General features: G+C 37.4%; 1 protein-coding gene across 1 annotated transcript; it reads left to right on the top strand.

The window, feature by feature from the left end:
- The first annotated feature begins 28,647 nt into the window (after nucleotides 1-28,647).
- Nucleotides 28,648-83,912, top strand: BMP5 (bone morphogenetic protein 5). Its single transcript, XM_035542960.1, has 7 exons — nucleotides 28,648-29,852; nucleotides 52,220-52,412; nucleotides 57,675-57,823; nucleotides 68,363-68,560; nucleotides 76,002-76,078; nucleotides 77,929-78,039; nucleotides 81,708-83,912. Exons 1-7 carry the CDS (start codon nucleotides 29,369-29,371, stop codon nucleotides 81,855-81,857), a joined length of 1,362 nt encoding a protein of 453 aa, XP_035398853.1. The 5' UTR covers nucleotides 28,648-29,368; the 3' UTR covers nucleotides 81,858-83,912.
- The last annotated feature ends 18,142 nt before the right edge of the window (nucleotides 83,913-102,054 follow it).

The following is a 102,054-nucleotide window of genomic DNA, read 5'->3' as shown; positions in this document are numbered from 1 at the left end:
GGCAGAATCTCAAGGGTACCTACCTCTTTTCCAGCATCTCCGTTTGGGAGCTGGGGCTGGATTTAGGGTTGGGTTAATAATATTCCCAGCTTTTGTTTCTGTGACCTGGTCTCCTCATATGTTCTTCACAATCAGTGGAATGGCATTGAATTTGCACACAATGCTTGCTACATGTACCTTGCTTTTTCAAGCTCTGTTAACAGATGCTTATTTTCCTGTTTGGAAAATAACCTAGGTGAAAAATATATATTACAATGCACATTATCCCTTTAAAACCAAATCTATGAACAATTTAGCTCCTTCTTTTATGAAAACAGAAGCCAGGCTTCCCTTGAGGCTTGGTAGATTTCTGATTGCACATCTGAAGGCGAAAGTGTATCCAAAACCCCTTGAAAATATTGTAGCATAGAAAGAACAGCATGTATAACTGAAACTTTAAAAATATTTATCTTTTTTAAATAATCAAGAAGACCTTACATTAGAAAGTAAAGAAGGAGAAAAACAGAATTTATTGGAAAATATTTGTAAGTGTTCAGGACAGACTTCTAACCATATGGGCAACATATGTATACACTAGCTGAAAACAAGATGTATTTTCCACTGTTCAGGCACATAGAATGCACTCATTAAATGCATTTTATATTGACAGTTGTATGACAAATTTCCTCATGTTGATGAAACACAGTTATTTATTTATTGACTAAACTAGGCAGGTAAAATCTGCACTTCCAGTAGCAAAACTTGAGATGGTACCCCTTATGACTCACTTTCTGAGCCCAATTTTTTAATAATTGAATGATGCGAGGGAGAAACATGGTAAGCAAAAAACATGTTTGTTAATATTTGATGAAAACAACAATGAACATGCTTTTGAAAATTCCAGTTTTATTATTATTATTATTATTAATTGTTTTTATATAGTGGAGATCTTTTTATGTAGATTTTTCATTTTAAAGGTATGTGTTAATTTTTTGTAATGTCAGGTTGCATCACAACCTTAACAATGGTTCTTGGTATATTACTGCTGGAATGGACTACCTCTGAAGGGAAGAGTTTTTTCACATGACCTAGAACTATTTCAAGCAGAGATATTCTTTCTATCTCTGCTGAGGTCTCACCCATGGGGTCTGTTGCAGCATCTGTAGACTGACTGGTACTCTGTCAAATGACTCCCAAGGAGCAAGGGCACTTGGTTGGTCAGCACTGAAGGCATGTCAGGAGCAAGACAGTTTGTAAACCACCTGGGTAACCTGGAGAATAAAAATCCACAACAAAACTGGGAGTGACCCAAAACAAATGGTGTACACAGCTCTGTATGTACTGCTGTGGGGAGGAGGTCAGCCACTGTATCAAAAACATCCATTACTCATATAGCTTCTCTTTTATATATTTAAACATTTTCAAACTTGCTGCTAGTAGCTGAGCACTTCAGCTGATGGCGAGATTTTAATCTTCTGAACTGTTTATTTCTAGGGGTGCACTGTATTCTCTTCCAACCACAAGAACATTTCACAGCTGAAGTAGATTTAACTACCTGAAATATTTTTTTTCTTCCTATAGCCATGACCATCTACTTTCAGGTTATACCTATTTCTCAGAGATTTTGGAAAACAGGTATATATACAGTTTTGGAATAAGAAGGCCACCACTTACCATTAAAGCAGTTTCAGAAGGAGGCATGTCTCACTTCTTTAGAGATCCTCAGATGGCCGTTCCTATCTTGTTCCATAAGTATTAGAGAGATGTCCACTCCTAAGTTTAAGTACACATTCATGATTTTAGTTTCAAAAGCTAAGACCAATAAATGTGGGCTACAATTTTCCATTGTATTCTTAAGTGGATGAAGAAGTTTTTGACTTTTGTTTTGGTAGAAAAGGTATATTTTAGGTGGGCCTGAAATAACCAGAAAATAACACAACCTCAGAAAGAGCAATACAACCTGTGCTTGTGGAATATGCTATAACTCAGGATAACATACCGTCACACTGAGCAGTGATCCCCCAAAGAAAGAGCAAGAATTCTGTTTTCACCTTGAATAGGACACTGATATGGGACAAGGTAAAAATCTGTGCCAAGCAGGGCTGTAGTCTAGGTGGGTGAAGCTGATAAAAGTTGGTGAGAGAATCTGAATGAATCTGAAATCATGAAATCATGAAATGAAATCATGAATCTGAAATTGCACCAAAACAGAGATGTTGTGATAAGCAGGATTAATTCTGGATTAAATAAAATTTATTTAAAGCAGGATCAAGCTGGTGACTAAGATGGGACCTTTGGATGAGACAATCAGGAAGTTTTCCAGCCATCACTGTAGAAAGCACACTGGAAGAGATTTTGGATCCACACTGAATATCTGATGACAAATAAGTCCCTGCTACTTATAGATAAAGATCGCAGGAACTATAAGGGGGTGTTTATGTGTGATGATGATGAAACTCCAGTTCCTGGAACAACCATTTGTTTGGATTTTTCTTCATGGGGAAGGGTGTCATTCTCATTCCTAAGTCCAAAGACTCATTTCAGTTTTCTTTCACACTGAAAGACCAAGGCTAAAACCAGTCCACTGCACGGAGATGAAGAAAGGAATTTCTGTGAGAAATAGTTTTAAATATTATGGAGGTGTGGTAAAGACTCAGAAGATTTTTAGGCTTAAACCTCTATTTCTAGGACTGTGAAACATACTACCACCATGCAAAGCTTGTGCCAGTGTAGCTTAGCTGTTAGCTATATTAGATCTATGTAGCTGTTAGCTGTATTAGATCTATATATCTTAGAGTATAACCTAAGAAATGTGTTCAGGAATATATATATATAAGGAGATTGTTAGGGTTTCACATATGCCTTGTTGTTTTCTGTTGAACACTGCTAGACACCTTTCTTTGACAGTTTTTAGAGATGACAAGGGTTAGTACAAGTTTGAATATATTCAGATGAACCCCTATTGACTTCCTGACTTGCAGCTGAACATTAATGCTCTTTTAGTACAGGCCTTTGCTTTAAGAATCCTTTTCCATTTGACTGTTCTAGAAATTCTCATATAATGTGCCCGCAAGACAATTGCTCATATAAATCTGAAATCTCAATTTAAGCGAGTGGATTAAGTACTACCGAAAACTGCTCTTTAAAAAGTGAAGTTGAAATTAAAATTCTACCCTGTTGAAAAGAAGGTCTCTGCTGAGAATGTCAGATGAAGAGTTAGGCCTGCACACGAGAGCAATTGGATCAATGTCTTCTGGTTCGTCTCATTTCCAGTAATAGGTTAATCACTACAGTCTTACAGGTAAACTACTCATAAGCAGCAATGATCTAACAATCTCTATGAAACAGTTATTTCAGCCATTTTTATGAATACATTGCCATCTGGTGTACAAATTATTGAATTCCTTTGCCTTTACTATTTGAAATATAATGTCCTTGAGCAGAAAAATCTCCCATCATTTGAAACTTACTTCCTGGAATCAACATACTGATCTAAATGAATTAAAACCTCTTGTTACCTTTCAATGCCAACTGTGTCATAAAGGATTTCTGAACGTTTGCGAATTTATGCAATGGAAATAATAAATTTAAATTGTTATAGAGAGTAGTTATATGTAGGGACTATTAGTTCCCATATGATTTAAATTTCTCTCTTATTTTATCTAGGATTTAGGAGAGGAAAGTAAACATAATCCTACAAAAATAAACTGCGCTCATATCAATAGGATATGTACTGCACTGAGTTGCAGTGTTGTTACTGGTGGTATCTTGTGGAAAGGGAAGTTTGAAAACAGAGGGACAGATCTTCAGCCCAGGTTTTACAGATTTTAGAGAATTTTTCATTGATTTTTCATTGATTAAGGGTTTGATTCCTGATTTATAGGTTAAGTATCCATGTCCAAAAAAGGTGTGGTTAACAGCAGTCTTTGAGTAGTTACTTTCATTTGGTCTCATATCTCACAAAATCATCTCTGAGTTTGTAGTAGCTCTTTAGAATACATATTTGGCTGTTGCATAAAAGGTTGATCAAGGTTGATCCATCTTATTATGAAAGCTGGTAAAACTGGCTCCTCAAATATTATATTTATGACAAGGTAGGCATCATACAGCGATTTTTCTACTAGAAATACAGACAATCAGAAAAACAACAAAAAATATATATTTTGCATAGTGCCTGTCTTTACTCTAAAGTACAAAAAAATAAATAAATTGTGAGTGCTTAAAAATAAAGAGAAACAACAACCCCAAGCCCAGTCCATGACCTACCCCCAAATGATTACACTGAGTCCGATGAGAGATGAAACAGTCCCTGTTTCATATTTAATTGTGAGATCAATTTGGAACTTTTATGTAAAAAACAAACAAACAAACAAAAACAACTAGTGAAGTTTGAATAAGTTGTGTGTTTTTTTTTCCAATTAATTCTAGTTTGAGTAAATTTTAAGGAAATTGATAGAGTGATTTTCTCATTATCACAGTAGACTTGCTACCCTGTGCCTTTACAGAGTCTAGCACAATGGGATCCAGCTATCCTTGGTCATGAAAGACTGCCATGCTAATAAACATGTTTAATACTAATCTTTCTTATCTTAGGTTTTTGAAGACCTCCTTTTCTCTTCTCATGGAATCTGAGGAACAAACACATGAGGTTACTGGGTCAGGCTCTAGTCCTTCTAACAATGAACTTTGATTTGTTTAATTTATCTGTCAGGATTTGTTTGGCTTTACATAATTACTTCCAGGCTTATCTGTGATAACTTAATGGCTTACTTTTGTTGTGACCTTTTTGGTAAGGTTATATATAAAAAAAAAAATTCACTGATTGCTTAAGAGGATGTGGGCTGTATTATAAAAGGCATTTGTTTGATTAAATGGTAATTAAAGAGAGAATGTAATTAAAAATACAGTTATGCCCAGCTCTTGTTCACTATAACTCCTGTGGAACTTAAAGGTCAGTCTATGCTATTGCTTATAGTGGTTACTAGTATTTATTACATGTAAGCTAGACTAAGCACTGCACAAATAAAAAACTACAAAATAGCTCTTGCTGTCCCTTTCAAAAAATGTATTGTCTCAAATACAGTTATAGTGAATTGCATTTTAAGCCTCTTCCCATTTTTCATTCTGAAGTTGCTCACTGCAGTCAGGTTAAAACTTGCAGTAGAAAGCTGACCATTAAGAAGATGGTAACTTTCAACAAAAAGAAATATTTTAGCACGTATTTCAGAAAACTAGAGCTGCTTTGATTTTTCAAAATTGTGCATGGGGATAATTAGTGTTTCAAGGGAAGCTTGTCACTGCTGTGTATGAAGATATAAAGATACAATCGCACAAGTGTGGGAAGACAGTGAGTGTTTGCACCTCCTAATGAAAGAAAGCAATGAAAGAGGGAAGACTCCCTAGGTCCCCATCTCTCCATGACAACTTTATCTTTTCTCTATTAAACTAAATTTTGCACCCTATTGTTGGTGAGTCAGGAAAACTCAGAAAAGAAAACATAAGTTAGAGTTGTTTAAGTAAGAAAAAAATAAAACTGCCTGGTTAATCAGGAGAATCAAGAAACAATGTCAGTTTTATGATTATGTATAGAACTTTATTTCTGCTTCCTCATCAGGATGATTTGCTACATTATCTCTAATTTTGTGATTCACATTATAATTTTTAAATAAGATGGCAATCTGTGTTTTTCCAATGAAACTGTGTAATCACAGTGACCTAATCAGGGGATAAATTGATGCATTTTGTTATTTTGTTTTCTCACTGAACTGCTTTTTCATCTGGAACAGAACCTAAGACAGGAAGTCATGAAATCTTGATTTCTGTTGCCACCCTTTTCTCGTTGGTCAATTTTAATCCATTTTTAAAGTCTTATGAAGTTTCACAGCATGAGAAGTGGTTTCAACACCTACATTTCACAATGATCTTGGAGGCACAGAAAATTCAAAAGACATGTCCATAAAGAATCTTGTTGCATAAATGGGAATAACTTCCAGATCATGGAATATGTATTGTTTTATTCTTTACAGCACCTTTTTTTTTTTCAATATTATCTTGCATAGCTTTCAGGGGGAAAGAAGCTTCTTATCTAGTCACCTCATTACGTTATCTGTGTATAGTGGCTATTTGTGCTTGTCTGGCAAAGATTTGTAATCAGTTTTGAATGGCAAGGTAGTTCAGTTCATTTGTGTTTGGATTTTCAAGTAAATAAAATTCTTCATGATAATGCAAAAAGGTAAAGAATACTGTTTTTTTTTCCTGTTGGCTTAATGCTAAACTTTAATTCCCTTTTGTGCTGTTCTAGTAGCTATAAATTCATCTAAGTAGCTATAAATTTCTAAGTAGCTATAAATTCATCTTGGTCTGTATTTTAAAGAACTTTAATATTGCAGTGCTGGTCCCAATCTGCTTTGCTTGTGCCAGATCTAGATCTCTCCTCATCTATATTTCTTTTTCTGGAGTTAAAATCCTAATTCAGGCCAGCTGCTTAGGTAGCTAACATCTAGCTTTTTTTCAGCCAGTGAAAAATAGCAAATAGTAATAAACACTCACTGTGGATGTGGAAGATTGGTGGTTCAGTTTCTGCTCTAAATCAAGCATGAGTTGTACCAGCTGTAGCAGGTATTCACATGCCAGATGAATCTCCCAGATATTTCTGTGCTGACCTTTGGCTGTAAGTATGCTCTGAACAAGCCTGTAGGTTTAAGCTTCACTAACAAATCGGGTGTTTTCTATAACGTTACATCTGTAAATGACAGTAACTCTAAATTGCTTGAGAAGCTCCATAGTGGAAAGTGTACCTTCCTGGGTGACTCAACAGGACAGCAGCTTTGAGACCAGAGCTAATGCAACTTTGGCTATCCCTTCCTTCCTCTCCCCCTCATCTTCTGTTAGGAGAACTATATAATGTGAGGTTCAGATGTAAACACAGAACAGTTTGTTTAATCTCTTCTTTCCATTTGGAGATTTGACATGCAGGGCAGATAATACTCATCTGAACGTTAACTGCTAGCTTTTGATGACAACAAAAGCCATCTTCTGGTGTGCTTCCAGTGAATCTGCCTGTCCTCAGCTGTACCTGGTCACCTGAAACAGGATTGTTCCTGGAAGGACCACCTGTGGTGCATATAGGGAAGTAAAGACAAAAGACCAGAAATAACAGTTTCAGGTGTTTTCCTTCTCTTTCAGGATTAGAGAGTTCACCAGATGGTCAGAAGAGGGGGTTGGATCACTCCTTTCATACCCAAGACAGAAATATTTTATCACCCAGTAGAACAGAGTTCAATGAGGGTATTTGTTTTTCTTATTTGCTGTTTTTATTATTATTATTTTGGTGGGTTTCCCTTCCTTTCCCTTTCCCTTTCCTTTGCCTAGATTTAGTATAAATGCTTAGACCATTATGGCCCTTGAAGAACAGTGGGCTTGAGACAGGAACAATAAATCTTCCCCTGATGCTTATATTTGCTAGAGATCCTAGTGGAGGGAAAGCAATATAACAATTCATAGTTAACCTTACACTAAGTAATGACTAATTAGAACCCAGATGCATGTTAATCAACTCCTCTATGCCCCAAGGTGTATTATATATGGGTGTCCAGAATTTGTCAGCAGGGGACTGTGAGGCGGCCTCTGTGAGGAGAGGCTGGGACTGCCCTGTCCTGGCCCCAGCCGGTCACAGCCAGCTCCAAGGGCCCCACCACAGGGCATGGCTGGGTCCAGCAGCCAAGACAGCGGTGCTGTGGGGAAATGTATCTAAGGAAGGGTAAAAACAGAGTGAGGCACAAGGGGAGAGAGAGGATGAGAGAACTGAGTGGGAACAAGAGGGAGCAGGAAGGTCAGAAGAGTAGGGCATGCTCCATGGTGGACCCGGCACATCCCCAAGAGGGACTGTAGGACCCTTGCTGAAGAACAGGAAAAATTAGAGAAGGAGGGAGCCCCAGAGATAAACTGCTGTGCATTGACCCTGACCCACCAACCACCCATTGCCTCAAAGAAGGCACAGACACTTCTCTGTGCTACGTCTGTTTGGATTTAAGACATAAATTCATTTACTGCGACTGTGGAAACATGGGCGAACACCACTGGAGCTCATTGTAGTCCTGCCACTTTCCTGCAATGAAAGTACTCAGTACAGCTTTTCAGGCTTCTGAGGTATACTTCAAGGTCAGGATTGTGACTGTATCTGTAAATACACTAATATATTGCTTCTTAGGACAGACAGTTCCAATGTATTTACGTGAGGTATTTAATTACTTTGAAGCCCAAGAGGAAAAGTAATGATCTTTGATGCCTTCTGGTTTTCTTTGGGCTAAATACTGTAAGATCCTCCCCTCATTATACACTGGAGTAAATGCATTTTAAGTTGGGTGTTCTGACTGTAATAATCTACAAGCAGATATTTGAAAGCACTCATCATTATGTGGAAGAAGTTTGTGAGACATTTTGCCCACTAGATGGCAGAAGATACTTTGGGCCAGAATATCCAGCAACTCATAAAAAAAATACTGGATTTAAATCCTCTTTTTGACCAAACACTGCAGAGTTTCTTACAAATATATATAATCATATACTAGCCAGGTACCTTTGAATATGTAGGCCCACTCTCTCTGAATTATTGCAACTAAATGTTAAAATTTAATCATATATGACTACATGATTGATGGTTTGACTACAAAATTGTCTTTGATGCGGCATCAAAACCATACGTGGGTCATAGAAATTTCAATATGAAATAAATGCATAGAAGACTGAACCAAAACAAGATGCAAAGGTGCAAATAATCCAAAGCAAGTACTATCACTTGAGTGTTTCCAATATAAACTGTATCTTGTTTTGAGACTGTATATATAGTATACTACATGTATTTTAAGTCCTTTATATTAGGTAGCATATTAAGTTGTTGTATGGCAAACTTTTTACCCAATGATTGTTTTCACTAACATTTTCATGGATGTTCAGTTCAATGTGGCGTTAGTACAACACCGTGACAGAGCAGTAGTCCTTGTTTTGCCAGCTCTTCCTAGAGCATTTGCAGTTCCAGCAGCTGGAATCTTCACTGAATAATGCAGCAAATATGCACTGCACATATACATAGAAATCCCCCTCCCTCTAGTGTACACGCATGTATGTAAATATGTATCTATGCTTTGATTTATTTTTCCCTAAGGGCTTCTCTGACTGTCAGACAAACACTGCAGTTGCTAATGCCATTGTTTACTGTGGATGTTTTCCATACAAATTTGGCGTCAATAACATCTGCTGGCTGGAAACACTGGAGAAACACAGCTACCTCTCAGGTGGAGGGTGATATAATACATTCTGAAGCATTCAGTGGAAAGCAAAAAGGTGTCAAAGACCTTAACTCCCTTAATTTACCCTGTTGTTTTATATCTACAGAACAGCTACTGAGCATCAGTAGAAAGTTTCCAAACAAAACACTTGGAGCTCAGTCAGTTTGCCTTAATTAGCTTATACTCACTGAACGTGTCCTGGTGACTTGAAATATTTCATAGATTTTATGTAAACTGTGCATTACGGAGACTAATAGAATCACCCGTGTTTTTCATATTGCCAGTCCTAAACCCTATTTTTCAGCTCCTTATGCTTTTCTGAACTGTAACACTTCTTCAGGGCAGTGTTTTATATCCTGGCTCTGCCTCAGGCTGAACTTTGTGGAAATTTTTGGCTGAGAAGGTTCAGTCACTTCCAAGAAAGCCTAGGGAAAATGCGTTAGTTATTCCACGTTTAAAAAAAAAAATCTGGGATCTTTTCTGTGAATGACTCTTGCTGTCTGATACGCTGAAGTTAGGGTTTGAAATTATGCTGTTAGGAATGGGTATGAAAAGGCAATTTAGAGTCAGAGTATGACCTTTGCTAGTAATGGGAAAATCTGTTACAGGCTTTTGCAAAATCACTCCTTGCACATAGGCAACATAATCTCCCTTGGTTTTAGCAGCTAACATCACCAGAGAGCTTAGTTAGGCACCGCTTGTGCTGGCCAGAGAGGGCACGTACGGGACTATGGCCAGAGGCAGAGAGAAGCAGTCTGAACTCATCACTCTCTATTTCAGATGCCTGCATCTATGTTAGCTGCTGTGTGCTGCTGCCAGTATAGGCTTTCCTAGGCACAATACATATTATAAACCCTGAAGATAAAATGAGCTGCTGCCAGTGGGTGCGGTGGGGTAACTTATCTCAGATATACATATATATTTCTAAGCTAGATGTATCTGATCTGTTGACTCAAGTAAGAGAATAGGATATGCAGTTCTGGAGAAGGCAACTGGGGCTGGCTGGATGTCAACAGGGTAAATATTCTCAGCATAAATTAATTTGAGATACCCTTTCTTGCTTGACAAAGGAGACCTCCTAACAGTTCCTGAAGTCACCTCCACACCTTTGGCATCACAAATCATTCCCAGAGTGAAAATACTCTAATGCTACCCCCAAAATTCTAAATTATTAACTTGTATAAGCAAGAACAGATCACAAATGTTTTTTCAAGGGATACCTTTGTGTCTATAGTGTAGTTTGAGGAAGGCCATTGTATTACTTTACTGATACGAGTGCTGATACAAGCAAGTTATTTTCTAACTTACTAGAGATCTCCCTTTATTTTGGATGTTGGCTTCTTTGCACTCCTTTCTGAGATCTCCCTTTATTTTGGATGTTGGCTTCTTTGCACTCCTTTCTTCATCCTTTTATTAAGCAAGCAATATAAACATTGTCAAACTTGTTTCCTTTATTTTAACTGATGTCTCTTCTCTTTTGTAGACGCAATGCTTTATGTTAACTGTATTTCTTAAATGAGCTCATCCTTGTCTTCTCAGCTAGCATTTTCAGGTCTACTCTTTCACAAATCGTATATCTCAAGAAGCAATTACTATATAAATATCTTAAGAGCACTGTAGAAATCAACTTGTCCTCAACAGTTAATAGAGACCAATTAACCTAAATAAACATTTTATTCCAGAACTGGAAGAAGGTTCTCTGAACTGTATAATGCTTCTTCTCTCCACACTGCTTTAGGGAACTTTTCCAGTGGTATCTGTAAGACAGAATGGTATCATAGTCTAACCAAAGTCTAGAAATATCCTTTCTTATGTATGAAAAGTCTTTTTTTATACATGTAAAAAAAAAAAAAAGGAAAAATTTGGTTGAAATGACTGCCAAGATGATTTTTTTTCTCTTTTTTCTATTGCTAAATATAAAACAGAGGGAAAGCGTTAGACAAAGGAAGTGTTAATAGTTCCTTTTGTGAAGTAGCTTCTCCTGATGCCATTTCCAACTGATCTGAGATCTCCTAGAGCTCCATGCAGGTTAGGACTTCTCTGACAGAAGGCAAGGGCAGCCAGTAATTCTGCTTTGTGGTTGTGGTTCTAAGGTTTTAATGCTCTTGCGGATACCATATAAATATTCCAAAAAGACTTACACTTGAAACCAGTTTGAAAAATCAACTATGTCATTTGGGGGTAAATTTGGGTCTATATTCCCTTTGTTGTTGCTGTAAAAGATAACACAACACTCCTTTAAATATACGTTTCCTGTCTCCCATAAAAATCTTGGCTCTTAGTTTGCTTTCATGTTAGCAGAAGAGATTAGTTCCAAATGACATTAAGAATCAAAGAAGCTCAGCAAATTAAGGTGCCTTGAAAAATCTGTCACATAAATCCAATATAATGGATTGTTAGGTCCTGATAGCAAAACAAAACAAACAAAAACAACATCCCATGTCTGCTAAAATTTCAGTACGGTGCTGGAATGGAGGTCAGAGCTTCCTCGATATGAAAAGGAATCCTGTTACAGGGATAAGTAATCAACCACCTGGGAGAATATAAAACTAAAATGAGAGGTGTCCACGGAGACGCAGCAGTGCTGCCAAGTTAAAGATTTAAATCCAAATAAAATATTACAGTAGTCTCAGGTGATAGCATCCATAGAAGTTTGGACCTCATTAGGGGAATTGAAAAGCTTAGAGCTGTTTCCAGTAATAACACTCAATTTAGTTGGTTAAATTAAAGCCAAACTAATCTCCTTTCCATGAAGTGTTTGAGCAAGTTGTAGAAAACTCCCCCATCAGGATTCTTGTAGGAGAGAGAAATCTCATATAAATAGCTCTGCATGATTGAACTCAAACTCTTTGCACCAACTTGGCAATTGCCTTTTACACTTTGGTGTGGTCATCTCTCTCCACCTGTTAGGCAAATCTAAGACCTCACTGTTTCATCCTTCAGCAGATCTTATAAAATCAAACTTCTGGAGAGTGTTTGGGTTCAAGAGTGTCAGCTTCACTCTCGTAAAGAAAGTGGTGAGTTCATAATTTCAACAGAAGCTGATGGAATTTGGTTTGAAGGAACTGCAGTAGAGTTTTCCTTTTCATGTGGCGTCCTCTGTGTTTTTTCATGTAGTCCTCTACTGCTTATAAAGATTCTTAGGAAACATTTAACTAGCCAGAGTTAAAATGAAGAGATGACTTTAAAGGAACTATTGAAGTAGGGAACAAAACATGTTCCATGCACTACAAATCAGTACTGCACTGAAAATAAACCGAATTAAGCAAATGCTACGCTTTGTAATTCTGAACACAGAAAGTGTATTTGTACAGTGTAATCCTTCAGCAAAGCTTTTTCTACAAACAATGCTCACAACATGTCAGTCAAATTAGAAATTCCAGGTTTTATTGGTGATTAAACTTAATCAGTGTCCATCCCAGTCTTTGTCTAGCCAGCATTAAACAGCACTGTTTCCCTTTACTCTTTGTAGTTTTCCATGACACTTCTGAAACAACTCTCAGTGATACAGAAAATGTGTTTTCCAATTTTCCCTGGCATTCTGAATACACATATATAGCCAGACTGAATAAATTGTCTATGTTTAGATTTACTAAGAATTTTGCTCTAGCTAAAATTAGAGTGTTCCAGCAAATTGAGTTTGATATCATCATACTTTAAAAGTTGTGGACACCATGAAGGCAAATTTACCTCGTTTAGTATGCAGAGATTTGGTAAATGCATGGAAATAAATCTTGAAAAATATGATGTCTGTTGGCTTTTTTTGCTACTTCTCTATTCTACAACTTATCTTAGATCCAATAGATTACTTAAAGGAACGGGCCTCAGTGAATTTCAGCATGTGTTTAAAGGGCAGTGTGTGCTGGAAGGCTTTGCTGAACTGGACATCTCGCCTGTGCATTATTGTTTATTGTGCTTTTATTATCCTTTCTAAGTTTCTCATGCTTGTCACCTTTGCTTTCACATCTTAGATAATTTCTGACTTTTAGAAAGTCAGACCATTAGGTCTCCAGACCCCCAAAAGGACTATTCTTAGGCAAGTTATGTCTACTTTTCATAGGAAGGATAGAGGATTACGTGCACGTAGAATGGGGGCTTCAGACTGGTCTAAGTTGCTGCTACTCTTCATGTGTCCACACGATCCACAGGCTGTGAAGTTTAGCTGGACTATGTTGTTAATGAGGGCAATGCTATTAATTTTAGGTTGCCCATCTTCAGCCTGACACATGAATTTTGCAGATACGGTCATGTAGTCATGGAATGGACGGTAGTGAATTCTGAAAAAAACAGTTTATGCTTTAGTCAGAGATAGGCAGCTAAACTGTGGAATTCTGCTGTATGGGTTGAATTTAGCAGCGAAAGAAGCAGAAAGGCTCATTCCCATACCATTGACGTTTCCTTGCTGACCTACCCAGGCAGAGAGTGACCAAGGCATTGTCAATAAGACTTGAAGTCTCAAGTAGATTCTCTATGTCTCTAAAATACATGATCATAAATGACTTAGCTTGAAAAGTTGTAGAGAAGAATTAAATAAACAGCCACATTTAAAAATAAAAATTAACAAAGAGGGGGGAAAAAGCTAGAAAGCTCAATGTTTTAGCTGACTTTCCATGCCAGATATACTTTTTTTTTTTTTCAGTAGTAAACGCCATTTATGCTTTTCAATGTGCTTTTTGTTAAAGTAATCCATGTTACATAAGAAAGCCTTAAATACGTACGGATGCTCACATCACACTGTTTTGCAGTTTTAGTGGTCTGTTTTTTAGCCAGTATGCTCTTCCTTTCCACAAGTCTTTTTCCTTTGGCTTATTAAACTCTTTTTCTCATTTACTAAGTCCACTGATAAAGAAATTGAAGTAACATGAGGTAATTAAATAAATTTATTTTTCTAAAAAGCATTTGATCCAAAGTCTTCTTTAGCATTAATTCTAGATAATAAATATTGCAATTAAGCTGTACTCATTTAAAAATTATCTTATTAAGAGCCCAAGCTAGCACTTCTGGTTGAGAAAAAAATCAGTGGAAGCTTTGCTGTTGAAAGGAATACACCCTTGGTCCCCAAATATTCACAAAATTATAATATGCTTTCATTTTAGTACTCCTGAAATTGCTAATTGAAGAAATTAGATTACAGGCATGATCGTGTCCTTAATACATACAGCATATTTGTGAAACTGTTTTTTCATTTAGGCTTTATTCCTATTGTATAGGGTCTAGAGAGTTATTTTTTTATTTTTTTATTTTATTTTTTAATAACTATGTATAGTTGTCTTAAATTGTGAGAGTCTCTTTGGAATATAAGCCTGTTTATTTTATTGTGCTCTGTTTAGTTATTCTAAAAAAAAGTTACAGACACATAATTGTAGCCATCTGTTGTGTTTTAAGTCCAATCTAGCCCAAAAGTCAAAAAAGTCATGGCAACAACTTATAAAAACAATGGCAATAATATGAGCTCACTATGGTTACTGGTGAACCTTTATTTCTCCCTTCAAATGAAGTAAGTTTCCTCAGAGAATTATTTTAATGTTTGATTTATTTCTTTATTAAATTTGCCCACAGTATGACCAACATTTCTATCAAGATTGTCATATAGCTGTCTCCTTATAGTAAATCTGTATGTCTCCGCAAAGGTGAATTCTGTTATTGTACAAAACCAAACTCTAAGGGAAGCCCCACTGCTTGCCATATATTACTCTAGCATGACCATCAAGTAGGATTAAGATTGTTTAAGAAAATTTATTAATGGAGTTGAATAAAATTTATCATATAATATATTTAACCCATATTCTGACAGATTTAAAATTAATTATTTATAGATATTAGATATTTGAAATATGTATTTGGTTTATTATTTGTGTTATTACTGAGATATTTGGTAAATAGTTTGATCAATGAATTTAATCAAAATATCAGTAACTTTTATGAGCAATTGATAATATTCAGTATTATCCTCTCTTCTAGATATACTCGGTTTGTAACCGTACCACAGTTATTTTAATGAGGAGTGATGCATTGTGTACACACAGATATTTGTAGTGTGAGCAATAAATGCCACACCTGTGTTGAAAACGACCTCTAGATGTATTAGATAAACTCAGTCAGGTGGATGCTTTCTGCTACTACAGATTGCTGTCACAGTGTATTTCATTTGTTCCCTCTCCTCCATACTTAAGGAAGAACCACACACTGCAAATCCACCCACAACTGTTTTTACATAGTCATTCCCACATCTACCTCCTGCTAAATGGAAAAGCTGAAGAGCATTTGGGGAGCACTGCTGTCCTTTTAGTAGAATTGTACATCACTGAATGCTAGTGCCTTGTACCTACCTGAGAATGGTGACGGTGTCTAAGACATGAAATGTGCGTTGGCCGTACCCATTTCTCTCTTTTGATTATCTTAAGCTTACAAGATTAGTAATTTTGAGACTCATGCAGAGCTTGTCATTAGGCAGGATGATATGAAGTTCCACCTTAGTCACCAGCAGGGAAGTGGATTGTTTCTGTCAAACCAAATTTGGCACTGTAATGGTGAAGTCAGGGGAAACAGATCAGTTTCGAGTTGAAGCCACCTCTGTGAAATAAGAAGAGATGTAAGTAATGGGCAATGTGTGTCAACTGTTCTAGTTAGCTAGTAATCATCTAAATGAAATGGCAGGTATTTCATATTGCTGTAAAAGGGAGGTAAAATAGGAAATGCAAATGATGGTGTATGTGCAAACTTTATTCAGAAGTATGAATGTCATGTGAAAACCAACTGCTATTTTTTCACTTGTCATTTATTGGGCTAATTAAGATTGTGGGGGGGTGTCTTTGCTTTTACTCGGCTCTTTTGATAAATAAGTCTGCTGGGCATGGGAGTGAACTCACTCTCATTAGTATCTGCCTCATACTACCATTAACAATAGCGATGGGGACTTGCTTTTACAAGTTATTGCTAACTTTCCTTTTTTTCAGGGATGTAAAAAATATCCATTTTTAACCTAAAGATTATATATTAACAGAGTGGTAGCAACTGCAAAGATTTGGGTCAAAATATCAACTCTTATTTTTTATTTTTATTTTAATTTATTTTTTTTTCCTGAGAAGCTTACACTGAGAAATTCTTTACATGACCAGACTTCCCTTGTATTTTCTTGAGCTGCAATGAAAAACTTTATATGCAATATCATCTCATTTAGGAGTCCTTGGAGTCCTTCCCTTTTTTGCTGTCCTACTTCTGCTTTACCAGACTTCTGATTCTCTCTCATTTGAAGTATTTTTCCAAATATTTATCATTATTTCTAGTTTGTGTATGCATTTCTGCAACTTGAAATGAGTGCAATCATTGTCTTTTGAGACTTAATCCCTGAAGTTATCTGGAACTGATGCATTCCCTTTATTACCTTTCATCAAATAACACAGTAAGTGAAAATCAATTTATTTTATATAATATAAGTATTTAGTTCTTTATTACTTCATTGTACAAAACTTACTCAGGCTTTTGTATTAATTCATTAGAAGCAGGTCAGTGTGTAAAAGTAGGGCATGCCTGTGGTTCAGAAGGCAAAATGTGCATGCGGTTGGAAAAAAAGAAAATGTGCCAGACTCATGCCTGATCAGTAGCACTGTTGATAACCTCACTTGGTCATCACCCATTCGCAGCTGGGACTATGTTATGCAATTACAAGAGTTTCTGATTTTTTTAATACTCTGTCATCCACAGCAAGAAAAACAACTAATTTTAGAAAAAAGAAAGACCTTAGGATGTTCTTATCCATCTCCGGAAGCTGAAACACTGATTACACCAATTTAAATATAAGTGGGATGGTTTAGGATGACTTAAAAGCAAAGTTATTAAATATATATATATATTAATACTCCTCTGAAGACCAGAGACTTAAGTTTCTAATCAGAGATCTCATCTGTTATACAGGTGGTTGTACAAACCATTTGAAAAATATTAGTAGGATCAAAATATCACAGTTGTGTGCTGTAGTGTTTGGAATTTCAGTTCACTATAAACCCCACTTTCCCATTTCATCTCTTTTAGTCTCTGGTTAATATTAATACAGGCTAATGGTGCAGACATTCTGGGTGTGATGCAACAAGGCATAAAAGCGTGTTCATAATCTGAAGTATTTGAGTCATCCTTTTAACTGATAAGCATATGATTAAGTGCTCTGCTGGAACTCTGCCAGAGTACATTTTACTGCTAGCTAGAATGAGTTTGCTCGCACACTGTAATACACACCTTTAAATCCTAGTCAGGACGAGCCATCCCTATGCAGGATAGAGTTGGTACATCATCGACTGGACTGTTATCACATTGAGCAGCCAGACAGTGTTCAAACCATCTGCCAGTGCCGCACAAAGAAGACAGGGATCCTGATCTGTGAGTGGATAAAGAAACCGGGCCAATTTCCACAGTTAGCATGAAGGAAAAATCTCCCACTGACTTAATTAGGTGCACTGCCTGACTACAGGCTGCATGATTTGGCCAACGTTTTCTATCATTCCACTGTTATGACAGAAGTCACCAGAATAATTCCAGCTGAGGAGTAATCATGCTCCACATTTCATTTGGAGAACAAATGGAGGGCTGCAGCAGAACCTGCACACAGATTTACAATTGCTAATGATACTACATAATCCTGTTGCTCAGCTCCTGAGGAGATCTCAGATTTAATGACCCTTTTATTTACACAATGACATGAGACAGAAGAGGTTTCCTGTTAGGTAAACAAAGTGAAGCTTTTGCTCTTAGCTCTTATATATGTTGTATAGAAAGTTCTGTTCAACAAATTCGTAAAAACAGTATTTTATTTCCAATAGAAGCCTTAATCTTTTATTCTACTTGTTATATTTTTTTTTCTGTCATTGATATCTGGTGGCAGAGATTTAGCTTCATTAGTTTCCTGTTTGCATATCATTCTTGCGAGACTGATAACTAATTCTGGTTTCTACCAAACACTCCCCATGGTATTTTTCATTATCTCTCTTCTGTTCTTGAATAGACTAAATCTTGACAATAACTCAAGTTCAAATTACCAGACACTTGAAGAGGAAAAGCTTTTGGTTTTCAAGGACTCCTGTGTATACAGACCTTCTCTTGACCATAGAAGACAGAATTATCCTTTTTTATTTGATTTTCCTGCTACACCTTCCTTTGTAATTTTATTTCTGAAATGCATCTTCTTTTTCACATTTTTTGCTGTTTTGAAGAGGCCTTATTCACTTCCCTTCTATAGCAGAAAATAACAAGCTGCTGAGGTCAAATACACCCTCCAAGGAGATGGACTCTACTGGTTTCTGCTTTCACCTTTGTAGGTATCCTTTGCTGGGAATTAAAAAAAGGCCCCCAAACCAAAAAACATGTGGAACTGATAAACATGATGTCAAGGCAATCAGTCTAGTCAGTTTGGATAAAGGAGTCAGATGATGGGGCTGGTATTTTCTTTCTTTTTCATTGTCACACACAGCCTGTTCGTTTGCCCCTCTCATTTTGTGCGTGGCGCAATATACGTGAGGATCAAGAGGTGTTTTAGCATACATCCAAGGGGAACAAAATATAGAACTGAACCTACAGTAGCAGTTCATGCAGTTATTCATCATCAGTCCTCAAATCTACTGTCTTTTCCAAATCCCTGTGTTTGTACCCCACCCTCCTTCCTTGGTCACACCTCCAGTCCTGCTCAGGCAGCACTGGGTGCATCCTCCCAGGACACCCTGCCTGTGGCTGCTGCTGCCCTCCCACTGCGCCCCTGACTGGAACTGGCTGCGAGGTAACTCACTGCCATGTTTGAAATCTCACCTTAAAAGCTCCTCTCTCTTTCCCATGATTAAAAGCAGAGTGGGAGTCAGCATCCAGACAGTGATCTACCACTGCATCAATTGGATTTTTCTGTTCTTTGGGACCTCATTGGATCCTGGCTGGTTGCAGGCATCCAAGGCTCAGACCTTCCAGTCTTTCCAGTCATCCCTTAGATTATTGCTTGTTCACCAGTTTTTCTGCCTGAGCTTTATCACTGAAGCATATTTTCCAGCCTTTTTTCCTCACACAGTTGAAATCAATGTCACCTAATAAATAGCTGGTGAAGAGTGATACTTGAGATATTTGAAACCTCAAATATAGATATTGGAGGAAGGCCCGCGGTATAATTTCTGTGCATTTTCTACGGACTTTCTTGCTGTTTTTTTTCCCTTAAATTTCTCTCCACTTTGCATTTGTTCTCCAAGGACACAAAATAAAAACAAACACTGTATTTCCATTTTCATTCAGCTGTTTGGACATAATTACATCTCTTTGGTAATGTAATACCAATAGCTGTATCAGGACCTGAAAGAAAATCACAAGACAGTGCAATTGTTTTCTTGTTAATTTTAATTTTGATTTGATTTTATTTTTTTTCAAAGCTTGTACTGGTAGATTATCTCCTTTGCTTTTTCCCACATGCTCCACTTGCAAGATACAAAGGCAGCAAAGACTCATTGAAGGTCCTCTTGGCAGGAGGCAAAACTCCTGTAGGAGGAAGCAGGGAGAGATCTGCTGGTAACTCCTTTATCTCTTTTTCTTAGCCTGGGAGTGTGTTGGAAAGAAGCAAGGAAGTGACATAATTAACTTTGATAATCTCTCCGGTTGGTAGATGGACCCTGGGGGAAAATGACTGAATAGCGTTTGTTGGAATAGTCTCATTCTGAGGCCAAGAGGAGAGAAATAAAGGAGCTGTGAGCAACGCTTCTAGCCGAGCCTTCACCATACCCACTGCAATTCAAGCATACCAAAAAGATGTTGAGAAATATATTTAGAACTGCTTCAGTTTGTGTGTTTTTTTTTTTCAGGTAAAAAAGTTACACACTTCCATTTATCTCATTTGTGTGGGGGGGGGCGTTAATACTGCAGGACGTTAAATGGCACAAGTGGTTAAATGGCACAAGTGGTGTTGTGACCTGCTTAATTTTGGGCATGTCACTGAGCATCTCACTGCCAGCGCAGTTTTCCTGTCACAACTCGGCAGCGCGCACGTACAGAGCTGCTGCCGTTTGCCACGGAGCAATACCCGCTCCAACTGAACCTAAACCAAACGTGAAGCCCCTCTATGAGACAGGAGGGAGCCCGTTCGTGCCACCGGCCGGAGGGCAACGGAGCCGGGGCGAGGGGCGAGGGGCGAGGGCTGTGGCTGTGGCCGTGGCCGTGCCTGTGGCCCCAGCAGGTGGCAGCAGGGAGCGGGCGCCTCCCGCCCCATCCCGACCGGAAGTCGCCGGGTGTGGGCAGTGCAGGCAGCGCAAGCAGCGGCGGGGTCCCGGAAGTCGCCCCCTGAGGCGGTGCCATACCCCTGTGCGCCGTGCGATAGCGTGGGGATATGGGGCGGCGCGGGCGCCATCTTAGCTGCGCCCTGTTCGCTGCAGGTCGGGGCAGATAGCGCGGGCCCCGCAGCAGTGCGCTCTTCGGAAACTTCAGCTGCAAACGTTTTCTGGTCCTGTAAACCTTTTCTGGTCACAGATGAGAGGGACAAAAGTCTCCATTAAAAAATATAGAGCATCTGAAGTCACCAAAAGACAGTTAGTAATGACCTATAAAATGCATGCGATCTTCCAGTCAACAGTATAAAATTTATTTAAAATATTTAACAAAGAAAGACTACTACAGGCAACAGTCTCTTTTACAAGGGTGTCCTGGCAAGAGGGGCAGCGTAACAGTCAATTATTACAAACAAAATCCAGGTTTCTTAATTAAAATACAAAATACTGGCTCTGCTGCGTAGCCTGTAATAAGTTATGTCTTGAGAAGACTGTAATTATGCTGGCGCCTGCTAGTGCCGCCATAGTTAAGTCTGTCACCATTTCCATTATAAACCCCATTTTTAAGCAATTTATAACTTAGCCATAAAAATAATTTTAGATTGAAACTTGGCAAAGAAATTCTTAGACCAAAAAGTTTTGCTTTTGTTTTTTACTTATTTATTTTTTATTTAATATAAATAATCTGTTTGGTCATCTTTTTGCTTTTTTAGGAGAGCAGTAAACGAGCCAGAAGTTTTACGGTTTTGAAGCTTTCAGACCATCCTGTAGTATAAACATATTTTCATTTTTTTTGTCAGCATCAAGAGTATCCTTCATTGCTTGGAAGCAGAGGATTTTAGTTCTTCAAAGATCCATAAATACAGGAAAACAAACTTCAGTATTCTTTACAGAAATAGTGAAAACCGATTAACATTGAATTACAATGAAGAAATGAGAACAAACATAAATGAGTTAACCCTGGGCCTCAGAAGAAATCGTTGGACAATGTTTCGGCCATGAGACTGACCTCAGTGTTCCAGCTCCCAGCAGAGACCTGCAGCACCTTCTTATGCCAGAGGAAGACATGGTTGGAGCCAGAGGCAACAGCGTCTCATGGGTCTTGGGTGGACAAGACCAAGGCTGAAACTTTCTTAGCAGCCTATTGTATATGCTTTTTCTAGAAGTGCTCACAGGATGATGAGGAAAATAGCTGTCAGGAAGTCAGAGAAAATTCTCATTAACTTGGCCCGGTACACATTTTATCACCAAAGATAAAAAAAAGAAAAAAAAAGAAAAAATGAGCAGGCAATATATTGGACATCTGCTCTGAAAAATGACGATGAGATGGTACACCTGTGTACTTGTGTACTTGGGCTATGCTGAAGTAAGCTATACCTGTTGAGCATTATTGATATAACAACTGAGTAAACTGCAGAAGTTCCCCGTTTATCATCCTAATCTGAGCTATAAATGAACAAAAAACAGTTTATTTTTATGATCCAGGGCTGATTTTCTAGAGAGGCAGATACGTTTTTGATGAGTAGCACTGAACAACAAATCGTAAAAAACCATGAAAATATCATTGTGAAACTACTCCCCAAAGGAAAAGACTGTTCGCAGTCCCAGTCTGCATCTGTAGCTGTCTTATAATTTACATGGCTTAACTAGAATTCCTCCGGGAAATACCATTTGTTCCAAATTAAAGGTCTGAATGCTAAGAGGCACTAAAGGTAGCGAAGCTAAGGAAGCAGAAATGAAGGACCACTTGTATATCTCTTCCCTGTTTAGATTACCTTGCAGATTTGGATGCAAAGGTTGTGATGTAAATTATGCTTTTCTTGCCTAACCCTGTCTCACGAGATACATGCATTATTCTATTTAACATCATGCAAATCCTGTTTTCAAACCTCCAGGTCCGTGAAGGAAAGGTTAGCAGCTAAAGAGATGTTTCAACTCCAATATACAGATTTTAGTGTAAAGTAGGTAAATACTTTGTCCAGTATTTCAGTTTTTCTCAACCACTCTAACAAATCACTAAGGAAAACAAGTGAGTTTTCTATGCCAGCAGCACGGACGATCTTTTCACTTTATTCCTTTGCTTTGCCAGCTTACCACATGCTGGCTTGAACAGACTGTTTATAGTAGTAAATTTTGGCAACAATTACCCATTGTGGGTTTTAAAAAATCCATCAGCTGTGGCAAATTGTAATCATTTTGAAAGATAAAGGCATTATGTGCTAGAAGGGAGTACGGTCTAATGAGAGAAATTCAGGAAGGCAGTATTTTATTTTAAAAACTTGTGTCATGGCTGTTGCCGCCACGCTGCTTCTGCACGTTGTCTATTTGAATAGACCCAACCCTGGAGAGTTCAAATTTTTCCCTGATGTGTTCACACGCTTGACTGTCACAGTTGAGCTTGGTTGCTAACTTGTTTCGGGTTCTTGTGGTTCAGTACAAACACAAAGGATACAAATAATGTCCTTTCTGACTGAGCTGGTATGAAAGTACTGCCGGCAGAACACCCGTTTTCTAATGTTACTGGACTGTTCAGAAAATCTCAGGTATTGTATTGCTGATTCCTGGTTAACTCTGATGTTGTCAGTTTTCCTGAAAATGCTGTTTGTGTGAAGACATTTTGTAGTTGGGCTGTTGCCAATTCCTTAGCTGGGTCTGAGCTATCTCCCTGATGGATCGCCACTTCTGAAGAGGTCCACATGGAAAGACCAGCCAGCATACACCACAGGCTTTAGGGTGCATGTAGTCTTGCAGTGGTCCCATGCATATCTTTTTCTTTCGCAATCCTCTTCGAACAGCAAGAGATGACTGCTCTCTCAAGGACTGCATGATTCATGGTAGTGTTCACTTAATTGAAAGTACTGGAGCAGCAGCTCCTCTTGTACTGCCTGAGAGGCCAGATGATCTCTTACAAAAGGGGAAGCATATTGCTAAACAAAGGAAGTCATTTTAAAAGAAGAAAATAACATCTGTCTACAGATATGTGGGGAGGGAGGGAAGAAATGTAAAGGGCAGGGAAGGAGTAAGACAATGGAGATGATGGAGGAAAAAGGTTTACAGTTTAAAAGCTGTAAAGAAAGGCCATGTGGCATCAGAAGCAGCACGTCCAAAAGTAAGGAGACATAACGGGAGGAAATACAGGAAAGAGAGGGGTAGCATGTGCAAAACAAGGCACAGAAAAAAAGGTATAAAAACAAAACTGCAGTTACAAAAAGATTGCGAGACTGCTGCATCATACAGTTGCCAGCAGAGGTGCTAAAGCCACAGCTATAGAGCTTAGTGGCAAAATGCTCGAGGGAAGAAATAAATCCTAAATTTAGATAGGTAGAGTGTTTCAAGAAATGAACAATAGTGCATTGCAGCTACTTGAGGGAACTCAGTCTGGGAATGAATTTTTATACTTCTTTGTAGCTGAAAACGAAAAGGCAGCCAGCAAGAGGCAGAAGAGGTTCCCCAAAAAAGCACTGGGGACAGCATGGGAACAACAAAAAATGACAATGGAAATACGTTAGGTGGAGAACAATGAGACTAGCAAGTACCAGTGTGCAGGTGGGGCACAATAAAACCCGTCTGCAAGCTAAGCCAAGAATAATCTACTTTAAAAGTGCTATGCTTTGCTACTTATAAATGTTGCTCTTGTCCAAGTGTTTTGTATTTGCCTCAGTGCAGTTCCTTTTTTCCCCCCCCCCCCTTTTTTTTTTTTCTTTAACTAATTAGAGGCTTATTGTAAACCAGAAGGGATTTCTGGGAGCTCTTTGGGTTTGTAAATTATGCAAATGACAACACTCTGATGTTGGATCGTATTATTAATTGTATATTTTGTGGTTCATGTATTCCAAAGAGTATGTGTGAAACAAGTTCTTTTTTTTTTTTTTTTTTCCCAGTCCTCAAACACACACAGTAAGTCTTCAAGCAGATTACAAAATGATTTTTCTACCTTTTTTTTTTTTTTTAACTTTAAAGAAGAGTATATTGTTAACGCTACAGGGTATTCTGTGAGGATAGCTTTACAACATTGTGTGTGTACTATGAATAGAACAAACTTCCCAGATGATTATACTTTAAAGCTGGAGGTCTTTCTGTAAATTTTAAACAGTGTTCTATTAAATGCCATCTATAAAATGCTTGATGACTTACCTCTTGGGATGATTTGTGATTTTGCCTGAGCTTTTGAAATCCTGAATGAAAAACTCTTTTGCTACAGGAAGCTGATTGGTGACTGGATAAATTGCTCCATAATCTGAGTATTGAACACTTGTACATAGCAAGCTTTATTTTGCGATGCATTCTGCCTGCAGCATAAAACAGAAGCCCTGTCTTTATATAACGCTTAACAGTCCTCAGGAATACATGTAAAGATTTCAGATGTTGGGTAAAACCCTGGTGATTACCCTGAAATTGCCCTGTGGTTGAAGAGCACAGCACAGCTATCTTTCCATCCCGATATGAAGTTTAATAAAGTAATCACATTGAACAAATTTTCTGTTCCAGAAGCAGTAGTGGTTTTGCACATGAAATGATTCCTGTCTATCAATTAGCAAACACGGCAAGATCATCCCAAGTAAAAGGCTTTTATATAGATAAGCTACATTTACAAGCATCGTAATCAATTTATGTTCTAACTGCCAATTTCTGCAGCTAATTCTGCCAATTTTCACACTTTGTCAATTATAAGTGGAATTCCCTTTGCATTAGGAGACATATCTTTCATTGACAGAAAAATATCTTCATTTTTCTGTGGTACGCTTGCAGGGTAAGAATACAGCTTCCATAGAACATTCTACTCAATAAATTAAAAATGAAAAAGTGAAAGATGTCATACATGTTTTGTGGATTGGACATTTGGAGCACACAAACATCTGCATATTTATGTTCAAAGTCTCACAGGTACAGCTCATGCAGTCCATACCATTGTAAATCCAGCTCAGATGCAGGTAGTATAACAGGTATGCCTGACTAGGATGTCTGTGTAATGTTTCTGTCCCTGGAAGAGTACAGAAGACTTTTTTGCTTTTTTGTTGGGGAGTCTGTAATTTGAACCCCTGATAATTTTCCTGCTTTCATGAAACTTTTTCATAAACGTCTTGCTCCATATACCTTTTTTCAGAAATAACCTTCCAGAGAGACAGCAATGACAGATTTACACATTTTTAACAGAGGGTCATCTGTTTATGCACAGTACGAATGCCAAATTTAGCTGGTCTTTAAGGGGGAAAGAGCCAGCAGAATCACTCAACTTGCAAGTGTAGGCTTCAGATTTAGGCTGCAAATATCTTGGAGAGGGTCAGCCTTTTATTCTGTTCTGCATGTGCCAGGCAGTTACAGAGACCTGCTGTTGTGTTGAATCACTCACAGTTGATGTGACAGCGAGGATCCAGTGGGATGCTGTCTGCTGATTTTATTTTTGAGTGGTAGGCACTGCCCATACAAACAACTGCACCCTTAATGACTGCAGTAGCCTGCTGGATAATTCCTCCCTCCAAAAGGTCTGTCCCAAATGTGAGCTCATTTGTGCAGTCATTCTGCTTTTCCCCTATATTTTCTTACTTTTGTAAGGGCTGGATGAGCACTGGTCAGTTAATTTCTTATGATGCTTCCAGGTTGAGCATCTGGGGAAAAAAAGGAAGTCAATCCATGTGTGTGTTTTGTATTCCAGAATTTCAGTCTTAGATGCCGGAATCTCTGGGGCATCTTATTCAAATCCCTAGGTTTGATTCTGGGTCAGTACTTTATACTGACCTCAACTATTATTTAGATTTGAATGCATCTGAAAATGGCATGAACATGGTATTTTTTTAAGTTTTAATATTACGCAAACAACTTGGAATAATTTTTTGTTGTAAAACTTGAAACCTAGATCTAAGGTGACTTTGAAACTGAACCCCAACCTAAACTGAATCCAGATATCTGTGCCAATCTGTTTTTATGTATTATCAAATAAAATATCTTGACATGCTGAAATTGTATGTCGTGTTTTTCTTTAGAAGTAGATTGATTCATATTGGAAATATGAAATAGGACCTATCAGCTATTACAAAGTCCTTTCATTTCTCTAGCAAAGGCTTTCAGTTTTAGACCTGGCTATATCTCCCATACATGAGATATCCACGTTAACAATGATTGTTTATGGAACGCAGGTTTATTACAAAAAGATATTGTGTTTATACTAATAAAAATAATTTTATCTTTACGTTCTAGGCAAGGATGTTTGGTGTAGGGGAGGTTGCCGTAAAATAAATCCTTTGTATTTAGTTTGCATCTTTGGTTGTGGCTCCATCTGAAAATAGCAGGAGCTGTTTTCATCAAACATAAGATTACTAGGTTATATGTTTTCCTACTCAGTTTCTGTCTAGAAATATGTTTACAACATAACAGCATCCTCAAACTTGAGGGCATTTTTGGCTTTTTAAATAGGAAAAGGTTAACTAAATGTGGAACACCAGACACTCTAGTGGGATAATATAGGAAGTTTCTATTGCTGGATGTACTGATGGGCTGAGGACTTAAATCCTCTGAGCAATCAATCCACTGGCTTTTATGAATGTTTAGGGAAAAAAAGGAAATACATTGCTGGAAAAGAGAAATAAACCTTGTTGCAAAATACATGATGGGCTGATTCAAAAAAGACATATGTATGGTAAAGTCCCATGTATCATTACAGCTGTCTGAGCAGAACAAGTGAAAGCAAAACAAAACCAGAAATAACACTTTTCTTGTAACAAATGGGTTTTGAGAAAAACCCTTAATGAGGACAGAAAGCATATGTTGATTTTGACTGTTTTTCTACTAAGAATAATAGGACTTTTGCTAAATAGCTTAATTAATTTCAGTGTTAATTCAGCAGGTCTAGTATGAGATAAATCCTTCCTTGATAGAAGCATTGTCTATTATGTGTGCTGATTTATGGGAGAGAATCAGCTATATGTTAACGATAGCTGCACTGGACTGCAAATGTAGACCAGGACTCACAATATATGAGAAAAGCTCATTTGTACTTAATATACTAGATAAATTGTTCCTGGCTTCTTAGGGTGTGACTGTACTTGCTGTCACACTCCCAAGTTTACTCAAGAACTGTGTGATTTGCTGAGTAGGTGCGAGTCATGTAAGGGAAAACCCGACAGGATGCATTTTATATACCTGTTTTTTTCCTCAGTGTCGTGTGTTTTATTAACTTTTTTTGTCCTCCTCCCACCCCCTCACCCCCTTCAAAGGAAAATTTCCCCGAGACTTGAGGCAAATTGTAGGAGTGAGAAAATATGACCACAAACAATCTGAGCAGTATGAAATTTAACACTGTGATTTTGTTTTAGTGAGAGGAAAATACAAGTTGCTGGCTGTCATAAAATCCTAAGCTAAATCTTAACTGCATGTGTAGCAGTTTTTAAATCTGTTTAATATTTCTTTTTTCTTTCAGTAAAGCTGTTTCTTTCTCCAGTTAATAACAGGTTGTGGGATTAAATCTCAGCTTTTGATATTTACTGGGAAATGCAGTCTAACAGTTTATGAGTCAAAATTTACTTTGAATAAATTATCATTGCAAATTACAGTTTATGAAAGTTGTGACTATAACCCTTAATTACACTGTTGGCTATGCACAACTTGAAATCTCACTTGCTGAATAAATTTGTTTTCATTCGGAGTGCATTCCCGACATTTTTAGAGAAGAGTGAATCAAGCCTAACCGACAAAATTTCCTACAGAGTTTATTAAAAAGGTCACCTTTGTTTGCTAAACCTACCTAAAATATAAACATTTCTGGAATTAATAGGATGCTATTTTGGTCTGTTATAAGGGTTTCATATTCAAGGTTACGAAACTATATACTCATAAGTAGGCTCGCAGGAGCTTCCACGTTACGCCATGCCTTCAGCTATCTACATATCCTAAAACTGCTAAAGTTAAAATTGTTTGCTGGGATATTCTGCAAGCTGCAAGGAAAAGAAGCAGTCGATAGGCAAATTAGGTATATTACTGTAAGCTGGGGGGGAATGTTGGGGGGTTGGTTAAAGCTTTGTCTGGCAACAGAAGGGTTAAGGACTTTTTTGCTATACCCGTTTCAAATTACAATGAGAAGCCTCTTCTTTCCCAGCAGGGTTGTGCTTACATTAGTCTTTAGATCTCTCTTGAAGAGAGCTGTTATATTTGTGCCTGCTAGAGTTGGAAATAACAGTTGAGAAGCTGAAAAGGGTTGAATGGATTTACAGAAGGTTTTTTTTTCAAGTAAATTCATGGCAACACATTAATTTGATTAGTACATGCTTTAGAATTACTTTACACTCAAGCGCTTCAAAAGATGTTAAAGTTATCACCAGGCTGCTGGACAAATATGTGTTACACCACCAAGGTACAGATCAAGACAAATCTGTGACTCAGGATTTTATCTTGGGAAGAGCGCAAGGTGTACGAAGAACTCAGAATAAGAAGGGAAGATAACTCTGGGAACTACAATGTGTCAGAAGAACAGCTCTTGCTAATACAGCTCCCCACCCAAGACCTGGTTATCTAAGGTTTATATAGGAATGCCTAGGTCAGCTGACAAAATACTGGTCTTCTGCTCCATAAATGCAGAAAAAACGATAACAACAGTGGAAAATTGGAAGTCTGAATTTCAGCTTTCTTAGAAATAACTGCAACCTGACACATTCCATAATATTTAAACAGGGTGGGGGGAGAGAAAGCACCAAAGATGTTATGTTTAGAGATGACATTGACATGAAGAATAGGTAAATTTTGTTTTTCAGCCTCTGGGAAAGCAGACCTCATAGGAACTCAAAACAAGTAGGAGAAAAGATTTTTTTTTCCTTGTTCTTTTTCTTTTCAAAGATGAACCTAACTGCGTTCAAAGCTTTCGTGGGCTTGCTCTGGAATTGCTGGGTTCTGGTGGGTCACGCACAGGGAGTTTTAGGAGACAATCATGTCCATTCGAGTTTTATTTACAGGAGGCTGCGGAACCATGAGAGAAGGGAGATTCAGAGAGAGATTCTCTCTATCCTGGGTCTACCTCACAGACCCAGACCATTTTCACCAGGAAAGCAGGCTTCATCTGCACCCCTCTTCATGCTGGACCTGTATAATGCCATGACAAATGAAGAGGATACTGAGGAGCTGGAGTATTCACTAAAGGGATCCATGGCAGGGGAGAGCAGAGGGATACGGAAAGGATACCCTGCCTCTCCAAATGGATATTCGCGGAGAATACAATTATCTCGCATGACCCCTCTGACCACACAGAATCCTCCCTTAGCCAGCCTGCACGACACCAACTTTCTGAATGATGCTGACATGGTCATGAGCTTTGTCAATTTAGGTAGGTCAAAATTTTTTATTTGTTGTTTCTGCTCTGTTTGACTAACTGTTAGCCTGATCTTGGAGGGCTCAGAGGGGCAAATCTCTCAGCCGGAGCGTAACCTGTTCTAAAAGAGCAGGATTGGGCCCTGGCTGCTGTGCCACTAGCAAAAGAAAAGTAGTACTAATGGTAAAGTAGCTACGTTGTAGGTGGCCATGGAAAAAGATTTTTCTCACTGTTTATATAAAGTCAGTTTCTATAACTCCCCTCTGCTGGCTTCTGTTTTCTTTCTTTCATTGATGTAATGAAAATTCTAGCCTTAGGCCAACTAACTCCTTTTTTTTTTTTTAAATCTCAAAAAATCAAACACTTATGCCTATTGCTCGGTTATTTCCCTCACTGTTTTGTTTAAAGCTCAGACATGAACAAACATCAGTTGTTAATATTTTAAAGCCCAGAATGTTATGAAGAGGGAAAAGTTAATCCATTTATAGAAAAAAAAAAAAAAAAAAAGCTTTCTTAGGTTATTTAGGGCTTTTTTTTCTGTTTGTAAGAGTCAGATTTTTATTATCTTTTCAGCTGGATGGCTGGATTTTAAATAATCTGTTGCTGTTTCTTTGTTATTTCTATTTAATAATCACAGACTGTGTTTTATTACACTGCCATGGTGCTCAGAGTCTGCAATGGTTCTCATTTTTTGTCATTAATAAATTAAATAACAAATAGAGTATTAAACACCAGAAACATGCAAGCAAGGAATGCTTTTGAAAATTATATCAAATCAGACACAAAACCTGATAAAACTAAATTATATTGGCTTCTGAGTATAATAAACATGCTTACCAGTTATGTTGTGGTTAAAAAAGCAGTTACAGATTTCTTTAATAGAAGGCAACTTAAATCTCATTAAGAAAACTGCAAATAATTCATGAAATGTATTTACTATTTTTATAAGTATTTTAAATGCTTCAGGACTCATGAAGCTATCTAAAAACCTCTTGTTTGATCTGGATAGCAGGAGATTTAATTGAAAACTTGAAGTTACTCAGTAAGCTCGTACAAAATCTGATAAAACCTTGCTTTCCAGGATAATACATTCTGTAGAAACTTTTTAAACAATGGCACATGTTCTGAAATACCTTCAGATTATCACACATACTCTATATCTTTTATGTCTACCAGGTCTTTAATTCCAGCAAAAGGATTAAGAATGTTTCCAAACACTAAATTCCTCAACAACTCGAATCTCTAGGAAAATGATACCCTAGAGGTAGTTGGCATAAAAATAAAATTACTTTTCATTAATTATTTGGCAGATTAGGTGGTGTTTAATTCTGAGATCTTTTTTCCTTAAGAGCAACATTTGTCCAAACTCTAAATTCATATACTTGTTGCTCTTGCTCCGAAATAGCAGATTAGAAGAAAATGAAATCCCTGTTTTTGGAAAATATGTTCCTCATCCTTAAGAAAGAGTTACTTCTTATCTGCGTATTTCTTTTAAGTTATCATTGAACAACTTGATTCACTCAGAATAGCTGGAGTCCATAGAATTTGAATTGGCAATGTTGTAAAGAAAAATGATAAACGCTCTGATCTCTTAAGCATTAGACAAGGCCCTGATCCTGCAAAAATTTCCTCATGTGTCCTTAGAAAAACCCTCCGTAAATATGTCGCAGACCGTTTCATCAATGGCACTGATGGCTATTTACATGGGAACTAGCCTTTGATTTCAAGAAACATCTTTGACTGCAGGAGGACTTCTTGCACTGCATGAGTATAAGTCTCTGAAGGGTCAGTGTCAGATATGTGCAGGCCTGAATCCACTGTGTTTTCCAAGACAAAACTCCTGTCTGTAGGACTACAAGTTTCCACTGCTTTACCTTGACTGGGAAGTTTCTAATATTTTGTCTCATTTTGTTTGGAAGGCAGTGTTGCCTTAAGAAAGTCATTTGGAGAAGTTAAAGTCTATCTTTCATCTTATGTTTCTAAGCTGTGAAAACTGGGGGTGAGATGTGTTATTTTTCTAGTGGTTATGATTAATAGACTCATTTAACTTACAAAAAAAAAAAAAGTAAATACCAGTTTTTGTTTGGCCTCTGTAAAATTAAAATATGCCTCAGCTTTTAGTGAGGCTGAACTCTAATTCACTACAAATTCCCTTCCATACACATTGGTTATTGTGGTTTATCACATATTCCACCATGTAGCTTGCATAAGAAATATTGATGGCTGACATAGATTACCTTCAACATTTTTATTAAACAATCCTATGTTTCAGTATAATTAACATAATAACAAAATAAATCATGGAAACAGGTAACCATTTTATATGATTTATGCCATATAGGATTGTGACAGATGAGGGCATGCTCTTTTAATGTAGAATGGGGAAAATATGCAGTGATAAGCGAATGCTAACACTGTACCTTAAAATCAATAAATGCTGGTGCAGCTCAGTAATAACTCAACTGGTTTTAGATTTGAAGCCTCAGTCAACTTGCATCAAATTAATCTGCTCTGGAAATAGTATTCACCATGTTCATACTTGCACACCATTAATTACATAAAGTGTAATTATAAAGCTTTATTAATCATCTTGATATTTTAAATTGAAACTTTTGTATATAATTGCAGCCAGGTATAATAATTTAAGACAAATATATTTAAACAAGAAATATGTAGCTGAGATGTTTGATAGGAATTATGAAGCATTAGATTGAAAAGACTGAGTAAGATTAAAAATAAAGTTTAAAAATATTTTTATATTAAAGATTAAAAATAGGAACTTATATGCTAATTTTGATAAAAATCAACCTGTCGGAGCTGCAAATACCTCACTTTCCAAAGCAAATTTAAAAAATAATCATCAAGGGAACTGCAATTATAAGTCTGTCAAGCAACCAGGGAGAAAAACAAGACTGCATTTACTTCTCCTGAAGTTGAAATTGTAAACACCTGCTCTTTATACTGGAATTTATAGCAGAATTTCCATCTCTTTCTTTCTTGAAAGATACAACAAGACAGAGACTATGCCTTCTCCTGTATTTTGTATAAGACTGTGTGCATTGGCAGCTCTCCATAAATATTGATGATTGTAGCAGAAGAGTTAACTGGGGTTGGTCCAGCAGTCAAAGAATAAATCCTCCACTAAATACACTGGGGTTTTCAAAGATCTGATTATATCACCTACAAGTTCAGGACTTTGTTTTCCTCACTGGGTGTTTTTTATCCTGTTGTTATATTTTATTATATTGTTGCAAATCCCTGACTGTTTAGAGTTCTGGCATCTTCTTTTTGGCTGATCTCCCAAAATGACATATATAGGATACCCTGTTCCTCAGAGAACAGACAAATAAAGCTCGTGTAGCTCTACTCACTTTTCTGCTCACTCAAAATTTAGTTGGGGAAGGACTTTTTTAAGATAAATGTTAGCGTTCCCACTCCTCACCTCTCACCAAAAGACAGGGATTGTATGAAAAACATACACATGCCTGATACTTGGAGAAACAGCAGCACTTTTTAAAAAACTACATTCAAGCATTTCAAGGACTGAATTTTCCATTAGCATCATAGTGATCATTAAATCCACTGGACTTAAGTGTTCCTTCTCATTCAATTCAAATGTTCTGTAGTTTCTTTTGTTTACAATACATCTGTAAATTTTTCTTAAAACAGATTGCTGCGTTTGCTAAGCAACTCAACTTCTTTCTGCATATTTTCCTGTGAATTGATCTGTACTCTATATGATAGGGGATAAAGATATAAAAGTTTTGTGTTTTTCTGTCAAGCTTTTTGTTCTTAGCATCTAAAATTAATTTCAGAGACTCAAATGGGAAGATCACTATAAAATGTGTGCCTTTGACCTACCCATGCTAATTTAGATAACAATGCCAATATTATGGAGATTTTTAAAGTAATTAATGCACCATTGAACGACACCTTATCTTCTTCACATTCAGTGTGATCCCGCAATCTTAATTAAAATAATTAATAATTTAAAATCACACCCGCTGTGATCAGTTCTTAAATCAGACAGGGAAATCCAAGGGAATGTTGCCTATTAGAGGCACAGAAAGCTGTTCATATTTCTTCAGTTTCTCTACCCCAAGGTCATACGCTGCCTTGAAGATTATGTTCTTCTTTAAAACACTGAGCAAATACATAAATTCACAAGATTTACAACCCATTGTGTTCAGCCGAGAATGCTAACATGGTAGAGCACAACTTTTATAGAAGTGCTTTAAGAAACCTACAGTATATCAATCCACACTGAATACCTGTACAAACATATTTGCATTGCATCTGAGAAAGAAAGGATTGCTAACTGCAATCAGATCTGGAGCGTATATAGTAGCTAGTTTCCTAAATTAAACGAATTCAGTTTCTACAAGCTTCCCCTCACAGCTAACATATCACCAGTGAGGGATATGGAGTGCTAAGCCATAAAATGTCAGGAATTGTGGAAGGGGAGTTGGGTTTGAAGTATACATGCAAAAAGGCCTCAGGATCATTAACTTCTCCCCTCAAAGCTTAAGAGTGAGTTCTCTCTCTCTCTTTCTTTTTCTTTCTTTCTTTCTTTCTTTCTTTCTTTCTTTCTTTCTTTCTTTCTTTCTTTCTTTCTTTCTTTCTTTCTTTTCTTTTTTCTTTTTCTTTCTTTCTTTCTTTCTTTCTTTCTTTCTTTCTTTCTTTCTTTCTTTCTTTCTTTTTCTTTTTTCTTTTTCTTTCTTTCTTTCTTTCTTTCTTTCTTTCTTTCTTTCTTTCTTATTCTATTTCTTTCTTTTTCTTTTCCACTCAATTTCATATGTTGCTGTCTTACTTTTAACCTTACATGAATTTCCTTGGCTATGGTACAGTTTTAGTCTTTAAAATGCAGACTTCTAATGAAAATATTGACACAGCCTGAAGTGAAGTGACAGAAATAGTACTATTATCTTGCTGTGGACAGAGAGATGCTATTACAGAGATAAAATAAAACTTGTTAAATAAAAAATAGACCCCATCTCTTTATTTGTGGAGTTGGATTAATACCAAGAAAAAATGACAGAGTGTTTTTGAAGCTTTTTTAAAGGCAACCCAAAATCAGTAAGGTGGTATTTTTCACTTTTATTTAAAATTTAAGGGAAATTAGATCAAGCGGGTCTGATTTAACCTTCATCCGAAGACCTCACTGGTATCTTGAAATCCTGATTTTTTTTTCTCCCTTGATAAAATTTTAGTCACCCAATCAGTGAGATGAAATAATTTGTTGTCACGTTGGTACCCGATCAGGCATTAGAAATAACTTTTAATATGGAAGCATTCTCTATACTCAAATTAAATATTAAGATAACTTTTTACAGAACATGTTTTTATTTATTTATTTATTTATTTATTTATTTATAGAACAAAAGGGCTTTACTCACAGGCTTTACTCACTTTATTCCCTAAAAATCCTCACCCAATTCTTACAACTCATTAGGCAGATTTAACCAATATTTGTGTGATGACACACGTTGTTAGGAATTGTTTTTGATTTCAAGCAAGAAATATTCTTCTCCATATTCCTTTTTGGAATTATACTACATTTGTTGTTTTGTATTGAAATATTTTATATTTCCTTTGAAATCTCTCATGTTACATTAACTTTATGAACTATATAGTTCTACCTCAAAATAGGTTTGTGTGCTATCCGTGAATATCATCTACCAAAATAATGTTTTTATAACTGTCAATTATTTTTTTTTGCCAAAGTTAACACTTTAAATCCAAGTAAATTATTCTATCTACCCAGCCAAAAAAATGTCAAGCTCTCCATTAACTGGGGCATAAAACTGTCTGACTTTCCTTGCCGACAGATTTGAAAGAAATTGCAGATAACTGAAGAGAAACTGATTTAGCAGATGGTTAGACGTGCATGGTGAAAAGCTATATATATGCATGCATATATATAAATATATATTGTTAATAATATTTTTCCCATTGGGAAGAATGGCTGACCCAGTTCCGCTGCTTCTTTAGAAAGCGCTGCTTTCCAGACTAAACACAGACTTTGGGTGGGGTTGTGGGGATTGTATGTATTGTACAGTACATATTTTCCCAGGAAAACACAATCTTGGAGTGACTCTGGCTAGCCATGAAAGAGAGAGAGGGCGGCTTGCAGAGACGCCTCTGTGTGGAGGATGTTAGGGGAGGAATTGGCCTGCCATGGACTGGATGGAAATCCTCTTGGTTCTCCTCCTAAACCCCAGTTTATATGCTTAGATAACGGGACAACTTTGGCACATATGTGGTCTCCAACACTTACTGCTTCTGTTATTATTTTCTCTGGATGTTAAATTATGCGAAGAATTTCACCATGGCTACCTGCCTGCTTACTGCCTGAGTTATGGGGGTAATTACGAGATGGGCAGTTCCTTTCTCTTCTCTTTTTAGCCATGGCAGTTCCTTTCAGCTTGCTTTCACAGGCCCACAGGCTAATAGAGTTTTGCAGAAAATTGATTGATTATAGTCTGATCATGCTAGGTGTCGTCTGGTGTTTCCACATAGCTGAGAATGAACAGTTTATGAAGTGCCAATTGCAGCCTCCAGCTAAAGAAAGGCTCCCCAGGGTTTCAGGAGAGCTCTGGCTGCTACCAGACTTCATAATTATTTCCCACACTTTTCCCCATCCTCTCTTGCTTGTCCTTTCCCTTGTCTCTAGCCCCCTCCGTCTGGGCAGGGTCACTGAACTTTAATTTTATGTCACTGGTGTTTGGCTGGAGAAGGGATTAAAGGAAGAGAAGCGGTGAGACCGCGCAACGGCACGGGAAGTGGAGGAATGAGAAGAAAATGGCAGGGCACAGCACAGGCTGCAGAGGGAGGAGAGGCCTCTTCTCAGCAGGCAGCGGCCAGTGGGCCTGGGAAAGGTTCGGGGCGGACACGGGGTAGGCTGGGGGACACTGGTGTTACTGGGGAGCCCCACATGGGGCATGGTATTGCAGCACTGAGGGCAATGCCCAGGCCAATAATGCTAGAGAATTTGGGGGGACAGAAGAGGGGAGTAATGGTAGGCAGAAGAAGGTGCAAACAGACAGAGAGATACACACAGAGGAGAAAATGAGATAGAACATGATAAGTATGGATAACGAGTAAATGAAAGAGAAAATGAGTTGGGGTTTGGGTCTCTTTTTCCAGCAAGCCTTGCAGGTGAAGGGAGCACTTTTCTTCACAATCTCTCGTGGCAGAGCAACTACCCCAACCTCCCCAGGCAAAAATTTTCATTCCTGCAAAATAAAATGTAGCCCTCCCCACCTCCAGCCTTTGTGCAGGGAGTACACAGACGGGCTACTAAGGTTGGCAGCCATAAATAACGTCGAAGCTAGCTTTTAAAAACCGCAGGTTAAAGGATGAGGGCTGCCATGACGCACACAGAGAGGTTGAGATCAGAGGAGCAGCTAAAAGGGGTCGGGAGAAACAATGAATCCCCTTGTTCTGAGTCATATTTATGAGTGCTCCATTGCACCTAAAGTTCATATTTTATTGGCTAGGCCATGGGGTTTCCCCATTTGCTCATCTCTTAAAATAACACCCCTGGTTAAAATTTCCTATAAAACACAGAAGTGCTACAGCAGGCAGAACTTGTCAACCCTGACAACTACATTATTTAAGTTTGTGGGTGGGGTACACCTAGCAGGAGCTGCTTTGTGTTTGGGACTGGATTATGAACTTGTTTCAATATAAAAAAATGACTGTGAACTAAGCAGAAAAAGAGAGGTTTTACAGTGTGGCTCCCCACTCTGAAACTTCCCACGATTCTTCAGAGGTGCTCTAAAAGGTGAATCTAAACTTTTAGTTTCCAACTCTTTTTTGAGCAACTGCTCGAGTGCAATAGATTGAGATCGGCCACTATTATATAATTATATAATTCAATGGCCTGTGTGGTACCTTGCCAGACTGCAGCTTTACTTTGTTCCCATTGTAATGCAGGGCAAATTGAGACAACAGTTATTAATGAGTCAGAGCCTAGAAAGTTAATCAGGGCAGCTAGTGATGGCAAATGATATATACCCATAGCTGACAACTGGTAGCTCTACAGAAGCAAAATTTCACCTAAATCTGTTTTTGGAGAAGAATCAGGAGGAGGCAGGAACTCGAACAGCTGAAATTTCTATTAGGTTTGTTTTCTACCAGCTTAGCAATATTATCCATTCAGACCCCACGAGAACCTGGTTTGTAAAATCCCTCTTGTAGTCTGTACCTATTGAATTAAATTATTGTTGTTCTAATTTTCATAAATTTGACTATAAATTTGACTGTAGTTAAATTTATGAAACTTTATTCATTTTCTCTTGAAAAGCTGTGGCCATGATCCAGTACAGTGATAAATTAATAATAATTTGTCTAGGTATAACCATTTAAAATATCCCATGTTTTAAAAATGGAGAGGGAAGTATAGATGGAATATTCACTTACCTCAAAGTAAGTTCAAAAAAAGTGTTGTGTTGGACTTTTACAATATGGATAGCATCAGTTTTGGAGGTAGATATTTTAAGTTCAGTCCAGGCAAACCTGGGCTGCAGGAGATGAAAGAGCAGGGCTGCTAAATGGTTTGTGAGTCTGATTTTGGAGCAGAAGGTGGGTGGCACCCGATGGCACTGGTGTCTGGAGCCATGGGATTCTGATGGTATGCTTTGCAAAAGAAGTTAGCAGAGAAATCAAAAGCGTGGGTGTGGATAAAACCATATAATATTGATGTGAAAGAGTATGATTTAAAGATGACTAAGGGGTAGTGTGGATAATAAAGACCGTGGAGCATGAGCAACCCTAGTGTACAACACCATGACAGCTGTAGTCTTTGTGGTGATTTATGATGGGACAGCAGGGACATTGCTTTGGGAAGGTCCTTCCGTAAGGATCTTAGGGCTTCTATAAGCTCTGGACAAGAAGACTTTTTACTGTTCTTAAAAGAGACGGTTTTGCAAAATAATGAAAAAGAAAAACAAATACTAGAAATAGAGCACCAAATCTGACATTTCAGACCTGGTGTAAAGAACAGTGAGCATGTGATTAGTTTTGCTCTTGTTCCCATAGCGTAGGCTGGTGCCTCTCCGAGGCATGTGTGCATGCGTATCAGTGTGTGTGCATGAGTTTGTGTATGTAATATAGCAAGCATGTAAATCTCTTCAGTTTTAGTCACTGGGATTTTTTCCCCTTTAAATCATAATATTCTTTCCCATCAATACTATGTGGTTTTAGCAGCCCTGACCTTTCAAGCTGCCTGTTTGGGCCAGTGTTTATCAGATGACCGTTTGACCTCCTTGTTAATTGTACTTAATTACATCCTGTCGTAACATTTTGAAATAAGGAGGAGAGTTTATGGATCTGCTCCAAAGAGCTGAAGAGTAAAACAGCAGAAGAATTCAGTGGTATGAGGTGCTGAGTAATCTCCTAGTTAGGTCAGTAAGTGTTGTGCTTTGTCCAATTGATTGCAAAATTCGATCATTAAACTGCTCCATTTTGATCCTCAGTACTTCTCAGAATAAAGTTCCTCAATTTTCGTTGTTCAGAGAAGGGCTTCTCCTCTCTGATTCTCAGCTTGGAGCTTTCTCTAAAGAGATCAGGGAAGGAGTGAGAAGCCTATCAACAGCACTGCAAGGGCTGAAGTTCACATATGATGAGGTAAAAGAGATGAGCCTCTGTCACCACAAGCAATCTCCCTGTGGTTTTCCAAAACTTCAGAATTCCTTATGCTTCCCTAGAATTGCTAGTTCCCATGAGCTTATTGAGAGTTGTATAATGTTTGGTATGAGATTTTCTGTGAGTTGATGATTTATGGGAACATCTAAGGGTTCATTAAAAAGCAGCAATTATCTCCTGTTGTTGCAGAAAAATAAAAATAAAAACAAATCAACACCCAGAAACAGATGCAGTTCTGGAAAATGGGTATTCTAAAGACTCAGAAAGCATCTTCAAACACTTCATATTTTGTAATGCTTGTCATATAGTTGATGTCTTTTGAAACACTTGGGATTTACCATATTGCTTGTCTTCTCAGTAAAAATGAGATATATATGTGTTCTTTCTATTGTTGTTGTTTCACAGCTCACTTTTCACAAACAGATTATATTAAATTCATTTCCTAAAATGAATGAAGACAAAAAAGAGTGGAAGTTATAAAATAAAAAGACAGGTGGTGCCTATGTTGTATATAAGCATACATACACATACATATCCTTAGCTGATTTAATATTTCATCTCTATTAATGTTAGTAGAACAGTGCTGATGAATACCAAGTACAAATTTAGACCCAAGACTTTAAAAAACACAAGGCAAAGGAATATACCTTCATTCTTATTTTATTAAAACACTGATAATTAGACTTACTGGAGAATGAAGTGTCACAAAGAATTGTCTGTGAACTACACATAATTATGGATTTATTGTAAAAGGTCTATCATTCAGCATGTGTCACATTCTAGATAAAAAAAGAACAAGCTACTTGGTGCTGTGCTGTGAAGCTGTAGGCTGATACAGTACTGCCCGTGACTCTCACACCACGAAGTGAACGGAATTATTGTGAAAGCTCAAAATCTGTACCAAGACTTCTGGGGAGCAAAGGCTAAACCTGCAGTACAGCTATACACAATTGCATTTACACAGATGAATGTTTTTATATGTTGATTTAAATTACAAGCTTATATGATTAAAAACAAAACACAGACTTTGCTGAATATCATAGTAAGGTAACCAAAAGATCATAATGTTTAAATTCTCTTTGGTGTTATGCTGTAGTAGGTGTAACTGAAATCATACTATTAAATATGATGAATTTCAAGAATGCTTGATATTTTTTTTCAGAATTTTGGGAGGTACATGCATTGTAACACAATATAATATTCTTTATTAAAGTCATTTAATATTATGTATTTTTTCAGAATAAAGTTCTTTGATTCCTTGGCATGCTGCTTTATTAATATCATTTTATAGTTCTTGAGATGAGTTTCTATTTTAACCATGTGACTCTTCAAAAAGTTGTACTTTTTATCACTTCTTAAGACATGAAATTATTAATCATGTTTAGTGAGGCTGTATATCATAAGGAGACCACATTTTACAAGGATATATATATATGTATATATAAAGTACAGTCTAAATAATGTTTTATAATATATATATACATATATATTATTGCCATATATATATAACAATGGAATATCCAGACAGAGTTTATGCTAAGGAGTGAATACCAAGTGTTTTAAGTTCATGCCGCAGTTCACTGGGTCAGAATGGAGGGACCAATGACATTAGGATTAACAATATTTTTCCCCCATTTTGGTTTCCCAGCTGCTGTGTTTCACTTTGTCTATATTTACTTGTATTCATTAGAAAGGCAAAAATACTAGCAAATGTGTATGTACGGAAGAGACCTAATGTTCATCAGGGGACTTGAGTGAAACAGGCACACAAATGAGCTGAAAGCTAGGCTCAATGGGGACAGCTCCTGAATAAGTTATGAGAAAAAATCCAGACTGGCTCATCTTGTATTTACATTGCCATTTGCTGCCATACAGGAATGAAGCTTCTTTTATTAACATTATATCACCTTGGTCTGTGAGATTTACTGGGTACTCCATTAAAATTTGCTGGTCCAGCTTGTCTTCAGGCAGGGAATGCGGTCTCATCAAAATGGGAATGAAAACAAAACTGAAAAGAAGATGCTGTGATACTTCCAGTTTTGGAGATAGGCAACAGACAGTTCTGAATTACTTTATAAAGAAACTAGGCCTATCATCAAAGATTAGGGCAGTAGTCACAGTAGAACTCTGCGATCACCCAGGATACTGCTTTTGTAAGTAGTTTGTCAGGAACCAAGTAGATATACCATAAAACATTATGTCTATATATAGATCAGAAATGCAGCCCCAGGTGGAATAATGGTGAGAATGCAAGAAGTATTCAAGTATGTCCATCTGGACGTGGGCCTGGGCAGCCTGCCCTGGGTGTCGCTACTTGAACAGGGAGGTGGACCAGGTCACCTCCACAGGTCCCTGCCAACCTTAGCCTTTCTGGGAGTCTGTCATCACAAAGAAGGCTCTTAGTCTTGTCTTCTACATTGACACTAATTGTTCCTGCTTTATGATGATGATGATGATGATGATTATTATTATTATTATTATTTTATTATTATTAATTATTGTTATATTGTTCTTGCTATTTTATTGTAATTTTTGGAAGTGGGGTTATAATCTTACATGGACAATTGCTGAATTAACACTTCTATATGTTCAAAGCGTTGTGCTATTTCTCTCTTCCTTGGAAATTATCTTGCAGTTGGTTGGTTGGTTGGTTTTAATTTTGACACTCCTGTATCTTTCTTTCTGCATCTGTCCAAAATAACCTACTGTGAGGGATCACCACATGTTCTTATGTTACGTATAGCAAATCTGAGTTGTTTTTTTTTTTTCCCATGGCACAAATATTTTCTGCAAAGACTTTTTTTTTTTTTTTTCCTCTGGCAGTGTAGGCATAATGCTGGATGGCCAGCCCAGAGATCTTTTAGTTGTTCACTAACAGCCAGAGAGTTTCTGTGCTGAAAGAGGGTTGAAATAATCATTAACTTTGGTAAGATTTAATTTAAGCTTCTTTCAGGGAAAATAAAAAAATAAATAAATAAAAGCAGGTGTTTTTTCCTTCCCAGTGGGGGCACTTACTCATTATGGGGAATTATTTGTAGGTGAAATAATCTCTCCTTGCGATGAATTAATCATAATCTGATTAGACCACCAGAGCTGTAGAGGAGAGGTTGCAGCCTGAATCAGTGTAACGAGCTGTGATAATCACAGCTAGCTCCCAAATTGGCAGTTAGAACCTGTCCTATGAAATTGCCAGACCTCACCAGTTTTGCCCACTCTCCTGGCTCTTCATCTTCTTCCCTTTCTCCTTCCCCTTCCTCTGTGTGTATCCTATATAAAATACAGCATATAAAAATAAATTTAAAATTATTATGTGTAATAGACATTCCTTGACTCTGAGTGAGATGATTGTGAGGTTTTCCTTCCTTGACATTATTACAGCTGGACAGATTTTTACTGAATGTTTGGTCAGTGTTAATGGGAATGGGTAGTATTAAAATACTCAGATGTGAGTACAGGCTAAGCAGAAAACTGTGTGTGTCCGGTCATACCCAGTTTGACATGCAGAAACGACTTCCATGGGTGCTCTTATGACAAATTCCACTGTGGGGAATGGCTGGAGCTTATTAGACAACCTCTATGAACGGTAAATGGTGGAGTAGCTTGGCACCGTTGGGTTGGAAGTGAGTAGAGGGTTAACGTGAACAGGAACTAAGAAGATGTGGGAAGATAGAATGTGCTTTAGTGTTTAGCTTTTACTCCCCTGCCAGTTGCCTTATGATGATATATGCCCTTACACCCTTCTCAGAAGTTATGTTCCATCTGTATACTTTTACAGTGTCAAAACAGTTATAACTTACACCTATTTTCTGACCATTGGATCCCAGAGGTATAACTTTTGTTCCTATTCACTTGCAGCTGAGCCCAAGAGGCATTTTTTTTTTTTTGATGTCATTTGTTAACCTTGAGGTTGTGTTGATCTGACATCCTGACTTTCTCACACAGTCAGAAACCTGGGAATAATTGTTAGTTTTCTTTGCGACAATTTGTGATTAGAGAAAAACAAAATCACATATGAGATAAAATAGAAGTCTATTGACAGAAGGTATCAAAATATACTGGTTTTGCCAAAGCCCATGAGAAATAGACATCATTGAAAATACAGAAATAATTAACAACTTCAGTCATGGTAGAGTAAGGATTAGTTAATTTATCTATGCATTAGCTCAGAACTGTGTAATGCAGTGATCTTTTCTCTATCTGTTCCTTTTTTTTTTTTTTTTTTTTTTTTTAAGTGAGGATCTGTTTTTCACTGATGAAACTGAACACAACCAAAAATCTAGTGGACATGCATTTTTAGCATAGGTATTTATGATCAGAATGCCTTTGCAGTACAGCGTGACTTAATGATGAACCACAGGCTTCTACTTGTTCCATTCAAAACAGCAGACTGCACATGATCCTTTCTTCATCACCTCCCCCAAATATTTGGTTGTGATGTTTCCCACTCTTGGCACACATCACTATTGACTGCCCAAAACTGGACCTAGTAAGACCTCTTATGTTATTCCTAGAGGCTGCCATCATCTGGACTTTCACCCACTAAATTTATGGAAGATTCAACTGAGATACATTCTACCACTATTAGTGGAATTAAAAAGGGCATATATGCAGTGTATCGTTTGTTGTTTGTGCTGCAGCTGAATGTCTGAAGTGAAAGTTTTGCATTCAAGAGGTTGAAGGGATGCAGCACATTATACTGTAGAAACTAAGAGAAAAAAAATAGATTGTGACGACTGGCTTTATCAACTACCCTTTAAATTCGATCTGTGATAATACGCAGACATAGGCTCTCACAGTACTGTTCACTTCCAAAACTGTGTTACAGCAGGAATGACCCAATCTCTTATTCAAGTTATTTATTCCTACTGTTGCATTGGCCAGGATCAGACCAGCATAAGAAAAGCAGGGTGCTGCTTTTCCACTTATTTTGTATCAACAACTGCAAGCTTTCCAGCATTTAATTATCATTGGAGCAGCTGCAGTGTAGCACTTGTTTTGACTTGTTGAGCAAGTGCATTTGACTTGGAAGACACTGAAAACAGTAAATTGAATGAATACCACATGTTTACCAGTGAAATTTTCAGCAAAACATTGGCTATTGAATGAAAAACAGCAATTTCATTAAAACAAATATTTTGTCCCATATTTTGAATAGTGTGAAGTAACAGAAAGGCATCGCAGGTAATCTCGTGGTGTACAGAACATCTGGGAGATTGTGCCTGAGAAAACGCAGCTCAGTTATGCCTCTTTGGTCTAGGCATTTGTTTAGGTCTGTGCTTATAAAAGCTGCTGGCAGGCACTGCTCTATAGTTCCTGGGAAATCTTTTCCTGCTCACGGGGAATGCTGAAAGCTTTTAGCTACTGAGTTATAATTCTCAAAATAATTCCAGAAAAAATAAAAAAGAAATTTATCATTTTTACATATTCTCCTATATTTTAAAATGTCTTTGTAAATTTTTCCAGTATTTGTTTAGTCTCTGCCTACCGCTTTCTAGAATGTAAAAATCATATCACTTGAAAGTCTACCTTAATAAGTACTCAGGGTTTCAAACTATTTTCCTATTTTTACTTTTTCAATTTTTTATTGTTGTTGGTCAAAAATCTGTCAGATCTTATTAACTACAATAAAAAAATTAAGAAATTAAAAATTCAATCATAGAAGAGTGCTTTTCTGGTCATTCTCAAAAGATGTAACACTAAATAGTTGGCTAAGATCCATGAATATCCTAACTTTTTTTTTTTGAGCATGGGATATTAAAGCACTTTTTTTTTTTTTCTCCTTTTCACTCTTGCTCTAGATTCAGCTGCAGTCACTGAAGGTTTTCTCATTGACCTTATCTTGCCTTGAACTACTTTGCAATTCATACATTTCAGTAATTCTGTGCAATTATGGAAGGGATATTCTACCATTAGAAGTCTGGATTCAATAAACAATAGATGATTTTTCATTTATTGAAACTGCCACTAACTGCATAGTATTTCATCAAATAATTTTCTAACTGTCCCTAATTTAGTTAACCAAAATAGCTAAATGTTGCTCATTGATGTCAGTAACTGACTGAAAATAAAGACTTTAGTGAAATAACTTTAAATTTACAGTAGTGTAACTTGCCTCAGAGTATGACCTACCAAGCCTTCTCCTTTGTGTTTTAATAAGAAAGTATACATTTTATAAAACCAATTTACATCACTCTTTCAAAACCACATCTGTAAATCTATAATTACTTTAAATACAACCAGCCTAATAATAATAAATACAGAGAAAGTCAAATATACAGCACTGCAATAAAGCTTTTTTTTAAAAAAAAATATGAACTGCTACAATGAGAAATGTAAGATTTTTGGAGACTTGCCCTCCGTAATTAAACAAAATTCTCACTGATTGCAGAAATAATTTTGCTTCATTTGGAAGAGGATCAGATTCAGAATTTGGACTAAGACTGATGATGAGTTTGATGCTTAGGATAGGATATGAATGGAATGTAACTCAAGAAGACATAATTTTGGGAATACCCATCTTCAAGTGCCTACATTTCTGACATAAGGTATCCCAATAAGACTGCTCTTGGGCTTTGAGTATTCACTGATCCATTTTGCCCAGAATTCTCAAAAGATCTCAGTTCAAAAGACAAATTCTGAACATGGCTAAGGCATATGGACAGACATTTATGAACTCTATGCAATCTATTTTCATGAAGAAACCAGATGGTAATGATTGCATCTTCATTCACCTTTTATTTGCCTAATAGACCACTCACCAAGGAAACAGAGGATGTGGTTTTGGTTCCCACCTCAACATGGAGAGGGAGATGGGAAGGGAAATGACATATTGAGTCTAAATCACCCACTTTCCCTTACTACTGGCTTCAGAATAGAGGTGGGGGCCCCAGCCCCCACTTGCTCTGCTGATGAAAATGAATCTCAATTTGGAAAGAAATGCAGTAGATTTGGTACTAAGAGAAGAATAAGCAAGTGGGCATATGACTCCGAAGCTTTGTAGTTAAAACACTCAGATGAATGATTATCTAGTAGATGCCTAATATCAATAAATGGATTAAAAAGAAAAACGCAAAACAAATGCAGGAACAAAAATTCAGATATATATGTATATACATATATTTTTTCATTTTGACCACCAACTCCTGTGTTGTGTTTGTGCAGTGGCACAGGATGTCCCACCACTGAGCTACTCAATATTCTGGCAGTTAAGATGTAGTCATTGAAAGTAGCTGGTATGTGTTGAAGTGTTTGTTGAGAAAAAGCTATCTCTTACTCCTATGGACTGGAGCTATAGTTGACTGAAGGAGAAAGGTAGATAAACTCGTCTGTTCTTATTATGGATTGCTGCAAGGCAGCTGACCCTTAACAAAAAGAAGTGTCTCTCCAGTGACTGTGTCAGGCTCTGGTGTCCAAAACATTCCTGTGAGCGCAGGTGACTATTTTTGTGAATTTTGATATCTAACTCAAAATAAATTTCCCAAGTCTTGATCAGGATTCTTTTAGTTTTATAAAAGAATTATAACCTTTTACAATTAAAGTAGCTTTGCTTAGACGACTATTTCCTTTGTCTGCACATTTTTTTAAATGATCACTTTTGGAGAGTATTTTTGTCATCGCACTTGATCTTTAAAATAAAGTACACTCAATTTAAGACTTTTTTAGAAGACTAATTCTTATACAAAAGCCAACAGACAGAATGAAAAGACTTGAATTTACTTGAACAAACTTTGAATTAGAATTTGTGTTTTGAGGAATATAAAGATGAAAGATATATTTCCTGAGATAAGCTTAATTTAACTTTCTCAAAGTTAATGTTTGTATTCTACAGCCTACACAAAGTTACAAAGCTTTGAAATGTATATTTTTAAAAGTCTGGCCTACCTCAACTGAGAATCACGTTCTGCTGAATGTTCTTAAATTCTCTGTGATGCATTTCATTAACGTATTGACATCTATAATAGCAAAGCATCTTTCATTCTGCTCTGGGATTGCACCTTTTCTTTTGTCAATACACCCTATAAAACCTTTTTGCCGTATTTTGTAAAAAGTGTCACTTCAAGTAGTCTAATTGTAGAAGAGAGAATGGGTTTCTAGGATTTGAATGCTGGAGAACAGAGCAAGAATGAGGTAAATAGCTATTTGATGTCTGTCTTTTCACAGTAGCACAATAGCTAATTCCTAGGGCCTCTGACCTTTTAGTGTCCTGTAACAGAGTACTTGCATTAATCTGTTGCTTATCTGTCACCTACCACATTTGATATTTCCAGCCTCTGCTTTCAATTATCAGTCATTAGAGGCAGCACTGAGTAATTTCAGGAGAAAACGCCTGGAACCTTTGACCTGTTTCTGTCAGATAAGCACAAGTGTTCACTGTAGATAAACTATCATTTCATTATATTCAAGATGTAAACGAGTGTCGTTTGTAGTGTATCGGCTTACTGTAACCTTTATCACCTTGAAGTGATTAAAACTGACTGGTTTACTTAGTGCTTATACAAAGAATCCAGAGTCAAACAGTGAAATTCAGTGAGATTAGTGCAAATGGCCCCTTATAGTTACATGGTCTGTAGGACCATGCCTTGGCATGTAAAAGTAGTAGTTAAACAGTGACATTAAATTGATTAGGGAAGCTTCACTATTTGTGAATCCAGTTGGGATCCTAAGACCTTATGTTGTAAAATCAGCCTGTTTTAACCTGGCTTTGGTTTGCTCCCCACATGCTAAAGAAGCTTTCACTTTCCATACATGTCACCACATACCAGCCTCTTCAGGAAAAGCAAAACACATGTCAGTGGGGAGCTAACTGCTAATGAAAGAGCACTTATAATAGTCCCTCATACACTGTGACATAAACTTCTTGCCAGCACTTTTTACATTTTTTTAAGCTCAGTCAGACGTTTATAGCGGAATTGATAATATACTGATTACTTATTGCACATCCATCTGTGTGATTTATACTTGTGTTAATGAAAATTTGTAAATAATAATTTCTCTTCATATTAAAGATGACTCATTTTTCCAAAGTATCTCTGTGGTGTAAATTTGCCTTCAGTCTTTTTGTGATTGGGCTGAGTGTTAGTACAGTGTGAATATTTCATCAGTGAGCCACATGGGTGGAAAATATCATTCTTTCCTATCTTACACACACAGGTGTTTGTGATATTCCCCTGAGCTACGATTTGTCTGATGTAACCATAGTGCTGAATATATTAGTTTCAGGTGGTGTAAAAATACCAGTTCAAAAAGCTGGTGCTAGGAATCTTGATCAATGGCAGCAAATGAAGAATTTTATTGTAATCAGAACTGACACTGGTATACTAGTCCTTTTTAATTACAAAAATGATATGCCTCTGATGGTTAAAAAAGGACTTCCTGATTTTCTGGTCAACTATTTTTTAGATGCTGTGATCTGTCCCACAGAGAGGCATTTTGGCAGATGAGCTGAGCAGAGCTGGAATGACACGAGAATGATCTGAAAGAACGGAATACTTTAAAAAATCTTAACCTGTATTTTTTGGGCTGCCAGTGCTGATGCACTGAAATAAAAATACTTGAGACATGGTGCTCCTCTGCACTCCATGTCATTTCAGCAGTGCAATGGACCCGATAAGACACCTTACTGTGTATTCAAAGTCTTTCCTAACAAGGCACTTTTTAGATGTAGAAGAGATCTAGATTTGTATATTATTTTCTGTATTAAAATACCCAGTATCATTAAATAACATTTATCTTTTATATTTTATTATTCTAGTCACTAGACAATACCGCAACATCGTTGTGATTTTTTTTTCCAGTCTGCTATGTAATGCAAGATCTTGACTTGTCTAAATTCATAAAAATTGTTTTTATGTTTTGTGCTTTGGCTTACAGAAATTTATGGGTTGAGAATCTGGCTCCAATGCAGAGGGTGGGACTTCCCTGGAATCAGGGTTTTTCATGAGTTTTAGTGCCTGTTTTATACAACCCTTCATTTGTGGAGGCTCTTGATACTCCCAAGTCTTGCCTTGCCTGCTGATTCTGTACTGGCAAATCTAGGACTAAGGAAAATCTGAAATTCTGTCCCTTTCAGGTGGCAGTGCTGTCTCTTCCTGGGTTATACGAGGATAAGTAATATCTGTGTTAGCTGTAATAATTAATTTGGGGCTCTACAGACAAGGGCTATCAGTATTCTTTCAGCAGTTGTGAGTGGTCCTGAGAGAATCCCGTCGGCGTTATTGCAGTGTGTTGTAGAGGTTTGTGTCCAAATTGCAGTGTATATGGAGACAACTGCTGTTTCCAAACTAGTGTTATTAATTAGAATATACTTGTAAGAAACTAGACAAAAAGAAACCTCAAACCCAAATAAAAACAGCTCAGGCCAGGAGTACTGGCATTTAATACTTTTATTCAGAGTCTAATTCTCCAGTGCTTACTCACAGTGAGTTGTGCTTAGTTACCCATGAATGCTGGTAAATACTTGTTGAATAAACACAAACCTAAGATATTACTGCTACATTAATTCTGGCTTTAATATATTTTTCATTTGTGGATTATTGACATATCTGTTCCACGTTAGCCCAGCAATCCTCAGCTATAACATTAGAAACTTGCGGCAGACTCTTCATACTAGAAAAATCCTCCCTGGTTCAGTACATTTGCATATGCTAATCTCTGCCAAGTTCTTTCAGAAATGTACATTTAAAAAAAAAAGGCAAACAGGCCCCAAAGCTCAAGTTAGATGTCTGTATATATCTCACAGCTTAGAGCCGAGCAGCGGAGCTGCTAAATAGACCGTAACCTGTTTCTCTTCAGTAGCAGCACATTCATCTTCAGGTACAGAGCAGCCCGTTTACATGCTTCTGCCTCTTTTCTGCTTTACTTTTTCTACGTACTGTAAGATGGCAAACCCACGTAAGCTAAATACACACTTGAGCCAAGTAAACCATGCAGTTAGCAGACAATTTTCCTTTTGTCAGCCAAGAGAAAGTTATTTTCACTGAAGATGAAGTGTTCTTATAGCCTATATATTTTATTTTTGGTGATTCTTAAGGCAACACAGTTTTGTACGTTTTCAAAAATTGTGCTTATAAAAATGAGGATAGTTTACATTTTTGCAGGGATGAAAGAGAAGTGTACTGTAAGGGATAGCTCTATGGCCACAGGTGACTTAGCTGCTAACTACTGCTCTGAAAATAATGTAAATACTTTTGCTTCAGTTGCTTTCATTTTAATATGTCCATAGCCATAACTTTATATGGCAACACCAAAACAGTTTTTTCTTTCAGCAGATTTCTCTTTTGGAAGACTACATATACTTTATAACATGCATACTACTTATATATATATATACAAACACATATGCATTGTGCATGTATGTCAATTTATGCAGATGTACACATAAACATGAACATATAAGTATAAATATACATCTATTGTAATAATACACGCATTTTATTGTTTATACATGTAATGCAGTAATCTATACCTACACATTTTCGGAACTGAGGTTGTTCCTCTCTCAGATCTGAGGACTGTTAACGCCAAAACTCAGTAAGAGAGCAAGGGTTGTGGGAGGGAGCGTTTAGTGGAGCTGGGTGCAGTCACAAATCTTTAGCTGGTTATCCTAACTGAATCCCAGCTCTGGGTGTTTGGCTTTGTCCACCATCAGTCCAGCAAAGCACCTCATGAGGAAGGTGGAACTTCACTGCCACAGGGCACTGGGCACAGCTTCTTAACAGGTCAATGTTACTTTCTGTAGAAGGGAAAACCATGGATGATTTTCTTTTCCACATCTCTTAAATTGAACTATTCATCCTGTAAGACGGTCATCAGCCAGTACTATGGCCTGTACGTTCACTTGCCACATCAAAACAGATATTTCTTTGCTGGAGTGGCTCCTAACTCAGGGTCAGAACCGCAGCAGACATTTGAATTAGCCGCAAATCAGTTGTACACTGAAATCAGCTAAAGTGCTCTGTCCACTCCACTTTAAAATTCCGCATGATCCTGAATTAAGCAATAAAGAGATTAGTTGTTTTGTTTTGTTCTTTAAATTGTGGTGTCAGAAACTCTGGCAGCTGCCCTGCACACCCTGCATGTTTGAGGGGACGCCTCAAGCCAGGAGCGCCCCTGCCTTTGCTGTCGGGGTGCCAGAACCTCTTCGGCCCTGATTCACGGCTCCTTCTGACCACTAGCAAGATGATACTGATGCCATTAGACTACAGCATGTGTTAATTTATATGTGACCGCTTCTTGAATATATAGTGGTTGTAGTGCACTTTAGCACTACTTCAGGATTTATTACGTTGAGAGGGAATGATCAGCTTTCCTCTCAGCTGCCTGGATATTGGTGGCAATTAGTGTTTTCCAAAGTCACCTATGTCTCTGGCATTACTGCTGCTGTGCTTACAACTAAATTGAAGTCCTAAATCCTTCTGCAGCTTTAAGTTTCTCCATATTTCTAGTTACTTTACAACATGCCCTCTTTCAGCTTTTTTTTTTTTTTTTTGATATTCTTTCCACTCTGGCTTCTGGAATTTGTATAAAAGCCACTGAGGGTTTTTCCTTTTGAACTGAAGACACTTGTGGAATTTCCTTTAACTGGAAGTACGTCTGGGCTTGTGGTTTTATTATTTGCACAGTTTTATATTCTCCTGTTTGTTTACTCCTAAGCATGGGGAACCCATTAATCATGGGAAATGGGTGTTGTCTCTCACTTTGTCTCTTTAATTTGCATTCAACTCTTTTTCTAACAGTTGAAAGAGACAAGGACTTCTCCCACCAGCGAAGGCACTACAAGGAATTTCGGTTTGACCTTACTCAAATCCCACATGGAGAAGCAGTGACAGCAGCCGAATTCCGGATATACAAAGATCGAAGCAACAGCCGCTTTGAGAATGAAACAATTCAGATTAGCATATACCAGATCATCAAGGAGTATCCCAACAGGTACCTTGCCAGCATGAGTGTATTATGCCTGAAACAATGTCCCAGGCTTCTATCTGAATTAGAGAGATGATAACTGACCATAAGAATACCCTCGGAAAGGCATTATTGCTATCGCTGTGGCTTGTGTTGCATTAATTCCTAGGCAACGACAACAAATACTGAGCAAGAACAAAACTTATCTTCAATGTAATTTATTCCAGGTTTATGGAGAGTTGCATATCCAATCTCACCAAACAGTCTGCCCATAGACAGGGGGTGAAGGTTCATGTTCTTGGTGAGCAAATGGTGGATTTATATGCTCAGTTGAAGCGTCTAGATTTGGGAAATACACCATTTGCTGACACCGACATACTACAAGCCAAGATTCAGCTAGCTCCTTAAAGGCAGATAGACTGTTCAACTTTGCTGACTTTTGAAGGAGCGTGGCTTTTTTGGTATGTCTTTTAATGTTCTGCAGAATGTGATTAAGAGATGGAGTCATGCACTGTCTATAAGATGACACATGGTGCTTACAATAACTGAAAATCAAAGCAAATATAACGCCACACATGAGCAAATCTCTGATTCTGAGTATGTAGAACAGTGTGAGTGACATATTTCCAAGACTGTGCAAAACCTACAAAGATGAGTAAATGACCAGATTTGATGAGGCAAAGTAGCTAATCTACTTAGTAGTTTAAGTAAGAACCTTGTAAGTAGAACCTTGAGCTTGTACCTTCTAGGTGAGATCTCTGAACACCAAGTTAAAAAACTTTATGGCTATAAACAGGGAGTTATTATATGTCAACAGAGCAGAACCAACAGGTGGGAAAGCACTTATCCTTCCAGATTATCTTCTGCTTTCTTACTAGATTTGTGCAGGATTTTTTTTTCCTCTGTGTTCAGCTTGCAGAATTTCTGTTGATATAGGTCCAAAAAGAAGCTTCTTGGAGGAAGGAATGAAAGAGGAAGGGAAAAAAATATATCCGTTTGAAGAGCACAGGTCAAGGCTAGGGTGATGAAAGCTCTTTACCTGCAAACTCAACAGATTTATTTTTAAGAACTAACGGGAAAAGCTGGTTTTCTAATCCATTTTAATGGGTTTCATTTTTTGTTTTTATGTTTTCTCAGTGAGTGATTTCTGTTCTATTTCAGAGAAGGGAAAACAACTTAAGCCTTTGAAGCAAGATGAAACTTAAATAGCATCTGGCTTGTTAAAATGACAATTGTCTCTATTAAACCATTGGAGAATAGTAGCACTTTCTTTCAATAGCTCATCTGCACATTTCTAAGATAGTAAAAGCACTATTTCTATTTATAAACATAATTTTATAAACATATATATTTCCATTTATAAGCATAAAATCGTCTTGTCTTCTGATGGAATCACAATGCTGGAAAAGTGCATGTGCAGTGACACACCACCTATTTGTTTTTCACTAGTATAACTAAGGAAACTTCAGACTTAGTCTAATGGTCAAGTGTTTCCCTCCTATTGCTGATTTTGCTGGTCTCTACTTATACATGGAGTATATAGAGGTAAATGCCTCAATGTGTTGAGGTAGGAGAAGATCACAGCCTCTCTAGTGCTCATATTAAAAACGAGGAGCCTTTCCCACTTGCTTCTTTATAACTCCAGACAGAAGAGCTTCCAAAAATATTGTATTATTGGTTTCTGCAATAACGTTACAGCTTTTGCTTTGGGGCTCAGACTTCATGAGTTTGTCTTACATGTGTACATGAGATTTTAGGTGCAAAATTTTCAGATTTAGGTGCAAATTTTTGTGCAATTGCTGTGCTCCACGCTCCCTGCTAGTGTCATACCACAGCAGAGCTGCTCAGTTTGACCCTGGCCATCCACCCTTCTTTGGTCTGAAAGGGGAAATGTGGGTATCCGATGGAGTCCTACAACCTGCTACAGGTTTTGCTATGCCTTTAGGCAAGGCGTGGTCATGGTTTATGGTTTCTGTGTTGCAGACTTCATAGTTTCAGACATTTTTCTGTCTCTGTGGCAGCATGGCTGCTGAAGCGTGTATATTGAATTCACTCAGAGTTTGCTGAAATGACAGTCTTTGAGACTGAAGTTTTCTATTTGTTCTAAGGAAAAGTGTAAAGCACAGCCAATGGCAAGGCAAACTTTCCTACTCGGCCCTGCCAATGTACTCCTACCCTGATCTCTTCTCATGACGAAAGTAATGTGCTCCAACAGGCCAAATCCTTGTTCATGATCTGGTGGCAGCTAGCCACTAATTTAACTAAACCCGAAGGATTCTTCCTGCATTAGGGAATCCTCAAGTGGCATTAAGATACTAGAGCAGCTTTCTGGAATGAGGCGAGAGGTGAAGCAACGTTATGGGGATGGCCTATTACATAGTAATAGTAGTCATGGTTTGTTCTGGTCAAAAACTTTGCTGGGTTTCAAGGAATGTATAGGTGGTTTACTCCACCTTTCCTTGCTTAAATGACTCAGGAGATCTGGAGCTTCTTAGACGTTCTGACCGTAGCCTCTTTGCTGAGATTCTTGACTACGGTAGCATTTCTTTTGTAGACAACAGGCCGTTTGGGTCCAAACTGAGATCACTAAACTTAAACAGCCTCCATAAAGGTAAAGACAATCAGCTGTATTCTGCCTGAATGTGTTCACTGTTGCATTTCAGGCTATTTACAACATAATGCCTTACTTTTTTATCATGTGTTGTAATTTTAAATAGATTAAAAAAAAAAATAGAGCCAAAATTTGCAGCTGTTTTTCATTTTAAGTGTGATTTTCATTTGTTTGTTTGTTTTTCTCTTCACAGAATAAAAGAGAATTTTAAAATTAAAAATGTCACAAAATGTGATGAGAAATTTCAGACACCAGCTAATGGTGGAAAACTGAACCCTGAGCTGTCACTGACTTTTGGAGAGTCAGGTTTTCACCTGATGTTATAGGAATTCTGGGGAAAAAAAAACTTATTTTCCTAAGTAATATTTTGAATTTCTGTAGTAAATGACTATTATGTGGACCAAATCGTTTGCACTGGTCTGGAGGCTTTCACTATCTGTTCTTAAGAATCAGTTCTATTTTTCTCTAGGTACTCACAACTAATTTTTGGTTTGTTTGTTGAGTAAATGGGTAAGAACACTGCTGGCTATTACCATAGCTAGATCCTGTTTGCAGGAAGGTGAGCAAGAAGATTGACATATCAGTGCCAAGACAAAGTGGTGTGAATTTCTGCTGCCATACAGAATAATAAAGCCACACTGCAGGAGAAAATTTGTCTTTTATACAGATTTCTGGGCTGCACCATTAGTAGTCCCCTATTCTGAGTTGGCACATAGATATTGCACGCACTGACTTTTGAGGACTTTTTATATTATTCACAGCAAAGTTTGGAGCTGAAAGAATCTATATGGGAAAATGATTATGTATTCCAGGAGGAGACAGTACAAATGTGAAATTATGGCACTGTAATATTGTAATACTTTTTATTCTAAACAGTTTTACAGTTTTCTATTAAATTTATTGAATGATACACAATATATTTACAAATAACCATGTCAAAGCCTGTCGCATTCAGAATTATACCATTCAGTTTTAAAGTTCCGATAAAACTGCTTATTAGAGAAAAAAATGGGCATTTAAGACTCCAGAGAGTACTATTTATGAGCTTGCGGTACGTTGTTAATTTGTTCAGTGCTAGCGCAGCGAGTCAGGCTCTTTTAAATCGTAAGACTGTTTTCATGTTAGCTCCAGAGGGAGAAGGTATGTTTTCTCCTTGTGTGGTCATTCACACAGTTCTACTAGAACACAAACGGTAAGAGCCCAGCAAAAGATTATCCCTTAAAGGAAGGCAAAAAGACAAATTTAAATAAAGCTCTTTCAATTTCCTTTATTAAAAAAAAAAAAAAAAAAAAAAAAAGATTCCTTCATTGTTGCTGAGCTCTTTGACCTGATTATGTAGATATTTCTCACGTAAGCAAATGTTGTACGCTTGTCTGAGTGCATTTTGTGTTATTTTTCTGAGTGTTGAACAAGCGCTGTTTCAAGAGCTACACAAGATGTTTTTTCAGTGTAAAAGGCTTGTAGTGCGTGTAAAGTGGTTAGTCAAGATAAAACAGTAAATTCCTACCATGTCATTGTGATTAAGCAGCATGAGAATACAGTGACAGGATCATCATAATTTTAAATTCACTTATTATACACAAAGACTGTTCTTTCCATCTCTCCTACCTCTTTAAGCATATATTCATGCTGTCTGTAAGGTAACAATTCAACTCTAAGGTCTGTGCAAGCCAAGTCTGTCTTTAGTTGATTTGGACAGTCAAAATGAAAAGTAAAACATTTTTTTCTTGTGTATTGTTGTTTTGATTACTATTTATGGCAGAAAAGGAATAGGTTTCTCTAACAATAGATTTAAGTTTAAAAGGCTAAATGGTGAAAACAGCTTTTAATAATGCGTGCTGCTTTGTAGAAGCATATAAAATGAAACTGATGAGAGTTAAATATCTTGTTTTTAGTATGTTCATTGCAGTAAATTATTTGTAATACAGATGTGGTTCTGGAACCAATTGTGTCAGGAGATATGTGAAAACAGAACAAATAAACGATCCATGCTAAACATTTAGTAACACAATTATACTAACTCCCCTGAGCAGCCCTTCTGAATTACTGGAAAATTTCATGGGAACAAATCTGAGAATATACCAGGGAATCGAGGGTTAAAATGCAATAATTACGTTATTGAATCGGTATATAATTTCTACTTTGATATATAGACTTATTTTCTAAACATCTGTACTAATACGAATCTGTCATATATTCATGTTTTGTTATATGATATAACTGCTGTCATATGTTATTAATAACAGACTTTTTTAGCAATGCTATTCCTTTGAATTTAGTTGAAATTGGAACGTGATTTTGACATTTTTTGTCTTTTGCACTGGATGGTTTATAAAAGTTAATATTCCTGAGACATTCTGGTGCTGAAAGATGAATCCTTTATACACAGTCTCAATTACATATTTTGTGTATTTATATCAGGAAGCTAGATTTTTTCAGATTTTCCAGAACTTCAGCTTTCATATGATGAGAGTCATTTCAGAAAGGCCTGTAAGGGGAAATACCTATATTATACTTAACAATTATATGCTGGCTACAGCACATGCTGTGCCGTGTTGTGATGAGGATGTGTCGAAGCATTATTCATTTGGGCTGGAGGAAGTTATTGTCAGCAAGGAAGTTAAGGGCAAAAAATAATAGTGTTTGGATGTTGTAACTCTCTATTTTCTTTAACTTAGGGATGCAGACTTGTTCCTGTTAGACACAAGAAAGGCTCAAGCTTCTGATGTGGGGTGGTTTGTGTTTGACATTACTGTGACCAGCAATCACTGGGTGATTAATCCACAGAACAATCTGGGCTTGCAGCTCTGCGCCGAAACTGGGGACGGTAAGAGAGTTACTATAGATCATAGCTCTGTATATGCTCTTGTCATCCTGTTGCTGTGAACCTTTTCTGGATGGGTGTTTTTTAACTCTACTGGGTGGCAATCCAATGGAGGGTTTATAAATGAAGAACACAGGCTTGTCCTGCTGCAGCTACGGTCTGGAAACTGTTCTTAATTCTGTGGAATATAACAATTATAAGGCTAACTGAATCAAGCTAAATTAAATGAAGTTTGGGATAAAAGTTCTTACATGAAAAATCAAGTTCCATTTTAATGTTCTTCCACTGATGATTATCTATATGCAGTCAGGAAATTCTAGCAGATTTGTGTAATTTTTGGTTTATAATGTTTCTAAATATCTTTCTGGGCTGAAGCATAGAGAAAGGTATAAAACAACCTCCGAATATTTCCTCCTAGAATATGAATATGACCTCCTAGAATATGACCTCCTAAACCCTGATACTAATGCTGTAGAAAGGTTAAGAATAGGGTAATTTGGAAATTTTTTTTCTATCCTTGAAAAAAAAAAGTTAACTTCAAAACTTTTTTACCTTGAAAGGGGTCAAAACTTTGAAATCTTGAAAATTTTTATTAGCTGAAAATTAGAAAGAATTCTAACAAATCTAAAGTAATAACTGTGGGTTTTTTATAGGACAAATTTACTCGACTACTATATTATTCACAGTTATACTGTTTATTAAAAAGTGAAAATGCATCTTAGTTCAAAACCCTGTTTTTAGAAGAAGTGTTCTTTCTTAGACTTCTTTAGAAACTAATAAAAAGAGAATTATATACCATTTTTTTTTCTGTGATGGTTCACTTAATCTGTACTACTTTACAAGCAAACTTTCAGATTTAGCTTTCTTGTCAAAAAGCTTTCAGTGTCAGAGGTCAGGGGATCTATGATGCCAGTTAATCTAAACCTTAGCTGACATAATTTTAATGAGTAGCAGAAGAAACCCTGGTGTAAGGATTAATATATATATATTTTCTTCTTTCTTTGTTCTGGCTACATTTTCTCATTGTTTTTGATCTGCATTCTCCCTCAGGCTCAGCTGGGCTGTGAACAAAGACCCTCATACTTTTCCAGCAAGTGCTCTGGCTGCTGGAGAGTTATGCAAAAGGCTGCTGTGGGCCCCGATGTCCTCCTTTAGGCACAGTGCTGTGAAAAGTCTTGAACTAGGGTGCACAGTTTCACCTAACATTGCCCACAAAGTCCAGATATAGTCAGCGGAAAAGGAAGGTACTGATACTAAGTAGACCACATTGCTGCTGCATTCGACTCTTCAAATGGCCCGCACCTGAGCATGAGCTGTGCAGGGAGGCAGCATGGAGCATGGTTTTTTTAAGGCCAGTTTTAAGACCTTAACATTTTGGAGAGGTGACACCTCCGCCAGTCATCCAAATGAGGTGGACTGGCTCCCAGCCAGTTTTGCTGCTCCAGAATAAACTCCATCCTTAACTTTTTTCTTCTTCTTTTTTTTTTTTTTTAAATATATATTTTATTTTATTTTATTTTATTTATTTTTTTCCCCAGGAGATTAAAATAAAGAAATTCTTGAAAATGAAATACCCATGAAAGACACTCATTAAGAAATCCTGTAACTAGCAATTTGTTGGTTCTAGCCTCAACCTTATATTCATTCAGTAAACAGCAGGAAAGTTTGTATGGCTAAAAGGAAATATTTAGATTAATACACTGAAGAAATTGTAAAAGAACAGCTTATATAAATATTTCCCCTGTCTTACTCCCAAGATCAGAAAGGTGATAGATAATTTTCTATTTTAAATTCCAAAGCCACAGGCAGCTTTACCTTCTGCACCTCGCTTATTTGAATTTCTCAACACAGCTGCTCAAGTGAGGAGGGAATTCCTCTCTTTCCTCCCTTTCTGTTCCCTTTTCAGTTTATTCATGCAAGAAGAGTGCCCTTCCAGAGACTAGAATTCTCAAAACTGTTGGGAAGACCTGTGCTATACTGCTTCATTTTAGCATAAGGAAAATCATCCTTTCATGCTCTTACAATTTTGCTCTTAAGGCTTTGATTATTTTTATTGGGTTACTGTTACTTCTGGAAGCTATTAGAAACACCAGCAGTTGAATGACATGTTTCTGTACAGATGAAACATGAATTTTTGTACATGACTCAGTTTGTAATGGACTCTGTTTGCAACCCAGAGAACCCCACCCACCTTTCCTCCAACCACTTCCCTACCAAAACCCAGGGACTGATTCAAAGCAATGGAAAAACCTGCCATTGGCTCAAGGAAACTTCAGGCCATGCAGGTCTGAAGCACCTTTCCACATGCCTTCAGCTGCCCATTGAGTTTATGGGAAGTACAGGAGTTCTGCCCCCATAACTGGAGAGATATTTGTGATAAGACCCTATCCCCTCTGTTGCAATGGACCGTTAAACTAAATCTGATTCCATTAAGTCAGAAGATTCATATTTGGGGTAGACAGATGCTGCAATGGGGCCCTGGATAATAGAGTCTGTAAATACGTACTCATTTTTTTTCAGGTGTATTCATACAGCACCTTTAAAATGGGACACTGGTAATTGCTGAGACTTCAAGGTGCTACTGTGTTGTTATCATTATCATTAATAGTAATCTTTCTTATGGTTATCTTTCAGTGTCTTTTTAAGCAATTACTTGTGGAGATAAAATTCTCTAGTGATCCCTGAAGAAGATACATATAAAATAATAATATCTACATAAGGAATAAAAAAATTTGTAGCTATTTAATATAACAGTATGATGAAAACAACTCTGGAACAATGTCTGGTTACTGTAATTCATATTTTAGCCCCTTTGAAAATGCTGAAAAAGTACAAAAAGCCACATGACATTGGAATGTGTTTTCTTTTCTCTTTAAGACAGTATTTGGTATCATACGCATCATTTTAGCATGAAATGTAGACTTTTTCTCTTAATGGGACGTTTTATTTTGAATAGTAAGAATAAAGGTTTGCATGACACATATGGAAGCTGTCAACATATAATGCACTGTTTCCCTGGGGCTGTGGTAAATTAAGGATCTTTTTTTTTTTTTTTGATTCTCTTTTTTAAAGTCTCCTCAGCATTCTGCAGCATCTCCTTTTGGCCAATTCCCTCCTTTTGACACCAAAACTCTCCATGGTGTTTAAAACGAGAGGTGATCATTTTCACACTGATGGAAGTAAGGGTGTTAGATGAATTGCAGCATAAAATCAATGCAGATGCAGAAATGATTTGAAATGCTCCATGTGACGCTTTTCCTGTATATATACCATATGTGTCCAAAGACTTAAAACATGTTCCAGTGAATCAGCACCTTTGTATTAACACTTAACAATTTTATAATTAGAAGTTAGCAACAATTTGCACATCACTTCTAATGGAGAAGTACAAATCTGCAAGAGCCTTCCTTTTGCTGTTTATGTCAGTGCTGAGGAGAACCTAATGTTGTCTACAGAAAATGGGAAAGGGAGAAAGTGTGTAACTATGATTACTGGTGTTCCATAGGAAAACAAAACAAAACAAAACAAAACAAAACAAAAACAGATCCCAAATACACACCTCTCAATATAACAGCCTGGGTAGCCTTTGTAGCCCATATTTCTATGTGTTTTCCTGGGCTGCTGTGGCTCACAGTTATTTTCCATCAGCCTGTGCATCACAGGGGAATAAATTGGTACTTACTTTGAAAAACCCAAGCTGATTAAGGTGATTTCTGTCACCATGTAGTCCTAAGGCAGGTTTTCTTAGACTTTCTTGCTGTTTGAGGTAGGCAGACAACAACAGTCTTCAGCTCCCTGAGTCTGACCCTTACTTCAGGTATTTTTTTTTTCCTCAGAGCAAAGGGAAACTTGAACAAAAATATCCTGATCCAAGTGAAGGCTGGGGAAGGTCAAGTCTTTCTCCAGCACGTACTTGGGTACACTATTACGTGTGTCCCCTGGAAGGGGGGTTAGCTCCTACTCCTACATGCTGCAAGAAAGACTGGGGAGCTCCTTCTTCAGTGTCATGGGGGAGACACTAGGAGACCCTGTATCTCTGTTTGTGTTTTTTTTTTTTTTTTTTTTAAACCTTCTCTTTATCTCAGCCTGGGACTTTCAAGGTCCTTTCCTTTTCTCCTATGAAGCCTTTAGAGGCAGCATGGCCACCTTCTCTTCTGGGGTATGCACTGCAGGAGGTGGCCAAATTGCTTTTAACCCATAACAAACCGTGGCAGCACCCTGGCTTTTACAGGCAATTGGCTGCACACTTTCACATTGGTCTTGACCTCTCCTTTACAACACTCACTGTTACCAATCTCATCTCGAGGTTGCCCCCAGTCAACCTTGGCACCTACCCTATGTGACCACAGTATCTGGCAGGTAGTCCAGAGGATGCTGCCGGGTTGTCACATTTAAGTCCTTTGATGGAGCTGGTATTTACAAGGCAAAACCATCAGGAGTGATTTCACCTTCATTAGTGTCCTTACAGCGGGGGAATTTAAGATATATATATATATTGATATATATATGGACTTTGGCAGGCAATAGCTCTGCCTAAATTCTGAGCCATCTGGAAGCCATATAGCCATGTTAGCACAGCACTGAACCCAAGCTAATATATCCTGCCCCTCAGCAGGTTTTATTAGCTTGGGCTCAAGCACTGCCTAAGTACAGCTACATGAGAGTTCTGGTTCAGAGCTGACTTTGGCCAAAGTTATATGAGTAAATTAAACATGCTCGGGAATACCGTGGGGCACTGAGCTTTGCTGGTGTGAAACGAGGCAGAGGGATGACTCTCTCAGCATCCAGAAAAAGGGTGGCCACATGGCAGCTGCCACAGGAGAGCCTGGGGACAGCTGGCACTGGTCATGAGCATGGCAGCAGCACCTTGGGTGGCCCCAAGAAGTGTGGATTGTCCAGCTCCAGCACCTGGGAGCGCTCCAGGGCACCCCTTACTTTTTGAAAATAAGTGTAACCTGTTTCCAGCTGGGTCAGAAATACCACCAGCATTTTCTTGCATCTGCTTGTAGCCAACAATGTGAACACACCCCGTGTTAGTATGGGCACACTTACTTGAGATAGGCTCCTGCCCTTCCTCCAGCCACCAGTGCATACTGGAGCATACTGGTCCTGGCTGTGTGGCTGTGCAACTCCCCCTCTGCCCTGCTTCCCAGGCAGATGAAGGATACATCTGCATTTAAGCACCAGTAGTTTAGGAATAATAATTAGTGTTTTTGCTTAGTTTCATTCAGAATGTTTTTATCCATTGTATTCTTTAGTGGATGACCAATTAATCTAATCTCTACTTGTTTTATGGTCTTCCTGAACACATTCTTAACCGTTCAGAAAAGCCCTAGGACTCCCACAGACAATTCATGGTTTAAGTACATTAAATGCAAAGGATAAATCAAGTACTTAGTAAGAGTTTTCATGTATGATTACATCTGATTTTTTTTGTGTAAGCATACAAGGTACTGCTGCCTTATACAACATGCCATGGTTCCTAACGTGTTCACAAATTATCCCAAGTGCTTTCTTCAAGAGCTTTATGAATACCAAAATCAACACAAAAAGATATGCAAAATTCATTCAACTGAACAGAATAAAAACAACAAAATGTAAGATTTTAATAACAAAGGCTGGAAGTTTAGTTTTGACTAAAGCTGTGAAGCCTCGGAAATGCACAGCAGACCATCCAAGACCACCCATTTTTCAGAATTCCTTAAAGCCTCCAGGGAGCAGACAAGTCAATAAAATACATGAAGCTTGTTTCAAAAGCTGTATTTTATGTCCATGTAGATAAATGTGTCTACCAAAGGAAAAGTTTGTGTAACAGTTTATGGAGGTAATCCAGTAGAGTATAAAATACTTTAGAGTTGGAGGGTTGTGGATGACCTTATATATAGACCATCATATTTGTGTTGTCAGGTTTTCACTTTTCATTTTAAAAATAAATCTTCATTTAAGCTTTGATAAGCAAACTCTCCCTCAATTCTTTTGTTTCTGTGAAGTCCCATTGCTCACAAGAACACTGTTGAGGCATGAGAAATCAAGCAAGTTTCTATCTAATTTTGAAACTACCTAGTGAGCTTTCAGACTCAGAACCTCAGGAGTGTGTTTGCTCAAGTTAGACATTATTGGACCTTGTATACTCAGGGTCTTTCTCCAAAAGGACTTCCCCAGTCTTCACTGGGATCACTCCCCACAAGAGGGAAACCATAGATGTGGCATTGGAATGTTTTGGCATTTTTTTCAAGAGACCAGAAATGAATTCCCAACATCACTGAAGTTCATAATTCTATCTACAAATATGTAAAATTATTACCAAAATAACTACTGTGACCTAGAAGTAGCGGTTAATCTGTGAAATGTGTTTTGTGGCTTGTTGAACACTTTTGAAAGTAAATAAGTGCTTGTTTTTCATAACAAAATGAGTGGTTTGCCGCAGTTCGATGACTCAGGACAAAATAATGGATCTTGGAATCACTCGTTGTTCTGTGTTGCCAGTGTAAATCTGGCCAAGACGCATAATGGCTGAAAGCTCTTGCAAAATTAGTGTCTGCTCAATGCCTTACATAAAATATATACTGCATGAGGAGAGAGAGCCAGGTCACAAATCTTACCACTGTCACTGGCATCCATGCTGGCGATCTCAGAAAAAGTCAGGATTCAGAATGCCATGAAATATGAAGTGATCTCTCCAGGTCAGGACTGTGAGACAGATTATTATTGAAAGCTTGAAATGCTCTTGCATTTCCATTTGGCGTAGCTGGGGGAGAAAATGAATTTTTAAGATGGAACTCAATCAGTTTATGAAAGGAGTTGTATGCTGTAACTGCATGTGACAGTGGAAAACAATGCACAGGAGTGATACAGCAAATAGCTCCAGAGTGTTGATTCTGACTGCTGTTCTTATTCTGTGGGTTAAAAAATAAATAAAAAAAAATTATTGGGATTGTTGAGGTAGTACCTTTTAAGCTGAATGTCACAGCTACTTTTGAAACAGATATTCCTTTATTATAAGTGGCCAGAATGTTAAAAGGGAAATAATATTAATTCAATTCAGTCACTCAGACCAGCACTTCCATACAACCTTTTATGCAAACTGCTAAGGGCACTTTACTATCAAATAGAATAAAAGCCAAAAATAAGTTTAAATGCCAAGTCAAACAAACACATCTTGCCAAGGACTCAGAATCATATAAATAAGAAGTAAGGAGTTGAGCAGATTTGGGACATAATGCTTTAAACAAGTTTTAAGTCCCCAAATATACCTGTCAATATGGAAAAGAGACAATAAATTATCATAGCAGGACTGAGAAGCACATGCCAGAATGTGAGGAATACAAGGGCTCTAGATTGTCCCTGCACAGAGTAAGTCCATCTGTTGCACTTATTTATTTTTGCTAGGTGTAGCTCAAATGCAATGGCTAGGTTCAGTGAAGTGGGCATCACCGACTGCTGGTTTCTTGCACTGTGTGCATCTATACAGTCTGAAAAAAAAATATCTTTGAAATCTTCAGGATTAAAGATATGATAGAAATATGAAACCAAGCCAATTATTCAGAATGCTTGACCATATTTGATTCTTCTTCAGACATGCTCAAGAGAGGTGGAGATACACCTTGCTGTTTTGGTTTTTCCAATTGGTGAAGCCAGGGAAGATGTGGGATCAACCTGATCCATTCAGCTGACTTTGGGAAATGCTGCTCTAGTATCACAGTAGGGAACAACTGTGCTGGAGAGACCTGAATTTCCAGTTGTCACTGAGGCCAAAAGAAAGGTTTTCTAAATGGTTACTAGCAATGATAAACTACAACCACTTACTAAAAATGAAGCTTGTGAAAGCTTCTTACTACCAGTTCAAGTTAGGGTAAGATTTTTCTTACTGTGTTCTGAAATCCATGCTATGGAAAAAGGTGCGACCGCAAGACTATGACAAGACTATGACAAAGAGATTGATCTCCTGCTATAGCAAAACGTTTGATGCTTTTCAGCAGCAGGATTTTTATTTAATAAAGGACAATAGAAGTTCTGTAAATGCAAACTTTCTTTTACACAGAAGCAACCTAAAATGGAGACAACATATGTAGTTTGAATTTCCAAACCAAACAGTTCAGAGATCCTCCTCAGAAGAAATTTAGTGTCTCAAGGGCAGTGTATATTTTGATTGCTTCATCTTCTGAAGGTTAGAGTTAAGCTAAGGTATATGATAAACCAAGAGAGAAAAGTTTAATGATGAACCCACTGAAGCCAATAATTGTTTCTGTCTTGACTTCACTAGGAGCAGATTCAGTGCATATACTATTCATGAACTGAAAAAAATGGGTCCTAAAAACTCAGGCTGGCTGCTTAGAAGATCAAACAAATAAAGGAATAAAGTCACATAAACTGTTTCTGTGTGTAAAAAGGCTGTGGGTTACAGGCTTAATTTTTTATGGTATATCTCTATACCCTGAATAAGTAAGTAAGCCCTAACTTGTGGAATCTTAATAGTCATCTTATTGCTGAAGTCTAAAGGAAACCCAGAGGAAACTTAATAATATTAAAAGTTATTTTAAAGGGAGTTCACATTGGTTTGGAGGATATTTTGCTTCGCACACAATATCCACCATTGTAAATTTAGAGAACCTAGATTTAAATTCAGAAAACCTACACACATCTTTACAGCACTCAGTATATAAATCTAATAGTATTCTTAAAATGTTCAGCAGTAAGGTATTAATCTTTTAGAGATAAAATTAAAATTCTGAAAGTCCTTGGAACGGAAAATAAAGAAAAATAATAAAAAATATTCCCTCTAGAAATGAGGGGAAACTTGGAACTTTGTGGTAAGAGGTTGGTTTGTCCATGTTCAATGAATAGAGAATAGTCTGTACAGTTTTTCATATCTTGACTTGCAACAGAATATTTGAACATATAGAAATTAATGTTACTGAATTATTTAATAGTTACATACATAAATACATGAAAAGAAGAATTAAAGAAATGCAAGACTAAAGAGACATTTAAAGTGAAATCAGAAGCTTCAACAAATATATTTTTCCCTTGCAGTCAAAAAAGTAATTATCAAAATTGTTCAGAATATGTTGCCAATTATTCTGCTCCATAACTGCTAACTTTCTCAGTTCTTCTCCTGCCTTTGCTGGGCTCTCTGTCACTGGAAACATCTTAAACCAATTTAAAGTGCTACACCTGAATAAACATGTTGTAAAAGTGTTTATGTATTGAAGTGGGTCAGTTCAAGGTATGGTATTTGGCTGGAACTTCTAATTTCTCTTTTTACTGCAAAAGGGCTGCCAGAAGGAGGAAGTCTGAGCTGAATTAATACATTTGTTACAGTGGAAGTAGAATGGAAACTACTTTAACCACAAATCAAACTGCCTCTTTCATTTACGCCAGTGATAGAGTTTTTCTAAGAAATATAGACTCTGGCATACAGCCACTGTACGTTTGTGTTTGAAAAGGAAACCTATATGCTTATTTCTATAAGGTTGATTCCTAGGCTTATTTGTAAGTTCTCTTTCAGGGTGATTAAGCTAATGGTATTGCAGGTTAGTGAGGCAGATGCTCCTTTGTTGTCCACACAACAAACATTTCCAGCCAGTTTAGAGGAGTCCCCCAGTGCCCTGATGCTGCAGCGCGGGTGGTGCTCGTGCCTGCGCCTCCCCATTTAAAGGACCTCTGTGTCCCCCACCCAGCACAGCTGCACAGCTTCACATGACACTGTCTCGTTTTCTGACGGTTGAAGGGCTCTGCATAATACACGTACGCACAAAAGTGTTTATGCTGCCAAAATAAATTCTGTTAAGAGCAAGGGTTTATTTGCTAAAATGTCACTGATGCAGTTTCAGTGAGTTGTTTTGCTTTCTTTTCTTTTACTGAGGTTTAGATCCTATAATATAGTGAGGCTACCACATGGTCCTGGCTGAACAAATATTTTCGAGAAATATGCACATCCCTTGGGTACAGAACCAGAATCAATAAAGTCCATATTTCAAACCCTGTTCTCTTGAGCAACTGAACACCTTCCTACCTTTACTAGTGAATGGACATCAGTTTGAGTAACACTGTACAATATTTGTTTTTAAAGCAGAGGTATATTTATTATCCACGCTTCTCTTTGCCACATATTTGCTTTGGGGATATAAGTTTCCACATCTGACACCCAAGCGATGCAAAAACTAGATGACTGCATTACATTATCCTTTTGATAGCCTATAGACTTTAATGAGACTCATTTATTTTTTCACTTCTATAGATGCATACGTGAGATTGAATTAAAATATCCATGTATTGAATAATATATACAGTGTATGGAGACTGTACTTTCATGCAATGACAAACTACATGTAAAGCTGTTGAAACTTTTGTAAACTGTTGAATTTTTTGTCCTTTAAGTTCTCTTAAACAAAAGGAGGTTAGGATTTCTATTCGTGTAACTTCAGGGTTATGGGCAAAATCCTTGCCTTGCTTCAGCCACTGGTGGAAATCCCAGTGTGGCTTCAGTAGGGGCAGAACTTCACCTCATATATATAACTTATGATTTCCATTGCTTTATAGGTCGAAGTATCAGTGTTAAGTCTGCTGGCCTGGTTGGAAGACAAGGGCCTCAGTCAAAACAGCCATTCATGGTTGCATTTTTCAAGGCGAGCGAAGTACTTTTCCGTTCTGTCCGAGCAGCCAACAATAAAAGAAAAAATCAGAACCGCAACAAATCTAGTAGTCATCAGGAGTCTTCTAGGATGCCAAGTGTTGGGGGTAAGAAGAAGTTATGAATTACCAGTCTCTGTTTACAGGAGTTATGGGCATCTGCTCAAATGCAGTGGTGTCTCAGCACCTTAACAAGACATTGCTCATTGGCTGAGCTGTCAGAAACTGTGTTCCTGCCATGTTTCTGCCTGCCCCCATAGCTTTGCTTAAACCTCTTTTGTTATGCTGGCTCTGAGCATGATCTACCTTCAGTGAGTTGGTTCACTTACATGTATGACTCAATTTTATTTGTATTTGAGGTGTAGGTAGAAAAAAATGCACTGCTACTTCTCTAGTTTCAATTGCGGATCTGGAACATAGTTATTTCTGAGGTAGGTGACTTAGAGGGATGCACGTGTTCCTTCTGAAGATCCTAGGTTTTGTAACGCTCCTAACATTTATTAAGGCACCAGGGAATCTCTATTTACAACTGTTTTATTTGTTTGTTTGTTTTTGAATATCGAAAGGTTTTCTGATATTCTGTGTAACTATAATACAAACAGCTCATCTGCACAACTAACTTTTAACTCCCGTCAGTCAATATTGTAGGAGAGCAATTATAAATAAATAACAAAAAATCACCAACTAGGCAATTTTAACTTCTTATTAGTAAAAAAAAGAATTCATGCCCTATATCAAAAAGGTATTATTATCCATTATTTATAAAGTGATATTGACTAAGCATTCTCTCCTTATTAACTATTTAAACTTCTTCAGAAGTCTTGTAACGCAGATGTGGTTTAAGCATGAACATCAGTTACGTTTGCTAGCTTATGCTAGCTCTATATTCATCCACTTCAGAAAAGGAAATGAATTTGCCTTTTGGATGATTCTAGTATGATCAGCTTTGGTTCTGCAGAAACCGTTCCTTCTATTTTCCTGCTACCATACAATGCACTTCTGCTATTTTCATAAAAGGGCTTTGGACGGAGTAGTACAACATGAGATTTTCTTTTTTTTTTTTTTTTTTTTTTTTTTTTTTTTGTAAATATGCTCTTTGTAACTGCATTAAATCTAAAATACTCTCTGTTACCTCCAGGGTAAGTAATATTCTCTCTGAACAACAACAGCAAAAAAAAGTTATTAAAGTCTTCTAATATTTTCTGGAAAATGTCTACTTATTTTGAGAATTATATATATATATATTGAAAAAGTAATCTAAGTGCACATTACTTTTAAGATACCTAAATATAAGTATCATACTTCAAATTGAATCCCGTCTTTCTAGTCCATGAGGAAATGAAAACTGAACAGGTTTGTTAAGCCTGCTTGATTATAACAGGAAAGATGAACACAAGCTCCCTGCTGGTTTAACCTGGGAAAAAAATCAGCCTTAACACATGCCAGCAAGTTGCATCAGCATGAGAATTGCCTCATGAAGAGTTGTATGTATGTCTCAAAACACTGGTCAGCCTCATTTATGCATCCAGTCTTGCTCCAGAACTGCTGTAAAACAAGAAGAATCAGAATATCTCTAGTGAAATGTGTATTATGAAACAAATTTTCTCCTAACCTCTTTAGGGCCCCAGCCTGCATAGCCATAGATATGCATCACTATATATGTTGATCCATGCCATATTTCTGTCAAAAAGATTGTAGTTTCAGAAAACCTTAGTGTTAGAACAAAATTAGATTAAGAAGCAATTGCATGTGCAGTTGCATCAAGGCAGGGGCAGCAACCTGTGACTGGAGATGGGGGTGGCAAGATGTGGGCAGGCTGGAATAGATGGTAAAGCTACAGGTAGATGAGTAACCACAGCCTCACATAGCAGTGTCCTCCATAGCAAAACTGCTTGTAGGACTAGCTCCTGCACAACAGCAAATTGGCTTTCATGCTGTTGCCTTGCAGTTTTCACCAGCAGTCCCCATATCACACATAAACAAACTCCTTTTGTTTGTATGCCCATAAAGATCAGTTATGGGAATTTTCATGCTGTAAGTGATCTAAAATGCTTTCTGTTTTGATAATTATTGAAAAAAATCTCAGTAAAATCTGTGGATGAGCACACTGATGACTGCAAAGGTAATGTGCACATTCTATCCAGATGCTGCAGTGTGAAAAAATGATTTGAAGGAGAGAACACATTCTTATTTCCCAGATGTTCACATCTTTGCAGAACACAGGCACAGCCTGCTATCAGGGAAAAGCTATGCCCTTTTCCTCCTATATACCAGCCCCAGGAACTGGACAAGTGCACTGGATGTGTTTCATTGCAGCAAGCTTCTTGGAGGAGGCTGGCTCCTAGTTCTGCACAGCTTCCAGAGGTTTCTAGTTCTTCTCTTCATATTTCATCAAAAGACAAACCCAAAGAACTCTGCCCATCCTCCTCCTCACAGTGGTCTGTGAGGCCACATTCAATTCTCATTTACTCCCTGATGCAAGGCACTGTGGAAGCAAAAGACACATGGATGGGCAAAAGTCACTGTGTGATGTAGATGCTTGTTTCTAAGCTTGTTCCACAACCCTATATCCACAGCATCCAAGTCAGACTTTGACAGTGACAAATGTTCATCTAAGTAGCCAGAACCAGGTAGGTATGTTGTCACTTATAAGTCACAGCGTTCAGTTATATTTTTCTCTGCAGGTCAATCCCAAATTTACTCCAGTCCTTACTTCCTTTTCTTTTTGATTTTCTCTTGTTTTTTTCTCTTTCTATTTTTCTGTTTCTTTTTCCCACTTTTATTTTTTTTCTTCTTCTTTCCTGTTGCCTTTTGTCTTTTGCTTTTTGTCTCATTTCTTTTCTATGTTTTTGGACCCCAGCGATTAGTGTTACTATATTCTCAGCACATCAAAAAGGATAGCCCTGCTGGGCAACTCAGTTCTCCCCTTCCACTGGAAAACACATTTTTGAATTATTCATGAGGACATAGACAAACACAAAATGGAGAAAATAAAATCTATATGCACCAGTTATTATTATAACAGCTGGGTAAAAGTTAATAGATTTGATGCCAGCATCCCTATGTTCCTAAAATCTTCAAAAGAACATGACCTCAATGTAGTGCAAAGACACAGAAATGAAACTTAGCATTCAGACCTCACCTGCCTGCACAGAGGATTGAAGTGTTTATTACTTATCCAGTTCTATCGTGGTCAAACTGGACATCAAATGAAAAAAACTAAAACAAATCAAAACAAGACAATTTGTTCCCAAAGTACCTCATATAACTCTGCCTTGAAACAAAGTCTGACTTCATTTTTTCTTTTTGAGCATTACCTAAAAAGAATATATTGATATATATATATAATTAGGCACTAGAGGATATCCACATTTGAATACTTACTATGCGGTAAACTACATACATTTTGGTCATAATGTGATGAGATAAAAAAAAAAAAAAAAACAGTGCTTAACTGTGCATTTCCTGTATTTTATTGGTTGATGTCACACTAATTAATGAAGAACACGTGATAGTATATATAGTCATGTCTCAATGTCTTTATTTTCCCTGCCAAAATAAATAAATAATAATTCTTTTTAAAATTTCTTATATTTTCTTCCCCTCCTCCCACAACTCCTTCTGCTATGTAGGGGTTTGGACCCTGACCGCCATCCCTGACAATGTTGGGAACAACATTCACTTACCCATAATATCCTATAGCTTTGATTCTTGACAGAATAAGCATATGGGCTTTGAAGCTGCATTATATGAAATTGGATGCTTGGCACCAAATCTTGTTATAAATGTCACATTCGATACTTACATGCAGTGTTACAATAGACACAACGTTTGTCTTGTATGAAAGATAGAATTCAAGGAAGGAATACACATTTGCCTGAGTTTAGCTTTCTTCATAGGTGTGTGGATTACATGGCTAAAGATTCATGTCTTCACATAAAATGCAGACCACCATATCAGGTAACGTGGTGTGACTGCACATCCACTCCTGGTTAACCTATATTCAAGTAATTCAGAATATCAAGACAATCAACACATCTCAGCAGTGATGCACATGTTTATTATTCAGCCTTTCTCCTTTAACTGTAGACACTTCTGCTGTATTCTGGTACTAAAACTTCTGTATGTATTCTTAAATATGGAAATGTCATGACTGAGAGAACTTACAAAAGCACAATCTTCAGCTTACATTAGTTTGACTGCTTGGGTGCTATCTAAAAGCAGATTGTGACTTCCCTGACTGTCTCATATGCATATCTTTCCCACATTTTTCAGTCATAGTTTTTTGTTGTTTTTTTTTTTTCAAAGTGACTTGCATTGTATATACTGAATTTAAAATTCTTATTAATGGCTGAAACATAAAAGCTCAATATTTACCTCCTACAAGTGCTGATATTAGTGAAAATCAGTATATAGATCCTTGTAAAGAAATAGTGAGACAGTTCAATTTTTTTGAATTTAAAGTTCCTTTGCACTCCCCTTCCACTGCCTTACTTCTAATGTATGTGCAGAACATACTAGATTACAGGCAATTCAGCACAAGGGATGACTAAGAGTTCTTGGTTATATTGAAAGAATATAGATTTTTGGAAACTCATCGTGTCTTAGAGTATCCTGCCTTGCTTTCAGTGGCTACTCCAGAAAGATGCAGGAGTTCTGTGTAGGATGTGGGCCCTACCTGCCAACAGAGGGTATCTGACATGGCAGCAGGTAACTAGCTACTTGTGGAGAACTGAGCTGAATCTTTAATGGCTGTCATTGAGAAATAGCTCATTAAGGTCTAAGAGAATGCTAGGAAAATGCTAGGGCTAGGAAAGAAAGTAGTATTCATCTTTAAAAAGGAATGGGGTTTGGGATATTATAGGTTAGAAAGCCTAACTTAACACTCATGACGATATTACAAGTTATTTAGAACTGCAAATGGATATATCTCAACTTGTGCACAGTTTTTGACACCATCTCAGGAGACATTTTGGGGCCCAGGTGCCTTCAACAGAAAATATATACATAGCTTGATAAAATATATATATATATATATATTCAAATAGCATGTTACCAATAAAAGTAAAATTTGGACGGGTATTTTTAATGATATCTCATTGAATCTCTTCTGGATCTGATTTGGTCCAACATTTTATTGGTGATTTGGATGATGGATGACTCTCCCCAGGTCTGGTATCCTCTGTGAACTTGCTGAGAGCACACTGTCCCATTGTCCAGGTTGCTAACAAAGACATTAAACAGTACTGGCACCGGTACTGGTCCTTGAGGGACATCCGTAGCAGCCAGCTGCCAGCTGGACTTCGTACCACTGATCACAACCCTCTGAGCCCAGCAGTCCAGCCAAGTTTCCACTCGTTATATTCTTTACCTATCCAAACCATATCTGATCAATTTGGCTATAAGAATACTACGGGAGACCATATCAAAAACCTTCCAAAAAGCAATGTGAACACCCAGTTCTGACTAGCCCACAAAGCTAGCCAGCTCATCACAGAAAACTGTCAGGTTGTTTAGGCACAGTTAGGCCTTTGTAAATCCAAGTTGACCGTTCCCAAACACCTTCTTGTTCTTCATATGCCTTGATGTGGCTTCCAGGAGGGTTTGATACACAGCCTTCCCAGAAACTGAGATTAGGCTGATTGCCCTTCTTGAAGATGGGTGTGGCATTTCTCATTTCTGAATCATGAGAAATATTCTCCAGTCACTACTCCAGAACACTCAAAATGTCAGACAGTGACTCTGCAATGATGCTGGTGATTTATATAAATACAAAGCTATCCTAAAATGACTAGGCAGCATTACATCAAAAAAGGATCTGAAGTTGATCATTCAGCAGTGTGATTTTGCTTTAAAATTCCCACTCTGTGGTCTACAGCTAGAAAATCATCCAGAAGTCATAGGAAATAATTGTTTTACTTTACATGAGACTGTGTTCAGTTTTGGCTATCAGATCGTCAGAAAGTCACAGAGAAAGTGAGAAGAATTCAGGGAAATAATGATACAGTTGACAAGAAGCAATTGGTAAATTCACAGAAAAGATCATTTAGGACAGTTATTTGGAAGAGTTTTCCACAAAAATAGAGAAGCACTACAACAGGTTATCTCAGATGCTATACATTTCACTGCCTTGGAGGTTTTGGACTATACATTAGGCAAACAATTGTCAGCAATACTCTGTATATACCAATTCCATGTTACAGCAGAAAGATGAACTAAATTATCACTGCGACTTTTTGCAGCCTACAAATTCTATGATTTCACGGTACTTAATTGTGAGCTTTAATTAATGAGACTATTAATATTTCTAAACATATATGCAAGATTTTCATTCAATCAAGCTGTAAGAAACCTTGCAGGATCAAAGTACAAATTCTAGAAGAACCTCCTTCTCTCTTCTACAGTTTCTATGGTAAGTCATGAAGTTCTTCCAGTCAGCAGAAAGCTCTTCCATGCTATAACAGGGTGCAATGAAAATTGTGCGGTGTTTTTATTTTTCATTTTATATGAAAAAGGACACTCTTTCAATTTTCCTGGAACTTTTAAACAGAGACCATCCCATTTCAGCTTCAAGTGTTAAGAAACTTTATCTAAAAAAAATCTGTTCTTGAAAATGAAGATTTTGTTTGTTTTTCAGTGTCTTTTTTTTTTTTTCATGAATTTCAGCCAACTTTTTTTTCTTTTCTGTCAGAATAGTTATTTTGGTCTAAAAAACCCACACTTTAATCATTCTTTAAATGGAACCCTGCTCCATCACATGCCTCACTGATTGCATCACTCAAATAGCTCTCTAAACCAATTCCGGGCTGCTAATGGGGTGAAGGCATGTCTACACCTCCTTCTTTTCCTGTTCCTCAGGGGCAGTGGGGAACAAATACTACATTTTCTCAAGACTTAAGATTGTTCTGGAGAAGCACATATGGAAGGTTCTTCACGTCCTTTGATCCTGACATATTTCTGACACTACAGAAACATTCAAACCTTAAAAGAGCAGCTGTTTTTCTACTTGTGTGTATTAGTAGATTTAAAACTAAAGATCATTGACTGGTGAATGTTTCCAGAATATATGATTTTAAAATGAGTACAAAACATGCTAATAATAGACCTTTGGAAGTTTTATTGTTTCAGGACAATTTTTGTCTTTGTTAATTTATCTTTTGAACTGGGCTACTTTCTTTACCTGACAATTAAATCTGTGCCAACAGGCAGAAGACTTCAGTTTACCTTAGATCAGGCTGTCAGTGTCCTCCTTGAATTACCTATATGAATATTATAGGATTTGTTACATAGCTAGAGAGCAAACAGGTCATGTGAACCTGTTATCCCTAATGCTGAGGGTGTCGTTTCTGCTGTGTACACAAATTGCGTCAGGCTGATACTGGTGATTCTGAATTTCCTAGTTTATACTGACATTATTACCAACTCTGTGAGGACAAATGACAGTATGCTTGTACCTTTCCTTTTTACAGTTTGTTCAGGAGCTAAATCTTGTCAGTTCTAGCAAAGTTTCTAAAAAAAAAAGTTATTAATTTTTATTTTCTTCCTATAGATTATAACACAAGTGAGCAAAAGCAAGCATGTAAGAAACATGAACTTTACGTGAGTTTCCGAGACTTGGGATGGCAGGTATGGTTATAAATTCTGTTTCCTATCAGTGCTAAATGGCACAATCTATTTTACTGTCTCCCAGTATTTACAGTCTGTTTTTCTCATGGTAATTGGTATTTCACTGATGAGAGACAAATTCTTTAAATGCATTCTGCAATGCAACCCTATCACTATCTCTTTACTTTTTTTGGCTGCTATTCTCTCAAACATTTTGCAGATGACTGACTTTACAATCTGGATTTATTCACTAAAAGATAAATCTGGACCATTACTCAAGATCTGAGTAGACCTGCAGTAGATAAAACAAAAATTCCCACAGTAAGCAAAGAAACTTTTGAAATTTGCACTCAAATTCTCCTTTCTCTAGTCTACTGCAACTCAGGGAGATTTCACTTCTTTGGGGTTCATAGGCAAGGAGAGCTTGGATCACTGCTCAATGGGTTTTACACTGATGCTAAGTTGATGTAATTCCTAGGACAAACTCTCCCTGTTGTATAGTAACGAGAAAAAGAAGGTACCTGTAGTAAAAGGTCACAAAGACAGAGATAGGGCATGATGAGGAAAAGAAAATGGAGATCAGTCTAGTTTTTTTTTTGTTTGTTTGTTTTCTTTAAGATAAGGAGCAGTCTATAAAGAGAGAACAAGAAGGCCACCAGAAGCCTATAACCTAGAAATGTTGCATATGTTGTTAAGAAATCAGAGATGTCTGCTTTCACATTTCTCTGAATTATTTCAAAAGACATCTCCATGAGCAAAACAGACTATATAGTCCCGAGAACAAAAAGTGTACTCTTTAATGAAAGCTCATCCTTAAGACATCTAGCTCAGATTCTCATATCTTCTCAAGGCCCTGTCTGAATTTTGTAGTATGTGTATCCTCACAGCAGCCTGAAGAAGTAGGCAGATAGTCTTTTCCCAAGTTTGCAGAGCATAAGTACCCTGTCCATGGTGACAGAGCAGGTTTGTCGTATTGACTTGAGCTCAGGCTACTGAACAAGTGAGCCATTGTCTCTCTGCCTTTGTCAGGTATCACAAGTTCTTTCATTTTTTGAAATGTGAAATTCTGATATGCCCCCCAATGCACAAGGCTCTTAAATCAGTCAGTCAAGAAAGAAAATCTATTTTTTTTCCACAAAAAATACTTGAAAAGTTCAGAGTTTCTGTTGGAGAACCAAAGTTACACTGTATAATAGTTGATCTGTGAGATTCGGGGTGGAATCTCAGGGTGGAAAAAGAAACAAAAACCATGAAATAGGTACTTGCTTCTCTCCCTTTTTCCCACAGCAACTCCATTACCTTTGCCTAACAAAAGATGAATTCAGCAAATTAAATGCATAGATTTCATTAACATTTTTAAATATTTTCCCCCGTTTCATCTTTTCCCTATGCTGTTTGTGTTGCTAGACGTTCTCAAAATACATGATTCACTACCATTCGACTGGGTAATCTCTAGTAACCATTAGTCTCATGAAATTATACAATTAATGGTAATGAATATGATGAAGAAAGAGGATAGATTTTAATTAATTTTGTTACACAAAAAAGCATCCAAGAGTTTCACTCTGGGAAGAAAAGTATTTTAACAAACATGTTTGGGCCTTTAATTCCTGTTACAGCCTCATTAGTTGGTATTCAGCACAGATTTCTGTTTAATCTAATTTTCATTGGAGTTTTGCAGGAACAAAGCAAATGCTTTTCTTTTTCTCTTTTTTTTTTAAATTTTTTTCTTTTTGGCAAAAAAAGTATTTTAACATGCCACATTCTGAAGTTCATTTTGTCCTTGGACAAGTCTTCGTTAGCTTGATATAGTTTTATATTTTCTGAGTGAGGAAAAAAAAAAGGAGTGGGTTTATTTGTTCTTGTTTTAGGACTGGATTATTGCACCAGAGGGCTATGCTGCTTTTTACTGCGATGGAGAGTGTTCCTTTCCCCTCAATGCCCACATGAACGCAACAAACCACGCCATCGTTCAGACACTGGTATGCCTCTGCCTATGTTATACTTGTCTATTTTGCACTCATGTCTTGGGACAGGGCCTGTTTCTTCCTCTGCTTACTACTATGGAACCTTGATTATTTCTGTAAATAATTACCCATTTCAGAGACATGATTTGATGATTACAGTGGAGAGCAGATGAACTGTCCAGAATGGTCTGTGCGATAGGTTTCCATTGCATTTCAAAAGCAATAATACATCAAAAGACCATGTCTTATTATTGGAGAATTGTGTAGACAGGAACCAAAGGGGGCCCCTGCTCCCCTGGAGTTTTTTGTAGCTTATTGAAGCTCCATTTTAGCATCTATATAATATACCTTCCAGAATTGTTGACATTTGGCCGCTCTGTGGACCTCTATTGTCAACTGTTGGCAGAGAGCTTTAAAATGTAATTCAGTGTGAATCTTTGCAAACAGATGCATTTGCATGTAAGAAATTTTGTTCAGTCACGCCTGGCTAACAAATACAACTTATTTATAAGTGTGTTTGGATTTGTTGCTCTGCCTGGTACATGTAAAAGATTTGCAGCCAGCCTTTTGCCTCTGCCAGTTAGTCCTGTGCACCAGCCAGAGCAGCCAGAAGGATGATCTTAGTTGGAGCAGCTGGCAAGTCCTCCTCCAGCCCACAAGTGTTCAGCTATGTTTTTGTAAACACAGCACCTCCAGAAATTGAGACCTTTAGAATGCAATGCTATGGGTCTGATGTCTGGTCATGATTTTTCACCTGTGTCAGCTGAAGAACAGTCTCTGAACATCATCACTATTAGCAGACTGATTATGCAACAGAGAAATGAGATACACAAGAAGGGAGTGGGAGGATGAAATCAGGGAGAAGATTGCCATCCTTAATGAGTTTCTGAAAACATCAAGGCACTTGACTGCAAATAGAGAAACATGGGTTTAAGCTTCCCTCTGATTTAAACTGATGATAGAAAAGTGTCCTTACCACCTGACTATCCTGATGAGTCTGTGTCGCTTGTTGGTGATCTTATTTGATTTTGACAAAAAAACAAAAAACAAACAACAACAAAAAAAACTTGTCCTGAAAAGCCTTTCCCCTTCAGAAAAGTGTGCAGCTTTTACCCTCCCGAGCAAAACCAAAAGTAAAGAAAATAAAACAAAACCCCCAAGCAAAGAAAGTTTGGTTGTCCCTGCTTGTTTCTGACAGAAAACAAATTTTTCTTGTGAATGTTGCTATCTTAATTGAAATGGACATTCTTAGAAACTCAGTATGTGCTGAGACCTTTTTCTTTCCATTCAACGTCTCATTTATGCACCTTCTACAAGTCCAGCCACCAGTGTAACATTATTCCTCTATCCCAGAACTGAAGTCAGCAAGATTCACAAAAAGAAGGGAAAAAGTCAGAGTCTGGAAATATACAGAATTGTGGTAAGAGGTTCAGGTGAAGTGGAACATCAAATGCTATTTGGCAAGGAATATAGCAATGTGCCTAGGAGATGATGAAGAACAGAATACATTCAGTCCCGAACTGCAAAGAAATAGGTCAGCAAAGCAGAAGTTTAGCATTATGTAAACATTGCCCAGAAAATTTGCCAATATCAGTGCAATCCCCAGGTTAGAGTTCCCTTCTACAATTATGGGCTTTTAAATAAGAAGTGGCCCAGTGCTATTTTCTCTTGTATGTCTACTCTTTCCAAAAATGCTTAATTTACTATGGTTAAGAAATTTGTGTAGATTGTCCACTTTTTTTTTTTTTCTTTTAAATTGGATACTTAGATTTTTCCCTCCTTTTTATGGCCTTTTTGGAATTGTGTGTCTCCCTCTGCATGTACTGTATATGCATTCAGTTGTGCAGCCAAAAAATCATGAGGCTAATTAAATTTTAACTGCACATAAATTAGATGAGATAACAGTAGTTGTATGCTTTCTGGTTTAAATTATGCACAATTCAGATTTACACAAGGTGTGCACATGGGGATGGCTTGGGAAACAATTATTCATACACCCCACCCTAATCCAAATGTAATCATCTCTCAGCCATACTGATTACACCATTCTAAAAAAGCCCACTCTTTGGTTTGGGGAGTGATTGTTCCTTGGTACCCCTCCAAACATTACTGACTCATTTTTATTTTCTTTTCTTTTGTAATAAGCATAGGAGAAATGCTGGGCCAGTACCTCTCTCTCTTCTTTTTCTGAGGCTGAACTAAGGCAGACAGAAGGCACAGATGCATATAAATACAAGATAGACTGCACTTAATAAATTACATTAGCTTTCTTTTCCTCCCATCAGCCACTGAAAAGGTGCTGGCATAGAACTGACCTCATGGTCACTCAAGTTAGAGGGTCAGCAGGTAGACCCACTGATTTCCAGGCTTTTGGAATTATTGCCTTAATAAAGATGCTCACTCTTTAAAAGGCTGTGAGCATCACTGTCGTGAGGGGCTAGCAGGGCCATGGGGCTCCTTTCTGGGGTGGCAGGGGCTGGCAGAACCAGCACTGATGGCAGGGCAAACATCTGCTTAGACAAAGCACAATCACTCTTTTCTCCAATGCTTTGCTATTCATTTGTTAAACTGTTTTTAAATGTGTGTCTAAACCCTTTCTAAATTGCTACTTCAGGATTTATTATTGCTCATTTCAAAAGATCTTCTCGTGGTAACAGTTATGTAAAAATCTTTTCCTGATAGACTGTTCTCTGTTGTCTGGCAAAGTCTCTGGGCTTATATCACTGCGAGACAGATGGCTCTAACAGATTTACAAAGACTTAACATACAAATGAAACCTATTACTGCTGAAGACTTCATCCATGCCTTAATAATCTCTTGTCCTCTGTATTACAACTCCCTCCTTTCTGGCCTCCCCAGTTTCCAAGTCTTCAGCACGTGTAGAATATTATATCCAACCTTCTTTCAAGTACAAAGAACTTGTATTTCCCCAATTTTCAGATATTTCCACTAGATCTTGTTCAATCTGGGATGCTGTTCAAAACTGTTTTCCTTCTCTTTAACCTTTCATTGATATATTTCAGCCTAGTGTACAGAAAGCCTTCTCTGTCTCCGTCCTTTCCCCATACCTCCTGTCCAGCTGGCACCCACATTATGAATTGATTTTGACTTCAGTGGAAGTAGAATTGGATCCACAGATACCTAGATAAAACCTTAAAATACATTCATGCTGTCTGAAAACCTACATCTTACTCTTTCGTAGACTGAAAGCAGTGTTTCAGTACGAGCCTTTGCCTGCACAGCCTTTGCTGCCTGTAACAAACTTTCCTCCACGCTGAGACTCTGTGCGAGAAAGCATTTTAGCATATGCTGGAGTCTCAGCGAGACCAAGGACATGAGCATGTGCTTCATGTTAAGCATCATCCTCAGTAGAGATGGCACTAACATATGTGTTTTCCTGAACTACAGCCTAGCTTCAACTCTTTTCTAAATTTTATCTGAAAACCAACTTTGTATCTTGGCCGCTCCTCCTCATTTATCTCTCCATCTGCTATTATTGTATAACTCTGCCCGCACGATTGAAATCAGAGCAACATTCTGGAGGTAAGCTGTGCTTTAAAGTTGCTAACCGAGGAAAATCTGCAACCACAGAACTCTCTGAATTGCAAAGACATGTCTTGCACTGACGTTGTCCTTGTACCTCTCTGTTTGATATATGAGCTATGTATTTATCTGTCTTTCAGGTTCATTTGATGTTCCCTGATCATGTACCAAAGCCATGCTGTGCACCAACAAAACTGAATGCAATCTCCGTGCTCTACTTTGATGACAGTTCCAATGTTATTTTAAAAAAATACAGGAATATGGTGGTGCGTTCATGTGGCTGCCACTAGAATGAAAAAAATAATAATCTAAAGCAGAGGGGTTTATTCAGTATTGTAATAAAGTCAAGATATGAGCCTTGCTGATGAAAAGGCAGTCCTAAATTTATTCCATTTCATGTCATCTCTCATTTAAATGTACAATATAATGTATATAGTAGCTTTTATTTATTTAAAAGTATATAGTTTCTTTTGTATGAGCAAAATTTCAAAACCATTTATATTATGGGTCACCTTACTATGCAGTAGAAATTCAAAAACTAATTTTTTCAGTTGAACATACTGGAACCTATTTCATTCCATTTCAATACTTTAAAGTAAAACCTTTGTACTGATTTTTTTTAAAGTTAGAAACTCCAGAACTTCTGTAACTGCTTCATATTGTTAAAGGAACTAAAATACGTTTGGTCATATTGTGCCAATGAAAACTGTGGAAGGGTATTTATTTAGAAAAAGGCACAGAAAAAAAAATAAACAAAACTGCTTGGCTAAACATATTTTTTCTTTTAGAAGTTCTGCTCCAGTAGAAAAAGTGAAATGTTGAACAATGTTTAAGTAAATAAATAGTAGATAGAAAATAGAAGTGAAGAGATTGCACATAATTGTTGTAACTATTTTCTTTAACAAGATGAGTGTAACTGGAGGAGCGTGTTACTTCTTGGCTTGTGGGCCACAGGGCTTGCAAAAGGCCCAAAGCTTCAGGAATTCTGTGGAGACAGACTCTAGCATCTCTCTCTGACTTTCCAAGTTAACACTAAAAATTGAACTACAACATTCTTACCTCAAATCACATCAGTCTATTACCTATCACATCACACTACCATGGCAAATATTTTTATAATAACAACACAAGGTCAAAACAAACAAAAACCACACAAGTGCTACCATTACAAAGACAAGTTATTATATACTTGACCCTGATGGTGGTTGTTCACAAGGAAAGATGAAAAACACCTTTCATAACAAGCTGCTGGCTAATTTGCAGCCTACTTTTTGTCCCATCTTCCTTTCTAACAGGTTTGGTTTCAATAATAAGATGTAAGATGGGATATCTTTCCTTTTAACATCAGTTATTACAACTTTGAAAATTCTTAAATCCATACAAATCATTTTTAACCTCCCTAAATTTTCGGCCTCAAATAAAATCCTGTGGTTGTGAATTGCACAATTTATTACAGATTATCATTCCCATCACTACCACCCATATGCTTATTTTAAATTTACCATATTTAGAATATTTGGACATCCCTTTGTTTTCGCGTTATCAAAATAGGAAAATAGTAACTCTGTTTTCTCTTTATTAAATGGCTAAGTATAATATGCTTTTATCATGAATTGCCTTGATTAAAAATGCTTCATTTAAACAGTTCTCAGAGTGTTGTTAAAAAATGAATACAACATTTCAGTTTCTTTTTAGAGAATCTATTCATGTAAACTCTGACTTCAGTGGTTATTTAAGACATATTTCAGAAAACTCAGATTATGACACTGATAAAATCAGTGTGTGTGTGACTGTTTATGCATGCAAATGTGCAACTGCCTTTTTTTGCAGAAACTAATTTGTCTTGCTGTTGGAATATTACATACATCTTTTTATGCATACAATCATTTTTTTTTTTAAATTAACAGTTCTGATTTCAGTCTTGGGAGCTCTTTCCCCTCGATACAACAGTTCCATTTTACACTTCAATTTCTATTTTATGCTTACATTACCTACATATCTATGTTTAGTTGCAGTTCATGCACAAGGGTTTATATCAAAATACTATGTCCCCAATTGAATTATCATTTTGGAACAGCTAAATAAAACAATTTAAATTCCTCAGTTATTTTCAAAAAATTTACTTGTTTCTGTATAAAGTGGGTAGGTGGATATGCTTTTTAGAACTTGATTTATTCTAAATAGAATTTGATGGAAACTAAGTTTGGGGTACATTAAGTAATATATTTTTAAATAATGGTGTACCATTTTGAGAATAAGAAACTGAAGATTATTGTTATATTATTCTTTAAAATATGCTGTTGGAATATATTTCTATATTTTGAGACATAATAAACCTCTAACGCTATCTTGTTCTACTGTGATTTTGCTTCTGACACATGACAAAATGACACCAGCTTCATCTATTCTCTTAAAGGTAAAAGCAAGAGATTGCCAATAGTTATGCATAGATTTTGTTGCAGATCATTTTTTAATGCAGATAGTTTGCAAAATTACTTTTTTTTTGTCTTAAGTTGCAGCTCATTGAAACATCTAATTTTTAAATAAATATTACATTTCCAAATCATACCTCCAAACTGCTCACATTCCACTCAAAATATACTAGAAAGCAGAAATATTTTTTAAGATCTCCTTAAATACCTAACTGATCATTCCTCTGTTTGAAAGAAAGGATAGTGGCACCACCTTCACCATGCTCTGAACAAGGTTATATGTGTGTTCTCGTGAAAACTTGTTCAGTTAATCCCTTCTACAAGAGTACCTAGTATAGGGCTTTTTGTTTATTAGGCTGTATCAATTAGCTTTTGCTTTATATATATATAAGCATAATATATGCAAATATAAATATGTATATAATAATATGCATGTAACTGTATTGAATTATATATATATATAATCTGTATTTATTTATATAGTTAGTTGCTAAGTTCATTCCATTATCATTTAGGAGACATGAGAATTTTATCCTTTTTAAAGTTAAGTTTTATGCATCCTTAACAATGGAAAGAGTTTAAAGAGCAAAAGAAAAAGAAAAAGGAAAACGAGCCAGCAGTGTGCACAGGTGGCCAAGAAGGCCAGCAGCATCCTGGCTCATATAAGAAAGAGTGTGGCCAGCAGGACTAGGGAACTGATTGTCCCCCTGTACTCATCTCTGGTGAGGCTGCACCTCGAGTACCGTGTTCAGTTTTGGGCCCCTCACTACAAGAAGGACATCGAAGTGCTGGAGTGCAATGAAGCTGGTGAATGGTCTAGAGAACAAGACTTATGAGGAGTGGCTGCAGGAACTGGGGTTGTTTAGCTTGGAGAAAAGGAGGCTCAGGGGAGACTTTATCACTCTTTACAGCTACCTCAAAAGAGATTGTAGCGGGGTGGGGGTCAGTCTCTTCTCCCAAAGAACAAGGAACTGTACAAGAGGAAATGGCCTCAAGTTGCATCAGGGAAGGTTTATGCTGGATATTAGAAAAACTTTCTTCACTGAAAGGGTTGTGAAGCATTGGAACAGTCTGCCTAGGGAAGTGGTTGAGTCACCATCCCTGGAGGTATTTAAAAAACGTGTAGATGTGGTGCTTAGGGACATGGTTTAGTGGTAGACTTGGCAGTCTGTGGTTAATGGTTGGACTTGATGATCTTAGAGGTCTTTTCCAACCTAAATGATTCTATGACTCTGAAAATTACTGTTTCATTATGGGTCAGAGCTTCTAAATCTTCAATTTACTCATAATGTTAACATTATTACTATACATTCTTGGCCAAGATCAAAAACGTTTGCAGTATGCTACCAGTGACCATTTCTATGGCTTAGAAGTATTCACCCTGTGGTAGTCAGTGCTGAAACATGTGCAGTATTCCAGCAAGAATTATTTAATCTTCCTTTAAAAGCACATAGTCCTGTGACTGTCACATTGATAAAGTCCTGTGAGTGCAATGATGGCAAGGTGAGCTCTGACTGAAGTGTAGAGCATTTGCAAATTCTCTGATGTGCTAGCCACATTAACAGGCTTCCTCTAGTTTGGAACCTGATGGGCACTTCTCCTTTTTCTGGAAGTCCATTTCTACAAAGTATTTATAGGGTCAAGTTTTCCTGGTATTGGCCAAAGGTTTAAATCTTTCATTAATTAGGAAACAGGTGGGAGAGGTTTACTGATAGTCAAGAACATGCTTCTTTCAGTTTGCATTAGCCCCTTTTTTTTTAGGCAAAAAATAAATTCATATAAAGCTGGCTGGTAGCTGACAACATAGTGCATCCAATCACTATGAAACAACTAGAGATTTCTCAGACAAACGTTGGCATGGATGTCTTCAAGCAAAAAGGATGATCATTCCTTGTTCTTGTTGAAAGTTTATCCTGACTGACATGTCCTTTCCAACCGTGTGACTCTTCCTTCTGCAGTGGCCTGTTTAGGTTTTTAGATACTTTTGCATTTGTATTGAGTGACTAGGTAGTTAATATAAAAGGAACCATATGAGAAGTTCAGCTATCTTCAGGACTAAGAAACCAGTCCTTCATAGCTGCACAGGACTGCGCAGCTGTTTATTTTGCATGCTGGTACCTGTAGGACTGTAAAACAATAGTTAGCATTCATATTATGATAGGAGCCAAATGTTAGACAATTCAGGACCTCATTGTATTAAATTCTACATAGCTGAGTGCTATTTGTTACATCTGTACTGTAGACACTGGTACTGAGGCTTTCATTAGGGACAATATAGAGGAATTGCACTTTTGGGTTACAATTCACCAACTTCTGAGCAAAGACTACAAACTGGGTTTACAACAGTGGCTGCGCTATAGACCTTTTCTGAGCAACTGCAGGAAATGGCAACCCATGACACTTTTCAAATACAATTATATTGTTTTTAAATTCCTATTTTTTATCATGCTGTCAGACACTACCATTTTGGAATCTAATTTTTCTCATCCATTTTACCTGGTAAATGTTGTCTCAGTTGCTGACTGCATATTTTTTGTGTTCCATTTATTTTTTTATTGCCTTGCAATGCCTGCATGGCAAATTGTCTTTGACTCAAAGATGACTCTTAAGGTAGTTTTAAAAAGTTCTTAGGCTTGTACTCATAAGATTCTGAATTGTTTCAGGAATAAGCAGAGGATTCTAATAACCAAGACTTTTAAATTATGTTCTTTGCAATCTCTACCAACTTTTCTGCTCACACATTCGGCTGTGCATTGGGAGAATCTGACGTGGTGCTTGAATGACGAACAAGCCACATGTGAATTATACAGCATTATCTTTTACTATCTCATCTGCAGTCAGAGAACTTGCAAACTGTGATTTACAATGTGTTACTGGATACTTACTCACATGGCTTGAGCAAGAGCTTGATTAAAAGCAAAAGAAAACTAAACTAAAAATCCAACAAAAACCAGCAAGAGGAGGTTTTCTTGCCATCTTGATTCAAATAAATCATCACCAAACGTGGTACATGAGGGATCAGGAATCTCATGTGAATTAAATGGGCCTTTTGCATTCTGTTTTCCATATTTACAACACATGACACAGCCATTTCTCCTGACTGCTATGTTTCCAGCTAAATGCTTTGTGTTCTGTTCCTGCATGTTTTTGCTGCCAGATGGGCACCATCAATTATTATTATTAATAGGAGTGAAGATATTTTCATTGCTTTAGCAGATGTTAATGCTGTATAAAAGAAGTATGTGTTATTATTATTGCCACCTTACAGGTACAGAAAGGCGGAGACATTTGCCTAAGAAAAGAGCAGGAGAGAAGCAGTACAGGGGAGATGAGATCTCCAGCATCCCATGCTCTAACACTTACCCCAGACTGTTTGTGGAGTGACAGATACACTTCAGAGTCCCATCACTGCAGCTCATATCTCTCACTGATTATCGGCAATCTTAAGGCTTTACCTGGACCTATAATTGCATTTACCAAGTACTTTTCAAGTTTCATGATTTTTTTTTTTGGTGAAAATGCAGGCAGTGACTGATAAAATCTGGGCATGTGCAGGGTGCAGACTCTACCTTTCTATGTGTGGGTGGTTATATTTTGAAGCTATTTCTATGGAATTGACCAAGATCTCTTTGAATCAGATCTTGGAGCACCTTTTCAACAAAGTTGTAAATCTGTACCAGTGGAGTTGAAGCAGTGATTCCTCCCTCCCTCCCTTTTCCTCCTTACACACTTCTTCTGCTCAGTGAGATGTTCATCAATGAGTTAAGACTATGTTAAAATCTCTGTGGCAGGGGATCTCAGGGCAGATGTTGGCTGGAAAGCAACATATTTTCCAGGGAACAGTTCTTCGAGAAAGTGGAATTGAAGCAGAGATGTGGAAACAGGACCTTCTCTGTCTAACTTGTTCTGGTCTCTTCTGGGTCTCCAACTGACTTGTGAATAGAAACATTTGCAAAAATGAGAAAGGTCTTCAACTGAGCTGTGAGGAGAAAACTTGGAGAGGGCTTTTTCTCTGCCCCCGAGAAGTCCTTCCACAAAGGAGAAATCTAGTCTCAAGCCTAGAGCTACTCAACTGCTCAGAGACCAAAAGTTAGACAAGACAAGGTGGAGAAACACGGCTCATACATCAAATTCTCTTAATTGATCTAACTGAAAAACAATGCTTTTCATGTCTGATTATTTTCTTGGTTGCTGAGCTGTCTTGAATTACTTGCCACAAGAAAGTGTGTTCCCTTTTATTTGGGCCAATTATATACCCACCACCAGGATTCCTTTTCAAAATGAGTGTTTCTTCCTTAAGCTCTGAAAACAGCTCTTTTCAGCCTTCTCCACATGTTATCTGTTTTGTTATTCAAGACTAACAACTCCCACAGGGAATGCTCTTTCCTACACTGTGCTGCAGGGATGGAACAAAGACAAGACCTGCCAAGCCAGTTACTTGTTTAACTGGGATGTAAAACTTTGAGAAACCTTTTTGCTAACTTTTCTTTTCCTTTTTCACACTTATTTGGGATGTTCTTGATTTGATATAATGTTATAAATTCTTGTGGATAAAGATGTGTAGGTAAGTACATAGAGTACCATGAAACCTTCCTTTGAAAAGTATTTGTGCATTTAGCAAGAAAATTTAACTATGTCAATATAGCTAGTAAAAAACTTGAATTAAGGAAGCAAACTACTGACCCTGGTCAAATTTCATGTTTTGAAATCTATTAATTCAGACAAAATTAAGGAGTTAATTAGCAGGATCTACATTGCTTACCTCAGGACATATATCCAAGGACCAGATAGTTACTCTCAGATGCAATGATATAAATCCACGAAAATTAGCAGTGGCCTTGAAATCCTCATGAACATATTTCTGATTCTTACTGTTTATCTGTATTGGACAGTGAGGGAATGAGAACTTTATTTGAGCCAGAATACAATTTAACTGCTTAATTCTCAGTTTTTTTCTCCTTATAACCAAGCCACTATGCTTTTGCTCTTTCCTCTCATCTATCCACAACAAAAACTGGCTGAAAGTCATAACGTACAATTCTGGGGGAAAAAAAAAACACTCAGTTCAGAACTGAACTGAAATTCCCAAACTTGCATTAGAAGTTAGGAAAAAAAAAGAAAAAAAAAAGAAAAAAAAAGATCGCGACAACATTTAAGATCGAAAGCATCCAAACCCAGGTTGGTGGGAGCAGGGGACCCAGGGCTGTGTCCACGTCTTGCAGAAGCCCTGGCAGCTTGGCAAGGGCTGGGGTGGTGGGGTGCTGACGTACCCTGATGAGGAGCCAGGACTGCCGGGGACTGCGGGTTCCCAGGTTCATGGAAAGCAGCCTGGAAGCTGCAGGGTTCCCTTCTCTGACACAGTCCAGATGTGGGGGCTGTCCAGGAGATCTGCATCTTCATGTCTACTACAGGCAAATGGGAGAGGTGTCTGGCAGAACCATGCACGGTCAAGCACACTGAAAATGTCAGCATTTTATCAGAAAAGTGCTTAAAGATATGCCTCTATTTCAACAACTGAAAAATATTCATTGTAAAATTCCCATACTGGCTAAAAGCTCTACTAGTGTTACTGAGTGAAGCTTCACTGCCATTTTTACAGAGGTTTGCTCATTTTTGGCAGGAAAGAATTTGACCCCTCTCTTCAGTCATGTTACACCCCATTTCCACCAAGTGTCTCTAAGTCTTTTGCCATTCTCTTAGCTTTTCCCATGATGTAAATATAAACTACAGTAGAAGAGATTGTGTTCCTCTGGATTTACTGTAGAATAACTAAGTAGTATTGCTAAATGCTTCTTACAATGTTTTCCTTTCACTTCTCTGTATCTTTCCCCTAAACTGAACTCTGCCGTTGAAAAACCTATAAGAAATAAGCCAATAAGTCAGGTAATAAATGTCAAGGCAAGAATCAGATTACATGCATATATATATATATTTTTTTTTTTTTAATTAAGTAACTAAATATAATACACAGCTATGATATCCCTCTCCTTAAAATCCTTGGTTACAAGGCAGGAGGAACAGCTCTGCATATGTTCATAGCTGATTGCAGGTGTGTAGGTTCCCTGAAAGCCTTCATTGTAGCTCTGTCTTCTAAAATGAGGCTATAACTAAGATCAGCACTAATATTCTTGTCTGAGTGCAACAATGGCAGTGCAGATGGCTTCTGCCCTGGCTTCTACCCTATCCTATGAAGCTAGTCACGCTATTTTAGCTCACAAATGGGATCTTTGCTTCTGCTGATTTTGTTTGTTTGTTTTGCTTTGTTGTTGTTGTTGTTGAACAGACTGTTTCACTAGAAGGTTACTAAGTATACTAATACCAATACCTCCAGAAGGGCAGCCAGGAATGGTATTTCCATTGACATAGCTGGGTCATGAGGAGGACACTTGTGCCCAGGTAGATTTTCATGATATAAATATATGTCTTTTGCATTCTAGATATTAAAAATGACACAGTAGTTTTCTACCAAGAATCAGAACTCCATCAGATTGCAAACCACACTTACAGAGGTGTTGTTTTTTTTCTTTCTTAATGGTTCTGCATTTTTCTCTATAATCTTGTTTTCATGATTGCCCAAAGCCTGCAGAATCCCTCTCACTCATCATATGAATTGCTGCAACTAACTTCCTGTGAACTACTCTAATTTCATGCATTTCTAAAGATCCACTTTCTATCTGTGTAATTACCACACTCATTTGCATGCAAACAGATGCTTTGGTAATTACAGTCTTGTTTGCTCATTTTCCCACCAATATCAGCCTTTTCTCTTTCACAGTCATGCTTCAGTCTTTTCACACTACAGAAAAGTTGGTATTCTGTCAATGAAAATTTGGGCAACTTCCATTTTTCTCCCTTAAAAAGAGAAAAGGAAGTGTTTCTAAGGCTATTTTTATGTGACAGAATCCAGCAGTTTTATGCAGATACTTGAGCTAACCCTATTCCAGAAGCTGTGCAGTTGTGTTATTGCACGTTTCCAGATTGTTTGCAATACTAGCAGCATGTCAGTCAGAACCTACATCTTGACATGGAGGTACACTACATGGTGTAGAAATATATGAAAATGTTCCTAATCATCTGTGGGTCTCTGAAGAGAGCTGATAAGATCCAAACAGTTTTGCAAAAGTTTGTGAATGGCAATTTAATGTGTATGTTTTTCCTCTTCGGTATGTGTATGTGTTTCCTCTTTGGTGTGAACAGTGCAAGCAAGCCAAGGCAAAAAATCAAAGGATCTCTAATTCAGTGAGTACCTTTCTGTAAAGAGTGTTCAGAGAGATGCTGAGCATCAACTTGCTTTGAAATCAAGTTGCTATTTTTCACTTATGGCTTCCTTTCTCTTGAGCCTGTCTTGTAATCTTTGGTTTCATGTAGAACCCCAGCTGTCTTAGAAGTTCTGTTATAATAGCACCATCTTCTGACTATTGTCCTGTCAGGAGTACTTTTATCTTTGATTCGTTGCATCTCTGAGGGTCCTACTTTTGCAAAAACTGATAGCTCCCCTGCCTCATGCATTGCTTCGAAGATGCAGTGAAGTGGTTAACTGCATTAGACACTTAGCCATACACTCATCTGCACAGAGCTGAGAATTTCTTCACTTTGGCAGCCTGATATTGAAATGTACACACAATTCCAATGAAAACGCAGAGAGAATTAAATGAAAATAGAAAATGTTCTGCTGATATTTTTGATGCTGGCTAAGATCTGTAGGAATAGGACCCACTGATAGCACTTGTCTTCTCAACCTCTTCCAAGGTCAAGATTGTATGGCAGATATTTTTTTTTTTTAAAAAGGTCTATTACAGTGTACATGCAGTCCAGTTAGTAAAGTTTTAATATAACTCAAAGTAGCCTTATTTAACCTTTGCTTTGTTAAGCACAAAGATGTAAATCTTTGTAAATATTCAAATCAATACAAATGGAGATATTTTCCTAAATAGCCCCTTCATTTGTACAGTTTTCATATTGTACCTACTTTATTTAACCCTTGGCTGTGTCTAGTACATAAGGATCCTTTCTCCCCATTTTTGTCTGGCTGGTAAAGAAAAAAAAACAAAAACAAAACAGCAGTGACTGTCTATAACAACTATTTAGTCAATTAATTTTGGAAAGGCTGAGGATTGATGTTTGAGGTCACATGTTTAGTTCGTATCATATAAGTTATTACTAAAACTTAAGATACAGTTTCAAGATTATAAGCCCAGAGTTTTGTGCTTCATTTATATGAGAAAAAGAGAAGGGTTCTTAATCTCTGGATTGTTTCCTTGCTTCTGTCTCTGATTCACTATGAAACTTTGGAAATCAAAAATTCCATATTTGCATGTCTTGATGATGCATTTATAAAAGACAAATGAAATAAATTAGTTTTTGTGAAACATTCTGAGATTGAAATCTGTAGAGCAGAACAGAAATAGTGCTACTTTGGGTGTTGAATGTTGGTTTGTTTCCTAATTCTATTCTACCATATGCTTCTTTTTGTGATAGGTGAAAATTTTCAAAGATAGGTTTGCCTTGGTAGGAGTTAGGCACCTTATTCTGTTCTCATTTGTAATACAATAATAGAAGCATTTATTAATATCACAGGTGAATTAAGAGGATAAATTCTTTAGTGATAATGAAGGACTCAGATATATCAGTAGTCACGTAAGTTATTTGCATATACACACCATGTGATATAGTACTTTATAGAAAATTATACCTTATTTATCTGGGCTCTTCCTTCCCTATATTTATTCTGATGTGCTCACTTGATTTCAATGTTATAGTTTGTTCCACCCTAAAGAACTTCTTTAGTGACTATCAAAGGTGGTTATTTGCTCAGGCTATCTATCTATTTATTTATTTATTTATTTGTATCACTTCCTTTGAAGTGACTTTCTCCAGTCTCTAAAACACTGATGTTCTTGTTCTCTGAATATTTGACATATTATGAAAAAGACTGAGAAACATAACATATAGAGCTGATGGCTCACTGGAACTGAGAGGAGGTTTCTGTAATTAGTGACATAGTGGGATGATTCATTGCATTACAGAAATCTTTCCAGGGGCGTACATGCTCAAGCAAGGTGTACACAGTTCTCTCCTGCCATCTACAAGTAGGGCAAGAGAGAACTGAAATCAGTGCTTAAATATAGTTGTCAGTTGTGTTGATCTTTATTTCCCTGATGACATTAATCTATGAGTGAATAAGCCAGAGAGAAGTACAGGAGGTTATGGTAACATTCTTTACTGTATAGCTCCTTTAGGACATTTATTGATGTCACTAGAAACCAAAGGGTTCAGGTTTTATGCTTCAGTTTTAGCACGCTCAGTGTCATCTCCATTTTTTAACTTTGGAAGTGTATGTCCAAAGTCATAGTGAACTTGCTGGATCAGAATACTTGCTACTCCCAACCCTACATTTATTTTCAGATTAAAAAAAAAAAAAGGTAGATGGAACTATAGACCTCATCTCAAAGGTCATGAGAAAGTGGAGAACTATCTCAAAATAGCTTGGAGCAAGAAGACTGTGCGTTCAGTTAAAACACTGGTGAGGTGATATCCCCAGACGGGTTTAGATCTTGTTTTGATTTCTGGCTATACATTTTTGTTTCATCTCCTGAACAAATGGTAGATGCTGAACATCCCAAGGGACCAAGAGCCCTTAAGGAACAACACAGACACCCCAAGAAACATTTTTTTTTCATATTTCTCTTCTTAACTTTTCAGCCTCTAACCCTGTTTACACTGGTGAACTGTAATGTATATTTAATGTCTCTACATTCAGAAATCTATCATGCAAGCTCCCCTTGATACCTAAGCGCTTCCAAGTGAAACCACTTGGAAACCAAGTGAAAACCATCATCAAGGTCTCCAATTGGCTCCTCCATCCACTGCACTAGTACACATCAATCCTTGTTGACCTGGTGATCACAAATCAGCATCCATACTAAGTTCTGTTTGACCAATTATTTGCCTAACCAGTTTCTTGTTCCTTACCACATATCTCTCCTCATGCTACCCGTTAAGATGCAAATCTTGAAGGCAATCTTGGCTGCCTGCCTGCTTTTCATAGCAATCTCTCTGTGTCTTTTCTATAATCACTGTCCTCCATCACCCAGTCCACAAATCTGTCTCCCATTTCCTTCAAATCGCTGTTCTAGCTAAGCTTTGTAAAAATAAAAGGTAAGGCATAAAAGGCGTTTTGGGGACAGTGCAAAGGTCAAGAGTGTGAAGTTGAGGAAATTCCACATCTCTTATTGTATGCGGAGTGCTAATGCGTATCTCCATTTCTCTACAGCACCATCTGTTCTTTTAGATCAGCACTTCATAAAATACCACAGAATCTATGAAAACCTATTTATATATTTGTATTATTTCAAGCCATGAGATATATGACAAGTTCTAAAAAGTTATAATTGTCCCTTTACTAATTTTAACCTTCTGAGCATTGCTACCTCATCTGCCACTTTTCATTTTCCTCTTCACCTGCTATTGCTGTGAAAATGGTTTTAGTTCTCTATTTGTTAGCACATATTCTCCAACTATTTGCATATATGTGTGTCTTTCTATCTGATGTTTTTTGTTTTAAGTGCTTTATTTGCACGTATAAATAAAGAAAATATCTCCTCCTGGAATTCAGATTGGCCTTTAAATGGAATTTTAGCCTTTTTTTCATTTAATCTATTTCAAACAAGTGATGTGCTGTTGAGTGCAATGAATTGGTTTATGCAGAATACCACTGGAAAGGCCAGAACACAATGTGAAAATCCCAAGCTCTACATTCTGCAGTTGACATTCTGAGTTCCCTGGATGACAGGTAAAAGTCAGTTGCAAAGAGCTAGGTCTCTCTGAAGTATGAACCTATGCTTGGCTGATTTGTGGCTTCTTCCAGATAGTGTGTGCAGAGTACTAGACTGCTCCATGAAGGATGGCACAGAAAGTAGAGCATGGCGTAGTCCTCTTACATCCTTCTTCAGACAAGTTTTGCTCTTACTTTGCAGTTACTGAGCATGGGTGTTTGGTCTGCATGGATCAGTCCCAATTCACACTGTCAAAGAGCAGCAGTGTTTTTTGCATGAAAACAATACTGCTTGGGCTGTATTTTATTACCATCACATATGACTTTGCTTTGAGATGTCGTGCATAAGGCTCAAAGCTTCAGTCCTTGGGCTAGATCTGCAGCTGGTGCTTTTTGGAGTAGCTTTATTATATTTGATTGATATCACCTGGAGAGTTGACACTCATCTGCAGCAACGAGAAATGGAGCTTTCCCATGTCGCGGCACTCTGTGACAGCACTGTGCACAAACAAAGGAAACCTGGATCTGGAATTCACCCAACAACCAGCATACATCTCAGTGACAAATAATGGAAAGATACAAAAAGCCCAGAGTTTAGTCCCATGGGTTCTACATGCGATTGAAAAGCTTGAATTTCTATAACTTCTAGACTTACTCTTGTTTGATAAAAAGCACTTGTAACAATTTTACTAGCTGATGAAAATCCGATTAGAATCCCAGTATAAACTCTTTTCCCTTTCTGGCTCCTATGATTTTTTTTTTCTGTTTTACTGCCATTGAAATAGATTTTGAGTAGGTAAAGTAGGTAAAATCACTCTTCTTGTGTTTGTTTTTACCTGCTATTTAGAGTATTTGTCAATTCTTAGAGCTCAGACAGCCACAGAAAAATATGATTGATAATGAATTACAATGCGTGAAAATGCATAAAGATATGATCATCTACTGTCCTTTCAGTTACCACATTTGTGCTGTGACTGCTGTACTTTCATTTTAAACTTATTCATGAAAGTATGAAGAATAAGTAGAAATATGAGAATGGCAGATTCTGCTGGGATTGTTGGATCCTTCTTGGGGCCTGTTCCCAAGGAGGATCTCAGGAAGTAAAAGAAATTTCAAGATTTGGATTAAAGTCCCTCATGGATAGTAAGATGTTATGGATTGTTTTTTTAAAAATTCTTTCTTAAGCAGCAGGAAATAAGTTTGCATAAAAGTAAGGTAATAAAGTAAGCATTATAATGAATATAAATTAAAATTGATTATTCACAGAAACATCATTTTCAAATGCATAACTAACAATAGATATTAGGAGAGACCGTTCTGAGAGCAACTGTGACAATCATAATGATAATCAATCTTCCAAGGAAGCTCAAGCTGAGTACTGCTTCATATGGTACTTCTGCTTACTTAGTACATACTGCAATTGGAGTCAGGAGTCTGACTAATGGGAAAAAAATTAGAGAATCTCCTTAAGTCATCAGCAACTTCCTTCATATCTTGTTGTTAAGCACTACAGTTAATCAATTGTTATTTAAATGCAGATTCTCTCTATGTCCAACTCTTGTTTGCCTTTGACAGAGTTGGACTATAAAGGTGTTAATACAGTAATGTGTTACTTATCATATGTAACGTTTGCTTGAAAAGCCTAGTGCAGACTTGTAAAACACAGAAGTTATTACAGCATTTACAGTTATCCTTGAATAGTTTGGGATCATAATGGCTAAAATTCTCAAAGACACTTACACAAATTAGGGACTTCCAGCACATTTTTAAAAGTAGCTTTGATACCAGGAGTTAAAAACGTCAAATTGATCTAGGAATCCAAACGCTATTTTACTGCTAGAATAAACATTTTCACCCAAATGAAAATTAAAAAAAAAAAAAAAGAATGTCAACTTAAGCATCATCAAATTGTCAAATTGCCTAAACTCAAATTCCTTCCAGTGAAGTACTCTAAAAATGCTTGAATATTTCCCTTTGAGAGTTCTGGGACTGGCTGCACTTGATTAGTAGCTAGACACCTTACACTTACAACAAAGCTCAGGTAATCCCTACCTGTTTCATTGGCAGGCTCACTGGGCTGCTGTGCAAGCGTAACCTGATTTAAATGCTGGATGCCAGAATCCTGACCTCTCCCTTCAGTTTGTTTGGGCATCTCCAGCTGAGTCATTTCAGCAGGCAAATCCAACAGAAAATTAATGTGAAAAAAAGGCTGTTGTTTTCCCAGCACATTGACCAGGTTCAGTGCAATGCTTGTCAAATGCTGAAGTCAGTGTAGTAGAAAGGGTGGGAGCATGAGTGAGAGGGACTGTTGGCTGGCTCAGCTGATGTGGAAATTCAGCTTCAGAGCATGCTGGATTAAGCCACACAAAAATACCACAGGAGTGAAGATGGGTTCCCCACCCTTCAGTAACACAGTGTTTGTGAAGGTTACTTTAACTTTGAGAGATTTGCACCTTTATTTTTCAATCTGTCCCTACTTTTTTTAATGAGCAATTTAAGTCATTTGGAAGCCAAATCACCTGACTGTATCACGTGAGCTGCTGCACATCCAGAATTGTCTCTGTGGTAGCAGGTGACTCAAGATCTGAAGCCAACACTGCCAGATCTTCCTGGGATCTAGCTGAGCACCCAGCCCAGCCCACTCCATCCCATTGGAGCATAGGAAACTACTGTCATTCTCCACCCATGGATTATTCCTGCAGGTCCTCCTCATCTTCTCCACCCTGCCAGGTATGTGGTATGCAACTGCCATTCTCAGTTACATATGCCTTACCTGGGTATCTGCAGGGTGGCTTTCAATTCTGATGGATGTTTTGGAACAAAGTAGCCCTAATGTTGCCTGACAGAATTGTTCTTCTTTAGGGAGAGCATTAAATCTCATTGCAGGACTAAAAATATGCTTATAATTTTGAGGGCTGTTACCTTAATGATTGAAGAATTCATGAGGGAAATGTGGGATCTAATCCCCTCACGCTGCTGTGAACCCCAAATTACTGCAACTTGGTCTCTAACACTCAGCTTTTTAGGTAAAGGGAATGCTGACATGATTACCTTTTACCACTGACATTGAGTTTTATGCCTAAGACTGCAAAAATATTAGCTTTCAAAGGAATTCATGGCATGAATTCCAGCTACATGGGGCCTTCTTCATGCACTACAGGCTTCAGCAAATCTTCCAAAATTGCTTTAGCACCATGTGCTCATTAGCTTAGTGAGTTCTCCATTCAGCTTCTGGACCCCAGAGAGAGAGACTTAACTCCTGCAGCGCACTCCTGGGGATGGCGAGGTATGTAAAGCACTGGGGTCATGGTGCTCAGCTTTTTGATGACTGTACCTGATACAAAGCAGGGTCCCAGCTGAAAAGGGGACTTAAGCTTTTAAGTCACTTAGAAGCTTTTGAAAGTATCACTGCTTGCTGTATTAGCTGAAAAATGTTTTATATAGAATGTGATACTCCCCAGTTGCTTCAGGATATGTTATCTGGACTCTGAACCCTGTGGTCACTGTGAAGCCTCCCATTCACAGAAATGTTAAAGAGATGTAGACCAAGAAAGCTTACTGCATTTCTCTGGTGAATGTAATATGAGATCTTCACATAGTAGCTGATCTAATTTTCATCAGACACAGCTCACTATTTTGGGCGATCTCACTGCAGAAAAGAGTGGAATTGCTTATACAACTGAATTTCAGCAAATAGCTTTGAAGTACAGTAGCTTTTTCTCCTTGTCTTGCATTGTTAGCTTTAGTTCTGTTCTACGATTGCCAGTTAAAAACTTGTTTTTCATGTGAATGAAGAGAAGTATTTTTTTGTTGTTGTTGTGATTCCACTGTTAAAGAATTGTGTATAACTAATAAAACAGCAAGACCATGCACAGCAGATACACAAATGCCCATAAAAAGTTTGACCATTTGCTTCCTCTGTACATTTGAAACACACCTCATGAGTCAGGATGGCAATTTTAGCCTACACTTAAACGTCTCCACTTAAATTAAACAAAGCCAGGGCATGGGTCAGTCCTGTTTCCATGTCCATCCTGTTGTCCGTCTTTGAACTGCTGGTTAGTAATTGCTGTTGTTCACTCTGGGCATAATTTTGGCTCATGCTACTTGGCACTCTCTTATGCCTCATCTCAATTCAGGGATGTTGTGGGCTGGGAGACTGCTCCCAAGAGGTGATATGGATAAGGCTGTCTTCATAGGAAGACTGGAGAGCAACTTGGCTCTATAGATGTGCACTATGCCATACCATTTGTCCTTTGAGGCACAAGATGAGCCATGGCCCATTTTGTTGATTAGTACAGATGTGTTTCCACTGACAGTAGAAGATAAATAGAGCCACAGGACCAAAAAGAGGATTCAGCAAGGATGAGATCTTTTCTTCAGCCAGAGAGGCTGTCCTGAATTCTCAAATAGCAAAGTACAACAAGAGTGATCAAATCACTCCATTAGACCTCCATTAGACTGGCCATTAGACAACAGACAGTTTCATATTTTTTGCCTCAAGACTGTTCTCCCACTTGACTTCACCTTGATGTTTTGAAATAAGAGAGCTGGAAGAGGTGCTGCTCTCAGGTGAGAAGGGTTGTGGTAGTGAGCAATGGAGCAGTCATCCAGGGCTGTCCCTGCTTCCTGCAGAGACCAGGGATGACTGATAACAAAGTAAGTGGCTGCAAAGGAGGGAAAAATATAAACCTAATTAGACAATTCTTCTCTTATTTAGATGTGATTGATACTTTCTGCTTGAATCCTACTGATTTCCCAACTCAAAAAATAAAATATATTTAAGATTATTATTCAGATTGCTTAACATCATCTTTTTCCTTTTGAGTTGCATTTACCATATTGGATCAAACTCATATGAAGTTTGATCTCAGAGGATTCTTAAAAATTTTCAATAAGAGTTGTCTCTTTAAATTGGCTTTGAAGGTTTTTATATTCCTCCTAAGACACAAAACTTTTTAAATTAAGCTTAACTGTAATAACCTGTTTATCAGTAGTCATATAATTGATTGAGATAAGCTTGTGATATTGAATTTCATGAGGTAATGTTAAAAATATTTTTAATTTATCTTCATCTCTGTTATCCTTTAAATTCTTTCTGTTTATTCTATCATAAAAAATATTAGAAATACATCATTTCCCTTAATCATATCATTCTTTAATATTCTTTTTTATAATGTAGCAGAAATGATACAATCTTTCATATGATTAAGAAAAAAATAAAGATAGAAAATTATTTTGGCTTAAAAGAGACATAGTCATAAAATTAAGGGGAAAACAGAATCCAACATGAGACATACACTTGAGAGAAAAATCTTCTTTAGCTGAAAAAAAAGAAAAAAAGAAAAAAAAAAAAGAAAGATATTAGAAATACTCTGTGCTCCACAGCACACAGAAATATCAGGTTCCTGAAAAAAAAATGCATTATTTCTCTGAATCGAATACCATAGTCTGGATGTCTTTGTACATGCTAAGGTAGGTTTTAAACATTTTTTCATTAGTCTGGCACTGGATTTGAAAACCAATACTGCATTCCCTGAATCAACTTTTGCTGGAGATGGCAGAAGGCAACTTTCAGAATTCATTTGCTGTTAATACAACTACTTAAGTTTGCGCAGCTGGGAGACTTCTATTTTTTCCTGCAGCCTTTTCTTCCCCTTCCCCCATTCTGATTTGTTATTGTTTGAAATTCTGAGAATGTTTTACACACATTTCCAGTGTACAACATTTGGACACTGATAAACGAATGACAAGTATGATATAAAGCCTTGTGGAAGACCCTGCAGGGTCTATCCAGGGAGAGGCACACATCTGTCTCCAGCTGTGCAGCTATTTAGGAGTGAAATGACTTGTCCTGGGTTGGGTAGAGATGGTAATTATTTTCGTTGTTGATGTGAAGATCAAAGGTTATTCTCAGGAAGTAAGGACAAGGACTCTGCTATTTAGCAGGAAAGATTTATACAGGACATAATTTAATACACGGTTTGCACATTAACCTGGTGCTAATGCATGTAGATGACAGAGAAAATGTAAACAGTCCTGATGTAAGATAAATTATAATTGGTGAAAAGCAAATTAATCTACTGGTCATGAATCTCCCACAAGTTAGCAGAATCTTGAGCAGCTGCTACATTCCACAATCACACTTTGAAAGGGGCTGCTTGATCTGAGGATTTCTTGCTACAGTGCAAATAACTTGTTCCTCCTGTCCAGTGTGGCTGCTTTTTTTTTTTAAATAATGACCCCCCGCTTCTAACAACAGCATCCAGTCCTAGACTAACCTAACTTACAGATTTATTCCCATAAGAGTGAATCCTTAGGGTTAAGGATTTTCAAGGTACAAACCAAAAACCATCCCCCTCCCCACAAAGGTAGTAGTTTATAAATGACTTTTCACAACTGAGTGTACCATGACCTCATGGTCAGTAGATGAGATGTAATGTTTACTTCTCCACAGTTCCCTGATACAAGGCCAGAAATCCATGAAGTAGCTTTCGCATATTTTTGGTTCCTAAAATCAATTTATATGTGGAAATAGTTTTTCTCTGTTAAAAGTTATTCAGTGTTAAACACAAATATACAAAGTGTTTGAGCAAAGAGGAAAAAAAAAAAGCTGAAGAAATTATGTGGGAGAAAACATCAGGATCTCTTAGAGAAAACCAAGACTGAACTAAGATTTATGCACTAAGCATTGTGACATAACACATTTTTCAATAACACTGACACATGCATAAAAGCTTTTCTGTTCAACAACTATGAGTTCCAGTATCAGTAGGACCTTAGTTCTCTTTACTGTCAGATTCTGTTCAGATCCGTACAGGTTTAAATCAGGAAAAATGCCATGAGCCAGAATGAGTTCTACTGATATGAAATCAATATAAATGAGTTTTGAATAAACATGAAATGCTCATTGCAGATTCTTATGATAAACAACTACCTGTTTGGCAGAGGTTTAGTCAAAAACAGTGGCAAAACTATTTCATAACTGTAGTTCATTCACCAATAATCATGGAAACTTGTTTTGCCGTATCTATTAGAATCCAGTCATTTATCTCCTGAATAATTGCTAGGCTATGGAGAAACAGTGCAGGGAATGAAATTCTAGACTTTTTTCCCTTGTCTAACTTTCTTTCCATTTTCAAATGCGCAAGAAAGCACATCCAAGGGATCAAAAGAAATGTTTTCCTCAGATGGCATTGCTATGATGCAGGTATCAGATGTCTGAGGAAAGCAGCTAGTGGTAGATTGCGCAGAGAATATCTAAGCAGGCTTTCACATCGT

Source organism: Cygnus atratus, chromosome 3 (assembly GCF_013377495.2).
Source record: "Cygnus atratus isolate AKBS03 ecotype Queensland, Australia chromosome 3, CAtr_DNAZoo_HiC_assembly, whole genome shotgun sequence".
NCBI classification, from domain to species: Eukaryota; Metazoa; Chordata; class Aves; order Anseriformes; family Anatidae; genus Cygnus; species Cygnus atratus.
The sequence above is the reverse complement of the archived record's forward strand: the minus strand, read 5'-3'. Positions and strand labels throughout refer to the sequence as shown.

Excerpts from the sequence above, each read along its gene's own strand:
- BMP5 (XM_035542960.1), top strand. The coding sequence starts at position 29,369 with ATGAACCTAACTGCGTTCAAAGCTTTCGTGGGCTTGCTCTGGAATTGC. Across the intron at positions 29,853-52,219 it reads CATGAGCTTTGTCAATTTAG|TTGAAAGAGACAAGGACTTC; the intron begins GTAGGTCAAAAT and ends TTTTTCTAACAG. Across the intron at positions 52,413-57,674 it reads ATCAAGGAGTATCCCAACAG|GGATGCAGACTTGTTCCTGT; the intron begins GTACCTTGCCAG and ends TCTTTAACTTAG.